The 144179-nt window shown below is 40.5% G+C and overlaps 4 protein-coding genes across 9 annotated transcripts; 3 read left to right on the top strand and 1 right to left on the bottom strand.

Annotated features, from left to right (window-relative positions):
- Window positions 1-42811: 42811 nt before the first annotated feature.
- LOC125308090 lies at window positions 42812-47981 on the bottom strand. The gene is made up of 7 exons (XM_048264342.1): window positions 47950-47981; window positions 44994-45094; window positions 44718-44777; window positions 44425-44627; window positions 43998-44160; window positions 43763-43882; window positions 42812-43167 (listed from the first exon to the last, which is right to left on the bottom strand). Exons 2-7 carry the CDS (start codon window positions 45013-45015, stop codon window positions 43100-43102), a joined length of 636 nt encoding a protein of 211 aa, XP_048120299.1. The 5' UTR covers window positions 45016-45094; window positions 47950-47981; the 3' UTR covers window positions 42812-43099.
- Window positions 45629-62760, top strand: wsb1 (WD repeat and SOCS box containing 1). Its single transcript, XM_048264341.1, has 9 exons — window positions 45629-46026; window positions 49575-49743; window positions 51577-51848; window positions 53674-53805; window positions 54628-54728; window positions 57442-57614; window positions 57749-57862; window positions 59385-59492; window positions 60645-62760. Exons 1-9 carry the CDS (start codon window positions 45987-45989, stop codon window positions 60805-60807), a joined length of 1272 nt encoding a protein of 423 aa, XP_048120298.1. The 5' UTR covers window positions 45629-45986; the 3' UTR covers window positions 60808-62760.
- Window positions 62761-69654: 6894 nt separating this feature from the next.
- On the top strand, window positions 69655-108706 carry LOC125308369 (kinase suppressor of Ras 1-like). Of its 5 annotated transcripts, XM_048264827.1 has the most exons (21): window positions 69655-70105; window positions 78900-79040; window positions 95318-95465; window positions 96027-96504; window positions 97881-98032; window positions 98331-98400; window positions 98663-98746; window positions 98829-98890; window positions 99688-99797; window positions 100272-100437; window positions 101014-101055; window positions 101467-101509; window positions 101655-101718; window positions 102899-103192; window positions 103434-103588; window positions 103804-103900; window positions 103993-104126; window positions 104247-104378; window positions 105478-105613; window positions 105940-106073; window positions 106869-108706. In XM_048264827.1, the coding sequence occupies exons 1-21, from the start codon at window positions 69908-69910 to the stop codon at window positions 106936-106938; spliced, it is 2910 nt and encodes a 969-aa protein (XP_048120784.1). In that variant the 5' UTR covers window positions 69655-69907; the 3' UTR covers window positions 106939-108706. The 5 variants fall into 5 exon arrangements, with proteins under 5 accessions (XP_048120784.1, XP_048120785.1, XP_048120787.1 ...); XM_048264828.1 differs by lacking the exon at window positions 101014-101055; XM_048264830.1 differs by lacking the exons at window positions 69655-70105; window positions 78900-79040 and adding an exon at window positions 80464-80728.
- A 5124-nt stretch (window positions 108707-113830) lies between these two features.
- On the top strand, window positions 113831-135126 carry LOC125308342 (galectin-9-like). Of its 2 annotated transcripts, XM_048264769.1 has the most exons (9): window positions 113831-113977; window positions 114101-114189; window positions 117848-118055; window positions 133491-133610; window positions 133796-133822; window positions 133914-133946; window positions 134047-134085; window positions 134843-134875; window positions 134992-135126. In XM_048264769.1, the coding sequence occupies exons 1-9, from the start codon at window positions 113942-113944 to the stop codon at window positions 135109-135111; spliced, it is 705 nt and encodes a 234-aa protein (XP_048120726.1). In that variant the 5' UTR covers window positions 113831-113941; the 3' UTR covers window positions 135112-135126. The 2 variants fall into 2 exon arrangements, with proteins under 2 accessions (XP_048120726.1, XP_048120727.1); XM_048264770.1 differs by lacking the exon at window positions 133914-133946.
- Window positions 135127-144179: the final 9053 nt, after the last annotated feature.

Raw genomic sequence — 144179 nt, 5'->3', positions numbered from 1 at the left:
TGATTGGATCATTCATCAGGTCAATGAACCAAAGCACGACGTCCAACAAACCAACGTCCAGATCAAAACAAATTACTGAACACAAAATCAAGCTTCGGTCATTACCATCTCAGTCCCCTGATCTAAACTCCATAGAAAAACAGTGGGGTGAGTCAAAGAGGAGAATGCACAAGTGTGGACCTAGGAATCTGGACAATCTGGGGAGATTAGGTAAAGACGAACGGCCTTAAATCCCTTGCTTTCTATTCTCCAACTTTATGGGGTATCATTGGAGAATATTACAAGCCGTTTTATTGGCAAAGGGAGGCTTAAGAAGGTATTACAAGCAGGGGTGCCAATAATTGTGAGCGACGTGATTTTGTTGAAAATATTTATTTATTTATGAGATTTTCCTTTTTCTCAGAATAAATTTGCTTCCCTTCAAGGTTGGATTTTTCCTATTTTTTTCATTGTGAGATTACAATAAATCACCAACAGATTATGTATGATACAGGTTTTTAGTCAATTTTAGCAGAGGTGCCAATAATTCTGGAGGGTACTGTACATACATAGATAGTTGACGATAACTGACAGTTGGAATGGCTCTAATATTTGCTAGCAGTTATGCTACCTATGCTAACATGCTAACTATTTTAACCATGTTACTTAGCTAACTTAGCTAATCATTTGTAGCAGTTTTGCTAAAAATGCTAACATGCTAACTATGTTAACCATGCTAACTATGCTAACCATGTGACTCAGCTAACTTAGCTAATAATTTTTAGCAGTTATGCTAAAAAGCTAATTATGGTAACTATGATAACAATGCTAATAATGTAAACTAGCTAACTAGCTAGTGAGGACTTTTATTTTGAAACAGTTGAATGCAGGGGATACAGTTGATGGGAGTCATAGTTGACTGACAGTTAGAACAGTTATAGTGTTAATTTTGTCACCTATTTTTAATTTAGTCTTAGTCTTGTGACGAAATGTCCTTTTTAGTCTTTGTCATATTTAGTTAAGTCTTTTATCATTTTTGTTAGTCAAGTTTTAGTCGACTAAAAGTCTCGTCATTCTAGTTTTAGTCAAAAGAACTAAAGGTATCTTAGTCTTAGTCAGTTTTAGTCAACACATTTTAGTCTTTTTTTATAACAAATTATTTCTGATTACCATTTGAGTCAAATAGTGTTTCACACATCTCAATTTTCCAACAATGTTGTGTGTCCACAGGGCTACTCGTCTGTTATAATTACTCATTCTGATTTTTTGTCAGTCAGTATGTTTACATGCACAGGTAAGTCGAGCTACAGTTATAGCTCGGCTGGGATTTGACCATAGACAGTAAAAGATTTGACTGGACCACTGTCATATTCATAGACCAGTGTTTCTCAAAGTGTGGTCCGGGGATCACTGGTGGTCTGCAAGCTATCCCAAATGGTCCGCGAGCTGACGTGGTAAAATATAATATAGATGAGTTGTTTGCAATATAACTTGTATGTAAATCCAAACAGTTCTGCAACACTGTCTATGTAAGATATGGCAATTTAAATCATACAGTATGAATCCTCTGACACAATAAGCAAAGTGCAAATACAATAAGCAAGGTGGTTCAGTGAGTAGGCCTATTGTGTAGACTAATTATAGGCTACTGTTGAAGTAGGTCTAATCTTTTTTTTTTTTTTTTTTTTTTTAGCTAGGGTTAGTTAAGTGGTCTTGAAAATGAAAAACACTGTCGTAGGCCAAACTATTAATGTTTGACTCCGCCTCGCTAGATGGCGATATGCGCCCAAACACAACACATTCCCCAAACAGACTCTCCATCTTAGCCATAGCTAACTTGCTAGCAAACTTTCCATATTAGCTTACAAACTTTGCATCATCAGTCTAACTAGATGAATAGTTGACATTACATGCTGAACATTTTCGTATGGACATTCTGGGGGATGTTAATTTGTATGAGAGAAGCTTCAACTTCTGGGTATGTAGCATTGTGGCATAAAGCTTAGGTAGTTAGCTTGCTAACTCTGGCAGAAATCTCCAGTGTTCTTGTTCCATGTAGTTTCGTGTTGCAGCCACAGGGTTGCAGCAGCAGCACGTAGACTAGCCTACAGGAAAGCTGTTGCGTATGAACTCATTCGGAATATTTTGAAAACATAACAGCTAGATATTCTGTCTTCTCATTTTGTAGACGAACATGAAGGGAGATTTCATCTTAGTTTTTATTTCATGCAAAACATTTTAGTCTCGTCTTTTTTCGTCAACAATAATGTATCTTAAGATAGTCTTAGTCAGTGTTTCAGGACATTACTGCCGTCTCGTCATCGTCTCGTCTTAGTCATGAAAAAAAAGGTCGTTGACGAACATATATCCTCTCGTCTCGTCTGACGAAATTAACACTAACAGTTTAACAGTTAAACAGTTAAAAAGTTGGATAGTTTAAAGGGACTTTTATTTTGAAACAGTTGTGGGCACAGGAAGCAGTTGAACAGGATCTGTAGTCTTAATACAGCCATATTGTATGCTTAAAGCCTGAGACAGTTGCTGCAGGTGGCCTGAACACCTGGCATAAGATTCTAATTGCTATTGTGATGTCATAATCCAATGTTAAGTCTATAGGGAAATTTTAGTAGTTTTTAATTAATAGTTTAAAAAGTATAAAAGTTCCAAAGTTGAAAATAACATAGCTGAAGTCACATAAGTAAGACCTACCCAATGCAGTTTGAATGAAGTTTCTAAGTTAAACGGTTGAAGCTGCATTAAACGCACAAAAAGTATTAGAAGAAGAACTAGAAAACGCAATTCCAGGGAATTACGAGTGCATGAAAATGAAGCTAGGACAGACATAGCATAGCTTAATAAAAAGTTGATAGTTTAGACGTAGACAGTTTAAAAGTTGAATGTAGATAGTTTAACAGTTGTTAATAGACAGATAGTTTAATAGACAGATAGTTTAATGAATGTTGAAAGTTTAAAAGTTATATGTACATAGTTTAAAGGTTGTTGACATACTGATAGTTTAATGCGTGTTGGTAGACAAATAGTTTAGAGGCTGTATATAGGTAGATAGTTGACGATAACTGACAGTTGGAATGGCTCTAATGTTTGCTAGCAGTTATACTAACAAAGCTAATTGTTTTGACCAAGTTACTTAGTTAACTTAGCTCATGTTTCTAGCAGTTTTGGAAAAAATGCTAACAATACTAACTATGCTAACCCATGTGACTTAGCTAATCATAGTTAGCATTTTAGCAGTTATGCTAAAATGCTAACTATGCTAACAATGTTAACATGCTAACTATGCTAACCACGTTACTTAGCTAACTTAGCTAATCATTTGTAGCAGTTTTACTAAAACATGCTAACAATGCTAACATGCTAACCATGTGACCCTAACTTAGCTAATCATTTTTTTGCAGTAATGCTAAAATGCTAACTATGCTAACAATGCTAATGATGCTAACTAGCTAGTGAGGACTTTTATTTTGAAACAGTTGAAGGCAGATGATACAGTTGATGGGAGTCATAGTTGACTGACAGTTACAACAGTTGAACAGTTGAGCAGTTAAAAAGTTGGATAGTTTAAAGGGACTTTTATTTTGAAACAGTTGTGGGCACAGGAAGCAGTTGAACAGGATCTGCAGTCTTAATACAGCCATATTGTATGCTTAAAGCCTGAGACAGTGGCTCCAGGTGGCCTGAAGGTTTAATATAGTTGGAATGACTGAACAGTTAAATAGGTGGATGGTTTAAAAGGTTAAATTATTTGCTAGGTAGATGATGTTTAATATAGTTGGAATGACTGAACTAGGTAGATGAGGTTTAATATAGTTGGAATGACTGAACAGTTAAATACGTGGATAGTTTAAAAGGTTAAATTATTTGCTAGGTAGATGAGGTTTAATATAGTTGAAATGACTGAATAGTTAAATACGTGGATAGTTTAAAAGGTTAAATAATTTGCAAGGTAGATAAGGTTTAATATAGTTGGAATGACTGAACAGTTAAATAGGTGGATAGTTTAAATGGTTAAATTATTTGCTAGGTAGATGAGGTTTAATATAGTTGGAATGACTGAACTAGGTAGATGAGGTTTAATATAGTTGGAATGACTGAACAGTTAAATAGGTGGATAGTTTAAATGGTTAAATTATTTGCTAGGTAGATGAGGTTTAATATAGGTGGATAGTTTAAAGGAGAATTCCGGTGTGATATTGACCTAAAGTGTGTTGAAACATGATACCGAGTGTGAACGTTATGTCTTATAGCCCATCTCGGCTTGTCCCCTGCACTCCAAAAATCTGGCTAGTTAGCCGATGCTACCAACAGCTTTTCAATGGTGGTGCTTGACATCGGGCTAGCCATGCAAATAAATCACTGTTTTACACCATTTACGAGGCTCAATGTATCTCCACACTTCATTGGTAGACTTCGAGGGCCCTGACATTTAAAGCGAGACATTGAGAACTTTGAAAAAGCACTGGTAGTTTACTTACAAGGCGATTTATACAGACAGTATCTTCACAAAGTTTAGCGTTTGCAGCCATCTTGAATTTAGTCACGATAAGTCGAGCGACAAGTAAGAATGAACAGGTATGATAAGGGATCAGATTCCAAAAATAATTCAGTGGAAATGCCTGGATTCCAGTTTCTTTCAGTAGCAGTCACTGGAATCCATGCAGTTCCACGGAATTATTTTTGGAATCTGATACAGGTTGCTAGGCTGTTGCTAGGATATTTGACATGGTTGCTATGTTGTTGCTAGGGTACATGAGGTGGTTGCTAGGCTGTTGCTAGGTTAGTTGTGGTGGTTGCTTTGCTGGTTGCTAGGTTAAACTCATTGGTTGCTATATTGGTTACTAGGTTGTAACTGTGAAAGTGGTTGCTAGGCTGTTGCCTGGGTATTTGACATGGTTGCTAGGCTGTTGCTAGGGTTCTTTAAGTGGTTGCTAGGCTGTTGGTAGGTTAGTTGTGGTGGTTGCTATGCTTGTTGCTAGGTTAAACTCATTGGTTGTTATATTGGTTGCTAGGTTGTAACTGTGGAAGTGGTTGCTAGGATATTTGACATGGTTGCTATGTTGTTGCTAGGGTACATGAGGTGGTTGCTAGGCTGTTGCTAGGGTAGTTGTGGTGGTTGCTATGCTGGTTGCTAGGTTAAACTCATTCGTTGCTATGTTGGTTGCTAGGCTGTTGCCTGGGTATTTTACATGGTTGCTAGGCTGTTGCTAGGGTTCTTTAAGTGGTTGCTAGGCTGTTGCTAGGTTAGTTGTGGTGGATGCTATGCTGGTTGCTAGGTTAAACTCATTGGTTGTTATATTGGTTGCTAGGTTGTAACTGTGGAAGTGGTTGCTAGGCTGTTGCCTGGGTATTTGACATTGTTGCTAGGCTGTTGCTAGGGTACATGAGGTGGTTGCTAGGCTGTTGCTAGGTTAGTTGTGGTGGTTGCTATGCTGGTTGCTAGGTTAGACTCATTGGTTGCTATGTTGGTTGCTAGGTTGTAACAGTGGAAGTGGTTGCTAGGCTGTTGCTAGGGTATTTGACATGGTTGCTAGGTTGTTGCTAGGGTAGTTATGGTGGTTGTTATGCTGTTGCTAGGGTACTTGTGGTGGTTGCCAAGCTGGTTTCTAGGTTAAGCTCATTGGTTGTTATGTTGGTTGCTAGGTTGTAAATGTGGAAGTGGTTGCTAGACTGTTGCTAGGGTATTTGACATGGTTGCTAGGCTGTTGCTAGGGGACATGAGGTGGTTGCTAGGCTGTTGCTAGGTTAGTTGTGGTGGTTGCTATGCTGGTTGCTAGGTAGATGAGGTTTAATAGTTGGAATGACTGAACAGTTAAATAGGTGGATAGTTTAAATGGTTAAATTATTTGAAAGGTAGATGAGGTTTAACATAGTTGTAATGACTGAACAGTTAAATAGGTGGATAGTTTAAATGGTTAAATTATTTGCTAGGTAGATGAGGTTTAATATAGTTGGAATGACTGAACTAGGTGGATGAGGTTTAATATAGTTGGAATGACTGAACAGTTAAATAGGTGGATAGTTTAAATGGTTAAATTATTTGAAAGGTAGATGAGGTTTAACATAGTTGTAATGACTGAACAGTTAAATAGGTGGATAGTTTAAATGGTTAAATTATTTGCTAGGTAGATGAGGTTTAATATAGTTGGAATGACTGAACTAGGTGGATGAGGTTTAATATAGTTGGAATGACTGAACAGTTAAATAGGTGGATAGTTTAAAAGGTTAAATTATTTGCGATGGTTAACTTATTTGCTTGGTAGATGAGGTTTAATATAGTTGGAATGACCGAACAGTTAAATAGGTGGATAGTTTAAAAGGATAAAATTATTTGCTAGGTAGATGAGGTTTAATATAGTTGGAATGACTGAACAGTTAAATAGGTGGATATTTTAAATGGTTAAATTATTTGCTAGGTAGATGAGGTTTAATATAGTTGGAATGACTGAACAGTTAATTAGGTGGATAGTTTAAAAGGTTAAATTATTTGCTTGGTAGATGAGGTTTATTATAGTTGGAATGACTGAACAGTTAAATAGGTGGATAGTTTAAATGGTTAAATTATTTAATAGGGAATTATTGTAGTGAGGACTTTTATTTTGAAACACTTTTGGACAGAGGAAACAGTTGAACAGCATGTGTAGTCTTAATAGAATGAGACTGTATGCTTAAAGCCTGAGAAACTGACAGTTGATGCAGGTGGCCTGGCCCAAAGCCATATAAAGGTAGAGTTGCGACAACTCCATTGACGCTAATGTTCCATTTACATGTTCCAAACAATGGCACCTAATGGAAGCCTCAAATAGTTCCCGGAAGTTAACAATTAATAATAGCAGCAGTGCAGTTACAGCAGTATAGACTGTTTGTAGCCAACATTTCAGACTCAGATTTACATTCCTTTGCCTCATCCGAATAATAATAATAATAACAGTAATAGTAGGATCAATAGCCTAATTATAATAATAAACGATTTATGTATCGACTATGACTTTTCTGCTGCTCAGTCTTTATCAGTTCCTCATCAAATAAATTAAAAGAGGCTAAAAGCCCAATAAATGTGCCACACGTAATAGCCGAATATAAGATAACCCTTGCCTATCCCATTTCAATTAGGCATCACTACACCACCACGAACAAGCTGTCATTAAGTTTTTGCGTTTAGTAGGCCTACAACTTTTATGACATGACATTTCTTGGGCATTTAGCTTCACCATCACGTCAAGTTGTAATGTATGCGCAATGCTCATCTAGGCTATGGATTTAAGTGGCTTAAAGGCAGCAAAAGTGGGATATAGTGCAACTGTTTCCCAAAACAATTCCTCCATAACTGTGTATTTAATCGTTTCATATGTGGATAACTTTCAGTGGACTAAACAAAAGGTAAAGATTGTGTTATCACAAGGCTAGCTGGTTCGTTATATGGCGAAGCATACAGCCAACTTTGTTTGCAGCAGTGAAGCTGAGTTTGTTGTTAACATTGTTGGTAACTGTCTGGGAATTTAACCCCAACATATAGATACAAGAACCACAACACGTAGTATGGCTTTGTCCACAAACTCTGGTACCAAGAGGAGAGCCTGCTAATGTAAGGAAGAATTCCTCACACCATCAGTCTCTGACTCTGCAGCCCAAAAGCTGTGTCTTTTATTGTACAGATGCACACAGATAATAGGAAGCAAGACATAGCGACTTCATTGTGACATAGTCTTATCTCACCCACACACACACAGACGGTGCAGTTCCTGTCTGTCTGGGTGCACACTTAACTTGTACTCTCTGTTCTTAGAACTCAGCACAACAACATTTAACTTGAACTCTCTGTTCTTAGAACTCAGCACAACATTTAACTTGAACTCTCTGTTCTTAGAACTCAGCACAACAATATTTCTGCTTACACAAATGGTTATACAATGATAATAATAATTTCCTCACAGTAACATAAACGTTTCTTCAGTTAGGAGCAGTAGCCTACTGTTTTTTTTATGTTGCATTAATTTTCATTGGCAAAAGCTAGCCTAATATGCATGAGAACCTATATAGATTTGAGGGAGCTGCAGCTGTTAGCATCAGCACGGTCATATTAACACAGCAGGCACTAGCCCAGTGAAGGATAGTGTAAACCCCATCCCCAGAAACCAGTTTCAAACCAAGCTTGCGCTGATACAGTATGATGCATGATCACTGATCAAATTGCTATTTTCTGACAGGATGAGCACAACCATGCAGGTTCTCTGAATCTCAAGCTCTTTAGCCTGGCCCTAGCATCTTAATGCTGTATTCACAGCACGGTCAGGGATGGGCACAAATACATCAAAATGTATTTCCAAATAAAATACCAAATACCCACCTTAAAAATGTATCAAAATAAGCTACAAAATACAGCAGCCAAAAAATGTATCAAAATAAAATACTGTATTTTTGTATTTTCAAAATACTACAAAATTTTGTCTATCCCTTTCCTTGTACACTACCTGGAAAAACATCTGAAAGCAAGAGACTCCTTCCATAATCAGTCAACAGATTAGATATGCTGACCCCTCATGTTAGACATCCCAATATAAACCTCTGCCAGGGTCGGTGCCAGAGAACAATGGGTGGGGGGGGGCACCTCACCTCACTTTTATTAGTTATTTTTCCAAAATTGCCATATAATAAAGAGCATCCTTCGAGCCTTTTGGATAACTGAAACAATATCATGGGGGAAATAGTGCAAGAACATAGCGGTCATAGCCTATAGTGTTTAATAGACTATAGCACACAGTGTTTAATATAATTTGCATAGGCTACAATACAAGTAATATAAATAGGCTATAACAGACTCACCACTAGCAGGCCTAGGCTACAGCTGAGTGCAAAATGTCATCACTGTCATTCCATTCATTTTTAAATGTTCTTATAGGATCCTGCTCAAAAGCAAATTGCACATAGGGCCTTCTGATAATATTGCAACATTGAACATAGGCTATGTGATCGCTCGAAATGTTCTTTAAAGTACAGAACTAATTCTAATACATTTATGAAGTGGCTAAGCAGAGGCACCAAATGTGATGGAAAGTTTAGAACAAAGAAAGGAAAATAGCAACTCAAGTGTTAATATAAACTTGTGAACTGAAGTCCTTGTGCTGTCCTTGTGTGAGCAAAGGAGTGTGTGTAACCTTAGCTAGTCGTGTCTCCTCAGTTGATGCCTTTAAGCACAACTAACTTCTCAAACAGTTTTGCATTCAGACAACGCCTATGGGGCCTGTTAATCATTCCAGCAAAGGAAAATAAACGCTCTACTGGAACAGAGGGGCTTGACCATGCAAGGGTGCCACAAACAGACAGAGACAGACATTTCGTGCTTTACAGTATAGATAGTTAGATAGATGTCATCACAGTGTTTCACAGAAAGTATTTTGAAAATACAAAAATACACAACACTGAAGTATTTTGATACAAAATACGAAGGCATTTTCATCATCTCAATAAAATACAAATTACAAAATAGTATTTTGTATTTGAAATACATATTTTAAATACATGTATTAGAAATACTGCCCATCCTTGCCCATGCCCAGCCATGGCCCAATCAGTGGAAACTGACATAAAGATTTGCTCTGCCCCAAGTGTGGCCCATACGCCGTAAAATGACTTATTGTTTTGTTATGCAAGGAAAACTCACCAAGACCAAGGAGACGGTTGTTGTGGACTTCCATAAACAAGCACTTATGTTATGTTATGTTATATTGTATTTATTTATTATTCACTATAGTACTTGATATTTTGTTCTCTTCATACTCCCATGTTGTGTGAATGACAAATAAAGCATCAATCTATCTGTCGGCCCAGGTGTGTTTATCAAAGTGTTGGCTGAGGTTTGCCTGGGTCCCCGGGCATGCACTGGCCCACACACTAACTGATCTGACTGAGTGTTGGCTGAATGTCAGCTGTGCTTGAACATTACTTGATAACAAAACACAAATCCAGAGCTACTACTTTAAAGCACAAGTCATCTTTATTAAAAATTCTAACAAACAACTTTGAAAATTCAAAAATTATAAAGCAAAGAAGGATTTTTACATGTACAATTTTATGTAAAACAATTTACATCTTTTATCTAAAACAAAACAAATAAAAATGTCTAAGATACATACATACATACATACATGTACAATGATTCAAAGACATAAATGATTCTACATAATAATAATAACAATAACAATATGCTTAATTATAGCACATTTCATTCACAGAATGCAGCTCAAAGTGGTTCACATTTGGAACATTTGTCATTGGTGACAGGGACAGTGGCTTGGTGTCACAGGACAGTAGCTAACTGTCTCAGGACAGTGTCTAGGTGTCACAGGACAGTCATCGGTGTCACGGGACAGTGTCTGGGTGTCACAGGACAGTCATAGATGTCACGGGACAGTGTCTAGGTGTCACAGGACAGTGTCTAGGTGTCACAGGACAGTCATAGGTGTCACGGGACAGTGTCTGGGTGTTACAGGACAGTCATAGGTGTCACGGGACAGTGTCTGGGTGTTACAGGACAGTCATGGGTGTCACGGGACAGTGTCTAACTGTCTCGGGACAGTGTCTGGGTGTTACAGGACAGTCATAGGTGTCACGGGACAGTATCTGGGTGTCACGGGACAGTGTCTGGGTGTTACAGGACAGTCATCGGTGTCACGGGACAGTATCTGGGTGTCACGGGACAGTGTCTGGGTGTTACAGGACAGTCATGGGTGTCACGGGACAGTGTCTAACTGTCTCGGGACAGTGTCTGGGTGTTACAGGACAGTGGCTAACTGTCACGGGACAGTGTCTGGGTGTCACAGCAAAGTCATAGGTGTCACGGGACAGTGTCTGGGTGTTACAGGACAGTCATGGGTGTCACAGGACAGTGTCTAGGTGTTACAGGACAGTGGCTAACTGTCCCGGGACAGTGTCTGGGTGTCACAGGACAGTCATCGGTGTCACGGGACAGTGTCTAGGTGTCACAGGACAGTCATCGGTGTCACGGGACAGTGTCTGGGTGTTACAGGACAGTGTCTGGGTGTCTCGGGACACTACTCAGGACAGTACTAACAGGACAGGACATTTTTTGCTGCTACTGCTGCTGGAGAAAGCGGAAAGTTAGACTAGCCAGCCAAGATGCAAAGATTGAAGAAATTAGTTCTTCTATCCACCAAATTCATTGGATATAGGAGGAACAGGATGAGATTCTGAGAATGCGGTGAGAGAAGGAAAGGTAACCTAACATGCCTTTTAGCCCAGTTGTTGTCTTGGCTGCAATATGCAAAATATAGCTGTAGTGAACCGGCACAAAAGTAGCCTCCCGTAATACTCCCATTTTATTCAAAGGTAGAACGCTACTGACAACTCCAGGCTTCCACGCATGCTTGTTTGTTTACACCGAATACAAGTGCAAAACGAAAGTAGGCCTAACGTTTGCCTACTGCCCCCATCAATGCAGATATTTCAAATAAAAACTAAAAGTATAAAACATATATCCTTGATTAGCCTATGTTGGGTTTTGTGGAAGAGAAAATGGATTGTTTTAGTAGTAGTATTAGGCAGTATGCTGTCAGATAGGTCACCATGGGCATATTTGGATTAGCTCATACCTGTCAACATTTAGCTTTCTAAAAACGGGAGATTTTTGTTTTCGAGGGTGGGGGGGGGGGGGTTGGGTCAGTGTTTGCATATTTAATACGTTTCATACACGTGTTTCAACACTGCATTTCGGTCGTTGCTTTTGCCTTATCATTACACCTTACGCATGCCAGTTATGTATCCACCAGCTGCCTGCCTGCAGCCTACTTCCAAAACTCCAAAGCTGCTTGCTGTCAGATTTGGTTCCGAGGGCACAACTTCAGTGTATCAACAACACTCAATAAAAGTTTATGTGATGTGTTAATCAATTAAATTCCCAACAATTTCACAACAGCTAGTTCTGGAGTAGGCCATTCAACTAGCCCGCTTGCTTACGGTGAGACTCAGGCTGCGCAGTCGGCACCCGCTTCCTTATTTGGGTTTTGGGTTGCCAGGTTTTAGCCTATGACAGAACGGTTGAAATTGAAACTAAGTGATCGTGTATGTGTAGGGTGTATTTCATACACAATCTGGCAACCTGTGAGATGTCAGACTAATAGAAAAAATGAATGGATCAATTATTTTAAAATGAAGTTTGATGGCCATGCAAATTACGTGAGTTTTCCGGGAGAAATAACAAAACGGGAGGGTGCCGGGAGATGACCTTGAAATACAGGAGAACCCGGGAAAAACGGGAGTGTTGACAGGTATAGATTAGCTATATACAAATAAATAAATTAGCCTACATTTGGCAGGATACTTAATAAACAGGCTAAATGCAAATATGGCAATGTATTATATTATTTTACATTAACAAAATGTAGGAAAATAGAACAGACTGAAAATAAAGTAGGCACCAATCTTTAAAATCCTGTTTCCTGTAGCCTAAATGTTATCAGTCATTCTTAATATTCGCAATTAGTGCACTGGCATGTTTAACTGTTAGCTGCAGTATAATGTTAGATTATATAAGTACAGAACTGACTGAGCGCCCAAATTTTTGTCTGTGCTCCTAAAATTTTTAACTTGGGCGCACAAGTGCTCCTGAATAAAAAAAAAAGTTAGTGTAGAGCCCTGGACATGGTGATTGCATAGCTTAGGCTAATAAAAGTAGTTACTACTTTTAAAAGTAGTTTAAAAGTAGACCGTTTAAAAGTTGAATGTAGATAATTTAAAAGTTGTTGATAGACAGCTGATTTAATAGATAGATAGTTTAATGATAGTTTAAGAGTAGACTGTTTAAAAGTTGAATGTAAATAGTTTAAAAGTTGTTGACAGACTGAAAGTTTAATGAATGTTGATATTCAAATAGTTTAATGGCTGTATAGGTAGATATTTGACGATAACTAAAAGTTGGAATGGCTCTAATGTTTGCTAGCAGTTATGCTAACAATTTTAACTATGGTAACAATGTTAACCATGCTACTTAGCTAACTTAGCTAATGTTTTCTAGCAGTTTTGCTAAAAATGCTAACTATGCTAGCAATGCTAACATGCTAACCATACTACTTAGCTAACTTAGCTACTATTTTCTAGCAGTTTTGCTAAAAATGCTAACTATGTTAGCAATGCTAACAAGCTAACCATGTTACTTAGCTAACGTTTTCTAGCAGTTTTGCTAAAAGGGTCAGTGACAGATAAGGGTTGGTAAGATGAGAAAATTAAAAATATGTTTAAACCTTTAAAACAAAACATGCCTGACGTTTGCTAAAGTGTATACTTTGTATTTCTGTTGTATTCATATTATTTAATATGACATGTATGCTATTTTTTTAACAAAAGATAGAACTAACAGCCTGTTAAATTGTCAAATGGTGTAACCACAAAAATGACAAATATCTAATATTTCACACCTCCTAGAGTTCATGCAATTGCTCTCATGAAATTACTAGTTTATTTTGTAATATCCTATGAGAATATGTTTTATTATATTTATTTCTAAATTTAAATTACATGGGTTTTTCATTGTACTGAGCAAGACCATATGCTGTAAACATCTTGTTTTCTGTCTATTCTTTGACCATTTGAGTAAAAATGGTTTAAACAACCATTATTACAGTAAAGTACAGTATTAAATCATTATCCATATTAATTTGTACATTATTAGTATTTAAGACAAAATACTGGTTACACCAATTGACATAAATCGGTTACACCAATTGACCATAAAACGTTTATAGCAATAGGACAAGAAATTGACACAGAAAATAGGCATCCAGGTAAACTGAATTGGATATTTTGATATGTATTCATGTCATTCATCATATTCCATATCAAATATCAAATCATTTCATAACATCAATGAAGAAACATGTGTTCTATTTGATTTCAATTCAGTTCTCATACAATTTCAGTCTATACCCGTTATTTTCAAAGAGAGTGAGATAAAGGGCAATATTTTCGCGATGCAAAACCTGGCGCAAAGAGTATTATTATTCTGACGCAAATTTTTTTCATATCTTACACTTCACTTTAATTAAATAATGCGCCCAGGGGTGTGGCAATTACCGACATAAGGTGTGGTCTGGCACATTATCTAAAAATCGCTATCTTATACCATCTAAAAAGCATTATGCCACTGACCAAGAAAAGCTTGGTCTATAGCGAAAGGTGCATATGAAACACAGCTGAAGACGCACTGTCACGAGATGTAAGCAGCAATTCCTCTGCAGAATAAATGTCCTTAGGTTATTGATTCATTCGAACATTATAGTGGGAAGTTTTGCTTTTTTCAGGCTATGTTTTTGCTGGTAACCCATTGTCAGTCAATATTGAAAGTAATTAACTGTGTATAACTGTTTTGTCATTGACTATGACACCACAGTGAAGTTAGTTTCACTTTACCTATACTCTACTCAGTTTTAGTAAAGAATGGCTTAGTGGAATACCTGTTCCATACGGTCTTGCATGCAAGCAGATTCCTTCAAATACACTGCTGACTATCAAAATACTGATGCGCTGTTTGAAGTTGCCCTGCTTGCTGTTAAACGGAATGACAGATGTCCTCCTCATTGGTTTAAAGGATGTTAAGCCCAAAACACACCCATGACTGATTAAGAAACATAAGAGCCACCTTTTTGCGCCAGGCACCTGACGTTTGATAACAAAACCACCCCAAATGTGGACTGGACAAACCCCTAAATGTATTTACGCTATTTGCTAGTGACCATGCATTTTATATTGCTAAATTAGGGCCCAAAGTGTGTGTGAGAGAGAATAAGAGTGAGTGAAAGAGTGGGTATGATAATTTAACAGCCAACCAACAGCAGGATCTGCGTTCACATGCACTCTGTGGCGAGACAAGTTTTTCTTGCTTGTAAGTGGCATCCATTGGGGGACAAGAGGTACATTTTATATATAATAAATGTATTTATATTATTTATTTATAATTTGAACATACTGTTTACATACATCATAATAAAATATAAAACAAATATTATGGAAGTTCAAATTTAAAATGAAAAGCTTTGACATTTCAAAAATCTTAAATTATAAAAATAATATAATTGGCACCTAAAATTACATACTCTTGGCCCTGAATCTGATCAAACTGGTCTCAAACAGTAAAGAGTCAAATGGTGTAACCGGTTACACCATTTGACATTTCTATTTAAAAGCAAAATTTGCAGGCATTATTATGGACAACTATGTACACACTTCACCTTTATGTGAATATGCAAACACAGTTTTTACATTAAATTGAATATTTTATGATTATTATGATTTATCAACATTTTTAAAAGGTCATACCATTTGACATGTAACCTAAGCTTGCCTGGCCATGGCCTAAAAACACTATTATGTTACTTGAAGAGAGTTGCTAACCTTGACTCATAGCAGTTGGGGTCTTGAAGGGTCCTTCTCTATGACATAATTTCCTGTCACATGATTCTCTGACATAATTCATACAAAATTACTCCTTAAATGGTGGTTACACCACTTGACATTTTAAGTGGTTGATGTGACAGACACGATTCCCCATATTAATTCAAACTTTCAGAACAATAGGGTTTCAATACTTGTATTAAATATAGAAAGGTTCTTGTGCAAGATCATGCCAGATTATTTTAGAAGGGATTTTGGAGAGAATTTCACATTTTTTTCAGCAAGTGTAATTATTTGGTTCATGTTTTTGTGGTTACTCTGTGTTGACAATTTTACCCAAATTCAGTTAATACTCTTTCAAAATTAAATAAATCCAAAACTTTAAGATTAGGGTTTGATGAAAATGATATTTGAAAATAATTTGTCAAATTACTTTTAAATTTTAACAATTTTAAATGTATGTAACCCATATGTACACAAAAAAATGAGCGTCACGTCATTGACCCAAAAATGTTAACTATGCTAGCAATGCTAACAAGCTAACCAATGCTACTTAGCTAACGTTTTCTAGTAGCTTTGTTAAACATGCTAAACATGCATGGTAACTATGCTAGCATAGTTACCATGCTAACTATGCTAACCATGCTACTTAGCTAACTTAGCTAATGTTTTCTAGCAGTTTTGCTAAAAATGTTAAAATGCTAACTATGCTAACGATGCTAACTAGCTGCAGTGGGTAAGAGTCATAGCGTTGACATAGTTGATGACAAGTTAAAAGTTGTTGATAGACAGCTAGTTTAATAGATAGATAGTTTAATGATAGTTTTTAAAAGTAGACTGTTTAAAAGTTGAATGTATATAGTTTAAAAGTTTAAAAGTTGAATGTAGATAGTTTAAAAGTTGTTGATAGACAGCTAGTTTTAGATAGATAGATAGATAGATAGATAGATAGATCCTTTATTGATCCCCATGGGGAAATTCAAGGGTCTCAGTAGCATACAGACATCACACACAACATGCACTTACAGCAGAAATGGTAAACATAAGTATAGGGTCATTCCACGTCAATTGAACCAGGGCCCACGCACTTAGGTCTCAAAAAATTCTGAAAACATTACCAGGTGTACCTATGTTACCCAGGAGACACACTGTAAAATTACTCTTATGTAAGATCAATACTTTCCAAGATACAGCCAGTTTTACAGGGGGAGGGGGGTGTCGATTTTGTTCAGCTTTTTTTTTTTCAAAGTTCACAAGCCCCACAGCGCAAGAACTAAACCATGTAGGAGGCTCATATTTTGCATTCTGGTACATAAATAGGAATAGTATGTAGCAAAATCGTCACGTTTGGTGTGGATAATACTGCATGGTCATAGCTGTCCCTCAAAGTTGATACAAATTTTATTGGAGTTTTTGGCTGGGCTCTGTTCAGGCTTTCAGAAGACATATTTGTACTCAACATAGACTCTTGATTTATTTTCCTTACTGAGATAAGTAGAAACATTCTCACAAAAAGCAATGAACAGAAAATAAATTCCTTCAGGGTCTGAACAGGAAACCTTACAAGTCTGAAAAATCATTTTGGTTCTCATTTTCAGAGCACCCAAACACCTTGTGGGAATATGCAAAGATTTTTTTAATATTTTTTTCTTTATTCTCCATGAGCCTTTCTTTTTAAAAACACCAATTTGACTTGTCTTATGCAAATCTTTCTTTTTCACTTTCCACCCTGAACATGGGCAAAATGCACCAGTGAGATCAATATGTTTTGTATAGAGCTACCACAGGTTACTCTATACAACCACAGGTGGCACTGTGGTAATTCTACACAAAACATATGGATGATTGCATTTTGCCCATGTTCAGGGTGAAAAATAAAAAAGAAAGATTTTCATAAGACAAGTCAAATTGGTGTTTTTAAAAAGAAGGGATCATGGAGAATAAAGAAAAACATATTAAAAAAATATTTGTATATTCCCACAAGGTGCTCACTTTAACTCTCGCTCTGCACCCCCGAAAGCACCACAGCTCCTCCGGGATGTTTACGTGAACCCTACCAGCATTCCGTCGTATTGCAAGGAGCTGATTCCTTGTGTACACAAGTTTGTTGCCACTGGAGCATTGTAATAGATCCATATCCATAGGATAGAATGAAAACACTCCTCAAAGTGCGTAATCCAAAAAAGTTGTGAAGTAAAGTAAAAAAAAGACGGTAAGAAAAACACAAAGACACGGAGCTACCTCGACAGGCTGCCTCTCTCATCGGCGCCGGAACCTCATACTAATAATATAATACATATATATAATACTAATAATATAAAACATAAAAATAATAGATAGATAGTTTAATGATAGTTTAAAAGTTGAATGTAAAAAGTTCAGTAGTTTAATGGGTTAAATTGTTTAACAGTGGATTATTGTAGTGAGGACTTTTATTTTGAAACAGTTTTGGGCAGAGGAAACAGTTGAATAGGATGTGTAGTCTTAATTGACCCAGATTGTATGCTTAACTAAGATGAATCATAAGACGATTCACCAATGGAACGAAATGGCACTAGTTCCGGACTCCTAAATAGGCGTGTCAAAACATTTTTTCTCTTAATAAGCAATAATAACGTATACTATTTTACAGTCATTGTTTGTGTGTGATGCCAATGAAACACTCTTTCGGACACGGAATGAATAATTTCATTTTGCCCCATTAACCGAGCTAGCTAGCTAGCTAGCTAACGTTAGCACAGTAAACTGAAAGTGAATGAGAATGTTCGCTAGCTAGCTAGCAGCTAAGAACTTTGGTTAAACTTATATATTGCTGCAAACAAACCTGAAGTAACATATGTTCAGCAACTTTGTGGTAGTCTACTAGTTCTAGCAAAAAATATGTTAGGTTAGTTTATCAACCATCTCTGAGTTTAGAGCCTCTGAGAACAGGTGGCTGTGCACCAGAGCTTTGAGGAGACAGTGACAGATCATGAACAAAGCTATTTTTGTCTTTATTTGTTTCGTTGGAAAATACAATTTCAATGTCGGAATGTTAGGGAGACGTGGCTTCTAGAAAATGGGTTCAAAACTTACATTGCTGAATGTAGGGCTAAGGGATTGGTCATATTCCGTGAAAATGTTCATTTCTCCCATAGGAATACATAGACACTGGACCTCCCGCTAGACTCCTAAATGGGCGTGACAGCTTCGAACCCCACGTCACAACGTGCCAGAATTTACCCTCTTATGAATCGTCTCGCTTTATCAACCGTCTCTGGCTTAAAGGATAGGATTCTAATTGCTTAATGGCCGTATTATCATGTCACAATCGGCAATGTTAAGTCTATGGGGATTTTTAAAAAGTTTTTCTTTAATAGTTTAATAAGTATAAAAGTTTCAAAGTTGAAAAGGCATAGCAACCTGGTCCGTTTGAAGACCTACATTACAACGTTTGAACGAAGTTTCTAAGTTAAACTGTTCAAGAGAAATTGCGTACGGAAAAAGTGGTAAGCGGAATAATAAGAAGTTGCCTAGGAAGAACAGTACAGTGCATTTTCATGCACTGTAACTAGAAAAGCATTTCCTGAAGGAAATACAGTGCATGAAAAATGCAAAAATATGAGGTAAAATATCATACAGAGTAAAAACAAACTATATTGGTTGCTAGGTAGATGAGGTTTAATATAGTTGGAATGACTGAATAGTTAAATAGGTGGATAGTTTAAATGGCTCTAATGTTTGCTAGCAGTTATGCTAACTATGTTAACAAAGATAATAATGTTAACCAAGTTACTTAGTTAATTTAGCTAATGTTTTCTAGCAGTTTTTTAAAAATGCTAATAATGTTAATGCTGTTAACTATGCTAACAATGCTAACTATGTGACTTAGTTCTTAGCTCTTAGCTAATAATTTATAGCAGTTGTGCTAAAATAATAAGAATGCTAACCATGAGACTTAGCTAACCTAGCTTATCATTTTTAGTAGTTATGCTAACTATGCTAACTAGCATGCTAATAATGTTAACTATGCTAACCATGTGTCTTAGCTAACCTAGCTAATCATTTTTAGTAGTTATGCTAACTAGCATGCTAACTATGCTAACCATGTGACTTAGCTAACCTAACTAATCATTTTTAGTAGTTATGCTAACTAGCATACTAACAATGCTAACATGTTAACTATGCTAACCATGTGACTTAGCTAACCTAGCTAATCATTTTTAACAGTTTTGCTAAAAATGCTAACAATGCTAGCAATGTTAACAAATGCTAACTAGCTACAGTGGGTAGGAGTCATAGTTGATGATAGACAGCTAGTTTAATAGATAGTTTAATAATAGTTTAAAAGTAGACTGTTTAAAAGTTGAATGTACATAGTTTAAAAGTTGAATGTAGATAGTTTAAAAGTTGTTGATAGACAGCTAGTTTAATAGATAGATAGATAGTTTAATGATAGTTTAAAAGTAGACCGTTTAAAAGTTGAATGTAAAAAGTTTAATGGGTTACATTGTTTAACAGTGGATTATTGTAGTGAGGACTTTTATTTTTAAACAGTTTACAAGGATACAAGGAAGTTTATTGTCACATGCATATAGTTACTGGAAGTAAGAAATGCAGTGAAATTATGTCTGGTGTCAGCCTATTTGTGTATTTATGGGGGGGGGGGGTAAAAAGTGCAGTAGAAGGGGTTTAGTAGATTAAGTGGCAAGGGGTGCATAAGAAAGGTGGGGGAGGATTGGGATTGGGCGGGGGGCACCAACAAGGAGCACCCAAGAGCAACAGGGGCAAGGAAAAACTCCCTTACCAAGGAAGAAACCTTGGGCAGATCCACGGCTCAAGGGGCTAACCCAACTGCCAGGGGTCTTGGTGTGTGTGTTGGGGGGATGACAAGGGAGATGGGATAGTGTGCTGTGTATGTGGGGAGAGGGCAGTGTGTTGGAGAAGCTTCCTCATGAGACAATGTGCTGTGTATTGGGGGCGGCAGTGTACTGCAAGTATGGTGAAGGGACTTACTATTGCAGAGTACTGTATGTATGATGTATGTGAGTGATGACAGTGAAGATGTGTGTGTGGGCGGAAGGGGAGTGGAGCAGTGACTGTGTGTGTGTAGTGTGTGTGTGGGTAGGTGGGGGCAGTGTGCAGCAAGTATGTAGAGGAGGCTTACTGTAGCAAGCAGTGTGCTGTATGTATGTGAGGTGATGACAGTGATGATGTAAGTGTGTGTGTTTTTTTGTGTGTGTGTGTTGGGGATGGGGGTGGGGCAGAAAGGCTAGGCAATCAAGGACATGGGTAGATGGAGGAGAAATCCAAAATAATAAATAAAAAGTTCTATGGAGATGTGCAAAAGTTGGAGAAAGTCAGATATGTGTGTGTGTGTGTGTGTTTTGACGTGTGATTAAATAAGAAAATAAATAAAAGGTCTGTAGCATAGGGAGAGGGATGTAAAAGTGCTAAAAGTCATGTAGGTGTGTGTGTGTGTGTGGGGGGGGGGGGTCATGAGTGCTGAGGAGTGAATGAGTGCAAAGTCAGTTTTGGGCAGAGGAAACAGTTGAATAGGGTGTGTAGTCTTAAAGGAACCGTATGTAGGATTTTGGCCAAAACTGGTACTACAATCACTTTCAAAATACTGTAGAGCGGTGTACACCGCAGATGTGGTAACTAGAGCAGAGCTGGCAACCCAGATGCCGAAACGCTACTGACTTTGTGATTACTAGATAGGTGGAGGGTGGCGGATCAGGCTAAAACACAAATATGTAAACATCAACATCAGTTGAGAGCTGCAACTTCACTTTTTGAAATGATGATATCCTGGCCGGACTACTGTTGTCAGTGATATAAGTATTTGAAATTAGCATGATTTCCTAATGTCTAGTGACAAATCAGGGCCATTTTATGATTAATTGAATTTCATTTCTTACATACGGTTCCTTTAATTGACCCAGATTGTATGCTTAAAGCCTGAGGCTGCAGGTGGCCTGAACCAGAGCCATATAAAGGTAGAGTTGCGACAATGGGTGTTCAAAATTCGTTAAGGTTGTGGTTCATGTAAACTTCAAATAGTTCCCGGAAGTGATTGACAATGGATTAGAATGCATTAAAGGAGAATTCCGGTGTGATATTGACCTAAAGTGTATTGAAACATGATACCAAGTGTGAACGTATGTCTCATAGCCCATCTCGGCTTGTCCCCTGCACTCCAAAATCTGGCGCTAGTTAGCTGATGCTACCAACAGCTTTTTCAATAGTGGTGCTTCGGCATCGGGCTAGCCATGCAAATAAATCACTGTTTTACACCCATTTATGAGGCTCAATGTATCTCCACACTTCATTGGTAGACTTCCGAGTGATCATTATGATCACTCGCATTACCATGGGGTTACTAAATAGGTAGGCCTAATGCTACGGTTAACTTAGAATGCCCACCATTACACTGGAGATGTTAAAAAACTTTAAAAAAAATTGTAAATATGCTTCGCCATATTTAACCAAACCACCTAGTTTTGTGATAACAAAATCTTACCTTTTATGTTTTAGTCCACTGAAAGTTATCCACATATCAAACGATTAAATCCACAGTTATGGAGGAATTGTTTTGGGGAAGCAGTTGCACTTTATCCCACTTTTGCTGCCCTTTTTAAAATTAAACCACTTAAATCCATAGCCTAGATGAGCATTGCGCATAACATTACAACTATGTTGACATGATGGTAAAGCTAAATGCCCAAGACACGTCAAGTCATAAAAGTTGTAGGCTACAAACGCAAAGACTTAATGACAGCTCGTTCGTGGTGTTGCCTAGTGCTGCATATCTTATATTAGGTTATTATGTGTGGCACATTTATTGGGCTTTAGCCTCTTTTAATTTATTTGATAAGGAACTGATAAAAACTGAGCAGCAGAAAAGCTGTCATAGTCGATACATAAATAGTTTATTATTATAATTAGGTTATTAATACTATTACTTTACTACTATTACTGTTGTTACTGTTATTATTATTATTATTATTATTATTATTCGGATGAGCCAATAATGTAAATCTGAGTCTGAAATGTTGGCTACAAACAGTCTGTAACTGCACTAGTGCTGCTATTATAAATTGTTAACTTTTGGGAACTATGAGGCTTCCATTAGCCGCCATTGTTGAAAAAAAATGGAACATTAGCGTCAGTGGAGTAGTCGCAACTCTACCTTTGCACCTACGTCATAATGTCATGTGACCGTTTGTTTACAACTAGAGTGGTAGGCAAGGCACGGTAGGCAAGCCTACAACAGTCGGGTTGCATAGGCTACACATAGTTACAAATAGCTTCAAAATTGTATTTCAAAATTTTAATATCAAATATTGACCGGGATGCCGACCACTTGTGTAGGCCCTAACAGTTGGTTTTACAATAAGAAGCAAAAAGGCAACGAATGACCATTTAGCCTACCTATCCTCGTGGTTGTGGAGGATGATCGTTAGCAGCTGTGAAGTCTTTTATTCTCAAGATGGCTAATGGTGTAGCCTACTGTCTACGAAGACGTAGGCTAAAATACAACTATCTACAGTCATCCAAAAATGAATTGCCAGAGATAGGCTATGAAGGGAAAAAGTGCGGCATTTTAAACATGGCAAGATTATTTTTACCGGAACAGTTTGTTCTAATTTGTCTCGTGAAATTCGTGCTTGTGGACAAAAGTGTGTCAAAATAAACTGATTTTTGAGCTGAACTTAACACAGCAACCTCAAACACCACTGTTGAACCTAGGCTACTGCTTCAGTCATTTAAGAAATAAGCAGTTTATGAATTATCTTTACCCGTTTAATCAAGTCCACATGACTAAAATAGCATATTTAAAGGCTGAGCTAGCATAACAGCCTAATATATAGCCGATGCTGCAATATACTAGTAAAAAAGTTTCATACAATTAATGAACTTTATCACTCACACCATTTTTACCCACTACCAACTTTATCACTCACATATGTAGGCTACCATTTTAACGTCTGCTGAGTCTACTGCCTACCAAAACCTGTCGCTGTTCAGTTCAAGTTAAATGATCAAATATTGTTTGATTTTGTGTCAACTTTCAGAGGGAAGACATGTTCCTCTCTGGCCAAATTTCACAGCTTCTAAGAAAGTCTATCGTCTTTGTGTAAACCGAGTTTTGAACAGAGAAAAAAAGTTAGGCTAGGCTACATGCAGGTTCTCCCATAACATTATCGATACAGATCAATGCACCAAATCAGGGCGATTTTAGCGAAATAACGTTCCTGTGACAGGGTATCAAATATTGAACAATGGGATAACGTTTCATCATCACCTTTATTGATGCCTGAAATGTTGACATTGCTGAAATACAGAGATGTAGCCTAATGAGAGGCAGCTGCAGACAACGATGTTCAAGGGGTTCAACGTGTCCCTTGCCTACCAGGTGGATGTAAACAAAGCTATAGAACCTAGAATACGTCACATGAAAAACGTTAATACAGAGAGGGTTAAAGCGGAGCGAGAGGCGCAAACGTTCGACAATTTCCGCGTTCGATTATTGCAAGGGGGAGGGGGAAAAATCCCCCTTTATGCAGACCAGAGTAAACCCTCGCTGCACTAATGTCAATGGAGACTTGTGGAATTTTACCAATAAATTGGTCATTATGTCTTTCTGGATTTGTTGAGGTTTTTTTGGAAAATTTTGTCATAATCTGTAAGTGTTTGGGATTATTTCAAGCCTAAAAGTGTAATTTTTTAGTGTTCGGATTTGTAATAAAATAACCTAATATCAGACCATGCTGCTGCCAGTTACTGTCCGGTTGTTAGCATGCTAGCTAGCCTCTTAGCTAAGGTAACATTTTAAATGGAGAAGTGTAATTTCTTTGAAATGACAACTAGCTGAATGACATTACTGACATTAGTTAAAGTGGATAGTTTATACTCAAGTGAATTTGCAACAGTATATCAAAGTCAAAGTCAAAGTCAGCTTTATTGTCAATTTCTTCACATGTTCCAGACATACAAAGAGATCGAAATTACGTTTCTCACTATCCCACGGTGAAGACAAGACATATTTTACCAATTTAGGTCCACAGACAAACATAACATTCAAGTAAACAAAAAAGTAAGTAAATAAGTAAATAAGAGGGCACATATAATAATGAATATAATATAATAATATAATAATGTACACACATATAATAATGAATAATGAATATGTATATTAAGTTTAAGCGAAGTCCTTCAACTAGTCACTTGTTAGCGCATAGCTGTACTATTGCCATAGCTACTCCCATCCACTTGTATAGCATTTTAAGCTAGCGTTAGCTAGCAAGCTAGCTCGGTTCGCATGACTAATTAAATTATTCATATCATGTCCTAAAGAATGATTCATTGGTATCATACACGGTTATATACAATAATACTGTGAACACAATTATGTTTATTTGTTCTTATTGCTTATTAAGAGAGAAAGTTTATTTAGTGACGTAGGGTGACACTCCCACTTATGCAGACCGGAACTGTCCCGTTTTGCTCCCATAGTAACGAATTACGTTGCTCTATCTTGCTAGTAATCAAGGATCTTTGGTTAATATGGTTCTGGCCTGAACACCTGCCATAGGATTCTAATTGCTTAATGGCCGTATTATGATGTCATAATCGGCAATGTTAAGTCTATGGGGATTTTTAAAAAGTTTTTCTTTCATAGTTTAAAAAGTATAAAAGTTTCAAAGTTGAAAAGACATAGCAACCTGCTCCGTTGAAGACCTATGTTACAAAGTTTGAACAAAGTTTCTAAGTTAAACTGTTCAAGAGAAATTGCGTATGGAAAAAGTGGTGAGCGGAATAATAATAATAAGAAAAAGTTGTTGTTGCCTAGGAAGAAGAAGGGGGGGGGTGATGAATTGGGGGGTGGGCAGTATTGGTGTGTGTGTGGGTGGAGGTAATGGGGTGTGTGGGAGAGGGGGGTGTATCTGTGTGTGTGTGGGAAGGGGGTATGTTATGTGTTTGGGTGGGGGTTATGATTGTTTTTGAGATTCTCCAGCATTTTGGTTAATTTATAATGTATGGGTTCACTCATTAACACAGTGTTTTGAAATCTACAGTATCTATCAGGAGACACAGAAGAAAAAGCAGAAAGAGACAAGGTGCCCAGCTGACAGGACTGGAGGAGAGGGGGATGGAAATGGTAAAAGCAGCGGTGGAAGTGAGACATCTAAGAGAGATGGAAGAGAAAGTGAGATACTGGGAGAAACTCTTGAGAGAGAAAATAATGGAGGAAGAGAGGCCAATAAGGGAGATGGAAGAAAAAGTGAAAGAGTGTGAGAAAATAATGAGAAAACATGTGAAGGAGGAAGAAAGATGCATACGAGACATGGAAGAAAAGTCGAGAGAGCAGGAGAGAATGTTGAGAGCAAAAGCAAAGGAGGCAGAAAGAGGGATGAGGGAGATGGCAGAGGAAGTGAAAAGAGGAAAGAGATGGAGGTGCAGAAAGAGGAGGAAGGGATGAAAACGCTGGAAGAGAGAGTGAAAGAGCAACAGAGCATGATGAGAGAAATGCAGAAATGCAGAAAACAGCAATGGAAGAAGAAATACAAATGAGAGAGATGGAAGAAAAAGAGAGAGGCTGAGAAAAAAGTGAAGGGGGAAGAACAACAGTGTAAAAAGTTTAACGTAAAATTTACAGCAACTTGCTGGCAGCAAATAACCAGCAAGTTGCTGTATTTCACTCTACAGTACACCTACTGTATATGAAATCACAGTACCTATGCCTGATACTGTAAATGCAAACTACAGTAGTACTACCAGTGCTGTAATGTATACAGTATTGAATTGTCTACCGTATTTTTAATCACAGTACTTATGGATCATACTGTAACTTAGTACAGTAGTAATACCAGTGCTGTAATATTATATACAGTAATTTTGGGAAATTCATATCCTGCTTTATCTACAGCCAGGATAAATTTGACTAGGCCTAGGTATGGTTTAGGCTACACAAACTTGCATAAATAACCATTGACAACTTGTTATCAGTTTGAAACGCAAGTACATTTATTCACTTTTTTCGTTTAGAAATTCTCGCGGTGCTGCATCCTAACGTTAGACCAACGGTTGCAGTCAGCCTGATCCACCACCAGTAGCAGAGTGAAGCAGCACCTAGCAGAAATAGAAGAAAAAAAGATAAACAGTGTTAGATAACAATTTTCAACTGAAACTGAAGGCTACTTACAAGTGAAACTTTAGAATAATCATTTATATATATACTGTATGTTTTTTTGAGTTTACTGTCAAAATGCCAGGCTGAAGATGGTGTTAGCATAACTCAGTTTCGCAAGGTATATTTAGCTGCTAACGTTGGGTGAGCTCATTGATGATGTTTGCTTGCAGCAACACATTTGGCAGCAACAGCCATTCGCGCTGTTCGTCCGAACAACGGTTAATGCTAGTCAGATGTGACTTAAAGTTAACTTATATCAATATTGCTAAAGTTAGCCTATTAAACTCACAAAACCGTACATGATTACGGTTAATGCTAGTCAGATGTGACTTAAAGTTAACTTATATCAATATTGCTAAAGTTAGCCTATTAAACTCACAAAACCGTACATGATTACGATGAGTTAACGTTACATAAGTGAGCTGGTAGCAGCTAAACCTCCACGTTAACGTTAACCAGCAGCACATCATCTTCAGCCTAACATTGTGACAGTAACATACTAGGCCTAGCACTACTAGCGAATGTTTTATATAAATTATATGAATATAATAAACTGTAACTTACTGAGAACTAAGGTAGGCCTAATATAAATGAGACTGCCAAAACGTTAACGTAACATAAAACATTAACTGTTAATGCCACCTTCACAGCAACAGCAACTATGATAGCTAGCCTAACGTTACTTAGTTGATCCAACAAGCATGGATGAGTTTGTAAGTTAGACAGTACAACGTACATAGACTGTACACATGCCCGAATTTAATGTAGTACAATTTCACAATGAAACATTAACGTTACATAAATAAATGCTTGCTTACCATTAAGGTGGAGCTGCTTAACTTGACAGAGTGCTGAACACCGTTGGTCTGACTGACTGAACTGTTGCTCAAAATGATCTCCGCCGACAGTTTAAACGTCGTCGCGCGCGGTACAAGTTTCAATCACCACGCCAAAATTTCCCAGTAAACCATAAATCCATGACTTTTCAATATCTTTTCAAAATGATGATTTGGATGGAAAAACAACATAATATCAATGTCACCTTGCTATCTGGGAGCTTAACTTTGTATTTATGTGCAAAAAGAAAACAGAAAACCCCAAATGATTTTCTGCCATTTTTTTTTTTTCAAAATTTTCAAAAAGCTGACAAGTGAGGGAGGAGTCAGATTTATTACTGTGTTATGATTCGCAGCAAATTTTTATTACTGTAGTTTGACCATTTTTGAACATAATTCATAGCGAAACTACAGCAACATACTGTATTCACAAATACAGTACACATTTTTCTCAAAAACAGCAGTGATGCTGTGAAAATCACAGAATCTTGTTACAGTGGAAGCAGATGTGAGAGAATGTTGAGAGAAAAACTGAAGGAGAAAGAAAGACAGACAAGGGAGATGGTAGATGGTAGAGAGAGCAGTAGAGAATTAATCTTGAGATCGAGAAAAAAGCAAAGGAGGAAGAAAGATGAATGAAGGAGATGGTAGAGAAAGCGAGAGAGCAAGAGGAAATGCACAGAGAAATGGAGAAGAAAGCAAAGGAGGAAGAAAAACAAATGAAGGAGATGAAGGTGAACAATGAGGAAAGGAAAAAGAAAAGATGAAGAGGAGGAATTGAAGAAAGTGAGCGAGAGAGACTAATTTAAAAAAGGGTCTGAAGACAGAGAGCAACACCAACACCGGCACGTACACAGACTTGGACGATTCTTGGATGGATGAGGGGGAGGAGAAGGAACACCTGAGCCAAGAAGAAATGGCAAAGCTTAAAGAGGAGATCTTATTGGACGTCCAAAGGATAGAAGCACTAACTGACAAGAGAAAGAGAGAGGAGGAAATGGCAAAGGTGAGAGAGGAGGAAAGAAAGAAGAGAGGTGGAACAAAAAGCAAGAGAGCGGGAAAAACTCAGAAATTTATATTTTTATTTTATTTGCTTTATTTGGGGTCCTACTGTTGAAAAATGACGGGGTGCAAATTTTCTGACCCCGTTTTGCCCCCCCTTTGGGGGGTGCTTTGTCACGTTGGCCAGGATACTGACCACACACTGACATCTACTAATAATGATCACATTTTCACAATCTTGGTGTGAATTTAGGGGTTATTGAGGATGCTGAGTCCATTTATGACAGTTTCATTGTGATCAGAAGTTGTTATGACTCCTTTTTTGCAGTAATAAATGCAAATCCAATGGGGCAAAGTCGCCAAACAGTAAGTGAGCTCATATTTTGGGAACACCTTGATGTATGTTAACGAAACTTGGTCACATGACAACTGACCCCCTCCCAAGGGTACACAACAAATTTGGTGTAATTCGGCCACTGGGGACGTTATAATTAGCGATCCTGCGTTTAGGGGTTACAGTATATCATGATGACGTAGGGTTAGCAAAAAAATCCAATGGCTAGTCATACTCTTCATACTCATATTGATGATCATTGCAAATTTTCCCCCACTCATTATAAACAATTGGCCATTTTGGATTTTCCTTAGGGAGAAAGTAAATCATCAGCAGTCACAACTTTATTTGGCCCCCTCATTGCTGTTTGCCAATTTTTGTCAAAGATAACTATTTCAACACAAGATATATGTGTTTTAATTCTGTCTAATGACACAAAGCTGAGAATCACATTGCTAACATACAGACAGAAGATACAAGAAGACAAAATTATTATTACTTGGACCAGTCTTTAAAGGACAAAACACGCAAGAAGAGAGCAGCAACATCAAGGGAGTTTGAAATTCATCTGGAGATGAAACTCACAATGTCTCTAAAGGAACTTTTGAAGAGGCAGATACACTTATTGCTCATCAAGCAATGGTGTGTTCAGCTGAGACTGGCTGGAGTGAAGTTAAAGTTTGGTCACCAGATACTGATGTCCTAATCCTTCTGCTTGATCTTGTTGCTGGTAAGCACCTTGGACCTCATACTCATCTCAAGTTTCTTACTGGTAAGGGCACACAATATAGAGAAATTGATGTGGTAGAAAGAGTGCAGATTATAGGACATCAAAAATGTCAAGGCCTTATCGGTCTCCACAATTTCTCTGGTGCTGACTGGGGTGGTACATTTGTGGGCGTCAGCAAAAAGACCTGGGTTGATGCCTACATAAAAACTTGATGATGATGATCCTGTCATCAGTTGCTTTAAGAAGCTTGGTGAAGGTCCATTGCCATCTAATCTCATCAATGGTGAACTTCCCCAACAAGTCAGAGGTCTAGAGCAGTTTGTCTGCAGTGTCTATAGGTCAACTGGTCACACAACTCTACCAAAACTGAGGTGGGAGCTATTTCGGACCAGGAACTTGGAGGGAGAAATGCTACCTCCGTCACGAGCTGCCTTGTTGCCTCATATCCTTCGTGCCAATTACATTGCCATGCGTGATAAATCCTACATTTCAAACTGTCCAGTTTTTCCTCAGATTGAAGATAATGGTTGGACTTTCCAAGAAGGAGTTTATGTTCCTGTGACATGTCTTACACTCCCTGCCCCTAGAGCTGTGATAGAGTTGACAAAATGTGTGTGCAAAACCCAGTGCAAAACACTCAGATGCACTTGTCACAGACATGGAATTCCCTGTACTCCTTTTTGCAAATGCTTTGCTGGTGACTGAAAATGCGACCAAGCATACTACAAATAAGGATGATGCTGATGAATGATCGATTTATGTAGAAGTGTACTTCTAAGGTGTTTTATTTCCTGTTCATGTTAATGCAACTTTACATTAATAATTAGTTAATTTATCAATTAGTTCATCAATTAGTTCAGTACTTAGTTAATGTACACTGCCATTGCAGTAGAGCTACAGTACATTTTGAATTAGTTTTATTTCAAAGATGTTAAATGATTGATTGCTTTATTAGCTATTGTAAAGGAAAATATCAGATTGTTCACCAGATTGTTAAAAAACACACAAAAAAAAAGACATAACAACTTCTGATCACAATGAAACTGTCATAAATGGACTCAGCATCCTCAATAACCCCTAAATTGACACCAAGATTGTGAAAATATGATCATTATTAGTAGATATATGTGTGCAGTCATTATCCTGACCAAGGTGAGAAAGCGCCCCCCAGAGGAGGGGCAAAACGGGGTCAGAAAATTTGCACCCCATCATTTTTCAACAGTAGGACCCCAAATAAAGCAGATAAAACAAAAAAAATCAATTTTAGCAAAAAAATCCTACGGGACCATTATTTCATGACAATTCATACCCCACTATTACTAGCCTGACGAGCCAGACCCACATTAAAATGTAGGGTCTGGGCACTCATCTTTCGCAGTGCTCAGTCCGAGGGGCGGGATAATCAGTTGTCTTTCAAATTCCCTCTGCACGCAATAGGACAGCGGCAGCGCTATGAGTCCCATGCGTTTCCCACCAGCGGAGCTACTTGACTAGTTCAAACGTTTGCCAACTTAATAAAAGCTTAACTCATGTCACACTGTTCGCCAGCAGCGACATCCATCTTATTTGTTTTCAAGTAGCAGGGAATTCAAGCCAAACCGTTGCAACTCTGCCATCAATCATTATGTTAAGCCCACCTAATGACTCTATACACGATTTCATTGGCCTGATTAAGTTTCGATTTCTGGAGCTCACAAGCCAACGGAGAGTTGCTAGACTAGCGCTAGGGGCGCGTCTAGATTTCTAGGCTAGGCCATTACTATTGAAATGTTAAAACCGAATTGTCCACTGAAATCAGAACATAAACAACCCCTGAATTCATAATGGTGGGTGGGTATAATGAGTACAAATTGTAACCCAAATTATTAATTGCACAAAAAGATTGTTTTTTTGTGTTAAAAAAATTTAGATTAGATTCCCGATGCAAACTTTGAAATGAACAAACTGAACAAAAATGTTGGTAGTGTTGCATATTGATATTAAAGTATTGAAGAATCAGATGAAAATACAGTTGCTTAATATATCCTTATAGCCTACACAATACAATAGCCTACACAATATTTTCCAGCATGTGAGGGCTGATCACCAGGGGGAGGCTGCAGACGATTGCCTTCAGTGCGAGAGCTGGCGTACTCACACATCTGCAGCCACTGAGACCAGACTACATTACAGGGCAGATGCAGACAGGGACTGGCCTGAGAACACGGCTGTTCGAAGTGTTGACCTTCAAAAGGTAATAATGCTTCCGCGTATGCCAGGTGTGAAGGCAGCAGTCTTCACCCGACGCATCTCGGCATACCACGAGACCTTCGCCACAGTTGGAGCCAAGAAGACCAACAAAAAGAAGACAATCTCTGTTGTCTGGCATGAGGGTGTTGCAGGGCGGAGCGCCAAAGAGGTCACCTCAGCTTACGCGGCAGCTCTTGAAAAGGAGCGGGACACAAAACATGTCATATACTGGGTGGACAATTGTAGCGCGCAAAACAAAAACTGGTTGTTGCTGACTTCACTGGTCACTTTAGTTAATTCAGATACTATTTCAGCCGAAGATGTGACACTGAAGTTCTTCGAGCCTGGGCACACATTTATGAGTGCAGACAGCTTCCATCATGGTGTGGAACAGGAGATGCGGCGCAGACCAGGAGGAGTGGTCTTTGATTTTGAAGATTTTTTGTCAGTGGTCGCTAATTCAAATTCTAGGAAAGTGGAGGTGGTAGAATTGAAAAATGAGATGATCAGGGCATGGATTGATGGCCATTCTGCAGCCAAGGTAAAAAAAATGCCCAGACTGGCTCAAATTAAAGTGGTTCAACTGCGTCGTGGGTCAATGTCCATGTTTGTCAAGAAATCCCATGGGGAGGAGGACTTCATTGAGCTGGACTTCCTCCAGAAGAAGTTTACTTCCTGTGTTCCAGCCACCTTGAGGCCGCAAGACTGGGGTGTAGAGGAGGCCAAGAAGATGGAGATCCTAAGGAATCTGGTTCCACTCATGCCACCTACCAGGAGATTATTCTGGAGCTCTTTGGCTGTCAGAGGCCTCAATGAGGATGAAGAGTAGTTGAGGGAAGAATTAAGTACCTGATATCTGGACTCTCTCTCTCCCTCTCTCGCTCTCTCTCATATTATCATATAATCAGTTAATTGATGATCTTGAGTCTTTCTATGGCACATGGGGGGGGTTGTATTTGTGCACTAGATGAAGAAGGGAAATTATTGTTCAAGTTCTGAACTTTTCAAAGGGTGATTGATAGTTAGGTTGGTCTGTCTGTCTGGTTGCTTGTTTGTTTTGTGTTTTGTTTTCACTTTTTGCATATTTTGTGGGGTTTTTTTGTTGTTGTTTTGTTTGGGTTACTGTTTTTTGTTTTGTTTGGGTTTCTCGGTTCTGGGTGGGGTAGGGGTGGAGGGAGGTTTTTATTATGGGTTGGTTTTAATGTTACCTAGTTTCCTTTTTGATTGTCAATAAAGGAACCTCTAAAGTCAAAGTCTCTCTCATATGGCTCTAAATACATTTTCCTTTCCATCCTAAATGTACTGTTACAGTGTTTCTTCATCGATTTGCACGTCATTAAACACAACCATATTCCTTAAGTTAAGATAAGTTTATGATAAGGATGAATGGCATATAAGAGAGGACATTTTACTGACAACCTTTCAAATGTTAAACATATACAGTAGGTGAAAGGTTACTTTAAAGTGTTATTTTATCTCAAATTAGTACAGCCATAAGTTTTTAAAACTATTTTAGCCTTAAAATTCAATTTTTTTTATATATATATATTTCTTTTATGTAGTATTAAGCCTAACTAGACAAAACTGACTAAATGTTATTTTAAGGCTATTATTGTTATCACAGGAAATGTTGATGTACAGTGATTCAAATCCAAATTGTCAATAGAATAGAAGTTAAGGTCTTTTGCCTTTGTATGATCCATTACTGTTTTGCAGGTAATACAAAGGCAGAGTACAGTAACTTCCGAAAAAGGGTCAAAGGTCAAGCTTAAACTTTAGATTTTTTGAGGGATAAATAACTTCCCTTTTATACAATAACATGCCAAATTTTCAATAATTTACCTACAACTGATTTGACAGGACAACAAAATAACTTTAAACTCATTTTTCTCAGTTCTACACTCTGGTGAGTTAAGGTCTTTTGCCTTTGTAGGGCAGTGCTGTCTAGCAATGTGGAATGTCCATCACTGCAAAAACTGCTCATTCAACACGGGTATAGATGCTCAAGATCTAGTTATGTCTTTAGGACACCCATCTGACTGCAGCACATTTAAGAAGTATGCAGGAAAGTTTGTAAGAAACCTTTGCATTGTTATTTGGTATTTGTTATGTGGTAGCAAATTATGTTAACTATCAAAGAAATACACCTAATGTAGGAAGGCACACAGATATTGCAACAGATAATGGTGTAAGCCTATCTGATTAAGACCTGAGTGGTTGAAACATACTTATTAAATTACACTGGGAGCAAAGAAGACTATCTTCACTTTTTTCCATTTGCAACTGTCAAAAAAATCCCATAAACACAGGAAGGCCTAGGGTAGCCTACATCAGATGGCCTAAAGATTAGGCTCTTCTGCATAGCATAAGTGATTTGCATGCAGTAATTTGAACACTGACCTTGATCTAGCCTACTTTGGCTATTTAAAGGTAATTTATTGGCAAAACACCACACAATATAAATAAGCTATAACAAACAATAAAGGACTTAATCACACACAAACTACTATTTTACTGACTACAAAAATAATAATTATGTAGGAAGTATAGAAGTTTCAAACCAAGAATTGACCAAAAGTGCACCAAATTCAACACAAATGACTCAATACACTTGGAGGAGGCCTGCGTCCTTTCTTTTCCAGAAATGTTAGGATTTGGATATCGTTTCAGTATCGAGTATCAAGATATTTATGGCAGGTATTGTATCGAAGTCATAATTTTGGTATCGTGACAACACTATGCCAGAGCCACTCTGTTTTCTAGATGTTGAAAAATAATAAGTAATGGTTACTTGAAAAAAGGGTGGAAACTCGTTGCCTTAAATAAGTTAAGTAAACAAAACTTTTCTCTTCCAAGTTATGTTTACTTGATGTCTACAAGTAATGCTTACTTAGAAGAAGTTATCCTTACTTAAGACTTTAAAGTTCTGGTTACTTACTTCCAACTAGTAAAGTTTACTTCATGCCCTCAAATAAAGCTTACTTGAAACAAAGTTGTATTTACTACTGTTATATGACTGTTATATGATATACTTTGCGTTGTAAAGGGTACTTTATGTTGGATAGTAAAGTTTACTTGCAGAATATACACAAATAGTTAGCACTATTATATTATATTAGAACTTTATTGTCATTTTGCACAGTACAAGTACAAAGACAACAAAAGAGTACAAGTACAAAGACAACAAAATGCAGTTTGCGTCTAACTAGAAGTGCAAAAAAAGCTGAAAAATGCAATGTGATATACAAAGACAGGTGGTGCATAGACAGGATAAGAAATATGCGGTGTAAACAGTAGTATACAGTTGGTTTACAGAAGGTGGTTTAGAGTAATATAAATTAGGTATAAATATGTGCAGTGTATTAGCAGAATAAATATGGATATTCGGTATGAACTATATAGACATATATGTACAGTATACAGCTATGTGCAGTGTGGTAACAGTACTGTAGTGCTGAAACAGTAACATTATAACAGTAGTAAGAATACGTGTACGTGCAGGATAAATAGTATGAAGAGCAGTAGAAAATGCCATGTATAAGTGTAATTACAGTATGTACATTTGTAAATATGCGTGATTTGAAAAATTTGATAATATTTCATTAAAATTCATTTTTTAATATGCAGTTCATTCTTCTACATCTAATCCATCTGCAAACAATGAGTATCGTTCTTCAACTGTGAAAATATTCTGTTTTGAACATGGCATTTGTCCACCGGTGCAACTGTCTGACGAGCCAGACCCACATTAAAATGTAGGGTCTGGACACTCACCGTTCAGAGTGCTCAGTCCGAGGGGCGGGATAATCAGTTGTCTTTCAAATTCCCTCTGCACGCAATAGGACAGCGGCATCGCTATGAGTCCCATGCGTTTCCCACCAGCGGAGCTAGTTGGCTAGTTCAAACGTTTGCCAACTTAATAAAAGTTTAACTCGTGTCACACTGTTCGCCAGCAGCAACATCCATCTTATTTGTTTTCAAGTAGCAGGGAATTCAAGCCAAACCATTGCAACTCTGCCATCAATCATTATGTTAAACCCACCTAACGACTCTATACACGATTTCAATGGCCTGATTAAGTTTCGATTTCAGGAGCTCACAAGCCAGCGGAGGGTTGCTAGACTAGCCCTGGCAGCAAATGTAATTCGCTGCCGCTAGGGGCGCGTCTAGATTTCTAGGCTAACTGTCCTCGGTAGTATTACTTAATTTAATGAAAAATGTATCTAAATACATTAAAATACTTAAATGCATGTCATACGAGTGTTTACTTAATGAATCTAGAGGTTATAAGTGTTAAGGTTCCTATGTAGAGTTATTATGACACATTTCATTTTGTCCGCAAAACTGGTGTCCTTCTGGAACAACGCCATTATGTGGATATAAAAGACATTAATGTGACCACCCCATTACTGAGAGGGGTCCTTCCAGAATTAGGAAGGACAGAAGACATCACTGGAGCAGATGGACTGCACACAAGGTCAATTCTGTCTCAAATATTTTCATATTACTATTTCCGTGCAGTGTTGGAACTGGTCGTCTTAAGGTAGTCCTTTGACGCAATTTAAGTATTGATCTGAATATTTTTATCAATTTACATTGATTGATCATTGAAAATAATGTAAACCTTAACACTGTTACTCAGGATGAAGAATGTCTCTCATATAGCTAGGCCGCAAACTAGCATTGATTTCGAAAATGTCCACTGGTGCAACACACTGTCCTATAGTACAACATGAAGTCAGTTTAATTTATTTATTTTTTTTACTCCTATCATAATGAACCTTACTATAGTGAAAGCAAACATGTAAACAAACATTTTTTGTATTGCAAGTTTCATTGAAAAATTAGTTAAAATATGCAAAAGAGATATAATCCGAGTCTAAAAAATGAATGCGTTAATGGACGGCCGCATTTGGATGGCCCGTCAACTAAAACCTTCCTTCCCTGTTTTGTTAAAGCTAGTTTGATTTCCATGTTGAAAGTGAGAGACTGAGATGACCACCAAGGAAAGGTCCAGGAAGTTTAGGGAGAGGCTGATAACATACTTGTCCCCTCTCAGTACGGCTTTAAAAAACAAAGCACTACCTGCATGACTACATCATGCATCATCAAATATCAGTCATGCCATAGACAACAACAAACAGGCTATTGGGATATTTCTGGATCTATCGAAAGTATTCAATACCATTGATTCCAATGGTTTACTTATCAAACTGCAGCATTGGGATCAGAGGGACAGCATGGAGATGGCTCAAAACTACCTTCAGAATAGAGAGCAGTTCGTACTTATAAATGACCATAAATCAGTTCAGAAAAATATTACTCTTGGTGTCCCCCAGGGATCCATACTCGGGCCTCTTATGTTCACCCTTTATATCATAAAGTGTTATTTGCAGATGATACCAACCTGATCCTGTCTCACAAAAATCTTCTTGTCTTGCAGGAAACTGCAAACAAGGGGTTGTTGAAAGTGGACACTTGGTTTAAGTGCAACACATTATCACTAAATATCAATAAAACAAACTATATTATATTTCGCTCCACAAAAAATACAAATAATGTCGAAAATACCTGTCTCTCTATTAATGGCCAAGCCACTCTTGAATTTCCCCTGGGGATCAATAAAGTATCTATCTATCTATCTATCTATTGAAAGAGTAAAATGGGTCCCAGCTATAAGCATTTCTTGCTTCTTAGGGATCGCCCCTTCATGCTGCTTTTTGGGCTCTTGTATTGTCTTGCACTTTAGCATGAATAAATAAATAAAAAGTGACACACACACACTCTGCCCCATACACATACATACTCTACCTGCTGTCTTTAACCCACCACCACACACACCTTACCTGTTTTAACTCCACTACCACTCACACACACACTCACACACACATAAACACCCACACTCTCCTCCCTCTTTCTAACACAAACACACATCCTCCATCACACACAGACACACTCTCCTCCCTCTTTAACACAAAGACTCACACACACTCTCCCTCACATACACACACATACACTATCGTCCCTCTCTTTAACACACTAACACCACTCACTCTACTACACACACACACTCCTCCCTCTCTTACACACACACACACACACTGCTCCCTCTCTTACACACACACACACACACTCTCCTCCCTCCCTTACACACACACTCTCCTCCCTCACACACAAACACACTATGCTGATGGGTTGTTCAATGAATTTGACCCAGTTATTTTATAGATGAATTCCAATCATGATTATGTGAAAGTATGGCTATCAGGAAAAAATATTTTACCTGTGTTGTACTAAACATTTGACTGAATTTAAAATAACAATGGACATACTAGTACTCTGTTGTCCAATGGTGCAACGGCATGTCCTGTGGTACAACAAATTGAATTGTGAGTGGAAAAAGTATTTTAATAAAGTAAAAAGTGTTGGATAGTATAATAATGCTATCATTACTATGCAGCTATAAGGATGAAATGAAGATTCCTTGGGTTTTATACTAAATATAATGAATGTAACCCAGACATTTGGGTGAAGTCTCTATGTGTACATCTTATAGTATATAAATAACATAATTCTGAATTTTTTGGGGGTATGTTTGATGTGGAAATATAGTTGGGGCAAACTAATATGCCTTGGGCTCATCTATCTTATCTACTGTATCCAACATTCTCTGAATTAAATAATGACATTTTTTATTTTGTTGTACCGGTGGACGCATTTTAGGACTACCACACCAAAAAGTGAATAATATGCAAAATATATGAATAATTAGAAATGGACACATTCAGTTTTGAATTATTCACATATAAGGGAATATAATTATATATCATTTGACATATATTTTTGAATTATAATTTTTTTCACTTTGAATTTGAGTTCACGTCAACCACCCCATACAACACTATGGGTGGGATAGGGTAGTGCAATTGTCCGCGGGGGGTGGGTGCCCCCCCGTCAAGGTTTCCATGGTCATATGTGGACACCTCAACAGGCACAGGCAAGGAGGCATCGGCCGGGGGCTTAGTTGGTTGGTTGTCACCGGGATGCAGAGCTAGAGTTCAGAAGGGTGACAGCCGCAGGGAAGAAGCTTCCTCTGAACCTGCTGGTTCGGGTGCAGAGAGACCTGTAACGCCTCCCAGAGGGGAGTGGGGTGAACAGTCTGTGGTTGAGGTGAGAACAGTCTTTGATGATGCTGCACGCCTTACGCAAGCATCACTTGCCCTGGATGGCCTTGATGGAGTGGAGTGAGGAACCGGGTGATGCGCTGTCCAGTTTTCACCACCCTCTGCAGTTTTTTCGGTCAGATTCTGGTGTAACCTCCATGTTTCAATCTGTAGTGTTTGAGCAACTGACCTCTGACTTCACATCCAAACAAGCACAACTTACATGTCCAGTTCATTGCTCTGCATTTTCAGTTTTCCAACTGCAAAAAGAAAAAGAGGGCAAAATTATTGTCAATATGCATCTATTGGCCATGTTTAACTAAAACAGCTGATTAAGTTTATCACATTAAATGTTCATTTAAATGATTTCTCCAGAGACCTAATTAATACTGTTAAGCTAAAAATATTATGATTTGGCAACTTAATTTTCTCTATTGCTTCAGACCTAGTACATTTATCACAATCATACGTTGGAATTATATGACGCCATTTTGCACCTCAATAACGGCACATTTGTTCAAATTCCACACACTGCAACCTAAGTCCTCTTGCTGAATCACAAAGAAAGATTTTAGATAAAAGACCATGGCTAATTTTCTCAGTCAGTAAGGTTATGAGTCCAATTATCCTAATTGTTTTATCAATACAGTAGGAATATCGACGTAAACCATACACAGTTTAATCTTTACACGTTTTGAATCAACTTAGCATGCTAGCAAGCGTTTCTCATGAGAAATGGCTAACGTTAGAACTAAACTTCATTAAGAGAGCTCATGAAGACAACTGCTATTAGGGGTTTGCACCAAAGTCACGTTCTGGCCGGTAACTATGGTAACCCAGCCGGTAACCCAGCAAGCGCGGCCATATTGGCGATACTCAGTGAATGAAGTACGATGGAGTATTATGCACCTTGGATATCTTACGTGATTGTAGCGTGTCTAAACAACAGAAAAGCTCATCAAAATGCGTCTAAGATGCAAAGGCATATAGGGCAGGACTTGGACCACAAGAAAAGGCGCAATATTTCGAGAAATTACGGATTATTGGCAGCGCAGATCCATATGAGTTGGGTGAGGGAGTATCGTAACACCCCCAATTATCACCACTTTTGTTCAGAAATTCTAAAACAACGATGTTTTTTAACACTTCAAAATAACATTTGCTAAATTAACCTGACATTTTTCAGTAGCCATAGGTGTGTAGATTTGAACAAAATCTGGTTTGTTTGTCAACGGAGCATTTACTGCCTGAAATATCCCATTTTGTTTACCACGCCGGAGTTATAGTGCTGGCCTGATGGGTTGCCTATTTACACCGTTTCAACGGCACATGAACGGTTAGACCGAGAATTCTCGTCGTGAAATTAAAATTCCACTGGAGCTCCAAGCGGTTGTGTACACGCAGCCTTACAACACTGTCTACAGCTCTTTGAGTCACGGTAAAATGTCATTTTTGGTACATAGCTAATTTAGATACACCTATGTTGTGCGTGGTTGCGTTTCTATAGGAGTCCGCTGTCTTGGTTTGTATAGAAATTGATATTAAGTGACACATACACGCAAGACGGTGGAAATACGGGACCGACGGTAATAGGGGGAGTTAGCAAGTTCAACCACAAGCGCCCCCCTTCCTCTGATAACTTCTGGCATTATTGTCCCTTCTCCCTGGTTTTTTAATAACGTTTGGAAGTCAATACCTACACCAGATGTTTTTCTCAGTCTGACCTATTGGTACAACCTAAAACACGGCAATAATTAACCATTTTCTTTGACGATGTTAGGGATTTACTTCAGTGCCTAATGCTTTCTAATGAGGCGAGTATCTCCAATATGGCGATGTCCAGATCTGATGACACGCCGTGCAAACCCCTAATTGGCAAATTTATACAGCCTAGTTCTAGACCCCAGGCGCCACCACTTCCTTATAACTTCGATAACTAAAAAATATCAAAGGGCTTGAATACCTAGAATATTTGTTTTCTGCTCTGCATGGTCTGAGGCAGCGTTAACTCGCATAGCTGCTATCAGTTAGCTGCAAACTGTTAGCAGCTAGCGCATATATCGGCCACTTAGCAAGTTGAACTTAACATTACCCCAGCTGTTAATGAAACCGAATGTACAGTTTTGCACAAATGCTGTTAGTTCAACCTATACTGTAAACATTTGACACATTAATTAATACATACTGTAAACTTACCGGACAGAGCAAGTCACTGGTGAAGCTGCGTTACACCAAAGATCCTTGCTCCGCTTTAACCCTCTCTGGTTACACTGCCATCCCAAAAGTCAGCCACACCATAACACTGCCGACCGTTGGCTGTGGAATCCAGAATGCTCCCTCTGCTGACTGTGCGCGTGTGCACTGCGTGAGTCCAGTTTACTCAGGTCTGAGTTGTGAAGCTTACTCGTGTATCTCAAGTTTTAGACCCCATTGATGCAAGTTCGGCACATTACTAATGTTACTGCAGTAAGATGTAGTGTTATTTTTTACAGTGTTATACCATCAACAAGTGATGCAAAAAATGTTTTTTACTTGTCGGTTGTTGCAGACGGTTGATGCAGTTCTGCATTAGGCTTATTTCCGCTATATACAGTAAGTTCATATACTGTAGGATATATTCTGAGTTGGTTATCTGTGAAACTTGTTATTGGGATGAAATGCATTACACACCACATGAGTGGCTCACTATGTTAGCAATATGGTTGTGTTTTGATTAGAATTGCCGAGTTTATTACATGTTAACTGTAATCATGTTCCCATTAAATACGTTGATAAACTATAAAATGGCTTCTTTAATGCTCAAATATGTATTTAGAGAACACTTTTATTTGGGTTTTAGTGATTACTTTTGAAATCAACCCAATTTAGGGGAAAATAAGCACAAACAAATCGCTATTTTATGTTAAAATGCTGATTATGCGGCTTAGAACTCAGAATGGAGCTCGGTAAACAAAATATTCAGAATCAGCACCCTCAAATTAGGTAAGAAAGGTGGTTTACCAACTTTTCCTCAAATTTGCCGTCAGAAGTCTTCTGTAAAGCTGCTCTCCCTCTACTACAGACTTTGAGATTTTTGACAGCCTCATCAGATTATCAGCTGTTTTGTTTTGGCCCCATGGTCAAGAGCACTTGATTTGTGACAGGGTTAATGGCCATACAAAGTTCATTGGGTGAAAAAAAAAAATAAAACACTTAGGGCCTATTAGAGTACCCCTATGTCTTTACACACACACACACACACACACACACACATGTTTGCATATTTTAACATGTTTCACACTTCTTGTCTGCATTTCGGTCGTTGCCAGTTATAGGCTATCCACCTGCTGCCTGCAGCCTTCCTCCAAATTCCGAGAACACAATTTGCTTATTGTGTGTCAACAACACTCAATAACAGTTATAATGTGATGTGTTAATCACAACATTTCTCAATTTGACAAACTAGGCTATATTCAACTAGCCCACTTGCTGGACTGGTCTACACAGGTCTGAGTGTTGCTTGCTACTTCGCTTTGTTATTATGGTGCTAGCATAGCAGTCAAATGTATATATTTTAATCAAATATGATGCATTTTTTTGTTGGATTGTTGGTCATCCATCAAGTATACCTGTATTTTCATGGATAGACATGTAGGCACATGGCATTCTAAGTCAACATTAAATTACGGTTTTACAGAAATTGTGATTTTTACTAAATTGTGCCCTCAATTTAGTAGGCATAAGTTGTGCAGACATTTTATTAAACTGTCAGTTTCTGGATGTGTTCTAAAGAATCTAGTAAAAATGCAGGTTACCTTTGATGTGTTATTGACCAAAAAAAACATTCCCAGATAGCAAGCAGAGGTTGGCCCAATGTTGGCTCAACTGTGTCAGAGACGTTGGCCTTACGTCACCTGCCAACAATGGGCCAACGTCACTTTGGCCGTCGGGGACACGTTGGCCCAACGGTATAGCAGCCGTTGGCATGACTTTGGGCCAACGTCATTTTTGACAGTCATTAACTCGGTGGGCTTATGACCAATTGCCAACGTTGGCTTATAACCAATTGCCAACTTTAGCCATGTTTTTTCCTTTTATAGTTATAAGCATGATATTTGAGCTTCTAGGATCTTACAGAAGTCCATTCATAGCTTAAATGTCATAAGCAATTAAAACAGACAGCAGTTATAACCTACAGGTAACAATATAATTTATTATAAACAATACAAACAAACAAACAAATAAATAAATAACTTAAAAGTCGTCATCATCCATGCTGCTGCTGCTGCTGCTGCTGTCGTCCCTGGACACTGTATCATCACCTGAAGTAAAGAAGATGTTCATTAGACCTACAGATCGGCAGACATTTGGCTGCAGGTAATGTTTGTTTATGCCTCCTAATAAAGTTAAAGGGAGTCAATTGGCCTAATTTTCAATTGTTGGATATGTTTGCAACACCATGTTGAGAACACATTTGTAAAGAATACTGAATGATAAGGCTGCCATGATGCAGAGCTAGGGAAGTTGAGGACAGAAAACAATCATATTTGATTAGAATTTCTGTGATAAAAAGTAAAAGCGCTGTAGTTTTAGCTCCTAATGCAGAGCTATAGACAGTCAGCATGTGCATACGTCCTGATCAGACCTGTATGATTCACTCATTTGGATAGCCTATTCAACTGAAAAATAATAATAACAATAGTCTATAGGCACAAACAAACAACTAAGTAATAATTGAATAATTGTTTTTTTTATAATGTATTATTGCAGTGTCAAATTGTTTAGTTTTTTATTCAAATAACCAGTGCAGGAGTAATGCATTATCACAAGTAATGTACTGCAACACCTGCATGTCAAGACTCATTGTGTCTTAATTTCTTAAAAGCTGAAGGATCATGAAGCTTTGGCTGTGCATACCTCCCTGCTGTCTCCCAGCTCTCCTCTTTCTCCCTCCACTCCTGTCACCACTGTACTTCAGCCAGTTTTTCATGACTGCCTCACAGTCACTGGCGGTTATTTTCTGAACAGCCGATGCACCTGAACAGGTAACAGGTTTTTTTAACTCTTGGCAATGCAGTACAGCAGTACAAAACTCATTAGATACACACTCACAAGATGCTTATGTCAGCATTAGAGTGATTTGGTTACACACCTCGTATCACAGCAGTAATCTTAAAGGCTGAAAAAGCCTTCTTTCTCCCCCCTCGCCCCAGCCAGTTGAATTGCTGTGCGAATTCGTCATCCAGGATGTGGCGCAGCATTCGCCTTACCACATCCCCGGGGTTGCAACCTCCCAGTGTTGCGAGGTATGCAGTCTACAGATGAGAACAGAATGGATACTAGTGTTTTAGAAAGATTAGATTAGATTAGATTAGATTAGATTAGATTCAACTTTATTGTCATTGTGCAGAGTACTAGTACAGAGACAACGAAATGCAGTAGACAACGAAATAACTTAATGTGATTTACAGAAAATTAACAGTGTTGGTCATTTGGTCTTTTGAATCAGGGCCCAGGGGGCTAATATTTTTGATTATAGTGAATAATTATTGATAATTATTAACAAATTGTGACCATACCAGGGCTTTCTTTTGTGGTTTGTCTAATAACTTCTCAACTCTTGTGAGGTCCTCATCACAGGTCATTGGGAATTTGTACTCTTCAGACAACTGGCTGGTGTTCTGGACCGGTTGTCTGCTAGTAAGAGCCTGCAAAAGCAGGGTGTTCTGTCGAACCTGCACCTTCAGCTCCTCCAGTGCCCGCAGTATGATGTGATCACGGCCTGTAGGACGGAAACAATTCACAAGTTATTGTCTTCATGCTTAGCATACAGATTCTTAGTATTCTTGCTGAAATCAAGATGTTTGTGTACCAGATTGCACAGGGGTAAGGGCCCTTGGTGGTGTAGCCGATGTTGATGGCTGGACAAGTACTGTGGATAAGAAGAGAAATACTTTATTGGACAGTGGACATACTTGGGTCATTGTCTTGCAGAGTGGTTCAATGGCAATAACATGTAATGTTCATACACACCGCCTGAATGGCGGTTTTGTTTCATCAGACCAAAGGACAGACTTCCATTGTTCACTCAGTAACACATCATAGTCAGATTTAGTTTTGTCTTAGTGAAATTGCAACTGTTTTGTACCTGTGTCTTCATTCTGAGGCATATGGCAGGGGAAAACAGGAGGTGGCAGGAGCTGGGGCTGTGATTGTGGACGGTTTTCTGCACGGTTTTTTGCAGAGGGCCTGCATTGGGACAAAAAAAAAAAAAACAACAAAAAAAAAAAAACATAAAAAGGCATAAACTACTGCAATGTTGGAGTTGTTGGAGAGGCTGTTTTCTAGCCTGATTATCTCTGTTATCTAGTGTGATATTAAAGAAAGAACGCTTTTGAACACCTCTTTTTGGACAGGTATGGAGACAATATTATTGGTTGAGCAGCTGACATTGGGTCAGTGTTGGCCCAACGTTGGAATTCCAACTCTTGACGCTGCCATTTGTGGGTGTAATTCCAACGTTGGGCCAACACTGACCCAACGTCAGCTGCCCAACCAATTGCAATTTGATATTATTGGTTGAGCAGCTGACATTGGTTCAATGTTGGCCCAACGTTAGAATTCCAACTCTTGACGCTGCCAACCATTACCAACGTTGGGCCAACCTCTGCTTGCTATCTGGGTTGTGACTGAATACCTCGTAGCTCACGTTTTAAGGGAGGTCCCTTTACATCTCCTAGGCAACCACGATGACGTAGGCATCTACCCATAAATACACGAGCTTTGGTAGTAGCCATTGCGTGTTTATGCTTTTGTGTGGACGGAAGAAGCGGGACTGAAGAATTTCTAGACCCCTTAAAGCCAGTGACTATCTTACGATTTCGACTTGTTTTAACTAACACTTGGTGTATTTTATTGAGTGGAGAATCGTATTATAATCAGTTGTAGTGAATTTAACACAGCCTTAAACGTTAGCAAACCCGCTGTGTGCACGTCCCTGCATTCCAGACCCTGCATATCGCATTTGGGTGGATTAACCTTAGCGAGTATTTGAATCGCTAGCTAAAGTGTTATTTTGTATTCGTAACGTTACCATTTGTACTGATAAGGCGTTCTTTTCAAGAAACGTGTTTCCATTTAGATGGCAAGCTTCCCAGATTTTGTAAACGAAAATGAAATAGGTAAGTTGATGCTCCAACGCTACCCTCTTGATGGTCTTCCGTGGACGTTAACGTGGCTGTAACTTGTCTAATCTTAGCTAGCAGCTAGCAAGCTAACGGGCTGACTTTACACCACAAAAATTGGTTAAACTAGCGAGCTAATGAAGTGATAACTTGCTTCATAGATAACAAAATAATAGACAAAAGAAGATAGTTTGCATTGTTATTAGTAATGAAAACAATGTCGCGTGGGTGTGGTGTTTGGATGTTAATTGTAAGATGGCCATTGATCTCTACAGTTATCAATAGCATAATTTTAACGCTAATATTGGTTCAGTCAGAGTTAACTTAGTTTTGCTACTGATGTGCAATGTATGCAGTGCAGTGAAACTGGCATACATTCTTCACATTTGCTTAGCTCACAAATCATATTCTGTATTGCGGGCATCATGGGGAGAACTTGTTAAAACGTGTTGTAACGCAGGCCAGTTATAGAATTCTCAGTTCTGCCAGTTTACCATCCCCCGACAGTCACGTACAAAACCCCAAGTATGTCAGTGTGACTCATTGCGTGCTGTTGGTTAAGAGATGTTCGTTGTAATAAATAATAATAATAATAATAATAATAATAATAATAATAATAATAAGTTTATTTTATATAGCGCCTCTCAAACCCAAGGTCGCTTTACATAGTAGGAAGGCAAGGAAGCACAATAACAAACAAACAAAACCATACAACATTGGTCATTGGTCTTTCGATTTACTTCATTCACTCTTAATATGCAAGTCAAACTTTTTGTTATAACTTTACCATAACATTTGCTATGATTTGGTGGTGTGTCCCTATGCTGCTAGCCTGGAAAAATCAAAACTCATTTACGAAGTGAATAAAGTCTGGTGACTGGATTGGGAAATGTTTCCAACACTTGCATCGCGACGGGCACGAACTTTGAACACATTGGACCAGCCTTACCAGTCACATCGATCAGAGATTCCTAACGTTACTTCCTACTTCGCCTAAACCCCTCTCTGCAAACTGCCACAGTGAAGTAAAGAATCTTGGGGTTTTCTTTGACTCTTCTTTAAATTTTAATAAGCAAGTCAGTGTTTCCCCTAGAAATTTGTCCAGCAGCGGTGCTATTACTTGGCAAATAAATAAAAAAAAATATATATATATTTATTTTTTTTTATATCATACCTTCGTGTTTCTTTTGTGGACATTTTCAGCTTTCTTTTACATTATTGGTTAAAAATGATAGAAGAAAAATGAAATGGCACAACCCAGAAAAAGATTATTTACAATTTATTTAAATTTGTCTTAATGGCAAAGGCCACACCCAATCTCTTGAGCACTTATTTTTTCTGGGCTTTTCAAAGAACATCTCTAAGGCTCTTTGGTAATTGAATTGAATTGTTGGGGGCCATTAATGCTGACACGCATGCACGTAGCCAGATGCTCTCCTTGTAGTCTATTTCTCAGTCCCAAAACAACAAACCCACATTATAAAAAGTAAATACTCACTTTTCTTCTACATCACTCCCACAGTTACCATACAACTCACTCACAATGCTTTCGAAAAGGACCTAGGCTACTTGATTGAAGTGCGACCGGTTGTCTCACCGTCAAGAGAACGCTGAAGTTATGAGAACACGTCTTTCTGATAAGAGAATGTAGGCTCCTATGTCTAATGCATAAGCGTGAAAAGGTCTGTTTGTGATGGCCTATTATAGCTAAGTGGACAGAATTTAGGCTATCGATATGCCAACATATGCTCATATTTCCTTTAACTATCAGAAAGTTTAAACAGGCCTAGACTGTGTTAGCCTAGCTTTCCCATGCAAACATTACATGTAGCCCCACGCTAACGTTACAAGTCTAGGCTACAATTAACGTTAAGACCATACACCTTGTAGCACATTGGTTTACTCTATTGCATTACTTACGTTTTAATAATTTGTCGTTGAATGTTGATGGAGGCTCATCTTTGGGAAATCAGCTCTCTGGATAAAATTGTCAACCGAGCAAGAGTTCTCAGAGTTGACGACACCGGACGAAATCCAATCAGCAGAAAGAACCGCATCACAACAGTAGGCTAAATCGCAACAAACTTTCCCCCATGTTAAATTCATTTCGGTAATCATGAATTGGTTTTTTTTTATTTGATGTAGGCTAGGAGAGGAGGATGCATGTTTCACATTAGTGTCAATGTGTCAAAGCAGGCTTTGGATCAGAGGAATTGCTCAAGCTTAACATATGGCATAGGCTACGTTTAATTCACGGCATACAAACAGCTTCGTGATGAAATATAACTAATATCATTTTTTATTGTCACCAGGCCTATAAGTAGGCTATTTATTGTGTAACCTACAAGTGAACGATGACACCATAGGCTACACTGTGGCAAGACCCCATCAGTCGGATAGCTAAACAATGTAACCGTGTTCAGAACGTAGGCTAGCCATATGGGCTGCAGACTTGTCTTTGGGCTTGTAATCACCTGACACATCATGCCGCATATATGTCCTGAATAATGAGAGGCTAAGTGCGGATTTAATGCACTTAACTTACTCAAAACTTTCAGAAAACAATTTCGAGATGACGTTGGCCGTTGTGCTTTTACAGTGTGTTAAGTGAATCTCGTGATATTATGTTGCAGCGGCGCTGAAAATCCAGCGGCGGCGCTGCGCCGCTGTTAAATACACTGTAGGGGAAACACTGCAAGTAAATAGTGTGGTCAAAGGCAGCTTTTTCCAGTTAAGAACCATTGCAAAACTGAAGCCCTTTTTGTCCTCCGATCTTGAAACTCTTATACATGCTTTCATAACATCTAGACTAGATTATTGTAATTCATTATATGCAGGCCTGACCCACTCCACTCTCAACAGACTTCAGCTAGTTCAAAATGCGTTAAGTTTTTGTCTTCAAAGCCCTCAGTGGTTTGGCACCTAGTTACATAGGTGACCTACTAATTCCTTACAGCACTCCAAGATCACTTAGGTCTTCATCTCAGAATCTTCTCTATATCCCCAAAACACTTTAAAACTAAGGGCTTATAGAGCCTTCTCTGTTGTTGCCCCCAACTCTGGAATAGTCTACCTGTACATATTAAGTCCTCCAACCATTGACTGCTTTAAGTCTAACTTAAAGACTTTCATTTTCTCCCAAGCTTTTAATCTACCTTAATACCCCCCCCACACACACACACACACACACTATTTATTCTTTATTTTATTTTTGACCAATTTGTTTAATATTTCAATTATGTATTTACTTTTCCCCCATGTTATGTTATTATTGTTGTTGTACCATTGTCATTGTTTTATGTTTGTTTGTTAGCACTTTGGTTCAACTCGATTGTTTTTAAATGTGCTATAGAAATAAAGTTGACTTGACTTGACTTAAAACAGTAAACAGCATTAACCGGGGGCAGGCTACAATGCTGCAGTAGTACAGTCTATATTGCTCTGGCTGAAAGAGTATTATGTAGTGCTGTATTTGTTCTTTTTTGTTCGTTTTTGAAGTGTGAACGGAGATGTTTACTTTTTATGTTTTGTCTCCCCATCCTCAGGAAAGGCTAAGTTTGTTGGGGAACTATTAGCTCCAGTTGCACCCTTTGACCAGAAGTCTGGACGGGAGACCTGGACTGTTGCTTTTGCACCTGATGGTTCCTACTTCGCTTGGTCTCAAGGACATCGCATTGTGAGGCTCCTACCCTGGTCAAAATGCTTAGCCGATCTGTAAGTATGCATGTGTTCGATCATAGTTGATGGATCATATCTTCATACCCTGTTTACACACAGAAGCAACAGCATAGCACCTAGGCCAATCAAGTCTATTCTCTTTATGGTGCGCCTTTTCTCCTGTTGTTGGCTGCCTGCCACAGGGTGTGTTTGTTTTGTATTCAGTGCAAAGGTAATGTGTAAACTACCCCCTCTGTTTCAGATACAGAAGTTTACAGTTTGTTTTGCTTCATCCCATGTTTTAATTGAAAGTCTCGGCCTGTCATATAAAAGTTTTATTCACTTGTTAAGTGTTGTTTAAAGTGTGTCCTGTCAGTACAAATTAGCAGCACGGGTAAACTACAACAAGGAGGAAACAAAATCAAGGTAGTCTTGCCGAACATGGTAAACCATATCAAGTTGCTAAATGACTGTCAGAAAGCTGCCATAACCATAAACACATTCATGCACACACCATGGATGTAGGGCACATGCCTCGTAAGAAATATATGGCAGATAAGAGGAAGTTGACCATAAAGCTTGTTAATGAGTAGCAGTGAAATGAATGTGATAAATTTCCAAAAGCATGGACCCCAGGGATTTCTAGATTGTGTGTATATATACAGTTTTTCTTCTGGGTTATAGCCCAGTTGATTGCATATCCAGAATGTTCTGGAAGTTCACAACTCCCCCCTTCACCCCCTGTGTTGTGGCTGCATAAAGAAACCTCTGTCTGCTGTCCAGCTTGCCAAAGACACATGGCATATTATCTACTGCTATCCTGCTACATTCACTCTCATCCCTGCACAGTAACTGCCTGTGAAGGCCTCTGACCACAGTTTTGAACTTGGGTCAAACAATACCTCCTTGTGAACAATTTAACACCCCTTAGTTGAAGCATTGGGTCCACCTCTTGAGTAGGATGATCCCTCACAGTAGAGCAGGGGTCTCCAACCTTTTTGGGAATGAGGGCTACCTAAAGGAACCTGAAATCATATGGAGGGCTACTCATTTGAAACAAACAGATGCTCACCCCTTTTTTGCGAGGGTAATCCTTCTAAATAATAGACCTATGTGATTTTTACATTTAAATGATCAATATTATGTAGGCCTATAAGCCTTTATATATTAAGCAACTGGATTTTCATCTGATTCTTCAATATCAATATGCAACACTACCAACATTTTTGTTCAGTTTGGTCATTTCAGAGTTTCCATGGGGAATCTAATCTTTTTTTTTTTTTTTTTTTAAACGGAAAAAGCAATCTTTTTGTGCAATTAATGATTTAGGTTACTATACCCACCATTGAGAATTCAGAGGCTGTTTAAGCTCTGATTTCAGTGGACAAGATTTCGGTTGTAACATTTCAATAACCATCACCACCCTAACTTATAAAGACGCCTTTTATAGTTATTTCACATCTAAAATCTCTCCATTATCTGACAAAAAAGGTTTTGTTTTTCGCAAGGTAATGCTCAGTCCTATTGCATGGCATGCATGACACAAGATTTTCACATGTATGGTCTACAATTAAATATCTATAAAGAATTTCACAATGGAGGATGTTTTAGAGTGATATCTGCAGGCGACTTGTTGGCTATTTCTAGAAAGTGCGCTGCGGGCACCTCATAGGCGTCCCATGGGTGCTGTGTTGACCCCTGTAGTAGAGGAAGCTGTTGGCACGAGCTAAACAAGAGATGTGCAATACATTGTTCAGAATGATTGATCGGTTTGAGTCTTTCATTTTCCCAGTCTCATGTAATGCATTTTATTGTGTAAAAGTGACGAGGCAATATCATCTGTGAAAATAGTGACCTTTTCTTTCTTACCCTACTTGCCCTCTCCTTTAGGTCTGTGAGGAAGGACGAGCGCTCAACTGGAGTGGGACGCCTATCGCGGCAGAACAGCATTGGCACTGTCACCCCGTTGTCCAGTGAACCGCGAGAGCACACCATTGACTGCGGTGATGTGGTGTGGGGGCTTGCGTTTGGCTCGTCCGTGCCTGAGAAGCAAAGCCGCTGTGTCAACATTGAGTGGCACCGCTTCAAGTTTGGTCAGGACCAGCTGCTCCTGGCCACTGGCCTCAACAATGGCCGCATTAAGATCTGGGATGTCTACACAGGTAAGGGAATCATTCTGCTTTGGCATTGGGCCATAATGTGAGTTACGCAGCTAAACGTTCATACCACGTACTTGATGTCATTCTGTAAATCATTCTGCTGGTTCCCCATAACAAACAGTGTTGGTGCATTCTAGAGCTATCAAAACCAAATTGATTCTTCACTCTTGTGTAAAGTCCGTTGACATGGCTCTGTTTGTTTGTAGAATGCCCTATTAAATGTGTGGTGCTAAGCCAGGAATACTTTGAACTACATCAATCCCATGTGTGCTGTGTGGATGAGATGTATGCCACATGGGTGGATGGGACATATGTGTTACATGTTATGTGTGGTGTTCTGCTATGGAACATGAATGGAAGATGTGTGGAAATGATTATCCCTATGAGACAATAAAGACTATCTATTTATACAAATCCACGCTAATGGTGCATAAAAATGTTAGACAGCATGTTTGTGCACCATATTCAGAGTTGACTGGTGAAATAAAGTCTTTATGATTCTAATGACTTTATTTATTAGTAAATGGTGTGTGTCTGTGTGTGTCAGGGGTTGGGTGAGTGTGAGAGGGTGTTGACCTCCTTTCTGCCTTTTTCCTGTTTTTCCTCTCTCTGCTGTCTTTTCTGAATGACTTTTGTCTGTCTCTCGCCTCTGTCTTGCTGTTTGCCCAACGGTTGTTGAATTGTAAAACCACGTTGCTGACGTCTAACCTTCACTGATTGTCCCTGAAACAAACAAACTGCACTAAAAGTGCAGAACAATACCCCCTGTCCCCTTTTAGGCAGTGATTTGCCTAGGCAGCATACTTCTCTCTGCGTTTCTCCTAACATAAGGGTTTCATAGGGGTTGTGTAATAAATTCCCTTCGTTGCAGTGAGAGAGGATTAGACAACCTGTGATTTTCTTATTTCTTGTTTTTGGAGTAGATACTTTCTCTGTTTTCCAGTGCAATCCAGTTCACATAGTGAGGGGTGTGTTTTGGCCTAGCAGAAGGTGGGTGGGTAGTTAAACAGGCGTCAGCAGCTCTGCTTGGCTATTAATTGCCAGCTGTGTCGACACGTGATTTGGAGGTTTGGCTGTTAAAGAGGGGCAGGTCTTGTCGCTGAGCTGCAATTGGCTGTCACAGATTTCTTGTGCAACAGGAATGATGATGTTTGGCACCCATGCCAGTGTCCCACGGATGGTTTGAAATTATGGTTAGTTCACTTTAGGTCATCAAATGTGTCAGAGTAGAGTGCAGTGACCGTGAAAATCCGATTTCATTCTTTTGAGAATTAACATAACTTAGGAATCATATTGGAAGTGCACCCAGTGCATCAACCAAACCCCATCTCTCTGAGGTAGACTTCATGTACTGTCCAAACAACAATGCTCCTGCCACCCATGCCAGACTAATCCATATCTTAGGTGGGGTATAAATGTTTTGACTGCGGTTAAGGATGGTATGTAATTGGATGGCAGCCGGATTTTATTAAACACTATTTAACAAATTTCCAGTAGCTTTAATTTGCTGTTCAGCCATTGTGGCGTCCCTGGAAATGTTCTGCATTTACTGTTAGCGGTCTCCTAGAATACTAATCCTATTATATGAAGTGATCCTATATGGTATTGTTGTTTTTTAACTTGTCATTGTGGGCATACATTTTCTTTGTCTTCCACCTTTTTTTTTTTTTTTTTTTTTTTTTTTTTTTTTTTTTTTTTTTTCTTTTCCTGTTGCTCCTCATAGTAGATGCTATTTGTTTTTTCTTACCAAAACATCAATCTTGTTTGGCTGTTTCTGAAGGTATGCCTTTCACATGGTGTCTAAATGGCTGTTTTGTTCTTTTGACAGGAAAGCTTTTGCTTAACCTGATGGACCACACAGACATTGTGCGAGACCTGACATTTGCCCCTGACGGTAGCCTCGTCCTGGTGTCAGCATCCCGAGATAAAACGCTACGCGTGTGGGACCTGAAAGATGATGGTGAGAAGCCTACAGTCGCAGTCACACAAATACACCAAAGCTACTGTTGTTCTTTAGGGTGCTAACAACACAACAATTGATGTAGAAAATGTCTTAAGTTATTCAGTAAATCTATGTTCATAATGTTGGGCTCATATGTACAAGGCAATGTTGGCTAGTTGGGCACTCGCTGGAATGTTCCTGAAGTCCCCCTGTGTTCCTCAAGTTCCCTCACACGGTCAGGCTCTACTGTCCTGCTGTTAGTGTAATGGGTTTGGAACTCTAAACTCAGTACTGGTCCACTTGGCCTCCAGCGTTTTAAGGAGACATTTTGTTTCTCAACATGTTTTTGAACCCAGTGTAACGTGTCCGGGTGAACAATCCAACTGTTATGTTAAGAGTGTAAACGCAGGCTTTAGCTCCCTTTATCTAAACCACGAGGCCCAAGCCGTCAGAGTAGGTGGAGCTCTGGCTTGTTGATCATGTGGCAGAGCTTGACTGCAGACTACCCTTTCAAGAAATCTTGAACAAGTTAACATTCTGTAAAAAACCCTTTGGTGTGGCATTTGTTTTCATAATTATTTTTGGTGACCTAGCAGTGGTCTTTCCCCCTTGTCTCACATCTACGCCTTACATCCAAGTGCTTTTTCGAATGTGTTTATACCTGCTTACAGCATTATGTTTGCTGGCCTTTACTGAGCAGGCATGAACAGGTCAAATGGATACAAATACTGTTGCTTCACCGTAGAGACTGACTGAGTGGAGTTGTTTTCTCCAGCCTCATTTGCCATGTGATTTCAAGGCTTTCTGGTCTGGTAATTTGTTTTGCTTGTTGTGTTTCAGGCAACATGGTGAAAGTCCTGCGGGGCCATCAGAATTGGGTTTATGACAGCGCCTTCTCTCCCGACTCCTCAGTGCTGTGCTCAGTGGGAGCGGGCAAAGCGGTACGTGCTTCCCTTCCTCCCTCGTCTTGTTTGTTGTTTATTCTTGCTCTGCTTCTGCTTGTGCCTGTGTGTGCGCACTGTCTTCCAGGTAACTCATAAATCAGAATCTTCGCTTGGTGGCGCTGAGTAATGGGTTTATTTTGAGATTGGAGATTATATCAATGGTCCCAAACCCGTCCTCGCGCTGTAGAGTTTCTGAGTTTCTGAGTTAGCTGGAGCTCTGCAAGTGATCTGCAGTGTGAGGCCAGAACTGTGTGTAAGCACTGCTCAGTGTCATACTTGATAACCTGTCAAGTCAGTAGGTGCAAATTGTTCTTCCTAAAAAAATAAAAAGTTGAGGATAACTGTGACGTAAGAAATGGTGAAAAAATGAAATGTGCATGTGTTTTGTACTGCACTGTATGGGTGTGATTGTTAGTTACAACCATGTCTTAACAATACTACATGGGGAAACTGCCTGGGAATTTAATCCCTACTGCTTTTGCATTTCTTGTTGTTTATTTTATTATTTTTTAAATATTGTAAATTGGCTATTGATATTTTGGTGCAAATGTGTGCCCATTGTAGCATTTTGTAGCAAATGGTATGAGGAAACACTCTCCCATCTATATCTGTATAGCAGAACAATCAGAAGCATTGGAGAAAGCTTTCTGAATTAAACTTAGTAGCATTAGTGTAGAGGCGTAATCCTCCTCTAGAAAAAAATGCTAATCCCACAGCTTTAGGTGCGTGTGGATGTGTGGGTGGGTGGGTGTGTGTGTGCATCCGTAAGTGTCTTGCTTTCCCTGTCCCAGGTGGTGGCAGAGCTCTGTGTGTGAGTAGTATTGGAGGGGAGCGCGCCGCTGCAGGCGGTTTAGCACGGTTGCCATGGAGGGCCACCTCCCCAGCCCCTGTCCACAGGATGCTCTAGTGCCCATTGCCTGCAGTCTCCCCCTCCTGTTGCCATGGTGAGGGGGGGCAGCCTTTGCTCCTGACGGCAAGGCTACCTGCATGTAGGTGCTGCACTGCATCTGTCTCCCCCAGCTTTCCTAGTGTCATACCTCATTTTGAAAACCTCAGAACAAGTAGTACACAAAACTCTCTTGGCAGTTGTCTTGTCTCCTCTCCTCTCCTCCCTATCCCCTCCTCTTCACCAAACCTCTCCCCAAATCTTCACCAAACTTCTCCCTCTGAGTACCTCTGTAGACACATCCGCAGTTCCCCCTCCACACATGCCTTACCTACATATTGTCAGTTCAGGCGGTAGTGTTTTTTAAATGACTGACCAACTTCTACATTTGGGTTAAAGCCCCATTAACTGTAACTGAAGCATGGAGGTCCTCCCTCACCCCCAACACACACACACACACACACACACACACACACACACACACACACACACTCTCTCACTCACATACACATTTGCTTGTGAGGGGTCAGTTCATTGTGGCCTTAATGAGAAATGAAAAGGCTCTTTGTTCCTTAGGCAGGCAGCTTGCTTTTCTGTAACGTCAGTCATTGTCAGCTATGAAGAAGAGGATTCTGGCATGTTCCTCTAAGAGGGCAGAAGGGTAGCGTTGCTAGCATTAGCCTTGCCCTCTGCTCCTCAGCTGCTTTTGCTCACAGGCTAAGGCTAACATTATTGCGTTGTAAAAGATGGAACCCTTTCTGTATAATTATACACAAAAAAGAAGTCAAAACCATCCTCTGTATTCCATGAGAAAATGACACCGTAACTGCAAGCTTTTGCCAGCATTGTCAGGTTCTAGAGTCCTTTCATTTCTCTTGCCTCTGTTTGAAAGAGGATAGAAACACTATTATGTAAAACCTTTTATTAGTCCTAGTTGTGACTAGTCGGAATGTCAAATAATGCTTGCTCAAGTGCAATGACTGCTGTAGTCATCATGTTACAAGAACTTGCTAAATGGTGAAACAGACCTAAATGGCATGTTATGCCTTTTTTTTCCCATAATGAGATTTTTAAAAAAGTGTCAAATATAATATATATAGGCCTATATGATCACATTGCGCTGGAGCAAAACAATGGAGCAGTTGGCTTTGTACATTTAGACTGCACTAGGTTTTGTTCCTGTGTTTGCTGTGTGTGTTTGCCAAAGGTGTGTGCCTTTTGGCCATCAAATGTTCTCTTCTCTTGCAGTATCTGTCTCTCCGTAGGCCTACGCTGCCGGCGCGGGCCTTTTGTAAACACAAGTGAACTAAAACTGAAAGGGGATGCCAGTGGAGTAACATTATGTTACCTTAAGTTACTACTTGTTTGTATATTCCTTTCAAACCTGTTGTAGTCTTTTTCTTTTTTTGTAAAAAAATTATATTGAATATTCATGTTAACTTAAATTTAACTTAACTTTTTGGAATGTTAAATTGTATTGCAAACCTTGTTGAATTGTAATGAAATGTAGTTTTAATGATCTATGTATGATGTAGTTGTAAGTTACTGAACCATGTTGTGAATGGGATAACAGTGAGAGGTGTAGCCATATACAGCTATAACATAGCCTTGCTGCTGGTGTGGCATGTACAGACTAATTTTTGTGTTGTATTTGTTTTGTTTTTACTAGTTTGTAAATACTAAACAGTTGACACTGAGCATACGTTGGGCACACCATTAAATTGTGTTTGTAAAATCAAAATCAAGAGTCCTTTTCTGTCTATGTTGTTGCTAAGTGGAAATGTTGAGCAGTGGCGCTATAACAGGCTTGTTTTGCTCTTGCAGGTGTTCCTGTGGAACATGGACAAGTACACACTAATCCGGAAGCTGGAGGGCCACCACAATGATGTGGTGTCATGTGAGTTCTCGCCGGACGGAGCCCTGTTGGCCACAGCCTCTTACGACACCCGCGTCATCCTGTGGGACCCTCACATGGGCACCGTGCTGTTGGAGCTGGGGTGAGTCTGCCTGAACTGACCACGTGGAACATGTGGAAAATGTTGATTTCAGGCGCACAGGACACACATTTCACATGCATGTGCTATCCTTCTCTACGGCACTCATCGTTACCCCACTGTGTCTCGACACGCAGGCACCTCTTCCCTCCCCCGTCGCCTATCTTTGCTGGGGGCGCGAATGATCGATGGGTGCGCTCGGTGGCCTTCTGTCACGATGGCCGTCACATCGCCACAATCACTGACGACAGGTGAGTCAAATCTAGGGCCCTATGATTTCCTCGATGCGGGAAACGCGGACGGAATATTCTGTTGACACATTAAATAAACGGGCCTTCTTTTACTTGCTTCTCTTTTATTTCAGTTTACTTTAAAGCAAAAAGCATATAAGAAGGTTTCTGCCTAAACCGTGGCCGAAAGACATTGTCAAATGCACTGTGTAGCCTAGTAATCATATCTCTAATATTCATGTGCGTTGAGTTTGTTGATTGGTGCGTGACAACAAAAATAAGCGATCTGACATTGCAGGAAGTCCCATTTCCAGACGTGAATGTCAGCAGCCTCAAGCAGACGCGCAGACCCATATGCTGGGTCTTGACCATTCAAAAAGTGCTGCAAGAGATTCTCACTGATCAGAGAGCGCAACTCCAAGTGCCTTACCATCATGTAGCCATACTTCAATGGAGATGTGTGCTAAAGATGGTAGGCTAAATGCTCTAGAAAGCAACATATTTTAAAATGAAACATGAATCTACAAAAAAAGTAGGCTACTTTTAAGTTGTGGAAAATTGACTAACAAAGTACCTTATTGGAATCTAAACTTGCAGCCTAGTTATGGCCATGTAGTTGAAGTTATTTCAAACGTTGGATTCATTGCCGTTTTGGTGAGGTAGTTGCAGAAATATCAATATCTGTGGTTTGGACTTATTGGCAAACTGTCCCTTCTCAACACATTGCTTGGAAATATGCTGACCACTTCCTTTTAAGTGGTCATGTGAACAATTGCAAAATTTGGATTCCTCTTTCAGCAAAAATAGGTCATTGTTAAAAAGAAAATCTCAACTCTGCCCCTGACCCAACCTTATACTCATTAGTTCAGCACCATGCTGATGGCTTATGGTCACTTGCCACTGAACTGCCCAACCTTAAATCACTTCAAGTCCAATAGAATAAGACCCTGGTCATGAGTTTATTCTTTTGTGACGTTGTTATTTATCGTGAGTAACCAGCTCATAGAGATCGGCCTGGCGAAGCCGTTCCTCTTGCAGGAAGAGTCTAGAAGGGAGAGGGCAGGAATCTCATGCTTCTCACATGACCGCCATTAATCACTAGTGAGCAACGCCTGCTCTCAGGGCTCTGGCTGTGTGATTGGAAAGGAATGGGGGAGGGGCCGCGCAGCACTGGCGGCCCCGGAGGCCTGAGGAGCAAGGCCGTTTTCACTCCACAAAATGGAGGACAGAAGGGGGGGCGGTGGGTGGAGAGGGGAATGGAAAAATAATCTGTTCTCTGCTCTGGGAACTGCTATCAAATCTGGAAAGAGGCCTCTATGAATTCGAAGATGATTCAAAGCACATTTGGATTCTCGATAAAAGGAGTTTTGATGAAAATTAGAGTAACGTATTGATATTTTGTGCAATGCATAGTTTTGTATGCATATTGAGTGGGGTGTTTCTATCAATGTCTGTGGGAGACGGGACTGAAAAATAGAATGGCTTTCCTTGGTTTTTCTAGTGGAGTACAACAACGTTTAAATGTATGTTTTATGCATTTCAGGCTGGTGCGTTTCTGGAACATTGAGGAGAAGTCCCCTCAGGCCATTGCACCTGTGGCCAATGGCCTCTGCTGTGCCTTCTCTACTGGAGGGAGTGTGTTAGCTGCGGGGTAAGTGGCTGATCACACACACACACACACACACAAGACTGTTTTCATACTTCTGCAGAGGATCAAGTGTCCACAGAAGGCTTTAGATACCCTTTCATCTGTGTAGCCCAGGACGGCACATTCTCTCAGCATTCATAGCAGCTAGAAATGATGCGGGTGATTTAGAACACAGATTTTCTCTCATTGACAGTAGGAGGATTGGGGGCTGGGGCTGATGTGGACTTAGGCTACCTACTAGAGATGCACCGATATGGAATTTTAGGGCCGATAACGATAACCGATATTTATTGGTTTGTTGTGGCCGATACCGATACGATAACCGATAATATTACTCTTAAAAAAATTTTGAAAAGTGATTTGGGGAAAGCATTTAATAAGCATAATTTTATTGCAGTAATTTTACCTACCACCAAATGATGGACAGAACTCATCATAGTCCTCAATAGTACAGCAGTCAACATAACAGTAGCCTAGCCCTACAGTATGTGTGGCTCCTTTAAGTGAACCTGACGTCAGTGAATTGCGAGTGAGTGGCTAGAGAGTATGAATCGTTTTCATTTAGGACTAAACACTCATAAATAGCTCTGCTGGGAATAAGCTACAGTATAGCGACCAAAACAGAGTTTGTGAGGGAAACTTGGGTTTAGTTTCAACTGCGGGTAGCTGAATAAAGCTGCAACTCCTCAGACTGTATCTTATGTCCGTCTACTCTGTTGCGCACAACCTGCTGCAGCAGAAATGAAAGGGATTAGCCCCGAAGGTTTTAATAACTTATTATGATGACCTGTCTGGAACTGAAGCAGGAATGGTTAGCATATTTCTAGGTAATAATACAAAACCCAAGCTAAAGTAATGCAAATATAATACTAAAACACAACTTAGAACTAGGCCTACTTATGTACTCGTCCCACTAACGAGTTTGTTTATTTGTTTCCCCGACCAGCGCGGTAAAGTGCAAACACATCAGCACAAGACTGCTCTAGGTAGGGCTGAGCTCCGCTCTGGTACGGTTAAATGGCGGATCATTCACGAGAGGATTTTGAGATGCACAGATTCCCAAATAAACGCATATCCACAGATTTTTTTCTCTCTTGATTCGTTACTTTGTCATTAATCCTGCCTATCTGGGTCTCTCCTCCTCTCTCTCCGTAGGTCTCGTGATGGCAGTGTGCACTTCTGGGCAAGCCCACGTTCTATCGCCAGTCTCCAGCACCTGTGCCGCATGGCTCTGCGCCGGGTCATGCCCACTCAACAAGTGCAAACGCTCCCCATCCCTGTGTGCATGCAGGACTACCTGGCGTACAAGACTATCTAGCTGAACCCTGTGCCAATCACTCACTGTACAACCAAGGACCTTTCCTTCTTTTGTAAAAAAAAAAAAACAAACAAACAACCAAAAACAGACATAGTTGTAGAGAAGAAGCAAAAATGCACACCTCATAATATTTGAAGAACAGACACACTATTGCTCTTTTATTGCATTGTTTTTGTATTTATTTATATTTTTTGTAAGTATTGCTTTCCAGTGTTTTTTCTTCTCATCAGCTTCCTTCCTTAATTGAATGTCAAATTCTATATAAATTTTTTCCTTTATCTGTTTTCCCTTTGGAAAGACAGCGTTTTGTGTTAGCTGCTCCTATGCAGTGGCAGTGGTGTTCTGTAAGGCCTTCTTCTGTAAGGTTCAGTGCGGTTTTCCTTCAGCACCACTATAACCTAATGCAACTGTCCAAACACGATGTCCTGTGTGATCTCGTAGAGAGTGACTGCTTGGACACAAGTGGTAGTAGACTTGTGAACGCTAAATACTTCATGACTTGAAAGCAGTGCTTCCTCTGCCTTTACTTTCTCAAAGGAAGGAGAACTGCACCTTACTGAAGACTGAGTGCACGAAAGTGAATGATCGGTGGATGGAGATGAGGGAGGTGTCAAGGAGCCAGTTGTTTTGGCTCACTTGACTGAAAGGCTATGAAGGGAATCAAGGATGTATCTTGGTATGTGAGGTGTGTGCGAGTGTGCTTGCATGGTGGGAGACCTTCTCCGGTAGTGGAATGCGGGCTGTGGTCAGGGAGAGGGCCTGTGCTGCCCAGTGTGCCTCCTGAGTTGCTCCCTGTTCTTTGCACTGCCCAGTCGTAGCGCTTGCGTAACGTCACACGCATGTGGGCATACAGAAACCGATAACACGTACAGACATACATATCGATGTATGTATATGTGTATGTCCTCTTTTAAGTGTTCTGAAGTAAGAACTCATGGGCCTGCTTGTTTTCTATTGCTAAATTGTATATTTTCATCTGTACAAAACAATGTTTCTTATCACCAATCAATCCGTTATTTTGTTGGAATAAATATTCTAATAAAGACCATGACCTGTAGATTAACATCTCTGTAATGTGAATATGTATGTATGTATGTATGAATGAATGCTTATGTGAAGATTGAGGCTTCATCTGTTGATGTAACATCTCTACAGTACATTCCCACTGAAATAACTCAAGCCGTTGTGCCAATTGATGCTACAGAAATGTTTTCTTTTTGGAAATGTTACTTTGTTGTTTTTGTGTCCACCTCCTACAAATCTTTGTCAGAGTTCTAGTAGGATGGTTCTGTTACCATGGAGATTGGTGTTGTATATCAGTTCTGTAATGCTTGGTGAAGCCTCAGAAGCCTTTGGGACATTGTTTTCTCTTAAGGAGATTGTGGTGACAAGCTAGTGGGAGAAATTGCTTGTAGACCTGATTAAACGTGAACGATAATGTGATTCTGAATTAAAAAAATCCCAGCGTACGATTTCAGGAGATTGTTTTTGTATATTGTGTATTTGTGTTGTGTTTGTTTGGCTCCTCTTTCTGTAGTCGTCTGTTTCTCTTCTCCCTAAGGATGGCAGTAACCATCATGGCAATAATGTTTGGTCTGTTTCTTTCCTTTGTTTGTTTGTTTGTTTGTTTGACCATCTGTGCTGATGCCCAAAGATCCTTAAGAGATATGTAACTTTGAAAGTGGCAGTCAGGGATGGTTGGAGGTCTGTATTTGAGTAAAACTTGAAAACTCGTCTTTATGTTTTCTTCTTTGCCTGTCTGAAATGCTTTTCTCTCAGTTGAAGCCAAACCATTAATCCGCAGCAGATATCCTAATTCTACTTCATCTCAACAAACTATTAAATACAGTATTCATGCAACACGCTTTGATGACAGTGGAAGAAATGAATGTATCTCCATTTACTTCAGTGTATTCAATTATATGTGGGTTTCAATAAAATCTCATTCCTCAACCTATGTATGCATGTATATGTATATTGTTACCCTCTGACGACACTTACAAACCTGCACACTGAGTATGATTATTCAGTGAAATTCGTACATTGGGATCAGTGATCTCTGCTGGGAGTAGTACCGTGTCTTGTGTAATTCCGCTGGATTTTCTTGTAAAAATTAATTTTTTTTGCATATTTTGCTAGTATAGAGTCTAAGGAACAAGATTTTTTTTGTCTTCAGATTTTCACACTTAGATGACATCATTTATATAATGCATAATTAAGACTGGGACTACTATCACTTGGGGGTCAAATGTGAGAAAACACTGGTAAAGAGGGTATTCTGCCTAATTTTTGGGTGCTGATTCTGAATATCATATTTACTTAGCTGATTTTTTAGTTTTAAACCTGCTAATTAGCATTTGCGGCCTAAAACTGGCCTCCATAGGCAACATAGAACGGGTGAATAGGGTAAAAAATTTAACTCCTTGATATTCTTATGAAACTTTACTAGTTGATTAGTTATGTAGAGACAATATTTTTTTGCATTACAAGTTTTCTGAAAATATATGTTTATGCATGTAATTTAACAATATCTCATTAATTATGCACTAATTTGCATACATTTCAATTACAGACATCTGAATATTGGAGAGTTAACATTGAATGTAGTCACGTTCAGGTTTGCCTTCAGAACTTTTTCTGGATTCAGAGCCTTAAAAGAATGGCTTGTTCAAGCACTAGTCCTAGGTTATGCCGATTTCAGTCGTCCCTTTATCTTACGGATGCATGCCATGCAGGATTGGGGGCAGTTCTGTCACAGGAGAAGGATGGGTTACAGCGACCAATAGCCTTTGCTAGCCTGGGCTTGCGGCCAAGTGAGAGGAACATGTCAAATTATAGTGCCATGAAACTCAAACTCCTTGCAGTCAAGTGGGCAATCAGAAAAAAATGTCAAGTATCTCCTGGGCAACACGTTCACCATGTACACTGACAACAGTCCCCTCCAATACCAGCAGTCAGCGAAACTGGGTGCTCTGGAACATTGCTGGGTTTCTCAGCTTGCCCTCTTTATTACAACATCAAATATTGTCCTGGGACAGCTACTTGCAATGCCGATACCCTTTCTAGGCTTCCCACAAGCCCCACTAACACTTTGCGATTTGTATCACACGGCCTGGACGTCCCTCTGCCGCTTGCCATAGCCAACATGCAAGCCTCGAGTGCACCTATCCAAGACTCTTGGATGACAGAATTGTGTATGGTGGACACCATCCCTGGTCGAACCAAAAGAGACCTGAAAGTCCTGCAAGGGACTGATCCCTGTATTTCCAGATACCTGTGGTTTTGGTGACAGGGACGACCACCTACCCGTTAAGACAAGTGGAGTGAACCAAGGGAACTCCGCAGTTGATAAAGCAGTGGTCCCAGATACAGGAAGTGGATGGGACCTTGTACCGAGTGATCCAGGCTCCTCCTTCCAGGGATCCAGTGCTGCAGCTTTTACTGCCAAAGGTGTTGCGAGTCGAAGTGCTCACTAGCCTACACAACAACCACGGCCATCTGGGGGTGGACAGGACCACAGATTTGATATGACAGAGGTGCTACTGGCCCCAGATGTGGCATGAGGTGCAAAAGTGGTGTTCTGAGTGTGAGCACTGTGCTTGCCAAAGCAAGACAACCCAAGCCAGAACCTTCTTGGGAAATATGTTAGCCACTAAGCCTTTGTAGATAATCTCCATTGACTTTACTCTCTTGGATTGGGCTAGCACAGGACAAGAGAATGTTCTGGTAGTCACAAACGTTTTCTCAAAGTTTACCCAGGCCTTTCCCACCCCAGATCAGAGAGCTTCCACCGTAGCTAAGATTCTAACTGAGAGATGGTTCTATGTGTATGGCGTGCCAAGGAGAATCCACTTTGATCAGGGGCGCAGCTTTGAGGGGGAGCTGTTGAAGCACCTGTGTGACACCTACATCATAACAAAGACTAGAACCACCACTTATCATCCAGAGGGGAATGGTCAATGTGAACGTTTCAACAGGACACTTCATGACTTGCTCAGGACCTTACCCCCTGAAAAGAAGCGTAAATGGCCCCAGTTGCTCCCTCAGTTCCTGTTCGCCTATAATACCACCGTGTACCAGTCCACACAGCACTCCCCATACGAGCTGATGTTCGGTCAGGCCTGATGAAGACCCTGGTGGGTCGAAACGTTGCGTTATGTTTTTAACTCAATAAATTTAGTTATTCTGGGAGATTGCAGTGTGCAGTCCTGATACTGTACCCATATTACTACCTGGCAGTCTTTTTCTAGTGGGCAGTGGTAGTGTAGTGGTTAAGGAGCTGGGCTAGCGTGCAGTAGCCTGAAAGTTGTTGGTTCAATTCCCGGCTTTCACTGTTATGCCCTTGAGCAAGGCACTTAACCCCAAGTTGCTCCGGGGACAATGTGATCCCTTGTAATATAGCTGACATACAGTATGTAAGTCACTTTGGTCAAGAAGTGTCTGCTAAATATAATGTACATGTAAACTCTTTTGCAAGAACCATTTTCACGGTCGCCACAAAATCCAGGATACATGGGTGTCTACTAAGTATGAATTTGTGGAGTGTCTTGATGGAATTGGCACACACTATAAGATAGGGCTGTATGGGGAAAAGGGCCCTCTTAAGACGTTCCACTCATAATACTGCCGGACAGAATTCAAACCCCTTTCACCTCCCACAGTCTGTTTCACATGAGTTCTCTGCCAGTGTAGCAGAAGTAAATATTCTCCCCGTCCCCTTCAGGCCTTGGCAGTAGATAGGTATGCTACCAGGATGGTGAACTTTAAAACCAGGTGTGTATGCAGAAAGGCGCACACGTAGCTTCCTCTCTGGGAGAACACAGCTGGTCATTTGATATTTTTGCCGCATGGGTGTTTGTGGTTGTTGTTGTTGGAAGAACATGGCTTTATTCTTAATTCTAAGACTTCATTGCTTCTCTCGCACGCCCGGCCTGTTGGCTGTGGATAACCCGTAGCTTTTAAAGAGAGCAAATGCACTTGTTTAGTGTCTGAGCAATGTTTTCCCTTGAGTTTTTTGTTTTTTGTATTAGTTCAGGCTGTAAGAGGGCCATCTGTGGTTTGTCTGTTTGTTTGTACCTTATATTCTTTTGTTTGTTAATTTTGCCTACTGTTACTCAACTACCCATGCCTATGACACCTAGTGGTGTACTGTGTTGCCTGTACTATTATAGATTATTTCCAAGACAAATTTCTCTTAAGGTAGACAATAGAATGACATGGCAGGTCAAGGAAAGCATCAAGAAAAGCAAAGATTAATAAATCGTTTTTGACATAGGCAACAAGGGTGGAGGTGTTTTTACACTTTTCAGACACTCAACGTTTGAAAACTATGGATATTGTTTTAGAACCAACAACCTTTCTACAAAGGCTCTCAAAAAATTAGAAGAAAATGTGAAAATCACTTTTCGGACTAGATATAATCGCTTATTTTAAAACATACAGAAAAAAACACTAAAGATGGATCGTGAAAATTTGAAGACAAAAAAAATCTTGTTCCTTAGACTCTATATCAGCAAAATATGCAAAAAAATCGAATTTTACATGAAAATCCAGCGGGACCTTATTTTCCAAACACAACGTATTGTACTAGAGTGTCTGTGAGGTCATTTCAGTTCTTGCAGCTGTAGCGCTGTTCCCTAGGGTACAAACAGTCAGCAACCTACCTGCATAACAGGCAGTGGTTTAGAGGAGGAAAGGGCTTTGAAAAAGAGATGTCATTGCTTTATGAGAGGATCAACTTGCATCTCTATTGTCTCATATCAAGCTGCATTAGGCTGACTTATGAGACTGAGCCTTAAGTGAATTTATCAGATTTCCATTAGCTATGAGTCTGTTCTCCATGTGGTGGAAATTTCCTTTCTTCCTTTGGCCTGCAGTCTTAACGTGCTGTTTTTAGTGGTGTAAATGTGGTAATTGATGGTTGCCTGGTTTATTACTGACTTGACAAGAAGTTAATGCCCTCAGGTTAAACATTAAGATCGTCTACAGTGGAGATAGCATGGAGAGGACAAGGTTTCAGCATGGGCAGTGGCCGTTGTTTTCTCATGGGCGGGTGACTGCACTATGGCCTCTGGATAACGTGTAGATGCCAGTGATTTTCCACTCTGCACACTTGTTTACAGTCAATCTACGTTACACCATATGTGTGAGTGTTGTGCGTATGTATGGATTTTTTCCGGGTTCTGGATGTCTGTCAAATTTGAACCTGGTATTATAGACAATCAAGGATCTAAAAAACTTAGAAGAGAACACCTTTGCCCTTAATTCGTCTGTAAAAATGTTAATTTGTCCATACATGGATCTCATTCATTCACAAGGGGTCCTTTAACAGCAATAGAAACACTTAAGTCTGTTATTCCCAGCTAGCATTGGGCGGGGTCAGTCATGAGTGCTCATGAGTGCATTAGCCTACTAAGGCTTACCAAACACACAGCTCAGGCCAAGCCATTGGTCTGAAGGTGAAACTTCAAAGATAGAGGAAAAGAGAAAAAATGGGTGAACCATTATAGAAATGGTTCTTTGGTTGACTTGTGACCTCTTCCTTTTTTGAATGGATTCTTACCACTGTGCTCTGCTGATGTTGGTTTCAGTGTCTGGATCAATATGATCTGTTCAGGTCACAGGTGGTGCGTTTATCTTACATCAATGTGGGCCAAAGACAGTCATTCCTGTCTCTCTTTAAGATGTATTCGCTCTGGAACCTATACAAATAAAACATATTACAACCCCATGTTGTTATCATCTGTGAGTATCAGCACTCCACAGCAGTGCGTGTTTGCCTTACCCATGTCTAAGTGATTCTAATACAATCAAGTGTCACTCATTATGTGCTGTTGTTCTCGTAGCTGTGTACAGGCAGCTCTGCAAGTAGTATTTACTTTTATTTACAAATAGGCCAAGATATTATTATACCATATCTCATGAAAGGGTTATCATTAGACTTCCTTTATTCTTTATCTTGCTTCTCTGCTTGCTTTTCTTCATGTTTTTCCTTGTCTACATTTACTCAAGATGTTGAGGAAAGATATTGCTGTTACATTCGGAAACATGTAATGTAATGTAATCCCCCCCCACCCCCTCTCTCTCTGTATTGTAAGTGTCACTCAGAATAGCAAAGGCTCCCAGTCTAAATGTGTATTAGAGCTCCCTCTGGTCTACAAACTGAATGAATTGATTTGTACTACAGTAATGTTAATGCCATTCTGTACTAATCAGAGCTAGCGTGTAGCACACATTCCTACTTTTCCTGCCATTGTCTCTTCTTCCTGTTACTCATGTTGCCTAACTCAGGGTTTGTGAGTCATTTCCTGGCCTTGACTTACCATCAGCTTGGTTGGTCTCTCAACCACAGAGACTCTATGCACAGAGCTAGATAACCCAAAACCAAGGCTGATATAAGAGAAAGGCCGTAAGTAACATTTCCCTTTAACATTCTGTGATCTTCATAACAACATGCATCGGCCTGTAAAAAATGTAGTTAGTTTGGGTTCCAAATCTGTGAATGTACTTTTGTACAGCAGGTGGCAGTATATTCTCATATATCAGTATAACATGACACACACTCATTACAATGTAATGAGCCAAAGGAACAGTACAAACACACACACACACACACACACACACACACTGAGCAGGAGAGCAAGTGAGAGGATATCTGAAATGTTTTGGTTTGTGCAAACTCATATGTCTGATCATGTCATGTTAATCTATAATTAGTTCAATTAGTTCATTAGTGTGTGTGTGTGTGTGTGTGTGTGTGTGTGTGTGTGTGTGTGTGTGTGTGTGTGTGTGTGTTAAAGTTTACCTGAATGCATCTTGCAACTCTTGCAGTGAGAGGTGTGAGAGAAAGTATCTAGCCAATGAAGGGTCACATCGTTCCCACGGGAAAGGGAATTCAACTAACCATGATGACACAGAGCCTACACCTCCATACTGCTGCTGTAGAGGGCTGACTCCCCTACGCCCACATAGCTGCCTTGGTTCCCACAAGAAATCTTACTGACTGGATTCAGGTGTACTGAGGAATGTTTACACTTAGGAGAAATGTCTGGGATAAGGAGGATCTGGAGATTTAAAAGAGCTAAGTGATTTAAATGTGTTGAGAGAGAGAGAGAGAAAGAGAGAGAGAGAATGGGCTTTTAAATGTGCATCTGTATAAAACTGCATAAAACTGCAACCATGACAGTGCTGGGCAGCCATTATAATTGATGTGCGAACTGTGATCACTGCACACTCCAATGAAACTAGTATTCCAAATGCCCAATATGGCACGGATGCTCATTGTTCACATTTCAACAGACTAAATAAGAGTCTGTGGAAAAATTCGTTGCTCCCCCCACGATCAAACAACAACAAGTACGAGAATCAGCAAGTCTGACACAAGTGTGGTTTCCCAGCTCTAATCTTTCTGAGTGGGCTGGCTCTCACAGTGATGACATCATGGGAACATTCAAAGTCAACTAAATCCAGGCACTGTGTGGGGTGGCTAGCTTCCAAATATAGGTGAGGACCCACATAAAAAACACAAAACTTACAGGGTATTTGCTAATACCAACACAATCGATGTATGATAGACACCTGCAAATATATTTTTAAGTTTTATAATCCTGAGTGGCTATTTTTATTCTCCACAGCATTTGGCTTGAAAAGTACACTTACAGTACCACAGGGTTGCTATAAAGCTAAATAAACGTGCATCATGAGTTAATGGCCAAAAGAGAACAGGATAGCGCACAAGGAAAGGAACAAAAAAACTTCATTTCCTATAATGCATAGCGTGAAGATGGTGCTTCCAACAGCTGACAAACAGTCAAGCCCCATGCAAACGCTTCTAAGGAAGGGAGGGGATCTTATGAAGCCCAGACTGTGACTACGCGACCTAGCTGTTGTCAACACATAGGCTATTGAAGGCTATAGTCTATAGCATGGTGACTCTGAGATCTCCATCAATACTTAGATACAAAACCCGCAGCCGTTATTTTTACAGCGTTTGGCTGATAAGTTAAACTTTGTGTACATCTTTAGAACTGCAGCATGTGTTTGCAATAGAGATCCTATCCAGCCTGTCTGCCTGCCTGCCACGCCGTGCCAGTGCCGAGGAATGGACAGCGTGCCTGGCACAGGTGAAAGTGATGGTCAGTCGGAGCGAGATAACGGCAGCAGTGCATCGATGGCCGCACTACAGCAGTGCAAACTCATCCAGAATATGATCGAAATCTCCATCTATAGTTTACAAGGACTCAGGACGAAATGCGCCGCGTCTAACGACCTCACACAACAAGAGATACGCACTTTAGAGGTAAGCGACCAACTTTCCACAGAAAACTACTTATAACGGATCATGCAACAGCCTAGTTGAGTTGAGTTGCGTGATGGCACAGGGCATGTATTCCATCGTCATCATTGTGCTTTTATCCAAATTGATGACTAGACAACAGTAATGGCTGTGAAACTGTCAAACGAACTTGACCTCCTTATTACGAGTTGCAATGGAGATGTGGAACGGTGAAGTCACTAAGCAAGCAACCTATCTATTGTTTTTGGACAGTCTTGAGAGGCGTCACGCAACATAGCCTCCTTTGGATAGGAATCGTCAAGACTTCCTGGTTCAGGCATCAGCATTAATGTAGGCTAAGTCACAACATGATAAAGAACAGTAGGCCTAGTGTAGTAATCTTGTTGTAGTATAAATCTTATAACAATTTTGCCTGACATGACATCAATCACTTCAGATGTTAAGAAGTGTGGCAACATTCAGATCACAGATCATTTTGAACGAATAGTAAGTAGCTTAGTATGTAGTAAAGTAGTTAAGACATGTGTTTTTGTAGCCTACTGACAAACATGTAAGGATATGCCTAACTGCATGTGGAATCATGAATCAATATAACAAAATTAAACAGGAACTCAGATGTCAAGGGCTATGTCTTTCTTAGGCCTAGTGGACAAATAAATTGAGAATGTAGCAGTGAAAATCCCAGAATTCTGCTGTCAGTTTTACATCAAACTAAAAATAGAACAGTCTTGCTTTACAAGATTTTTCAAGGTTGCAACTACTGGGGTGAATATAAACACTTGTGAATGTATATTTTTGGGTTAGTGTATTTATACTGAAGGGCCACACCTCTGACCAGCTCCTTTGGTATATCTTGTCTGAGATATCATTGGAGAGGACAGATTGCATACTTGAAATATGCTTCATGCTTCATGACCAGTTAGATGCTGACAGGAAACAGGAAGTTGAAGGGCGGTGCCTTTTCATGCAGAAAAAAAATCATTTTGTAGGGCACTAATGTATTTTCTTTCTTTGTCTTTTACGTGGATCACCACTATCAGAATCACAACTCTTTACAAGGTTCCACTGATGCTATCATAACAGTACTGTAATTAATATGCAGTGTTGCACATCTACCATAGGGCCTGGTTCCTACCAGTTGAGTTGCAGGGGGATTTTAGGCCTGTTATAAGCTCAAAGCTATAGCATCTTCTGCCCCTCCCACTTGCCCTAGCCTACCTCCTCCTACTAACACATTTTCATAACCGCCTGCTTAATAAGACAATGAAATGACACATCACTGCAAAGTGAAATTGGGGATCCGATGCAGGGGCATCTCAAGTTTAATATCTACCACTGAGTCTCTAAAAATCCTGGAATTAAACGTAGAAAAGATTCATCTGACCAAGCTGGTACTGAATATCACTAACTTGGTAAGAAAAATGCAAACACAAGCAATTAAAAGGAATTGTGCTAACTGATACACAACACGTCGGTTTGAGTCAAAATCATCAAACAAGCAAAAGAATTTAAGAGAAACCAAACTATCAGTCAAATGAATAAACATCTGTCTCACCACACAAAGCAGAGGCCAATTCTAACCAAAAACAGGTTTAGTGACCACAACCTTGCAGTGGGAACAGGTAGACATAAATCCCTGGTATTCAAAAGAGAGAACGACATGTGGCACTGGCAGACAGGGAAGGCTGAGACAGAGAAGCCCTTTCTTCTTCACAGAAAAAAGAAATAAGACAAACCTTTCCTGTCATTTTAAAACCATTTCTCCAATTTTAACCACCTTGACTAATAAGATAAACAACTATACCTTTAGGAGAGGGACATTCAGCTGCTTTCACGGCACTTATCTAAATGTGTCATAACACACAGATATACACTGACTGGCCACTTTATTAGGTACACGTTGCTAGTATTGGGTTGGACCTAGAGCCAGACTGATAAATTGATGTGCCGATATTGTGCGCCGATATTAGCTATTTGCCGATATATTGGTATCAACGTTTATGACGGCATTAATGCCAGCATTAAAGCTTGTGAATTCCTTGAAGTAGTTATTGTGGCGGTGGTGGTCATCAAAGAACAAAGACCTGAAACTACTCACAATAGTTATTTCATAATATATATCCCACCTTGATCAGAACTTTACAATATGCAAAATATTAGAGAAAATGTTAACATTGTTTTAATTAAAAATGACTGTCGGTCGGTTATCGTTTTTTGAAATCCTCAAATATCGAAATCGGTAGGCTATCGGTCCTTAATATACCATAGAGCTTTACCCTTTTCACGTCAGAACTCTGTTAATTCTTCGTGACATAGATTCAAAAAGGTGCTGCAAACATTCCTCAGAGATTTTGGTCCATATTGACATGATAGCATCGTGCAGTTGCTGCAGATTTGACAGCAACACATCATCTATGATACAAATCTCCCATTCCACCACATCCCAAAGGTGCTTTATTGGATTGAGATCTGGTGACTTGAGGCCATTTGAGTACAGTGAACTCTTTGTTATGTTCAAGAAACCAGTTTTGGATATTCAAGCTTTGTGAAATGTCACGTTATCCTGCTGGAATTATCCATTGAGAAGTCTCTATGCCTGATCCAGAGGTGTTTGGGCCAATCAAATTGTCTGGGTGGGCTTTATACAATGATGGACAGATGAGCAACGGTAATGTATTCATCCACGTCACCTTAGCATGCTTGAATTGAATTTGTTTACAATAAAAAGGCTGATTCTGCTATCGCGTTGGTTGTACAAGAATTAATTACACAATCCAAGGTCCATCCAATTGCGTGCAAAGGCATTTTTTTCCCCATATCGGTTGAAACACGCTCCATAACCAAGTCCCAATGGCATGTTACCAGACTCACATTCTGGCTATGCCAGGCTACTGGTCTCTGGTATCAACATGGCATGTTATTGCAGAGAACTGGCTTGGCATGGCAGAGAACTGATGCTCATTGGATATTCTTTTTCCTTTTTTGGACCGTACTCCGTAAACTCAACAACCACGCCACGTTCAAAGTCACTTAAATCACGTTTTTTCCACATTCTGATGCTTGGTTTCAACTTCAGCAGATCATCTTGACCATGACAACATGCTTTAATGCATTGAGTTGCTGCCATGCGATTGGCTGAATGAATGTCTGTGTTAATGAGCAGTGGACCATGTGTACCTAATGAACATAATAGAAGTAGCTTTTTTTGGTATTATCTATTTTTTATGTTCATTGTAGTCTACACGTTGACACTTGTTATACTTTGTATTCCTTATGATTGCTTTGGAAATACAAGTGTCCTATTTTTCATACGAAAGAATAAAGCATATTTAATTTAAGTGATTTGGGGGGGCTGCGATACAGATATTGAGAGAGGAGAGTATAAGACAGAGATGGGGAGAAAGACATGCAGACAGACGGACAGAAAGTGTTGAGAAAGAGAGATGCATGGAAAACACTCCTCAGTCTCAGTGAGCGCCTCTCCCAGGCCTCTGGTCAAGCGGAGAGCCATCACTCAACGCCAGACAAAAGACATGGGCAGAGTGGCGGCAGCCAGGCCCTCCTCCTTTTCCCCATGGTTCTGTTTCCCCTGCTATCGTCCTTCCCTCACAATGGAGGCGCAAGGCAGTTGGCCAGGCCTCAAATTCATTGGCGGCGGGGTAGGGTTACACTTGTGGCCCTCCAGAGCAGCAGCCCTAATGAGGCCTGTGTCTGCCACAGATATGGGACATGACATCAGTGATGCACAGGAGCTCTCTCTAATGATGACCCGCCGCTCTAAATATAGTCCAAATTAATTTGGTTAAGTGTCCACTACGTCAGCAGACCCAACATGGATGTAAGATGCCAGCAGAGGCTTACGATTGGAATTGAAATCAGACAGGAAGTAAAAATTGGAATATTACATCAACGTAACAGGTTATTTTTGGTCAGACAGTGTAACAACAGTTTCAGCAGTTGGTGTAAAGTGGATTTTCTGCTGTTTTAGAAATTTAGTGATGGATTTGGTTGTCTCTGCAATAAATGCAAAAAATGTATCCGTGAATCTAGCCTGGCTTGGTTTAGTTAAGGATTTACACAAACTCAAGCCATTACTTGTTTGACAAGGATGCTACACATGAATAAACATTAAACATGCACAATATTTTATTGCATCACTATCCCATCCTGTATTGCTACATCAACAGAAAGTATCTGTTCTATTTTTTGGCAATCTTCCAGTCTCAAAGAAAACTGGTTCCTTCAATAATAGTGTAAGAGAATATCCTGCAGAGTATTGAACACAGTCATGCCTCTTCTACAGTTGATCACTGAGGTGCCCTTTAGAAAGGGGCCAACAGTTTCACACATTCAACACCTCTTTATTTTCCACCTCTTATCCTCTTTCATTGACATATGTCTGGCAAAATATGTCCTTACAGTGGACAAAATATGGCATAATACAGTATATTTTTGTTTGTGTAGTCAAAACAAGATCAAGAGTACACAGTTTGTGAAAAACCCTTGTCAGAAAGGCAGTATGGATCCAAGGTGAAGGCGAGTTGTGTTGTTGGTAGTTTTGTGTGATAGCGAATGATGGGGGATGAATGGGAAATAAGTGAGGTAAATAAATGTAGTAATACGTTTTCACAATGTGGTTGTTTCACAGATGGGAATGTTTCGACACATTGCTTGTGAATGAAACGTCTTCACTCTTGCACTTATTAGCCATTGCAAAATACTGTGGAGCCATGAAGCAGCAGCCTATCAAAACCCAGTAGATGTCATCTGCTGTGCTGTGAATTTACTCAGTTAAACCGTAGTGTTTTTCAGTTTTCATCTTAATTTAACTTCTTTTTGCTATTTAAACAAGGTGTCATGGATAGAGGAAGAACGAGGGGAGGATTTTCCAACTGTGTGTAGACACTCCTCAGTCCTCTCTTGGCATCTTTACTTGCTAAAACTATGTTGTACAACAGTGAAGATGAGGTTGATGAATTTACAGTTTTGTGTGACAAATAACACGTACTGAAGAGAATGTCAGCTGCTGCCCTTTAGGCTAAAGTACAGTGGGACAGTGAAAAGCACTTCTCTGTCTTTGTGAAGGGGGCCTAAAGAGGGCATTGGCTTGAGAAATGACCGAGCTAAACAAAAAGAAATATCCGTAAGGTTGTTCTCTGAAGAGAGTATACCGCAGCTTTGTACACACACACACACACACACACACACACACACACACACACACACACACACACACACAGATCCCTTCTCTTTTGAGCCTTTGAGGCGATGCCAGTTGTAGTGCCCCTCTTTTTCTTTCCTTCCTCCTCCACGCTGTCACTGGCACTGAGAGCAAGGCAAGAAGTTCCCTTTTTGTCCGATTGCTTTTTAAATGAAGGGAAAAGACTGTTCCAGTAGAGCTGGAGTGAAGCCCCCTAACCCTCCCTCCCTGCCCTGCCATCCTGCTGCTGTGAGCGCACAGAGTGGTAACTGAGATGAGGAGCGATGCTCGAGCGCGATAAGGCACAGAATCCGTGAGAGTGCTCCAGACGAATGGAGCCAGGCCTCGTCTGGCGGCAAACCAACCCCTGCATGTTATTAAGTCTGTTTGACCACACGCACTTGCTGTTCATTAAGTCTCTCTAGGTGTGTGTGTGTGTGTGTGTGTGTTTTCAGGGTTTTCATGTTTGACCAGTTTTCAGTAGCCTGTCACTGTCCTATTTAGTCCCATTGGGGATATTATTTGCATGTACGTATAAGGATGTGGAAATGCATATGTTTTACACTCAGAGATGCATCTCTTAATCATGAGAATTATATTTCTTAATAATGACACAATGGTGGCGAAGAGGGACACACATGACTCAAAGTTCGAAACAACAGCTAAACACATAAAAGTAAAATAAAACTCTATCTAACCACTTGTTATTAATCTTATATTATGATTAAAAATATAGTTGGTATTGCTTTTAGTATACAGACTTACCTAGTGCTTTCTCGTAAGATTGCTTTGACTTGGTTTAATAAGAGTTTGATTTATTTTAAGATGTCTTATCAAGACAAATTTGCTAAACACACTGGCAGCCAAATTTGCTTGTTTTTTAGACAAATTTGGTTAATGCACATAGAAAGCGCTAGGTTTGTGTTGTCATACTAAAAACAATACCAACTGGATTTGTTTTTATTTGGATGTTTCCATGGAAAAGAGTAGAAGGAGTGGGCAGCTTTTACTGGAGGAAAATGTCCTTCTCTTCTTCCCATGGTAGGTGCCCCGTGGGAATCTGATATTGATCATTAGAGACACACCACCCAAACAGACGCTGTGCCAGACAGACACCCTGCCCAGTCCAGCGACTACAATGGGCTGGCATTTATTTGGCAGGGGATGAGATGATGTCAGTTTTCGGTCAGATGTCTGTCAGTGGACTGGATGAGGTGCAGCCACAGGGGATCATGTTTTTCCTAATGACGTCTCCTTCTTATAGAGGTGTTTACTGAGAGACTGTATTGAGCTCCGTTACTAATATCTTAGTGTAGAATTCTGATGTAGTGGAACAGAAAGCATCTCAGAAGGTCAAGTGGAAGTGTAGTGGGAGTCTTGTCGAAGTGAGTGGTCAGAACAGAAGATGGAGCCTCTCTGAACCCATCGTGTGTGTGTGTGTGTGTGTGCGCGCTCGTCTGGATGTGTGTGTGTGTCTGTATATGCGTGTGTGTGTGCACTCTGGGCCTCCCAGCAGTCCTTCCAATGTCACTCGGTCGTCATGACAGTGACACAGATGCCCCCATGAGAATGCTAGCGAAATTGCTATCATCAGAGCTATTTGCGGACGGGGCCACTGCACTGGAGGGATGAACACTCTGCATCTTTTTCTCTCCTTTCACCTCTTCTTCTCAATTATCTTCTTGCCAGAGACGTCCATTTTGGCAGTGCTTTGTCTTGCAGAGATGTGCATCTAGCCTATGTAGAGGTGTGGTGTAAGCACTCACACACCACTTGACAATTTGGCTCTCACACCCGTCTTGAGCCTCTTCAAGGTGTTGTAAGCCTTATGCAGTGAAACCCAGATGAAGGAAGGGGCCTGGGGCTTCATCACAGAAAAAAATCCTAACTGCTTGTCCTATCTTAACTTAAGCTTCAAAGATGGGAAGAATCCTATCTCCCTATTACAAAAGCAGTTCCTAAACTCATGGCTGTGTCTTCTCTTATCTCAGACCTCTTATCTTTTCTTAACTTAAGAAATCCTATAACTTTGAATTCGATTTTCTCGATTTTGATTTTTAACTGGTCTGAAATGTGCATGTGGACAGTTCTTTAGGTTTATAATGGCATAGTATTAGTATAGTTAGTGAATCACTCTTGCTCTATTGTGGTTAAGTTTTCTTGGTACTAATGTTTAGGGCTTATTTTGCCACTACATTGATTAATATTAATGTTTCCTTGGGCTTTCTATAAAGTGAGCAGGTTTCGTACTCTAGCGGGGTCCTTTGAAGAGTTAATACCTCCTCTATCAACATTTAAGTCTTAAGCTGGGTCTGTGTGGGGGACTGTTCTCTCATTCCTATCTTTAGCGTTTATCGCGGGGAGCTACTTTCTGTCTGTCTGTCTGTCTTTCTATCTCTATCTATCTCTCTCTCTCTCTCTCTCTGTGTGTAGTCTTCTCATCATAAGTAAAAAGGCCTTCTAGAAAGTCTAAGCTGGGTTTGTGTGGGGGACTTTTCTCTCATTCCTATCTTTAGCGTTTATCGCGGGGAGCTACTTTTCTGATGTGTGCTTATGTTTTCTGATGTGTGCTTATGTTTGATAGCGGTCTTGACACTAACAAGGTCCTGTCCTTTCTCTCTGGCTAGCAGACTCATACAGTCTCTAAATATGTCTAAACAGTGGTGTAGTCTACGTGATACACAGGACTATGCAATATACCCATTTAAAAAGCATCATCATCTCAGTATACCCACTTAAAATAGGCAAGGATACATATTAACTTTTGGGGTTGATCACAGTATACCCACTACAGCTAACTAGACTACACCACTGTGTCTAAATATGTAAGTCTATGCCTCTCTGTCTTTTGGCTTCACAATTATTGTAAGAATTTTAGGCCTTGAACGGGTCTTTTGAGAGGGCTTACTTATCGACCCCCTGTTCTCATACCTCAATGTATCACACTTTCTTTGTATGGCTGTGTAGCCCACGGCCCTTGACACACACACACACACACACACACCACAACCACAAAGGCTGTGCAAGTGCAGCCTGATGCTTCAGTGTCAGCCCACCTTTTCAACAGAAGCCTTGACATTCGGGGATTTCCTCAGTACACTAAGGCTCTTTGGCAAATTTGCATTCGGTGTGCACAAGCATGACATACCTCTGATTCAGTAATAGGGTCCAAAATGAAATGTACAAATATGCTCAATTTTTACCTGTATTAGTTTATTAGTCAATCAGTTGTATGGATCTTTTATCAGTTTCATATTTCAGTCAAGGAACTTTTTGTAATATCTATGTCTCCGTGATGCAGGGTTAGCATCTCTCCAGCTTGCTTTTCTTTGAGCACATTAGCAACTTCTACACAAATACCAGAAAACTTTAAGTAGCACAGGGGTGTATACACTGTATTTACATAAGGAATGTAAATAAGCTTATTCTCTTTTACTGACTTTTTGGGATATCTTAGCCCCCCCCCTTCCTTGATCCTAAAGGCATCATGTTTTTTTTTTTTTTCTTACTTCAAAAAGTAAAGCCTGTCATGTACTGCACCTGCTAGTGTGTTTGCTATTGCTTCTGCTCATGTTTGTGTGGTGCTGCCATCCGCAGGTGAAGCTGGTGAACTACATCAGCAGGCAGCTCCAATGCAAGCAGCGCGTTCCAGAGAGCGAGAGGAGCCCAGCGCTGGACAGCTACCCGCACCTGGGGGACTGGCTTCGCACCATCAACCTGAAACCAGAGATCATTGAGGTGCGGCATATTGTGTGTGTCTTTGTGCGCCATATTGTGTGTGTTGTGACAGTGAGTTGGAATATCTGTCTGTCTGTCTGTCTGTCTGTCTGTCTGTCTGTCTGTCTGTCTTTCTTTCTTTCTCTCTCTATCTATCTCTCTCTCTCTCTCTGTGTAGTCTTCTCATCGTAAGTAAAAAGGCCTTCTAGGGATGTCACGGCAGAGAGATACCCAAATGAAATATGATCTGTGAACAGCCATATGTTACCTTAACGCTTGGCAGCGCTCCCTGGGCTGATGGCTACCTTAGATCTGGGATCAGCTGGAAGAGCTTTAATTTACTTAAGTAATTGCTTGCAACTGGAAGACAGTGGCGTCTGCTTCAGGTCTCAGATGGAGATAACCCAGGAACCACAGCGTAAGGCAGAATTGTATTATGTTCCGTCACTGGTATAATTTATGCAGTAGATGTATTAAGGTGTTTAACCTGTCAGACATTACTAGAACAAGCATGTTTCAGTGTTGAGGTTTGAGTGAAAGTTACAAAATATTCTCTTGCAAATTAGTATCAAGACTCACTTCAGCATAGCAAATATTCTAATTTTCCTCCTGAGGGAAATTGTGAAGAAAGTATGTGAATTAAGAATGGTTTGGTCAATTACTCCTACAATTCCCACTTCTACTCCAAATGAAATAATTGTCCTGCTTGATGTTGACTTTGTGTTTGTGATGATCTCCATTGTTGTTCATGATGCTAAATGGCATGGAACTACCTTATGATCAATGCCTCTATATATATAAAAAAAATGTATCTGGTTTGCGTGTTCATGAATCTACCGTAGTGGTATATCGGCCACAGTGTCTGCAACTAGATACTTCTTAAAGGCCTTTCCCTGTAATTAACTTAATGACCAAAGATACTGTGTCCTCACATGTGGCCAGTGACTACCACTGCCATTGAAGTCATTCCTTGTGTTCCTGCATGTTGACAGTAACAACAGTAGACGTGAGAGAGAAACAAAGAGGGAGGGAGAGACGGAGCACAGAGCAAATGAGAGAAGGAGGTATGATGAGATAAACAGAGTGAGAGAGAGAGGAGGAGGAGTGAGAGTCAGACATGAATATGCCTTCGTGAGCCGCATAGTCAGATGCAGGTTAGTATATTGAGGTTCAGTGGGAGACTCTGCCTGAGTCACATTCCAGCCACACACCCGATACAGCACTCTAATCTAAGGGAATGTGCTGCGTCAGTCTCTCTGTTTCTGTCTCTTGCTCACACACACACACAAACAGACACACAAACACACACACACACACACACACACACACACTCACACACACTCACACACTCCTCCTCTCCCTCTATTTTTACATCACAGGGGGCGGGCTGTCGCCTCCCCCCGGCTGTCACGCAGTCTCCCCCTCTGACTGGGCAGAACAGGAGCAGAAGTTCCCCTGCTCCGCTGTTTAGTACTCGCCTGAGCCAATCTGATGCTCCGCAACGTCTCATGAAGGGGTTGAAAGAAAAGGAATAGGAAGAGAGAAACTGACAGAGACAGAGAGTGGGAGAGAGGGATAGAGAGAGAGAGAGAGAGAGAGACTGGAAAGAGAAGGGAGGCTCCCAGTCCACGCTGTTGACTTGGCTGTCTAGCACACACACATGGGTGTGTGTCTCTTTATGAGTGTTGTGTACATCGGACCCTCCTGAGGTATGTGTGTGTGTGTGTGTGTGTGTGTGTGTGTGCTCGTTGCTGTTTGTTCCTGTTGCTTGTGGAAATTGATGTGTGGTGTTTGTCCTGAACCTGGAGTCCCATGCATCCCATTCTAAAAATGGCAAAAACTTCAGTCCTTAAACACAGGAATTGTAAAATGTATCTGTAGTAGAAATAATAGTGATTGTCTCAAGAAAGTCATATGACTGTGTGAATGACTATTTTCAACTGTGGTTTGCCTAAACATTTGCCTCACCATCATCAAAGAAAGGATTTTCCTATATATACATATGTATAAACCATTTACATAAACAATGGTGCTTTTCTTAAGAGCTTTTAGCTAACAGAAGCTATTGATTTGCTGTGGTGCCTCTGCCTCTGTGACTCCCATGGCTGGAATGCACAGGGCTAGAGCCTGCAGGACATTTGGCACCAATAGCTGTCTGTTCTGGTTAGAGAAGATTTGCCACCAAATAATGAAGTTAGCTGCCTCCCTCATTACCAGGCAGCACAAACCAAACCTTCATCAGAAGATGTGAAATATGGCCACAAGCGTCACCCCCACTCCACCCCACACCACCTCACCTCTCCTCTCCTTTGTTACTGTTTATACATGATGTGGACAGGAATCTCCCTCTGGGCAGGCAAGATTGGGCTAGCCTATGACAGGGATTTGCATCATCGAATTTGCATCATTGCAGCCTTCCAACAGTCAAGTTCTTGGGTGTGCGTTTGTGTGTACCCACAGGTGTGAACATATTGAGGTGTTTTTGGTCACACATGATTTAGATCTGAAGATTATTTGTGTTACTCGTTTGGAAGAAGTGTAGGAAGCATATTGTGAATCATAAAATCTTGTCTAAATTAGGGCTTTGACTCCGAACTTCGTTATTCGAATATAATTCGATTATTTAAAAATATATTCTATATATATTATATATAGAATATATATTATTTATAAAGATATTCGAACGAATTTTAGGGATCTCTTAATATTCAAACCTGTAGCCTATGGAGATAATTTATATTAATGTATTTGGTTGTAAACGTTGTTTTCAATTCAGATTCCGAGGTTTTTTTCACGCCTGGTAAAGTAAAATCGTGAGCTCATTAGCAAGGCTATTATTGGTCATCTGGGCTCCTGTAGGTGACGTTAGCATCCTGGCTGGTTCGCGCTCGTAGTCTATTGACAGATACACTGCCCTCTGGTGGACAGAACATATAGAACTTAAGTTTGATACCAATATCGGTCTTACTGAAGACATTTAATGGTTAAAATATTATTAATACATATTCGAATATATTCGAATTTTAATATTAATAAACAAACGAACTTCGAATATGATTTTTGGGCAAAAGTCAAAGCCCTAGTCTAAATCTTCCATTGGGTTAGACATGTATTTGTACACATATATGTATCCGTAAGCTGGTGAGTGGAGCATAAAGGCTGTAGGTGGGGTCTACACATCGGTGGTGGTCAGTAAAGTTCCCCTTTCACTGTTGTTTTTGTTGTTGTATAACTTTTCTTGATCATCCTCATAACCAGTCATGTATTAAATAATCCATATTTGGCTTAGTGGTGCAGTTGTCCCCCTTTGAAACAGGCCTATGTAAGGAACTGTTGTCATGAAGTCACTTTACAAGGTGACTGAGCAAGTTGAATATTGGACGGTATTGACTAATCTAAATTCGGTGTGTGTTCCTTCATCCCCTCCCACCTGAACCTCCCAACGTCATTTAAAACCTTGGTTCTCCAAAGCAAGGAGTGAGACACTGCTCATATACTAAAAATGGGGAAAAGCTATATATATGGGGAAAGCTTTCCAGCGACTGCGTGTGTGTGTGGGGGGGGGGCATAACTCCACCCTCATCAAGAGCTATTGATGATCACCCATTGCTCATCATTATCCCAGTAAGCTTTCAGAATGAGCCAACAAATCAGACAGATTCAAATGACAGCTAATGTGTCAGCGGTGACAGGGTTTATGTAGGCAGACTGGTTTTCAGGCTTAAATAGAGACGTCTTTAACCAGACATGCAAGAGTGTGATAGCACTTGTATTGTACCTACACTGTAGTGCCACTCCTCCCAGGACCTGTAATTATGCACATCCCCATGGGAACTTTCCTAGAAACAGAATTCTGAGAACTAGGGTTTTCCCAGGTTGAGGAAGCACTGGTGGTAAAGTTGTGAAGTCATCTGAGAGCAGGAAAGAAGTGTTGCATGACCTGACTGGTACAAGACTTTACTGTATACTCCTATATACTATGTTTTTATAAGCTTTTTGAACTGGAAGATGAAGGCTCTTTTGTATGCCACAACAACCTACCCTTTTTTTGTAACACATGACCAGCTCGGCACAGCACATATGAAGGACATGGTTAATCTACCCAAAGTGGCCCTGGAAGTAACATAACAAGGGGCCTGATAAGTTTCATTTAATCAGGAGCTGCCATTGCTTTTTTTTTTTTAAATGTTGCCACTGTTTAGTACAGAGTTCAGTACAGAGTCTCAGTATCAGTGTGTTTTACAGCAGGGAACCAGTGTGGGTTTAATGTTGTTGGTATACACAGACATACACAGATTCCAGACATATCGCTAGTGACTGTTGACACTTTGATAGCAATTGTACTTTCCAAAATTTGTATTGTACATATTTACAGCCATTATGATTTTGAAATGTACCATATTGTATTGTATATCATATACTGTGATAATGATTGTATTTAATCGATTGTAATTGCTTTGTCAATATTTTTTCTCAGAATATTAAGATGAATTTTAGTCATATCACCCATCCTTACTTAGAAAACTATTTCACCAGAGAGGTGTTAACCTGACCATTTAGGATTAGTTTTGTACCATTAGTAGCCTGTAAAGGGTGGCAAGAAGCATCTTGTCAAAAACCAAGAGCTACCTGTTTCACAAGAGAGGTGAGATAGCCAAGAGGCATACAGTATGATGTCACTGAAACTTGGGAGGGAGACGTTTCCCAGATCTGTAAGTATTTATTTTGCATTGGGGAGGGGTGTATGTTTGTGAAACACTGGCCCAGTGGGGTCGGGGGCGGGAGTAGGGGCAATCACGGTTGTTTAGATACCGGTGGCATGTCCGCAAGAACACATTGGTTGCCTGGCAGAAGCCTGAAAAAAAGAAAAAGACTGTGCGAGAGACAGGAAGGGAGACCAAGGGAGGGTGTTGTGCTGAAGAAGGGGTGGAGAGAGGGAATGAGAGAGAGAGAGAGAGAGAAAGAAAGAGAGAGAGAAAGGGAAAAGGGCTGAGTTGCAGAGCTCGGCTAACATAGCGTGACCTGAAGTTGAGTGAGGTGGTGTAGTCGCTGGCTGCCGTTTCTGGATTATGAAAGACGGAGATACAACACTTCTGTTCTAAACCCTGTAATGGTATTGTGTGTTTTAAATAACTTTATTACTATAGAATAAACGTTGAAATACATCTGAACTAGTCCTGAAGCCTTTTTCTGTATCTAGCTATCACTTTTCTCATGTTTATGGCAAGTGAATTGTAATCTTGGGTCAGTAGACAAAATCCTCTTCATCTGTAAACATTGACTTGTTTATGAACAAGTTGTTGAAATGTCTTCTCATATATACTCTCAAAATGAGGCTTGGTGAGAAGACCTAGTGAGAAGAACTAGTGTGACACATGTCCTCCTTGGAGCTGCTGCTGCTGCGGTGGCTGTGTCTGTGTTCCTCTTGGGCTAAATGCACGTCCACACTTAGATAGATTTGATGTCTGTTAGTGTGCAGTATGTCCAAACTCTTAGTCTTCTGCTAGTCGTGTTAGCCTGTGTTCTTTCTCCATATGTGTCCCCGTGTCTCTTGCTGTCAGCGGAGTTTCACATGGACCTCTGTACCTAGCTGCATACAGGGAGGGTCCAGACACCTGGATTCTTGTTTGTTTAATGATTTGTGAAGGGTGCTGTCTTGGGCGTGTTGGTGTTGTTATGAGTGGTAGTGAGGATACAGTCTTGTTCCGTGTCTTGGGTGAGAATATGTGTTTGTGTGTGGAGAAGGGGTAGATACTTTGTTGTGTTTATTTGAGGGAGTATGTGTGGTTGGTGGATCCATGACATTGTTTATCTCCTTGTGAGCCACACTTCCCTCTCTTCTGTGAAACATCAGGCCTAAACACAGCTAGTGTGGACATGTCCAGACCCTACCCTGGTATGAGCATGCATCAACCTCTTTTAAGGCTTTGTGGCTTCGTGGCATAGCTTGGCTTCTGTGCAATATTATTTTGCAATGATACACATTCTACACGCAGAACTGCACACTCATTTTAACGCATAGTGTAATGATGGATTTGGATGGCATGCCTACATAAACAGATAAGTGCAGATATTGATACCAAGGAGCCATATTGTTTTCATCTGTGCTTTTAGGAGTTTGCTTTGACTAAATCTGTGATAATGTAGATCAGTAGATAATGCCTTGTGTAGAAATAGGTCAGGTTTGATGTCATCTATCAAACCAAAACAACTGTGCACGGCTGTTTAACAGATGATGTCACCAAGTGTATGAGCTGGCAACCACCTTAAGATCAAGTGCTCTTTACTCATCTCAGCAACCAGCAGCATCATAGTTTCTAAATGAGTCGTAGTGGAGGGACCCTATGGCTTGTGTGGGCAGTAGGGTAGGCTGGAGCTGTCTCCCTGGCCGGAATACATCTGATGCCCTCCAGCCATCTCTCCCGGACGGGCTCCATTAACTTTCAGAACTCACTGCTTGATGGATGGATGTGGTTATGGAACATGCTGTACTGATAAATATTGATTATCAGTTGACCCCAAAACGGCTGTTGGCTTCATTACAATGTGTCACCAATGTGTATATTGGAGAAGTTTATCTCATTTTGTATGCTCTCACAGGTCCCAGTGTTTGACCGGGGAACAGACAGAGGCTAGTAGCAGTTAGAACTGCTGACCAGTGCTTTGCTCGGACTGTAGCTGTGGCTCTTCAGTGTATATTCTATGCAGTGGGGTGTTCTGTTTCTCTGTGATCTCGGTGATGGTCTTTTTCCCTCCCATGCAGGCTTGAGTCAATAAGATAACGACTAGGCTACTACTACCTGTGCAGCGCTGCAAATGCACAAATACTGGCCAAACTGCTTTATTTCTGGCAAGCAAACAAAGGGGCCTGGAAATAGCCACGGCTAAAAATAGGAGCTGTTGTCACCAGCTGGTGCAGCTCTGAACCCCCACGTGAGCAAGACAAAAGGTGCCCAGCTGAAGAGGCAGGTTAATTGCTTTGTCAGACACACCCTCAGGCCAGAGTCTGAATGGCCAAGGGGCTGTGCACACGACGCCGGTTTTTGTGAAACCGGTGAGGTTTTGTTAACGGTTACGCCTTGCATGTACACGACGCCGGCAGTTTAGGAGACTGAAACCGATAGCTTTTGAAACTGGCTTCTCGGTGGGAACTTTTGAAACCGCCCGGCTAACTTTCGCCATGTAGACGCCTGTAGGTGCGAAGCCGGCAACTTTATGACGTCATAGCCCCACCTCTCAACTCAGCCACGGCACTCGACCTGACATGTTGCTTGTCAAAACAAACAAAACCATTTATTTATCATATTAAAATGTTTTTCTTACCCCTGTCATGATTTATGTGCACAATGTAGCCTATCAGCCTTTAGTGGCTAAGTTAGAAGCACACGTTAGCTTAACTTAACCGTATGTAAGAAATGTATTTCAATTAATCATAAAATGGCCCTGATATGTCACTAGACATTAAGAAATCATGTTCATTTAAAATACTTATATCACTGACAACAGTAGTCCGGCCAGGATATTGTCATTTAAAAAGTGAAGTTGCAGCCCTCAACTGATGTTGATGTTGTCATATTGTGTTTTGGCCTGATGCGCCACCCTCCACCTATCTACTAATCACAAAGTCAATAGTGTTTCGGCATCCGGGTTGCCAGCAGTCAGAGTGGAGGGGAAGGGGATACACCGCTCTACAGTAATTTGAAAGTGATTGCAGTACCAGTTTTGACCACAATCTTACATATGGTTCCTTTAAACATTAGCTTACTGCATGTTAGTGTTTTCTCCAGTGGTGCTCAGACCTAATGCAATGCGTAGGCTAAGCATTTGAAATTTCACATAGCAGTCACATACCTTGAAAATGAACTTTATTAGTTTAACAGTTGAATTGAAAACCGAATTGTCTGTAGTCTCCCTTATTTCATGCGACTGCTTAACCAGAGCACTTATTAGACATTCTCTGGCTTAACAAACTGTTTCAACAATGTTTTCTTCTACGCGATTCACGCGAAATTATCGTGAAGCTTTGCACAGCGGCGCCATCGACTGGTCTGGCATATGCACTACTCTGTGTGTACACGCGAGGTTTTTTCTTGCCGGAGTCGTTAAAGGTGTGAAAGCGGTAAGAGAAAATCCACCCGGCGGTGTCGTGTAAACGGCCTCTTAATGTGCTAGGTTTTCACGATGGTTCATACAGTGATTTTATTTCTTGTGATTTTTATTATCTGTGAGGTGCTTCAGACAAAAGTACAGGTAAAGCCAGGTCCCAATACCATGACCGTGGTGTTGTTGCCACCTTACTGACTGGTGTTACTGGTTAGGTGTAGTGGTATGCTATTGTCAGTGAACTTTTAAAAGCATGTTGCTATATGGGATGAAATGGTACGGTATCCATTCATCCATTTGAATGAATTCTAATCAAAATTGAACACCCTTGTTTACAAAGCCCAATAGCGCTAGCCTGTGAATGACGATTGGTATGGGGGTTACAAGATGAGACATATTACAAGTGTAGCACAGAGATCAGCCTACCGTTGCAGTTTTTCTTTGGCTAAACAGCTTAACTTTTTGAAAGAAGATTAGTCTTGGAGCGGGTTGTACACTTATTGATGATCTATCTGTTCTGGATATGAGTGCACGCTAAGCATGGCAGACAACAGATTGACAAATGTTGACTGTTTGTTCCCCTAAAACAAATAAGGCAACAAGACATGGAGTCAGGAAAAGTGTTAATGCTCACCCTGAACCACAAACCTATCGGATGATGGTTAGAAAAAACATAATGGGTACATACTTGTTGCTGTTGCTGATGCAGGCCTATAAATGAGCTCCATGGTGTGGTGGTGCCTGTTGGAGGTCTATAAATAGTTTGCTTTATCACCTTGGGATCTACTGTCTCCCTGTGTCTCCAGCTATATGGTTAGACAGGCAGCATGTTGATTATGCTATGTTGATATGCGCAGGTTACATGGATAAGCACAACACAAATGGGCATACAGTATGTGCATGTGTGTCTGTGTGTGTGGATGCATGTATGTCTACGGTAATTAATTTCATTGTAAATAAGACACATTCTCTGAGCTCATATTACATTTATAGGCCTGGGATGATGCATATCTGAATGATCTCATGATGAATCATAGTGATTTGCACAGTGATTTTGACAACTATGAAATCTAAGCCTTTTCTGAGTACCTCTGCAGCTTTTTAAGGACTTATTTATATGATGATGCATGCATGCGTGTGTAGTGGTATCTGAAAAGTGCTTGAAACTTGACCAAACTTGACATGAATTGAATTCTCCTGACGTAATGCATCCATGGAACACTAATGACTGGAGGGTGACCGTAATCCTCATCCTCAATGGTTACTGAATTGCCCTACTCTTGTTATGGCCAGCCCAGCCCAGCCCAGCCCGAAGATCTTACCTAGTGAAAATTAGAACCAGTTACTGGCTTTTCTCACTGAATGAAAAGATCATCTCAAGGGAGAGTCAGTTGCTAGGTAAAGAATATCTTAACGTAACGTAACGTAACGTAACGTAACAGTATTATAATGCACTCCCTCTTATGTAAGAATGTGAATGCATCACTGAAATATCACTGAAAGCTAATATTAAAATGGATCCAGAATAGCCCGTGCTTCCTTGAAATGCAGACCAAGTCAAGTGAGCTGTGCGCTTTTGGTGGTCATGCGTCACCTGTGGGTTGTGTCCCATATGGTTCCCTCAGGACATTTTGTGTTGTTGTTCACCTCTCATGTGGCCCTGCCTGTGCTGTTGTTCACCTCTCATGTGGCCCTGCCTGTGCTGTTGTTCACCTCTCATGTGGCCCTGCCTGTGTTGTTGTTCTTGATCATTGGTTCATTAGGAGCAGGTAGCCCATGTGAAGAAGCCTTGACATGCAGCTGCTCCTGCAGCAGAGGGAGAATGAGTCTGAATGGGGGCTCCCTGGCCTGTGGGATTCTCATTCTGTGACTTGGTGTGTTGGTGTGATAACTGCATGGTCTTGATTTAGTTGGAGACCGTTGTGGGCATTTGAGGAGAGAGATGGAGAGTGGGTTTGGGAAATGACCTCAAGCTGGACCCAAACCTCATAGGCACTAGACCCGTATGTGGTAGAGGGTGCCGACACCACTGCTGCGCTACAGCTTCCCCCAGTAAAACTGACCTCATATCTGCCTTTGCTGGTCAATTAAATCTAGGTATGACCATTTTTTTTAGATTATTAAGTTGGAATAAAAATAAGTATTATTAGGAATACCATTATGTTTTCATTTAGTTTCAGGGTGCCCAACAGAGCCCAGTATTGCAGAGCAAACACACAGGTAGTGTGCCAAAGAAGGAATGCCCACATTAGCATACAGACATTTGGATCCAAAAACACTGAGAAGTAGTTAAGATTCAGAAGACTCAGGTCACTAAGACCAACAACCAAAAATGACGGTGTTCATCATTTCCACATTACAATGTTTTAGGGTGGGAATGCAAATGCAGAATCACTTATATATATTGCAATTAAATATTGTGGGGCTTGTAAGGGATGCACTAATACCACCAGTCAATGACCCATTCATTGCCTAGTTCCTGTCTACACAAAGGTGTCATACAGATCCATAGATCTATTTTTAAAAATGGAAGGACGCTTGGTGAGTGGGTAGCATATTCCATTATTATTTGATTTGTGGCCTGTCATATGTATTATTTATTTATTTACCCTTTTTATTAGTTGGTGGAATGCTATCTTGTGCTTGTCTCCTCACCTGCACACACCTGTCACTCACAATAGAGTCTGCAGCTTAGCAGTTCTCACTTTTTTGTGAATAGGACTTAGGAAAAAGCTTCTAGTTATAAACTTTTAGTGTGACAGGAAAACTCTGTAAAGTGCCTCGTGCCTTCCCAAATTTGTGCGTTTGATCTTCTAATCGCCACATTTGCACACTAGTTGTGCCTCAGTGAGTATGACATAACACTGCTGATAGCATCTTGCGATGAGCAATTGCAGAAAAAGATCACAGATAACATTCACCAGAGTTAAATGACTGCACTATTGAGGTAAACATGTGCTTTGGAAGTTTTCATTATTCAGAAACGTTGAAACTTAAAGGGCAAAGAAATGACTAAAGAAAAGTGACATTTGACTGGCAGTGTTTCTGCCTGGTGACTAGGAGCATCATGTGTCCCTGCCACTGCTCATGCTGTCCCCCTCTATTAGCTCACCATGGAAACAAGGCTGGGAACAGACGGATGCTTTCCAGACAGTTAAGCCTCTGACGCCCGTCTCTCGGCCCTCGTGTCCTACTCTTTAGAGCGGCAGGATTGTGAGGGAATCCTGTCTGGTTCTCTGCAGGAATGCAGTAGGATGTGGGCTAGAACGGTCTTTACCTTCTGTGCCAAATGGCTCAAGAGTTGTGAAACTGAAAAGCAAGCGAGATTTTGACTGCGAGAGCGGATGTGTTGTATAGATGTGTTTCTCGTGCCCCGTCGTTGCTGCTGCCCCAGAGGGCTATGCGGCAGGTGAGAGACGCCAGGTGGACTATGTCACTCCAATTCTGTAGTCTAGAGCAGCGGTCCCCAACCACCGGGCCGCGGGACATTCCTAACCGGGCCGTAGCCTACGACATGAGTTTTAAAAAAATGCATGCAAACTAAACTCAATTTAATTCGCAATAATGTCACATTTTTACATGGCATAGGCCTATATGCAGTTGTTTTTGCATTTTGCAAGGTCTATTTTCTTACGTCTGTCTGTCCCGCCTTCAACACTTTACATATTGCCTTCAGCCCTGCGCAGCCTCAGGTCAGCTCACTTTACTTAATTAGTTCTTGGCGAACGGTAGTGTCACACGAAGTTAGCTAAACTGCTAGAATGAGCAACAAAAAACAAGCATCTTTAGCAGGTCACTGGCCAGAGTGTTCGAGAGCCGCTGCAGAGATTTCTTTTTGCACATTTTAGTGATGAGGACTGGGTGTCAAAACTCGCTTACCTGTGTGGCATATTCGGGTTGCTTAATGACCTCAACCTGTCACTCCAGGGGAGCAGACCCGGATCTAGGCTGCTCATATTAGGGGGGCAAATAGAAATTTGGGGTGGACACAATGAATAACCCCCCCCCCCTCAGTTTCTACCTACAAATGCCTTACTTTTCACCTTAAAACCTGTATCTAATAGCAAACATGACATATTACATAGAACTGTTAATCATAGACCTGATTTTAATATTTACAGATATCTAGGCTATATTTAACATTTATTTTCTATGTGGCCTGTTATGAAATCATGTATTGAACAATAAAAGCACAGTTCAGCTTTAAGAAACTCAAATAGTCTACATGCATGCTTAGCATTTTGTCATCTAATGATGACAAAACTCTTAGTCAGCTGATTTTAATATTTACAGATATCTTGGCGATATTTGTAACATTTATTTTGTATTTGGCCTGTTGTGAAGTCATGTATTGGACAATTTAAACACACTGAAACCTGAAGCCCAAAGTTGGAGACATGCATTAGACATTGCTGCAAATGTAAAACCGGATTACTCTGGAATGGCTAACTGTACAGGGGAATGCTTTACACCTTTTTATTCGGTAAGGTCTGCTGTTTCTTCTAATATATGGTTTGTCATGTGTTCGGGAAAAATTCGTGAAGTTTTCCACCGAGATGAATGGGTAGGGAGATGGGCGCAGAATGTAACATGATAAATTAAAGTTACTTTTCTCGCGAACCGTTTACCACAACTTGCGGCCAACATCTTTTAAAAGCTGAGAAAAAGCTTTCGTGTGATGTGATACATGTAATATCTTTGTGAAGAGTAGGCTATCGGAGTATAGGTTATTTCAGCAAAGAATGGGTGAATTTGGACGCACTTTCTTTATTGCCGTGCGCTGTCACATTCTCCACTGCGTAAAAGACATAGGCTAAATTAATTTGCGTTGTGAATGCTAAGCTTAAGCAGGCCATAGGCTAAATAAAAATCGCTAGTCGGATGCAAAGCAGAATATAGAAAGAAATGGGCACCAAGGCCACAGTGGCCTGTGAACCTCCGATTTTCAAAGGGACATCACGGCCAACGCAAGGGGCAACGACGTGGCCCCCGTAAAATTCCCACCCTGCTTATAACAGTTAAGGAATGACCAATGTTCACAAACTAACTGGCTAGATCACCTTAGAAAGCTAACATGCACATTAGCTAAAAACAAACCTTAATCAAACGAGAATAATACAAAAAAGGTCTTTATTTAAACCAGCAACAAGAATCTATATTACATCTAGTAGCCTATAACCTTTATAGAAATATGGCTAAGCCTGAGGCGATGGGTGGCACGCAGGTCCTCCCCTCTGTCAGCTCGTCGCAGTATAACTGCAGGGGCTGGGTGGAACTGTGGCCATTAATGGGTGCCCAGGTTGGCAATCAGTCAGGCAATCAACCAGGCAATCAGTTATTCCTATTATTATACTTATCATTAATAGAATAATTACAACTCCTCTCCTGAAACCCTCCCTCTCTATGTTCCAGCTTCTCTCCTCCTGGCCCAACAGCAAACCAGCCTTATACATATGCACACACACACACACACACACACACACATACATCCTCACATACTCACTACCCCTCACCCCCCCCCCCCCCCCCCCCATCCCAACACCACCTCATTCACACTCTTAGAGCTACCATCCGCACCCCCCCCCCCCATCCCCCCTTCTTTTCATTCCGGTCATCAATTTCATCCCTGATAATCATATCTGTAATCATCCTGGGACTTAAATCATCCTTAGCCTTTCTGTTATTAATGTTATGTTGTGTTATGTTTGTGGAAGCCAAGTCAATGTGATGTCTTGTTAAGTTACAGTATGTGTTTATGTAATGTACGTCTGTTTGTCGTATGTAGTATTCATGTGCATGTCGTAGTGTTGCATTTTCTGTAATGTCAATGATGTTTGCAAATAAAAAAAAAAAAAAAAAAAAAAAAGAAAGAAATATGGCTAAGCCCTCTCTACTGAAGTATGAAACAGCAAGTGATGCACTCAGTGTGGAATGGTAGGGGAACGTGTCGCTGCTGCTCCGGTAGCTTATTTATACTATCCAACCAGCAAATCAGCACCCTCGAAATTCAGACGGGACGAATTAGAAAAGTGTGATTGGCAAATTCAATAGCTGTCAATTAAAATTGACCAATTAGGTGGGGCAGAAGAAATATTTGGAGGGGCATTGCCCCTCCCAGCCCTATTCTAGATCCGGCCATGCAGGGGAGAATGACGACTGTCTTTAAACTGGCAGATAAAGTCGCTGCATTTAAAGCCAAGCTTGATTTGTGGGGATGAATGGGGACGGGGTGTATTTGATATATTCCAAACAGTAGTGGGGGTTTTGGGAGAGTGTGAGGCAGGGCCCTTTCTCTCGCAGCTGGTGCGCGATCACCTTGTTGCGCTTTCAAATGAGTTTGAGCATTAGGCTACTTCCCATCCTCCAAAAATCCACGGCAAACCAATGAGTGGGTCCGTAACCCATTTGTCAATATCCCGAATAGTCCTAACTTGTCAGCGCAGGAGGTTGATCAAAATTGCAAATGACGGTGGTCTTAAGAGTGTGTATGAGGAAAACTCTCTGGCGGGTTTTTGGATCAAAACCAAAGCAGAATATCCCGAGATAGCCGTAAAAGCGCTGAAAACGTTGCTACCATTTCCCACCACGTTTCTATGCGAGGCCGGGTTTTCTGCAATGACTGCAACTAAGACCAAATTGCGCAATCGACTGGACATGTCAAACACACTTAGGGTGTCACTGTCTTCCATCACCCCCAGATGGAACATTCTTGTTGCAGGGAAACAAGCACAGGGCTCCCACTGATTATATTCGTGATGCACGTTTAGTTCCCATGTTTGTTCCCATATTTTGTTAAGCATGTTCACACTTGATAGATAGATAGCTTCAAGTTCAATTTTCATAGTTCATATTGTTCAATTTTCACTTCTTCAAGTTCACGTTTTTCACATTTTTAAGAGTTCGTTACCTTCACTGTTCATACATAACTGGAGCTAGTTCTTTTCAAGTAGGCTAATGCATGCCCAACACATATGGAACATGGAACTCCCGAACCCCCCCGGTCCGTGAAAAAAAAAAAATGGGAATCAAACCGGTCCATGGTACATAAAAGGTTGGGGATCCCTGGTCTAGAGGCCATAAAAGTAGGGCTGGGACTGATTGCTTTTTCCACTGCTGTTTTCCCTGGATGTGTCCTATTTGTCCTGGTGTTCAGGTTTAGTGACATGGTGACGTGTAAAACACTAGTGTTGTTGTACAGTTCTTTTTTAGAAATGGATGCCTGGAAATGGATAACTGGTTTGAAATATTTTAAGTGGTGTGTTTTACATCATAAAATTAAGTCTCCAGTTCAGACTGACAAGGCCAAAATGTCACCAAGAGAAAGGAGTTCTCTTTCTCTCTGAAACTCTAACACATGTGCTGATGTGATGGGCCATTGAGTGATTCCATTCCAACGTCCACTTCTGATGTGCAAGCTTAATACCAGGACAGCCTGTAATGCTAGACTACTACTACAGAAATACAGGGAGGATTTCAGGACGATCTGTAAATAAGCACATTGTTCTTCATGGTTAGGGAATAGTCTCGGTCCCAGCTGGTACACTCCCAGAGCATTTGTGCTTGTGGTGATCTCATGTGGAAGGAGGGGATGCTGGGTAGTTAAGCACGCTCCCCTGAACCGCAGTCTTGTCCTTCTGGGAAGTGCACACTCATTCCTCGTGATCCTGCCGCTACCAGAGAATGTGAAGCTCCAGATTGTGGTTTGACTCACCCCATTCAGAGAGAGGGCAGGGATGGTTTAGACAAAAGAGTGCATTTGCTGAATTCCATTCACTCGTCCATGTTTCCTGCTGTTTCTGCAGTCCTTGTGTGTGTGTGTGTGTGTGTGTGTGTGTGTGTTTGTGTGTGTCTTTAGGTGGTAGTCTTCATTTATGCTCACATGACTGCATTTTTCATTTGTTTGTTTATTTGTTTGGATAGCATCAGTATGTCTCACTTCCTAGTCCTCTCTACACCTCCTCTTCTAAACTGCTTTCTCTCTACATCTTCACCACACTCCCTCTATTATTTTTCTTTTCACCCATTTCTTTCTTTCTTTCTTTCTTTTATTCTTTACTTCTTCTTTTGCTAGCTCCATGCTTGTTTCCATCACTCTCAAACGGGCCATTCTGTTTTTGTCTGTACCTCTCTTTCTTCTCATTCTCCTCTCTTCCCTGATACCCATTAACTCTCTTCTTTCCTCATGTCACCTACAGACAGTTCCTGTGACGCTGTCTCTGGATGCGCTGCTGCAGATGTCTACCTGCCAGGTGCACGACACCATGAAGAGGCTGGGCTCCAGCTCCGACGAGTGCTCCCACATCACTGCTGCCCTCTCCTGTCTGAAAAGCACTACTGAGCGAGGTCAGACAAACTGCCCAGCGCCACACGCCCTAGGGGCACCCTAGGGCTAGGGACTACACGCCTGTGTAAATTAAACCCTAGGGCTAAGGACTACACCCCTGTGTAAATTAAAGTTTAAAGCAAGTTTGCAGTCGTCTGAGAACGGAGGAAGAATTGATCTCTACTCCTCTCTCCTTTAAAATCCTATTCAAGTGTGGCACTTGCCTTGAGGGGGTTATTTTTACTTTCCAGGTGTTATTATACATTTCTACAAAAATATATGTATATTTATATGTAGATCTGTAACCCATTGAGCATTCTCAAACATGTCTCCAAACCCATTGTTTTTTGTTGCCTTTTAAAAGTACATGTGGGTAGACCTGGAATTGTATTGAAATACTCATGACTTAACGTTACCAACTAGGGTAACAGGCTCAATTCAGATTCATGAGGGCAATGGCCAGTTATGTTGATGATCTAAATGTTCTGGTTGGACTCAAGGATCATAGTGTCTGTTGTGGACCTGAGGTAATATAAAGTATAGTTTTTAAGTCGAAGCTGGTTTCCTTCCTTATCCGATAGGAGAAGAGTTGAGAGAGGACGGAATTCCGTGGATCTCAGAACCCGTGCGACAGGACAACGGCTCCCCGACTCCCACAGACCAAGTCCTGTGTCCCTCTGTGGGGCAGAATGTAGCCCTCACGCCTCACAGGTCTACGCCTGGCGCCATAAGCCCATGCACCCCCACCCTCACCATGACCCCCTGCCCCCCACCCCCCGGACACGGACGCTCCATTTCAGTGTCAGCCGTGCCCTTGTGTGACGGCCAGGACGCTCAGGGTGACTATTACCCCTTCTCGCGGATGGGCCGCATCCACAGCAGTGCTGCCACCCCGCCCATCACGCCCCCCTCCATGAGAAGATGCCAGCTGAGGACCCCGCGGACTCCCCCGCCCCCCTCCCGCAACCGGCTGGCCCAGCTCCTGCCCAACATCACCCTGACCCGCAGCAAGAGCCACGAGTCCCAGCTAGCAAACCGCATTGAGGAGCCCACCAGCAAGTAGGTGTTCAATGAGATGACTGTGTGTGTGTGTGTGTGTGTGTGTCGGTCTGTGTGTGCATGAGTGTGTGATTATGGTGGTGTTTTTCCCAGGAAGCCTTCCCACCTGCGCTGCCTTTGACTTCCTGTTACTGCTACAGGATGCCATGCTCAGTAATAGAAGATCACGGTGTGGAATGCTGCATGTCAGATATTCCGCTGGGCAATTGTAAGGGCACCCGAGCCTATTGTGCACTTGACAAAGGAAGCATCTTATTTTTGCACCTTGGTTTCTCTCAACTGCATTGAGCATGTGTGCTGATCCAAACGAGCCGTGTGTGACCTATGTAAAGGTTCAGCTCGGGTAACAGAATGAAGGGAATATTGTGCTGAGCGCAGTCTTCAGCTGGACTCCATGGCTGCATTCCTTGGAGGTGCTCCATGTCAAATGGAGCAGGCGTTAACCTCTTTCCTCTCTCCACTGACTTTCCTTATCTCTCTTCCCCTTTCCTCTGTGTTCCTTTCTCTTCCCTCTCCCGCGCTATCTTCTTTTTCTTCTCACTATCTGTCTTCCTCTCGACTTATGCCCCCCCCCCCCTTTCTATTTCTCGAACATAGTCATGGTGCGGTCAGGCGTGACCTCAGACTAGCTGGCGTCCAGACCTCGGGATGTTCCAGAATCTTTGTGTAGCCAAGCCAAATAACATAAGCAGGAATCTTGTGGGCCTCTACAGGCTCCATACCCCCTCTATTAACTGGCCGTATTTCCCCTCACTGACCCCTTCTGATTTGTGGCTGTCTGTGGCAATAGATGTGGATTTCCACTGTTATGTCCAGCTTTTCTGTATAATGTGTTTCCTGTGCTTCCCAGCGGCTGGGTGCGTGGTAGACCCAAAGTTCTGTAGAATATCAAAGTTAAGGACAAGTCTGTGTGACCCCTTATGATGGTTGCCCGTAGCATTTCAGCTCTGAGATTTAGGAAATGCTCTTTGTTCCCATTCTCTCCACTGACTTAATGTTTCTGCTCAAATCAAGCATCTAACAAATATGTGTGAACATTTGGACTGCCAAAGAACACTAACACTGGGTAAAGTTTAGACTGTCTTTGTTGAGTGTCTAGCACCCCATAAAAGAGTCCTTTTGTATCTTAGCAACCAATACGACCAATAAGATCACTGCTAATATTAGCAGGCCTTTGACATAGTATGTCAGGAGGGTGTGTTTGTGTGTGTGTGTGTCTTTTTTTAAATGCTGTGTGAGGGTGATCTATGAGGTTTTGAACATTGTGTGATGTTTGTGTGAGTGAGCAGTGTGTGCATGTGGTTTGTGTTTGCTGGGGGCCTCTCGAAAGGGCTGACCCCAGCTGAACTGACGTTGTCCTCATCTTCCCCTTTGAGGAGCGGGAAGAAGAGCAAGCTACCCCTGAACATGCAGATCAATGGCGGCGGCGGGCTGGAGGACTCCCCGTCTCGCTCCCCACTGCTCCCAGTTCACAGTCCCTACATCCTGCCAGGTACCCCAGGGCTCCTAGAGGATGCGGTCCTCAAAAGTGAGTTAAAAACACACACACACACACACACACACAGACACACACAGAGGCTTTTAAAGAGCTCAACATAGACATCCAGTTTCCCGTGCATAGATGGAGCCTATTCCTTATTCCTGGACTAAAAGCTTTTATCAATGGAAATGTTTTCTTTTAGTCCAGGACTAGGCTTATTCCATGTACGGGAAGCTGACCCAGAGTGCCTTAACCTCTCCATTCCTGTTTCAACTGGCAGATATCTGCTGACTCAGTACCGCTGTTTCTCTCCATCAGTTCTCTCTGTTCATGTCTTTTTCCACAGATAATTTGCTAATACACCGGAGCTCCCCACAGACTGTTAGGAGGGATTTTGGCCTTCCAGTCACACACAGGTTGGGAACTAGCATGGAAGCACTTGACCTGACACTAACACACCAGACCTATACTGAACCACATGACCTAACACTAGCACACCAGACCTATACTGAACCACATGATCTGACACTAGCACACCAGACCTATACTGAACCACATGATCTGACACTAGCACACCAGACCTATACTCAATCACTTGACAGGATCAAGAACAAAAACATGCATGCAAAAATACTAAGTTAGGTATTACCATTTAGTCTTTTGTGTTCTTTTCACAAGGTTCTCAACCAAGTCCTGGCTGTCACAGGTGTGTCAGGTGTGTCAGAAGAACATGATGTTTGGCGTGAAATGTAAACACTGCAAGTGAGTAGCAAACACCACCCCGTCAATCTCATCATTTTGGTTTGTATTTACTGTATTTAACAGTGACCTTTCCTGTGCTTAGGTTAAAATGTCACAACAAATGCACAAAGGAGGCCCCACCATGTCACCTACCTTTCCTTCCATGTAAGTTTGCCCCATTAAATATGAAACAGTGTGAATGGGCAGATGTAACTGCCTTCTTTGGAAATCACTTTCCCATTCCTTTTTATGGATACATACGTCAACTCAGTCATTGCTCTGATCACAGATTCTAAAGGAGCTGTTGTAGCTCAAGCACTGAAGTTGCAATGTCCACTAATAGCATTCTGCTGCCTTCTCTTATTCCATCTACACACCAGAGCAGGAATCATTAGCCTGGTCCACAAACGTTGCTGTTTTGGAGACGTTTGTGATTAGGCAGAAGGTTCTAGTTTTAAACCAAAGCAAAGTAGTGCAAAGGCTTGGAATAACCCAGAATTTTTTTAGCCATCAAAAACCAGCCTTTTACACCGTTACTCCATTTAAATTAGTGAATAGTCCTTTACAATGTTCACAATGTCTACACCATATGTCTGCTCTAGCTTATTTGAATAGAAAAAGAGTGATTTCTCGGTGATTCCAAATTGAAAACGTAGTGTGTATATGTACATTACTCACTACGTATATTTCCATTGCCTGGGTTACATATTAAAGTTCTGTTGTTTGTTTTGCAGAAGAGCTTTTCATCTGCTGTGTTAATTGATGATCAGTACCTTATATTATGGAGATGATCTATAAAGGAAATCAAGTTTGCTGTGTTAATTGATGATCAGTACCATGTATTATGGAGATGATCTATAAAGAATATCAAGTTTGAAACCAACTTCATCAAAGTCCATTACTCTTCCATTAGACAAAATCTCTTCTTTCTCTTGTGTCCATTTCTGTCTCCTGTTCTGCAGTTTCAAAGATCAGAAGAACGGAGTCGGTTCCATCGGACATCAATAATCAAATTGATAGGACAGTTGAGATCCCCCTATTTGGCACTTTACCAAAGGCAATAACAAAAAAGGTAGCACAGACATTTGATCAAACTCATGTGTAATTTAGCAGTTTAGCACGGCATTCCTTGCAAAGGACTGTTCAATCTCCACAGTCAGAATTTTTAGTATGTATTTTTAGTATTGACAGCATCTATCATACACTTCTTTACAAGATTATTGTGCCATGTAGTAGCATATGATGATGAATTTCTTCAAAAGGGAACTAAAGAGTTTTTACATTTGTCAACATTGTGCCCCTCCCAAAAAAGTGCTAGCCACATATGTCTTTATGTCATGGGGGTCTAGCCACATTTTTGCTTATCACTACCAATAACAAATGTTTTTGTCATTTCATAAATTCTTCTGCAAGATGTTTGTCAGCTTTGACAATAATGACACGGTGCAAAGCTAGACCTTGAATTGAGGGTTGGGGTTAGTGGTGACAGTTGAAGGGATTTGGTGTGTTTAGCTACAGATGCTCCTCCCTGTGTCCACTCCCGCAGGACCACCCTCCTGTGCTGAACCAACAGCTGGACTCCAGCAGCAACCCCTCCTCCACCACCTCCTCCACCCCTTCCTCTCCGGCAAACTTCCCGAACGCCCACAACGCTACGCCACCCCCCAACCCTTCACCCAAAGGCCCCCGTGATGGAAGGTTCCACTTCCCAGGTAAGATGAATTGCTATGGAAATATGTGTATCTTTGCCGGAGAGCTTTCGGGTGCTCATGGCATCGCTGGTGCACTAGTGTGCTGCTGCAGTGTGCAGACTTTTTGCCCCTTACATAGAAAAGATGAAATCCTTTATCATTCATTGTTTTTAAGTCTCCTGTATTTGCCTCTCATCTTTACCATGTGTGCAACCCAAATCCACCTCCCACACGTGCTATTTTACTTCCACTTCAGCTTGAGAGGAGTGAATGTGGAGAATGGGAGAGCATTGTTTGTGTTTGGTATTCTTTATAAGCACAAGGCTTGTTCTGTTAGTATATTTCAGTACTAAATCCTATGGAATCTCCTTCCTTTTCTCAGTTTTAGCTGCCTTTTTCCATTCCTTGACTGACACAAAATGGATAAATGGGTTTCTTCGTTCATTATGTGGAATCAAATTAAACCTGAAGGGTGTAATGAGTGGGACTGACATTAATAAGCATCTTTAACACCTCTTTTTAACATTGCTCTGTCTCTCCCTCTCTCTTCATCTCTCTGGTTGATTTTTTTCCCCTCCTACCCATTTGCACTGCTAGCTGCCTGCTACTTTCAGCATAGACAACAGTTTATCTTCCCTGGTGAGTTAACACTGCTCGCTGTGTGAGACTCTGTTCAAACATGCTCATGTTACTTCAGCTGCTGTCCTGTCCTGTCCTGTTCGAGAGGCCCCATGCTGTGGACTGGCTTGCGCTTTTCTTTGTGAATTAAACAAGTCTGAATGTGTTACTGTCCCCTCTGAGAAAGAATGTGATTTTGGAGTGTGTGCTGAAATGTTAAATGGTGTGGCTGCTCCATCTAGTGGTTTAAAAAGGAACTAATCCTTTTTTGCTGTGCCTTTTGTGTGCTGTGCAAGTTCTTGTGCTCCCTGCTAGTCCTAAAGTAGTTGAGTGGTAAATACATTATCACAGTTAAATAAACATGGTCATGTTATGGAAGGCTCTTATGTCAATATTTTGTGTGGACTAACACTCGAGTGTGTCTCTCCACAGATGTGTCCAATGCATCCTGCCCGGAGAGCTACCACAACACTGGGTAAGAGACCACAGCTGTGTGCTCTACTGTTTGCGCTCTTTGTTCACATCTGTCCCCCAAATCACGCAGTGGGTCAGGATTGAGATGCTGACAGGGGGCCAATGAGTTACAGTTGTGCAGTGGAATGTGTTGTTGCTTTCCACAGTGAGTCGGAGCAGAGTGAAGTGGATCACGACCCGCAGCAGCAGCAGAGGCCACCACAGGGAGAGGTAAGGAGCCCAGTATCAGAACCTCTCAGCTTTCAACCCAAGAATATTCAAGTTGCAAATGCAGGGTGGCAAAACTATAGTGCATACTGTACATGCCAATGTATTCAGCCGTAATCCAGATTCATATGCAAAGAAAATTTGCAGAGTTTTATCGGACCTTTACATTACTGGAATGTAACCCCTTGACCCTTTGGCAAGGTTCCATCCTCAATGGCCAGAATGGTTAGCCTATGTAGAAAATGTAGGGTCTGGGCACTCACCGTTCGCAGTGCTCAGTCCGAGGGGCGGGATAATCAGTTGTCTTTCAAATTCCCTCTGCACGCAATAGGACAGCGGCAGCGCTATGAGTCCCATGCGTTTCCCACCAGCGGAGCTAGTTGGCTAGTTCAAACGTTTGCCTACTTAATAAAAGCTTAACTCGTCACACTGTTCGCCAGCAGCAACATTTATCTTATTTGTTTTCAAGTAGCAGGGAATTCAAGCCAAACCGTTGCAACTCTGCCATCAATCATTATGTTAAGCCCACCTAATGACTCTATACACGATTTCATTGGCCTGATTAAGTTTCGATTTCTGGAGCTCACAAGCCAACGGAGAGTTGCTACACTAGCCCTGGCAGCAAATGTAATTTGCGGCCGCTAGGGGCGCGTCTAGATTTCTAGGCTACAGAATGGTCTGACTCATTAGTGAAATAGCAGCTCTGCCTTAGAGGTGGTATATGTATATGGAGGAAGTGAAAGAACTGAAAGAGGATGTGTGTGTGTGTGGGGGGAGGCTATGGAAATATAACTGGCCCACTCACCTCAAACACATCTGTCATGTGCACATTACACTCCTGATGAGGGTGTTTGTGGATTTCTACATTTACAGAAGTGAGACTAAGGCAAGCATCACATTACTGCACAGCAACTCTACTCCTTAGGGTTCATATTCTGGCTTTATATTCAGTTATACACTCTGCATAATGCACTGTTTGTGATTTGATCCAGTATCTTAGCAGTCTATCCAAACACCTTTAATTGGACTATTTATAAAGCTACAATTCTTTTGAATTGTAGCTCTAATGACTTTTAATTGGACAGTGAAGAAATCACTCATTTCCTCATAGTGCATGGTATTCATTGCTCATGCAGTAATATTATTCAATAGCTGGAGCGTGCTCTGTTTGTACACATGACAGCATGACAAGGCAGGTGATTATGAGGAGCAAGAGGAGGAGGAGGAGCACGGGAACCCCGAGGGGAAGACGGAGAAGTGCGGCAGCGGCTCAGACGGCGAGCCCGACGGGGACGAGCTGGACGACCTGCCCAGCTCTCGCGGAGGGAGCAACTGGCGAGGGCCGATCTCCCGCAAGGCCAGCCAGACGAGCGTGTACCTGCAGGAGTGGGACATCCCCTTCGAGCAGCTGGAGCTCGGCGAGCTGATCGGGAAGGGCCGCTGGGGGAAGGTGCACCGCGGGCGCTGGCATGGAGAGGTGACCTGGACGTTGAGAATCACTGTGTCTCTATGACTACAGTAGTAGTAGTGATGGCTGTTAGATGCTGATCGATGCTGATAGAGGCAGTCATAATGTGTGTATTATTTCTCTAGCAGCAGGTGTTGATACATATAAGATACATTAAATTCAATGAATGGCAAATAAAGTGAACAGTAGATATGAATATGGCTAAAAATTAAAGGATTAAAAACAGAAAACCTTCTGTGTCACATGAAAGGTGGCAGTCCGCCTGCTGGAGATTGATGGCAATAACCAGGATCACTTGAAGTTGTTCAAGAAGGAGGTGATGAACTACCGGCAGACGCGGCACGAGAACGTAGTTCTGTTCATGGGAGCCTGTATGAACCCACCGCAGCTTGCCATCATCACCAGGTCAGGAGCGAGGGGTCAGGGAACATCTGCTTTGTGTTGGGTGTGCTAGCATGGCATTATAAGGACTCCAGTATCCAGAGTCCAGATATCAGATGTGAATGTGATGTGATGTAACTCTGTCTAATGTGTTTTCTTCTATTTTAATCTAACTTTCCGTATTTTATTCATGTTGTGTACTGTATGTGTGATGTCACACTTTTTCCTTTTTTTTTCAGTTTTTGTAAGGGGCGGACACTCTACTCAGTTGTCAGAGAGTCCAAAAGTATGCTTGACATTAACAAGACCAGGCAAATAGCACAAGAGATTGTAAAGGTACTATTCAATTTCATCTTAATTCATCAGATTATTGTAGTGTTTTTTCATTGCTGCTTATGGAGGACTAATACTGGTTGTGACTCTTTCAGGGAATGGGCTATCTTCATGCAAAAGGAATCGTACACAAAGATCTGAAATCCAAGAACGTTTTTTATGACACAAACAAGGTGGTCATCACAGATTTTGGCTTGTTTGGGATGTCTGGAGTTGTGCAGGAAGGACGGTAAGAATAAAATGAAGAAGAAAGAAGAAAAAGCCATTAGAGGAATATGGTGGTTAGATGTCTTTAAAGATGAACTCTCTCTCTCTCTCTCTGTGTGTGTGTGTCCGGGGGGTTCACCAGGCGTGAGGATCAGCTGAAGCTGCCACATGGCTGGATCTGTTACCTGGCTCCAGAGATTGTGCGCAGGATGGGCCCAGGGGTCAATGAAGACTGCCTTCCTTTCTCCAGAGCTGCTGATGTTTACGCTTTTGGGTAGGACATCCTCCTCCTCAACCAATCTGAGGGGTATTTCACAAAACCTAGATAAGGGATTAAGCTGGGATTTTTAGGTTATCCTGGATAAATTTAGCCTTGACTTGGTTTCACAAAAGAGATGGCACATAAGTTACCATGGGGATTTATTCTCTGCACCTAGCCTGGTCCCGACCAGGCTAACAGCCAAGCTAAGTTAATTCTAATGGTAATTATGTCGTCTTATTGGTTCAGCTAGCTGTCATTCACATCAGACCTCCCTGCTAATTTTTAAGGAGCTTTATTCCATTTATAAACTATTTGCTAAATGTATTTGCTCGCAAAACAAAACAGATTGTCTGCCTACTACCATATGGTTATTACTTTACTTGATAGCCTTATAATTATTAACATAGGCCTAGGTACTCAATTGTTTGCTTATTTTATTGATAGACGTTTGATGAATAGCCTACTGTAGTTGATTGGAAGTGGAGGGGCAAGTTCTCGAAGGTATTTTCAACTATAATATTAAGGTATATCATACTATGTGCATCTTTGCGAGCTCCAAGCGCTTTCTTAATGACGTTGCGTGCCGAGACAAGGAAGCCCTCACACGTGGGTGCATACGTAAATTTGCATTCAGTTGGTCTACCACGCCTACTCCTGCTGTTTTACAGAAATAGCCATGATTCCCCATTCCAAAAAGGACAACTTTACTTCATTGTTAGTCTATATCAAAAGCGGTGGTTCACTTTGTGTGAATGATGCTATTTTTCACGTCTTTTTTATTCCAACCGTGGGAACGCGCACACATCCTGAATTATTTACACCTGGCTTGACATAGTCGCTCCTACTCATCCTGGATTGGCATTAGTGAAACTAGTTGAGCTAGGATGACCAGACAACGCTATGTCAAACCTCGCTTTATCACTTATCTTGGATGTCTTAATTCTGCCTTTGTGAAATACCCCTCTGGTTGAACTGTTGAAATACTGCTTTTGTAAAATACATCTTATTGATTAGACAATTGACTAGAAGATTAGTCTTTTAAATGCAATAAGAATGTTTGGTATTTTGGTACCACAGACAATGAAAGAAACTCTGTTTGTGTTGTGTTCAGCACCATCTGGTACGAGCTGCAGGCCCGAGACTGGCCCATCACACGGCAGCCCGCCGAGGCCACCATCTGGCAGGTGGGCAGTGGAGAAGGCATCAAGAAGGTGCTGGCAGAAGTCAGTCTGGGCAAGGAGGTCAACGTGAGTAACATCCTATGTGTTGCATCTTACACATATTTTGATACGTTTTCTGGTGTTCCAGTGAAAGCTTCTACATTTTCATGGAAAATGGCTCTGCATGTGATGTGTGGAGTATAGTTTCACACTGACTAGACACACTGACGATGGCTTAGGCCGAAACACGTCTGTGGACATGGCGTTAATAAATAAGTAAAGAGAGTATACTTGAGAGTGCAGTTTTTCTATTCTAAGTTGTCACTTTTTAACTCGCACCCGAAATTGTTGTGAAATTTGAAGTTGAGCGCGCCTATTCTCACTACTAGTTGGTCCCCTCTATTTCTACACAGGACATCCTCTCGGCCTGTTGGTCATACTGTTTGGAAATGAGGCCAACGTTCTCCCAGATCACAGACATGCTTGAGAAACTTCCTAAACTCAACCGCAGGCTTTCCCACCCTGGACACTTCTGGAAGTCTGCTGAGTATGTATCCTAACGACAGCATGGATGCAAGCCTTCCTCTGCCCTTCCAGCAGGGACGCAAAGATCTATGGATCATGTAGTCTGCAGAGTGCTGAATATATTATTCCAACAGAGAATAGCTCCCCTGAAAAGACTGTTAAGACATGTAATTCAGGGTTAGTGCCAGGCTTATGTGGTGTGATGCTTGGCATCAGGGCACTTGAAAAGGGATACCTGTGCTTAATTTCACAGAGATGAAATGATTAAGACCCTCCCAGTGAGGTAGAGGATGTAATATACAGAATTTACTTATCCTATTAAGTTCAATTCAAGAGGGTGTTCTTCATTTACTGTACTGTTTTGTTCTGGTGTTTTTTGTATATGTTGTGCTGTGAAACATGTTGTTTTTAAAAGGAAGTTGAAAGTTGTCACCTACTGTATGTGTCTTGTTCTGTGGTCGGGTTGGATTTTTAAAAGTGTTTTTTTTTTTATGTGTGTCCTCTCTCTCCTCTCGGGGTACTGATTTGTTCCTGGATCTGGATCTGGGCCCTGCTCCGGTTCCGGTTCCGGTTCCGGTGTTGTTCTGCTCCCTTCTCCTCTCACCCGGTCCCATTTGGGCTCTGCCTCTGCTCAACGCCTGTCTCTCTGCCCTGGCAACACTACATCCTTTCCAACTGCAACCTCTTCCTTCTCTGTGTTCCTCCTCTCCTTGGATTATCAACTTTGATCTGCGCTTGATCTTTGACCTATTTGTTCCTGTCTGCCCACCTGTCTGTTTTCCGCTTCACTCCTCCAAACTGATCACTCTGGCACCAGGTCATGGCATCACCATTGTCTGCGTGAGCACTGTAGTGAAGGTCTCCGCTCTCGATGCCCTTACAATTGACACCCTTCTAGTGCACACAGTGGGTTTTGTCAGAGGTAAACTAGTTTCAGCACCTGATGTACTTGGTACTTGTGATGTTTACAAAATCAAGAACTTGACCTGAAATTTGCGCTCTGATTTTTGGATCTCTTGGGAAAAAAGTGTGAAAGATTTTCTTTATGTGACTGAGACATGGTAATCTAGCATATATTTCTATATTGTGTGCCTTTGTGATGGACAAGTGATGGTGTGACCCTGATTATCACCGCTTTGCCTTTGCGTCTAGCCATTCACTGCTTAAACTCCATCCTCTGTTCCCTGTCTTCTTTCTCTTATGCTATAAAAATGCAAAAAAGGTAGAAGCTGAGCAAACCAAAACCTGCAATTCTCGACCTGCATTGCATGCCTCTTAAATGCTTGAATTCTCTTAGTAAAACCAACTTACTTTTGGGAGAATATTCCCATGATCCACGGTGTGTTGTTTCACTCTAATAATAACTGAGAGACATGCAAATGAGTGATTGAAATGCATTTGATGTAGCAATGTTGAAGTGAGAAGAGAAATAAAATAAGGGACTGATTGACACTGTCTATAGGCCTCCATCTCTATCACTTCTCAGCTTACCTTGACCTGGTTTAGGAGTCTGCGGCCCACTTGATTATCTGCTGTTGCGTGTCAGGACTTATGGTTTCCTGTTTGCCATTAGGGGGGTTTCTGTTTCTGATGCTTGTGTGGCTCCTCTCATTCTGCCCTGTACAATTCAAAACCACAATTGACTCTTGTTTTCACTCTTTTGCTCCCATCCATGCATATTTGATGTACGTTGTCTATTCTGCCTTATCCTGACCAGAACAACATTCATCTGTTCATGTGCCTAGCTCTCCACACACGCAAAATAACTTGATCTCAGCAGAGTTGTGAAGTACCTGTACACTATAAAATGTGAATACTATAATGGTGAGGAAAAAAGGTTAATGAAAGTTCTGCTGCACAAACTATACAGTATGTTGCAAATTTAATAAGTGGTTTCCCCACCCTGAATGCTATGCACAAATCTATATGCAAATCTGACCAATACATATCTCTCTAGGAGGTTCAGTAACATTTAATATATACCCTATAGTTTGGTTCAGTAACATTTAATATATACCCTATAGTTTGATTGTCATTTAATGGAAATTGTAGAACCAAACCACATTTCACTATCAATAAATTTGGTTTTAGTTATTCTGTTGTAGGCTACACCAGGAAACCTTCTTGGATTTGGGCATATTCCAAAATTAGACCTCTCCTGTGCAATCTTAAGTGTATCTGTGCACGTGTTTGTATGATTTGGTATACAAAACAATGTGAGTGTATGTGTGCATGTTTGTTTTTCACTGAATGTATTGCACTGGGCTACGAGTGTGCATCACTAGAGAAACCTAGTGGAAGATTGCTCTGATTGAGTATTCACATAACTATAGAGAACTTTTAAGAAATTTAGAAATAGATGGAACATTTTTTTTATTCAATGTCTGGCTTACAAACTGCTCTCAGTATTTGTACAAATGTTTTTTTTTTTTATCAGCTTTTGACAGAAATTAGTAGGTACTAAGTTTATGGTAATGTACAGGTCTTTAAACAGATGGTTTTTATGTACAAAATGTTGTTAAACAGGAATTGTACATTTTTTAAGGGTAGAAATATTTTATATGTCCTGTAAGAATTCATATTTTTGTACAGTCTTTTATCTGCCCTCTGTGAACAAATGTTCTCATCAAAAGACAATAAATCTCGCTCAAGTCACCTGGTGCATATTGAGGCATATTCATTCCACACCCATCTTTCAAGCGTGAAGGAGAGGAAGGCACATCCTGTCCTCCTGCACTTTTGTGCTGATGACATGCTGGAGGACAGTAGGGATAGAAATTCAACTCATCCAGCTCTGACATTTCAGTTATTTCATTGGCTCCTATGATCACTTTAGCAATGATGACATAGAAATGAAGTCTGAGAACTGAGTCTATGGTCTAATCAGAACAGTATGTGTAGGCATGTGTAAGTCTAATCCACCAGTTGCAACATTTTGGGAAATGCTATAAAAGGCCAGGGACTCGGGGGCGGAGTGAGGGAGGTCATATGAATGAAACTCGTGAGCAAGGGCTGGGGAAGTGGGCCATCCATTTGCTGACATGGAGAAGTCACTCAGTGACAGTTTATATATATATTGTTGCTGTTGTAAATGTATAAATATGAATTATGAACAGACCATACAAGATCATACAGTTTGTGTGAAGGGTAGACTGAGTGCAGATAGGGCTATAAAAGAAACAGAGGGCCCAGATATGCACACCTCTCTCTACACATGTAGGCCTACCAGTGGCGGAACAAGTCAGAGCCGGGCCGGGGGCGGGGCACATGACCGGGCCCTTTATTAAACTCATCATAACATAATTTTACAACATAGGCTACACATGCCCGCCACAGCGGGTTTTACAAGCGTCAGCGCCACTGAGAGCAACTATGTAGTTTTGAAGTCCATCGAACGTACATGAAGTGTAACCAAGAGAACAACAAAAACATTAGGCTACATGACCCCTAATAATAAAACAATAATAATACGCAGCACTATTTGAAGGGAATACGAATAGCCTTGCGCTCCGCGAACTCGTCCACGATGCTCTGTGTAGGCCTATGTCCATTTTCTTTGCTCTCTCATTCTCTATGGACAACATGGCAAGTCCACAAGTACTCAGGTTTTTAATGGTCTTTAACTTGGAGAATGAGCGCTTAGAGGTTGCAACGTTGACGGGAAGAGTCAAAAATAAAATTAGGGCGGTGCAAATCTCACTGAATGCAGAAGTTACTGCTGGGTGGTTGCATTGGCGGAGGGAGGGGGTGGCTTCAGGGGGTCAAGCCCCGAATCTTTTTAAAAGCCCCGAATCTTTTTTTTTGTAGGTATGTGTTTTCAATTTCCAACGATTTCTAATTTCACTTCCCCTCGGTTTCTCTATAAATGTTACAAAATGTAGCCTAGGCCTACTATTACTGAGCATATATCCCTTTCAAAACCCAATATTGACAGATAATCTGATTTCCCACACGATGAGTTTAGGCAATGCTAGAGCCGAGATGTAGCGGTTTACGTCATAAACCTGGCAGGAAAGTTCAGAGCGGCGCAGTCAGTTTAAACAGCAAGCCGGTAAGAAAAACTATTGTCAAGACATTAGGCAATTAGGCTACTGTACCCCGGAATACAAAAATAAACTTAAGAAAGACAGAAAGTTTGATGTACTGTATTCTGTAGTCTGTATTCTGTAGTCTCAATGACCGAATCAGTAGATATACCTGTTGTCAGTTGAGTTCGTTCAATTCATTTATTGTAGGCTAGTAGCCTAGGCAAATATAAAACAGAGATGTAACGTACCGGCGGGATTTTGAACTTGCATGTTTCATGCATTTTAGGGCAAAAATACCATGGGATTGATGTGTTCTCCATTTGAGGAACGTAATCAATTGCGGACGTGCACAGCAGCGAGCTGTACTTGGACACAGAGCGCATAGGCCTAGGTTAGGCTACTTTCACTTTCTAGAGCGCATTCATTAGGCTACGTAAAATATGCTTCATATGAATACCAAAACAACGATCAAACATTATCAAATGTAGCATGACGTGTTGTCACAAAGACTTACTCCAATTAGAAAATCGAAACCAAAAGCATGTACGTGTAAATGTTCTCTCATTGACGCCTGTAGGAGACAATGTCGTTGATCCAATTTTGTAAATTTGCACGTCTTAAAGTTCAATATGAGAGTTAAAATAAAGCCAGTCATACAGCAGAACATTTTATTCAATATTTTACACCTACTAAATCATCAAAGTAAATTTCAAAACTTTTCAGCAACCGTGAGTCATAACTCGTCCTGACTGGGGCAACCTATAAGCCTAATACGTCCCACTCTGATGAAAATGATTGAAAAGAAACCGTTAGCATGATCTTAGAGGCCGGATTTTCTCTTACCGCTTTCACACCTTTTACGACTCTGGCAAGAAACCGGCTAAATAACCGGCTAAATGTGCTGTAGTGCATATGCCAGACCAGTCGATGGCGCCGCTGTGCAGAAGCTTCACGATAATTTCGCGTGAATCGCGTAGAAGAAAACATTGTTGGAACAGTTTGTTAAGCCAGAGAATGTCTAATAAGTGCTCTGGCTAAGCAGTCGCATGAAATAAGGAGACTACAGAAAATTCGGTTTTCAATTCAACTGTTAAACTAATAAAGTTCATTTTCAAGGTATGTGACTGCTATGTGAAATTTCAAATGCTTTGCCTACGCATTGCATTAGGTCTGAGCACCACTGGAGAAAACACTAACATGCAGTAAGCTAATGTTTAACTAAGTTAAGCTCACGTGTGCTTCTAACTTAGCCACTAAAAGCTGATATGCTACATTGTGCACATAAATCATGACAGGGGAAAGAAACATTTTTTAATATGATAAATAAATGGTTTGGTTTGGTTTGACAAGCAACATGTCAGGTCGAGTGCCTTGGCTGAGTTGAGAGGTGGGGCTATGTCGTCATAAAGTTGCCGGCTTCGCACCTACAGGCCTCTCTACATGGCGAAAGTTAGCCGGCGGTTTCAAAAGTTCCCACTTCGGAAGCCGGTTTCAAAAGCTATCGGTTTCAGTCTCCTAAACTGCCGGCGTCGTGTACATGCAAGGCGTAACCGTTAACAAAACCTCACCGGTTTCACAAAAACCGGCGTCGTGTGCACGGCCCCTTAGCTCCTCCGGCTTTGTGCCGTGGGAGAGGCCCGTCCCACCTTACCCGGAGGTGGGGGAGGGGCGCCCTCGCACCGGGCCCCTGCCGCACCTCCCGCACCCCCTCAAGCTCCGCCCCTGAGGCCTACATCAGACTCTGTGTTACAGATCATTATTTAAGTGCTTTCACATGTCAATTACCATGTGTCATTTGGAACAGTAAGAAAGATGGCTCCAGGATGTAGGCCTGGAGGAAGAGAAAGGGTAAATCACCTCACTTGTGAAGCTAAGACGTGTTTTAGAAAACAATGCTGTCATTGCACATTGAGTCTGTCTGTCTATAATTGGTGGATGCACAAATTTAAAGTTCAAAATGGGATCCAGTATAGGAGAGTTGTGAGATGTAGAGTAAATAGGAAGATGTTGCAGACTGCTTGATGATTCATGTCAAGCATGAATGACAGAGGACAAATGAATATTAGGAGCTCTTTGGTAAACTAATGGGATAACTTGTATGAGTGGCCTATAGCAGGCTCGGACTGGTAATCTGTACAACCGGGCAAATGCCCGGTGGGCCGGTCCACAATGGAAGAGCTTCCATTTACTGCACCATGTAGGCTACTGTAGTACGGTTTGTCTGTCAACATAAAAAAAACTCCGGGTACCTACAATTTTCGCACAACTTGGTGGAAAAGTGTAGCACAGGTTAAAGAAAACCTATTCATGTTTGGACTCAAAAGGAACTTCAAAGTATAAAGTATAACTTAGGTTAATACTGTATTTCACCAGTTAGGGCACAAAAATGGCCAGTAGCTGCACTGTGTAGCCTATCTTGACATGTCTTTAAGTTTTGGGTTACAATATACAGGTAGTGGGCTCTCTGTTGATTTTAATGAGTAGGCCTAAGCCTAAAGTTACAGCATTTCTATCACAATTGACCAGACTTTGACCTTTTGTCTTCTTTAAACAAAATTCTGGCTATGATTGTTCCTTGTATTGCATCATGAGCCATCACTGCACCTATTGCATTCTACTGTTATTAGCCTTAAGCCTAGCTCAGTCATTATGTTGTACCACATCACCCTCCATTAGAAGTGCAATGAGCTGCATTGAGCATAATAAACTGCATTTAGAATTCCAAATCCATATTTCCAGATATTTTGGTAAAAGTAACTTAAAAGTAATACAATAGTAATGTAATGCCTTACAATTCAGAGACAGTAATATTATAATGTAATGAATTACTTTGAAATGACAGTAATAAGTAATACATAATATATTACGATTTTGAAGTAACTTGCCCAACACTGATTAAACCACATGTCACTGCTTGACTAAATAAAAAATATAGGCTACTGAACGTGCATGGACATCGTCATAGTTGACAGAAATTACGATACTGATTATATAATAACCTATAGGTCCAAATCTAAATGTTTGGTTTCAGTTTATGAAGTGTTGCTACAGCATGATACTGTGTGTTTGTTATTTATGGGGGGGGGAATCAGGGGGGGATTTTGGTATCGGTGGGCTTGTGTGGGTGTTGGGGGTCGGTCCAGTAGTGGGCCGGTCCAGGAGAAAATTGCCAGGGCCGAATTTTGTTCCCAGTCCGACCCTGGGCTATAGGATTAAATGCAGGACATAATGAACCAGATAACCAATCTGTGATACAGCTTCTTCTCATTCTTCCATTTGCATATTTCCATCTTCTTTCATCTTATGACCAGTGTTACTCCAGATTGGTGTAAATTCCTCCATGTATGTCATACATGGAGGAATTTATGACATACATGCTAAATGCAGACGTTGTGTCTCTGTAGAGCAAGTTGCAATAACACGCATTGACGCACGTTGGATAGGATACTAAAAACGTAATGCCAGTAATGTCTGTACCGTTACTTTTGCCACTTAAGAAAATGGGATGCTAAATGAGTAAATAAAGGGAGCTGTGAGGTGAGATGATCTCAGCTCAGCGAAGAAACTCGATTACAGAGAATCGCTGACAAAACATTGGCACAGCAATCCTCTCTTGAACCATGCCTTATTGGAAGTGAAAGTCGCAGATAGGGCTATCTGTATCAATAAATACAACAGGGAACGAAAGCAAAACGCGGACACAGATTGGTATGATTTCCGCGAAGTTACACACTGCTTTTTCTCTCTCCGCCCCTCTTCTCCTGTAGCATTTAATCAGTGATCTGTTTCACTTTGTAGCGCCTAGTTAGTGCCTTACAACTAGACACGTTTACCCTTTAGAAGGAAAAGTTATTTTTTAAGAATGGCCTTTTATCCACAGGAGCCGTTTTACAACCCGGTGAGTCGGCTAAATGCTTATCTCATATTGTTGATCTGTCCATTAAGTAGACGTTTCTCCAAACTAGGCTAATATCAGTCTGTTCCTTACTGTAGTTTACTTGTACTTTCTTTTCTCCTCCAGGTGATCCCCTTTAATGGGTCAATTCATGGACGTCTACAGGAAGGCAAAAGTATCATTATATCTGGCCGAGTCTTTCCAGGAGCAAACAGGTTTGTTGTTTTCTAACCTGAGCCAGACACGCACACACAGAGCAAATGAAAATAGTGCTTCGTAGACTGTTTCGTGTAGGCCTACAGTTAGCACCACACGCATAAACAAAAATAGCCTTTATTTTAAATAATATATTTTCACAATATATTTTGAAATATATGTAAATATCCGAAATTGGCCCAAGAGTAGGCCTATATATTTTTAAAAACATATTTCAATACGGTGGGGAAAATAAGTATTGAACACGTCAACATTTTTTTCAGTAAGTATACTTCCAGTGAGGCTATTTGCATGACATTTCCACCAGACATTAGTATTAACTTAGGTAATCCACACATATAAAAAAATTCAAACATTAATGTTCATGAGTAGAGTTATGAGTAAAAAAGTGGAATGGCACAGGGAAAAAGGAACGAGCTGGAATCTATACATAGTTAGAGAGTAATTATCCCTCCTATCTGAGCAAATTAATGTAAGCTGGGTTAGTACATATTGATGAGCTATAGAAAGGTTTTTCGTTACCAAGTTGTCACACAAGAAACATGTAATGATGGGTAAAAGCAAATAGCTCTTCCAAGACCTTTGCAACATAATTGTTGCAAAACATATCAGTGGAACTGGTTACAGATGCATTTCAAAACTTCAGAATCATCCAGTAAGCAGTATTGGAGCCCTTATCTGCAAGTGGAAGGAATATCACTGCATCATCAATCGGCCATGCACAGGATCTCCTCACAAGATTTCTGACCAGGAAGTAGAAGAAGGATAGTCAGAAGTGTAGCCTATAAGAGCCAAGGACCACTCCAGAAAGACTTGGAGGCAGCAGGTTCAATTGTTACTCCACCGCCATGGCCTCTATGCACGCTCACCCCACATGACTCTATTACTGAAGAAAAACATGTCGAAGCTCATTGAAAGTTTGCTACACAACATTTGGACAAGCCTATGAAATACTGAGAGAATGTATTCTGGTCAGGTGAGAGCAAAATGTAACTCTTTGGATGTCATACTACACACCATATTTGGAGGAGAAATGCATCACCCTAAAAATACCATACCAACAGTGAAGTTTGGAGGTGGAGGCATCACAGTGTGGGGCTGTTTTTCATCTCATGGTACTGGCAGACTTCATACAGTTGAAGAAATGATGAATGGAGCCATTTTTCTGGGAGAATCTTGCCATCCACCAGGACAATGAGGATGAGACATGGCTAGACCTTCCAGCAAGACACTCTTGAATTTCCCCTGGGGATCAATAAAGTATCTATCTATCTATCTATCTATCTATCTAGCAGGACAATGATCCAAAGCATTCAGCAAAGGAAACTCTCAATTGGTTTTTAGAGAAAGGAAATCAAGGCCCTGACTTAAATCCAATTGAACAGTTTTGGAAGTTACCTGATCAGGATTTAAGAGGGACCCCTGGAATCTTCAATATTAAAAGACTATCTGTTTAAAAGAATGGGCCAAAATCACATCTGAATACTGCGACTGATTAGTTTCGTCATAGAGGAAATGCCTTGAAGCTCTCATTACAAATAAAGGGTTTTCCACAAAGCTTTTTTTCCTGTGGCATTCCACTTTTTTACTCATAACTCTACTTAGGGACATTAATGTTTGGAAAAATGTTGACGTGTTTAATACTTATTTTCCCCGCTGTATATTTTTTCTGTATACATGGATTTCTATGCAACGTCACGAAAACATGTGTGTGCAACTAAGAGGCAGAAAGCACCATAAACAGCATAGAGTAGGGCTCTCCATTAAAAGAATAAAATGAGTTTTTGTGCTGAAAACTGCACCAATTCGAAATCACGATGGTTAGAGAATGTTCAATATGTTCAATATCCCTAACGGAATGCAGAGGCGATTCTAGAGTCTGTGGGGGCCCTAAGCAAAACTTCCTAGGGGGCCCTACCACTGATCTATAAAGAACTATCTTTATAGATCAGTGTTCATCACCATTATGTTAGGCTATAAATAATCTGACAGCAACGAAAATTTTATGAAATAAAAAACTTTTTTTATTTCAAATTTTCCAAACATTATTACAATATAAATGTAAAGAATAAAAATATACAAATAAATAAATAAAATAGAATGAAATAGAATACATTACTTTAAACCCAATATAAATTTTGTACAAAATAGAAAGTATAGAAGTGAAATAGCTTTATTGGGGTCCTATACCCAAAATTAGTAATTAATTTATCTTGATGAACTCTGTTTTATCTCCCCTTTCAATATTGTGAAAAGTAAATGTGGGTACTCCAACACTAGGCTCTAGGCTACAATAATTTTGGAATTGATGGACAGTTTAACATGGAGCCTGACGCTGTCGCTGTTTGATTTATATTGATAGAATATTATACCATACGAAACACAGTGGCGCCTTCAATGTGGCCTATCTGCTCCAAACAGAAGCACAAAAGTGCAATATTGAAGCACTGGCTTCAATATGCACAGCTAGGATCCAGTGCATTCTGGTGTGCTTTATTTGTTTAAGCACCCACTTGCAGTCTTATTGGTGAATAGGCTATTTGTAAATCGATATTGTAAAATAAAATATTTTAAAAAATTGGACAGGCAGAATAATTATAGATTAAACTTGAGGTGTTTGTGATATTTTAATTCCATGTCGCCTGAGCCGACAGGGTTTTTTTTTTTTTTTTTTAACAATAACCGGGAGTTTAGAACTGTGTTAGTGTTTATTATCTTCATGACTATAGGAGGAAGGCAGACAGAGCCTAGGCTATTTGGAAGTGTCTGTGTTAGTTTGAGGACAAGAAACGGTGCATCAAAGTGTACAAAAATGAATGCGTTATGCTTGGTGCTTAGCCTAATCGCATTGCAATTAACGCGTTATTGCTGACAGCCCTAATACAAACATAACGTTAACCATCTCCTTGCTTAACTAGTTGTAACTGTTGCTAGATAGCTCAAGTTTATTGTCATTTAGATGTAGCAAATCATGTTCAATCTTTCTGCCATTAGCCTACAGTAGGCTACTATAACTTCATTGAGTCAATGCCAAACTTCGATGTTGATCCGTCATCACTTTGCACCCTCTGCACCCTTGATTGACATTTACCACAGCCTAAATATGTGCGGATTCTTTGAACTCTTTTGAACACAGATTCGCTGTTTATAAGGCCATAGCATACATGTACAGATGTACTGTTCGTACAACAGGACAGGAGCAGGCAAAATACACCATTCAATGTCTATAGACGAAATTCTCGCTTGTCCCACCGTCAAACGTGGTGAGACCAGGTCTCGGGGGCCCCCTAGCGGCTCGGGGCTCCAAGCAGTTGCCTGCCTTGCCTGTTGACAAGGTGCGCCTCTGACGGAATGCATGTCTTCGCCAAAAATGACAAAATACAATGTTATATTAATAATGCAAATGAATGGCAAACTCTGAAATATAGCCCGAAATGAGATGTTATTATCATTGAGACAACAGTGGTATACAAAAAAAATCCGATTGTAGCTTACAGCAGCCGTCTATTTAGGTTAAGTTTATTATTGTGGACGGCCACCAAGCGTCTTCTGCCCCACGGCCGCGCGCGCATCTAGTTTTGTTAGTAAACGGAAAACCCGTGTATGGGACAAGCTGATGACCACTGAATTTCTCTCTCTCTCCATTTACACATACAGATTCCACGTGAATCTACAGTGCGGTTCGGCAGCAGGGGCAGATGTCGCCCTTCACTTCAACCCGAGATATGATGCCAGCCCTGGTTATGTGGTGACCAATACCTTCCAGAACTCCAGATGGGGCCAAGAGGAGCGAAAGCATCCAACTCCCTTTCCGCAGGGATCATGCTTCAACCTAATGATCCAAGTTGGTCGGGACTCATTCAAGGTGGGTGCGACTAATGGGAGTGTGATGATCTAGATCAGTAGTTCTCAAACTGTGGTAGGGCCTACGGGTAGAGATACTCTAGTGGTACTCCAGGAGTCTCCAATATTATTTTTTTTTATAAAGATGACGATCAACTTCAAATTATATAAAAAATATATAGGCCTACCATTCAAAATCCTTAACCACGCGATCACTGAAGTTAAATTTAAACTATTTTTTTGTCTTTCACGAAAAAAAGTATATATATACTGTAGTGTAACGATGCATTGGACTATGTAAGTTCCAAATATGAATGTAATTCTGCGGCATAAAGCAGATGTATTTGTTTATTGTACAGAAAAATAAAAATGACATGTCAAGCAGTCAATTGACTACATTGCAGTCAAGAAGTAGGGCAAATTAATTTACGAAACCAAAACGTGGGTCATAGTTGTCTAAGCCTCTATAGAGTAGCCTGTTAAAAACGTCTCAGAAGCCTACCCAAGGCTACAGATTAATTCTGAACAGTTATTTCTCACTGGCTCAATTATCACATCACTGTTTTGATTTGCGTAGTTGCGTTAACCCAACACTGACAATAATGTAGACAGCAAATTTCAATTTCCGTTACCACCGTGTAGTCAAGCCTTAAGCCATACCCAAGTAGCCTAAATCGAGGTAAATCGAGCTTTTTCAGAAGGGGCGGCAGGCAGAGCGATGTACAGTGGCAGAGCGACGCACAGTGGCTGAGAGTGGTACTAAAGCTTCACGCAGCTTCACGCCACGTAATGCGCGACTGAAGTGGCCATTTGAAAGTGATGCCCATATATATACATGTAGTCTGACCAGAATTCTAGGAATAATACCACAGAAGTAGGTAACGGTTGAGAATATAAAAATATAATTATTTTACATGTATTTCATGGAGAACAGTTTGAGAGCACATGCAACACTTAGTAAGCCTTCCCCCACAGTTAGCTAGATCAACCACAGCTTCTAACCATCCACCTTCTGAGACAGAGCAGGGGGGTTACAACCAAAAAAGGATTCAACGACCAAACAAAAGATCAAATACACTCAGGGCCTCAACAGGTGCCAAATAAAAGATTCAAACTCAAGCAAACGTGCCACAAACATAAGCCCCGCTCCACCTCCCAACAATCGTATACATGCACTAGACGCTGGGTTAGACAAAGACACTTATAGGGAATGGTTTGACAAAACAAACAAACAAACAAACAAACAAACAAGGGTCATTCTATAATGCAGGGTAGGCCTACATTTCAAGTATAGAAAGAAACCAAAAAAATACAATGAGTTTTTATCATTAAACTTTTTTTTATAGTCATAGAACACACTTCCAAGTTAACATGACAAGTATTTGCTGAGCTTAAACCTGTAAGACTTCAACTATTTATTTGAAAAAATTATGAAATAACAGAAAAAATGGTCAACTCTGTTAGAGACAAACTCAGTAAATTATGCATATTTAGCAAATGTGATACATTTTTAAATTATGCCTTCCCGAAGAGAATGTTTGTCTCTACAGTCACTGTAGCAATTTTGAATTTGATAAGATTGCTACTTTTTGTCCTGAAAAAAAAAAAAACACATTCCACTGGCAAGTTTCTAAGAGGTGCATATTTTCTTAAAAAAAGGTACCTTCTACATAATAAAAAAAAACCTTGTGGTAAAAATATTAGTTGTAACACATATTCTAATATACATTTGAAACAAAAAAAAACATATTTAGTCATCATTTTGAGAGCAAAATCTTAAATTAACAGAGTTGACAGCACATCATTGCCAACTCTGTTATTATTAATCTATGCACAATTACCACAGAATTAACAGAGTTGACGATCACGGAGTTGACATTTCCCATCATTTTGTGGCTTAGCTCCACATCCTAACCTCAAACTGCATGATATGTATAAAACCAGAATTGAATGGCTTTTAATCATATTTTTTTTCAAAATTGACATCTCTCTGTGTAGGCATCATGCTTCATATTCAAAGTCTGTGTAGATTTTAAGCAGTTTTATAACAGAGTTAACAGAGTTGACAAGAACTTTGAGACGGACCAAAATTAGATATTTTTTTAAATCTTGCATAATACAGCAAATGGACATTGTATATAACTGATGTTATAACAGTTAGTAAATTAATCTCCAAAAAATAGATTGTTAGACTTGATAACATCATGTTTAGTCAAGTTGAATGCATGGCTCTGAGACAGTCAATAATATGGGGTGTAGAAGTAATTAAGTTAATATTTTGTGGATAAATTGGGTCTAAAATAATAAAGCATTGTTATTGGTGAAAGGGTGTCTTATTAGCATAATTGTTCAAAATAGATTCCATAAAGATTTATTTTTTTTTGATAATAACTAAATCTTTATCATGGAGACGGGAAATGTACCCTGAATTATAGAATGACCCATAAACCTGCTAATCAGCGCAGTAGTAGTTCACTCAGTTAACTCACACAAGCTGATCTATCTATCAGCAATTACCACCGCTGCTGGCTAGCAGAAAAGAAAACACAAGCATATGCATACACAATCACATATAACCAAAAGAAAAGACAAAAGAACACAAGAGGAACAGCGAAGCAACAAAGCCTCTACGCTGCCATCCTCTCAGAATCCCCCATAGTCTCTACAACAGACAAAAGTAACATCAGCAGCGTATCCTCTAAAAGGTTAACATGCAGAAACTAAACAGATAAAATTCCCATTACCTGCAGAAGCTGAAATTACTCACATACATACCACCGGACAAAGTACATCTGCTTACATCTGTTACAAAATAAAACAACTTTTATAAAAACAGTTCACAACCTCTCCACAAACAGAGAATAAAAGAGGCCTAGTAACATACCTCAAGGCAAGGAGAAAACCAGCAACCTCCTTCGGCTGGTTGCACACTTGGTCTGAGGAGCAGCAGCACACAGGTGCTGACAATCAGTGGCACTCATCATCATTCCCTCCCATCCCTCCTGAAGTTGAAGTCCTGAAGCACCTAACCCCTCACTGCTCCCCAAGTGCCGCAGTAGCAGGCAGCTCACTGCGTCAGGATTAGTGTGTGCTTCACCTTAGAGGTCTGCACTCCCGCGGTAGACCTGCGGGTCCCGACGCAAAAGAGTGCGGTGCGGGATAACTTTTGAAAGCTCTTTACTTCACCTCACTGTGTGTTCACTGTGTGCTGAGTGTGTTTCACTAATTCACAGATTGGGATAAATGCAGAGACCAAATTTCCCTCAAAAGAGTATATATTTATACTTATACTAGGAAACCTAAATGGATTTGAATGTTGACCCGCCGTGACCGCCAGACTGTCGCAATGGGGGTCTTTCCTCTGATTGCGGTTCAGCTTCCAGACAGACTCATATGGGTGCTCAAGTAATGCCACAGTTGGCCCACCTTCATCATTTTCCTCTGGTTCCCAGGTAGATGGCTCACTGTTTGGCCAGGGGTTCTGTGGCAGCGGCAGCAGTGCCGCTCTCATCTCGGTCCTGTGTACTCGCTTCACGGGACCCTTCTGGGACACTGGCGCAACAGAATACACCACTCCTCGATCTCCAGGAGCACACATCACTTTATACAGACAGGGATTCCAAACATCTTGTATTTTATTCCTGGTCTTTCAAGTAAACCAGATCACCTTCCTTAAATCCTTTGTCATTCACCCTGGAATACTTCTGATCCCGTTGCAACACCTTTTGTTGCAGCCTCTCTCGAACTTGGGCATATGCCTACTGCAGACGCTCTTGGTGCTCATGCACCCAGAAATCAGGAGCTTCTAGTCCAGGGTCTCTGACACTTTCCCTTTCCCTTTCCCTGAGGATGATAGACAGTGGTGCGGCTCGACAGGGTGCCCCATACACACTAAACCAATGACGCACAAGAACATCCGCAACAGTGCAGGCCTTTTGGTCTCGAGTGGGAATTGCCTGTGTAAACTTGGAGAAGACATCAGTGAGCACCAGTATGTTTACCATCACTTGCTGATTTCATGGGGTCTCATAGCTTGTAGTGTCCCAAGGTAGGTCCTTATTTTAAGCTGGACAGCCTTGGCCAGGATACACCGTCTGCACTCCTTGCACCACCTTTCCACATCCTTCCACATACCTGGCCAATAACAGCGACTCTTCACCAGCTCCGCAGTTCTATCAACCCCCTGATGGCCATGTGCATCATGCAGGCTGGATATCACCACCTTCTGGAGACACTGAGGTAACAACTGAGCCACCTCCCGATGACCATCTTGAGTGTAGATTAGCCGATACAGGCCAGGCAAGCTCTCTCACCGCTCGACCCGCTCCATCCAAATCTCTAGGGCTTGGTGGATGGCCCTCCTTCCACACGGTACAGATGGGGCCAATGATGGGGTCCAGGGCCTGCAACAAAGCTAAATCTGTCTGTGAACACTCTGGAAAAGCCGATATTTCTGCCCCCATCACCCCAACCTGTTCATGTGGGGGCCGCATCCATCCTTCCCTTAGGCACGGTGGAACCTCAATCCCGGGAAAAGTCTTTGCAATGACTTGCCGTGACAGACCATCAGCGTTTCCATTGATACGTCCAGGACGATATTTTATGGTATTGATATTTTAGGTTGAAAGAGGGCAGTTGTGACAACCATCTCTGCTTCAGTGCGGCAACTTTAGAAGTTTGCAAGTGACACAAGGGGTTATTATCTGTGTACACAGTGAAGGAATTGCCCAGCAAATATTCCCTGAACTTCTCACAGACGGCCCATTTCAAGGCAAGACATTCTAACTTCATTGAGGCCATCCTTAAAAATATTTTTGTTTGCAGTAACAGCCAAAAAAAATTAAAAATGGGTCGGTAGGTAGGTCAATATTTGTTTTTTCAAGATTCAAAGTAAAAAAAAAAAAGTACAATTTTGGTCATGGTGATTACTTAGGAATGAATTTACACAAATGTGCATATCATTGACGTAACTGACTGGGTCTTCAACCCGCGTGCCTTCAGGCGCACCATTGCAAACCTCATTCTGATGCAGGTTATATAGACCAGCCTTTCTCAAACTTCTTTGACCTGAGGTCCGGTCATGGCAGACTTTGGGTCATAGGGCTCATCTACATGTACCCAGAAAGAAGGCTACAATAGCTCTTGGCCACGTTATATTGAAATTTGACTATACAATACTCAATGCTATACAGTGTATTATACAGTCTCTGCTCTGTTTCTAAGGAAGTTCCAAAAAACAACGTCGTTCTATTAAGTTTCGATAAAATAAATAAATAGCCTTCCAACAGGTTGAAGCGAGCTTTGATACCAACGTTATCGATTAGTTTCAGTTTCTCTCGCGCAGACGCCAAGACTGAATGAATGCTCATACCACCACTTAATTGTAGGGCTCCATGTTTAATGACATCGATAGCAGAAACGCTTTTGTTTTTTTTTTTCGTCGATCCGCGGTTTCTTGATCAACTGCGCAGCAAATTATCAGATGAAGCACCGGGCCTAATTTCACTCCCGACTCCCGCGGACCAGCAGTCTCCATGTTGCGGACCCATATTTTGAGAAATGCTGAATAGACCACAACCAATTTCAATACTCCGACACGGTCACCGTTAGACTAGGGGAGGAGGGATGAAAAAGATCTGGCCACAGTTCTTCCAGAACTTCGTGCCAAGTAAAAGCGTTATCAGTTTGTGTGAATGAAACGGAAGCGTAGGCCATAGTGTGACATGCGTAAAAAACCAATGGTGTAGAGATGACGCCACAGGTTTTTTTTTTTTAAGTGAGCCACGTTTGCATGTAGGCAATTTATATTCACAATACTTGGGCCTACTAAAAGAAATATTATTTTATTGCATTTGTATTGGTTGTTTAGAGTAAAAAAAACAATCGGTCGGTATTACGCGAAGTTTACAACCGGCAAGTCGGTCGGACTAAAAGGGGAAAAAAATAAATATTTGGGTCGGTTCTAAATTGACAGGGTCGGTCGGGTTACGGCAAACGAAAATATTTTTAAGGATGGCCTGAACTGTAATTGTCCATATTTCTTTCCCCTTTCCTCAAACAACGACTTGCAAAAGCAATTGGGCGCAACTTACCCTCCTGCTCTTGAGAGAGGACCACTCCGAGCCCATCAAAGCTGGTATCTATTTCCAGCACAAATGGCTTCTGAAAGTTTGTATAGGCTAAAACAGGTGCAGTTACAAGTCTCTCTTTCAGGGCTTGGAAATCCCATCCCACAAGCCATCCAGAGAAAGATGAGGTGTCTTACCCCTTCGACGGGTGCTGCACAGTCTGGCCACTAGGGCATGGAGAGGTGCCGCTAATTTTGCCGCTCTGAACTTTCCTGCCAGGTTTATGACGTAAACCGCTACATCTCAGCTCTGGCATTGCCTAAACTCATCGTGTGGGAAATCAGATTATCTGTCAATATTGGGCTTTGAAAGTAAGGGATATTTGCTCAGTAATAGTAGGCCTATAGAGGATAATAGAGTTAACCATATGAATTAAAGTTATTTTATGTAAGAAAGAGCATCGGCTATATGACAGCAGTAGGCTACATGATCAACGTATATGCCTTGTTTGCTCAGAAGTGAGTGTAGTAAAGAAGCAAATCACCAAACAACAACATGATAGCTGACCCATGCAGAAAAAAACATGTAAACAATACAGTAGTTCAATATGCCTCTTAGTGGAATTGTGGGATACATTTCAAATGCTTTATTTCTTCCTTCCTGTTTTTGTTAACTTATCAACCTATCCTTGTGGAATAGTGGAATATTGGTAGCCAATAATAAAAACTACAGGATAAGAGCTGAAATGTTGCCATATTTATCCAATTTTCTACCACGACTAAAAAAGTGGGCTTGGCCCTGAAACTCCCGGGCTGAAAAGTGGCCCCACTCCGGCCCTGATTAGGGGTCATGTAGCCTAATGTTTTTGTTGTTCTCTTGGTTACACTTCATGTACGTTCGATGGACTTCAAAATTACATAGTTGCTCTCCGTGGCGCTGACGCTTGTAAGACCCGCTGTTGCGGGCATGTGTAGCCTATGTTGTAAAATTATGTTATGATGAGTTTAATAAAGGGCCCGGTCATGTGCCCCGCCCCCGGCTCTGACTTGTTCCGCCACTGACAGGAACCATAGTGAGTGTGCCAGCTGTAATCTTAACGCTTACCCTGCACCCTCACCTTATGTGCTTTTAGGGACTGCAAGATGGCTTCTGTTTTTTGGCAACAGCGGAGGGCTTTTTTCCAGGCCGGGGTCGCCGATAACACCTGAGGGGCCTGAAATTCCCAAACAAGGCAGAATAACAATGTTTAATTACATTCATGCCTAGAACACCTGGCACTTTTACCTTCTGCTCTTGTAATGCAGAGAATCTTTGACAACCAGTTCCCCACAGTTAGGAAGACACACATCAAATACAGTAACATTAATGTCTACATATCCCACATAAGGAATATCCAACCCATTTGCAGCCTTGAGACCTAACCACCCGCAAGATTGAACCCCGCCACTGCAAAGACCCAAAGGGTGTTGTTTAAAAAAACTCTCAGCCAGGGGCGCAGAAGATATTTTGAAAGTGAGGGGGACCAAATTGTGAACACAAACCCATAGTGAGATCAGATTTCCAGATATCGGATTGCCACCTCTGGCCCACTTTCGACCATCATATTTTAAACTTGCCAGAATATCAAGATAATACCATTGATTGTTTTCAAACAATTGTTTTCACTACTTGGGCCAATGGTAGAATACTGGTCACTACTTGGGCTAATGGTAGAAAAAAGCAACATGGGATGTTGATATTTTATGAGGCCATGAATGAATCATCATGCCTATGATCCAAACATAGACTACATGATCAAATAGCCTAGTTAGGCCTACTTAAATTGTCTGGTATAAACCAAATCAACTCTCCACTGTGTGTTTGCAGTTAATATTTATGCAACGTTAGAACTTAACAAGTGTTGGCTTAACAAGTTACCAGTCCAGAACACTCAGAAAATTGCAACAGAAAGTGGGTTTTTTGAGTTAATAAACTCCATACTCCAACTCCTGCCCCCTGTTGTTTCCTATGGAGTTGTCCGAGCTAATTTCCGAGTCCCGTTGAGGCTGGACTGTCATTGGCTCATCAGCGTTCTAAGGGTGGCGCTTAGCGACAGGTCAATTGTTCCGACTCAAGGCATTCCAGCCTACGAATAAAAAAATAAATAAAAAAATACTAAATCATGCATAATTAAACAATAACTCAATTTAGGCTACTTGGCTACGCAAAAAGGTTTCCATTACAGCACAACCCCTATTCAATGAAGGGCTGCCTTGTCTCGCAATAAACAGCAGTGGAAATCCCGACACTTTTTCAACTGCATGAAACTTAACAGTGAACCATCAAATATCTTCCAGATTTCAGTGCCCATCAGTCCCAACATTTAGCAATATAATCAAACAGTCCAAAAGTACATTAAATCCCAAACCAAACCGAAAATGCTTTTGATAGTTTACGGGTATGCATGCCGCTCCAAACGAAATGCATGTCTAAAGCCTGCCTCGAATACCAGCCTGCCTCAAATAAAGATGATGATAAATGATTTATGCCGCTAGCGAAGCGGTCATATAGGGATTGTCAAAGTTTTTTTTTTTTTTTTTTTTTTTTTTCCGTCATCTACTTCCTGAATTTTTGGTCAACGATACCCGGGACACCGAACCACCGGGGCACATGAAATTTGGTGGGTATGTAGCCCCACTAGACTTTTATGGAAAAATTCTGTTTCATCCCCGAGCGCTCATTTTTTTGTGTACATATGGGTTACATACATTTAAAATTGTTATAATGTGAAAATAATTTGACAAATTATTTTCAAATATCATTTTCATCAAACCCTAATCTTAAAGTTTTGGATTTATTATGACCGCCGCGCAGGTCATATAGGTTTAGTCAGATTTTTTTTTTTTCTTTTTCGCATGTCCAAATTTCCGTCAAGGATTCCCAGGACACTGAAAGACCGGGGTAGACGAAACTTGGTGGGAATGTAACCCCATATGGATAGCATGGAACCATTTTTCGTTTTGATCTGTAGCCCCCCCGCTGGACTGCACCCCCCGAAAGGAGGGTAGGGCAGACACAGTGTTCTGTGAATATCTCAAGAACCGTAAAGTTTAGGAGGATCATTTTTTTTTTGTATTTTGATCTCAAGGGGCCATGTCAACCCATTCCATAACCACTTATTTCATGTATAGCGCCACCTAGTTAAACACAAAAAAAGTAAAAATGAGGTGTTGTAATCGCAGGTATCTGTGACCTAACATAGTCAAAACAAAAATATCTTGAGAACCTTAGGGCCTAGGATGACCAATTTTTTTCGTATGTTTGCCTCCAGGGGTCATGTTAACCCATTCCATGTGCACACATGTGCATAAACAGATACACACGCACACACATACATTCACAGTAATCATACGTATGACACATACTCACACAGTAGACATATGTACGCATGCATTCATGCACATGCACAAACACACATACGCAGGCAAACACACAAGCAAGCACGCACACACACACACACACACACCCACACACATAAACATAAATGTGTACACGCACACATGCACACAATTCAAGAATTTCTCAGAATTGAACTAATCATGTTTTGGTACTTGTTGTCTAGCAGATACCAGTGATAATTGAGTGTGAAAATGCTATTTAGTGAGACAGTTAGAATCATATAGGTCTTTCAGCGTGATTTATTTTTGTGGAAAAAATGTGCTGGACTGGGCGGCGGTCATATTTTGTACCGCTCTGCGGTACATCTAGTTTAATTTTGAAAGAGTATTAACTGAATTTGGGTAAAATTGTCAACACAGTGTAACCACAAAAACATGAACCAAATAATTACACTTGCTGAAAAAAATGTGAAATTCTCTCCAAAATCCCTTCTAAAATAATCTGCCATGATCTTGCACAAGAACTTTTATATATTTAATACAAGTAATGAAACCCCATTGTTCTGAATGTTTGAATTAATATGGGGAATCGTGTCTGTCACATCAACCACTTAAAATGTCAAGTGGTGTAACCACCATTTAAGGAGCAATTTTGTATGAATTGTGTCAGAGAATCATGTGACAGGAAATAATGTCATAGAGAAGGACCCTTCAAGACCCCAACTGCTATGAGTCAAGGTTAGCAACTCTCTTCAAGTAACATAATAGTGTTTTTAGGCCATGGCCAGGCAAGCTTAGGTTACATGTCAAATGGTATGACCTTTTAAAAATGTTGATAAATCATAATAATCATAAAATATTCAATTTAATGTAAAAACTGTGTTTGCATATTCACATAAAGGTGAAGTGTGTACATAGTTGTCCATAATAATGCCTGCAAATTTTGCTTTTAAATAGAAATGTCAAATGTTGTAACCGGTTACACCATTTGACTCTTTTCTGTTTGAGACCAGTTTGATCAGATTCAGCGCCAAGAGTATGTCATTTTAGGTGCCAATTATATTATTTTTATAATTTAAGATTTTTGAAATGTCAAAGCTTTTCATTTTAAATTTGAACTTCCATAATATTTGTTTTATATTTTATTATGATGTATGTAAACAGTATGTTCAAATTATAAATAAATAATATAAATACATTTATTATATATAAAATGTACCTCTTGTCCCCCAATGGATGCCACTTACAAGCAAGAAAAACTTGTCTCGCCACAGAGTGCATGTGAACGCAGATCCTGCTGTTAGTTGGTTGTTAAATTATCATACCCACTCTTTCACTCACTCTTATTCTCTCTCACACACACTTTGGGCCCTAATTTAGCAATATAAAATGCATGGTCACTAGCAAATAGCGTAAATACATTTAGGGGTTTGTCCAGTCCACATTTGGGGTGGTTTTGTTATCAAACGTCAGGTGCCTGGCGCAAAAAGGTGGCTCTTATGTTTCTTAATCAGTCATGGGTGTGTTTTGGGCTTAACATCCTTTAAACCAATGAGGAGGACATCTGTCATTCCCTTTAACAGCAAGCAGGGCAACTTCAAACAGCGCATCAGTATTTTGATAGTCAGCAGTGTATTTGAAGGAATCTGCTTGCATGCAAGACCGTATGGAACAGGTATTCCACTAAGCCATTCTTTACTAAAACTGAGTAGAGTATAGGCTACACACATCTGCACTTGTCTATTAATTAAACATATAGACAAAGTGAAACTAACTTCACTGTGGTGTCATAGTCAACGACAAATCAGTTATACACAGTTAATTACTTTCAATATTGACTAACAATGGGTTACCATTGCAAAAACATAGCCTGAAAAAAGCTAAACTTCCCACTATAATGTTCGAATGAATCAATAACCTAAGGACATTTATTCTGCAGAGGAATTGCTGCTTACATCTCGTGACAGTGCGTCTTCAGCTGTGTTTCATATGCACCTTTCGCTATAGACCAGCAGGCTTTTCTTGGTCAGTGGCATAATGCTTTTTAGATGGTATAAGATAGCGATTTTTAGATTATGTGCCAGACCACACCTTATGTCGGTAATTGCCACACCCCTGGGCGCATTATTTAATTAAAGTGAAATGTAAGATATGAAAAAACTTTGCGTCAGAATAATAATAGGCCTACTCTTTGCGCCAGGTTTTGCATTGCGAAAATAGGGCCCTTTATCTCACTCTCTTTGAAAATAATGGGTATAGACTGAAATTGTATGAGAACTGAATTGAAATCAAATAGAACACAAGTTTCTTCATTGATGTTATGAAATGATATTTGATATGGAATATGATGAATGACATGAATACATATCAAAATATCCAATTCAGTTTACCTTGATGCCTATTTTCTGTGTCAATTTCTTGTCCTATTGCTATAAACGTTTTATGGTCAATTGGTGTAACCGATTTATGTCAATTGGTGTAACCAGTATTTTGTCTTAAATACTAATAATGTACAGAAAAAAAATCATATGGATAATGATTTAATACTCTACTTTACTGTAATAATGGTTGTTTAAACCATTTTTACTCAAATGGTCAAAGAATAGAAAGAAAACAAGATGTTTACAGCATATGGTCTTGCTCAGTACAATGAAAAACCCATATAATTTAAATTTAGAAATAAATATAATAAAACATATTCTCATAGGATATTACAAAATAAACTAATAATTTCATTAGAGCAATTGCATGAACTCTAGGAGGTGTGAAATATTAGATATTTGTCATTTTTGTGGTTACACCATTTGACAATTTAACAGGCTGTTAGTTCTATCTTTTGTTAAAAAATAGCATATACGTCATATCAAATAATATGAATACAACAGAAATACAAAGTATACACTTTAGCAAACGTCAGGCATGTTTTGTTTTAAAGGTTTAAACATATTTTTAATTTTCTCATCTTACCAACCCTTATCTGTCACTGACCCCCAAACAATGACACCTTCATTTCATTATGGCTGCTTTAGCAACACACCTTAAGCTACTGTGTAGTGGGTCCCATTTAGAAGTGGCTACTTCATTTGCGCTTTCCTTGACTCATGGAGCTGCGTGAATTTTATTACAACTTTTCGCCCACGATATGGCAGTTTAAGTCCGCTTTTGATACTGTAAGGCGAAGCCATTGGTTTCCAAAGGAGATTTTATTTGTGTCGCCAGCATAGCCTATTGACAATTTATGTTGTAAATAGGCCTACCTTATAAGCCTACCTGTAGCTTAGGGAAGCTAACAGGATCTATTAGGATCTAGTTTGTTAGTTACAGTTTTGTCATAACTCCCTGTTGCATTTTTGCATTTAGACTAGCCAGAGCGTGGATATCTCAATCGGAAAATTAAACAATATCGGGTGCCTATGGACTAGGCTGGGTGAACCCAGCCTGATCTGCCCGCTATTTATTTTTTGATTTCTTAAAAGATTGAGCTTGGTCTGATGAAAGCCAGACTAGCCATGGACCTCAGTTACACAATGCAAGGGAACATGAATCAGCCTATATTTGCACGAACAATAACGGACAACAGCTCTTCAACTTTGGCCCGTTAAAATGTGTATGAACAGTCTAGCGACGCATTTCATCAAGGCCCATTTGGACATGTCAGTTATTTGCACCACTGGTTAGATGTAAAACAGCATTTCGTTTCAGACTACTGTTACTTAATTTGTGCATTAACAATAACGTTTCAGACTACTGTTACTTAATTTGTGCATTGACAATAAAGTATTACATGAACTAAAGATGACTAAAATCTTATGTAGAAGAAGAAACATTCACAACAAATCCATCCATCCAAAAATGACCTTTGTTTTTGATAGCTGTTGAAAACGGAATGGAACTGACAGAGATGTTTTTGTTTATAAATACATAAAAAAATAAATAAAAATATAACATTATGCTGATACCTTTTGCTTTTCCCAAATACAATGTAGCCTACAGGTGTAAGTGACCTTTCATCAATCCAGTTGCAATGGATGAACTGTGATGAACTGCCCTACTTGTGATTGTTTAGAGATTTTAAAGGTTTTATAACAATGCTACATCTTCTTTGGCTATTCTACAATCTATTCACCTTTTCAGCACCAGTAGGCTACTTTCTGTGCAGCCGCACACACACACTCAGGCATGCCAAACAAGCATACACAAAAGTTTCAAGAGTGGGGGATGGAGTAAAATATGGAGACAAATTGAAGTGTGATTTATTTTCGCGGAACGGATGTACAGGACTGAGCGGTGGTCATATTTTGTACCGCTATGCTATAAAACAGGACAGGACCCTTTCAAATTATCAATTGGTTTTGCAACCCGTGTTGACTTATTATCAGTCTCCTGTGGCATTGGAGACCTGAGGCTAGGTGGGCGGGTGTTTGATGTACAATAGCGTGCTATGTGACCACTCTTATTACGCTTAAAGCGATGGTTTGGAGTAATTTCACCCTAGGGTCCTTTGCACCATGACCCCGAGCCAAACACCCTCCCAGAACCCGTTTTCCCTTGGTCGAACCCCTGAGTCGAAAGTAGCTGTCAGAAACTTAATGACTTTCTGCAGGCTTATGGAACCTATAGAGTATCTCGTAAATTACCCCACTAATAATGCCCTGAATGGTACGAAACTTCTACAGTAGTACACCTATGTTCTGTACTCATAAAACGAGGCATTGAAAAGTACACCAGGAGTTTATTTAAATAACATTTGCCTGATGGATTCTACTCTCTGCTGCTATCTACCACTGCATCGACGTTACTTCCGTGATTTGGGAAAAGCCCATAAAAGTCCTGTCAGGAAGCATGCATAAGGATGTAGATCCATGAATGCACTAATATTTTGTTCGTAGTACTAGTTTGCAACAATTATTAGTTAACGCTAAGTTGTAAACACTTCGGGAAAAAATATTAAAAACTGGATATACCAAAAAACTTTGATGAAATCGCTTCCTGCCAGGACTTTTACAAGCAATAGCAAATGGTTGACAAGCTAAGCTGTGATGGCAAGCAACGGAAAACATTCATGCAATCATGGCTCCAAACTGGATGTATTAGAAAGAGAAGTGCGGTGAATATGTCGAGCAGAAACTGAAATTGGTGACAATGAGCCCAACACAAGTGACTGAAGCTTCCGTGGCACTTTCCAGCAACAAACAACACAAAACTGTATGTACAATACTGTATACAATATGTGAAATTGGCCTACACCATTGTATTTTAATGCCAGTAATAATGGTGGTAACTTGTACAGACAATTATTTTCTGAGGTGGTAGCCTATTCATCGTGAAAAGTTTGAGAACCACTGATCTATACATCTAGACTAGGAGAGTGGATTGCATACAATTTAGTGAGTGTCCTAGATTCTTGGTGGTTTTGGTTTTTGTTACAATTATAATGTTGCTTAGCCTGACGAGCCAGACCCACATTAAAATGTAGGGACTGGACACTCACCGTTCGCAGTCCTCAGTCCGAGAGGCGGGATAATCAGTTGTCTTTCAAATTCCCTCTGCACGCAATAGGACAGCGGCAGCGCTATGAGTCCCATGCGTTTCCCACCAGCGGAGCTAGTTGGCTAGTTCAAACGTTTGCCAACTTAATAAAAGCTTAACTCGTGTCACACTGTTCGCCAGCAGCAACATCCATCTTATTTGTTTTCAAGTAGCAGGGAATTCAAGCCAAACCGTTGCAACTCTGCCATCAATCATTATGTTAAGCCCACCTAACGACTATACACGATTTCATTGGCCTGATTAAGTTTCGATTTCTGGAGCTCACAAGCCAACGGAGAGTTGCTAGACTAGCCCTGGCAGCAAATGTAATTCGCTGCCGCTAGGGGCGCGTCAAGATTTCTAGGCTAAATGTTCCTCCCATTCTATGGACGGCTATTCAGATTTAATAGATGATATTTGATGGATGTTTTTTTTATTTATTTTGTACACAGACATTCACAGCTTCTTTTGTTCTGATGTCAGATTGCCACTAATGGTAGCCACTTCATGGAGTTCAGACATCGCATCCATTTTGCTGCTGTGGATACGATCCGTGTGGATGGAATGGTGGAGATCAGTTCCATAGCTTTCCAGAGCCCTCAGGTGAGCAAACCTGTCTGAATTTAAAAATGTTCCAAGTTACAGTAGCATGTTACAGTATCAACATTACAGTTATTATGCAGGTTTTTGTCATCAGGCTAGAAGGGTTAGTGTTGGTGCTGAATGATATGAATTATGACTTCCAAATCCAAAACCAAAAATACATATTTCACATTTGTCCTTTTCAGCCCTGCACCCCCCAGCCTGCATACCCTGTAAGTAATCTGTTCTGTTATGAAACCAACAAAAAGCTTGTGGAGCTTCTCTTTAGTTTGGTCAGCTTGTAATAACATCATGTCATTGCAGCCACAGTGTGCTTTCCCGCCGCATAGATATCCTGTAAGTGTGTGTGTGTGTGTGTGTGTGTGTGTGTACTTTTGCATTGATTACACTGATACTTTTTGTAAGCATGTAACTTTAAAAGTGACTGTTGTTGCAGCCACAGTATGCTGTTCCTGGCGTCCCAGCTGGATATCCGGTAATTGTTGTGTGTTGTTAAACCAATCACAAGTTATTCAATTCAATTTGTATGAGTAGCATACAAAGTGATATTCTGTAGGAGCGCTCTAATCATAACAATATTAAAATGATGATGACACAAGATATTCTTACAATTTTTTTTAATACAGATACACATACAGAAGACAACAAACAAAATACAACCAAAGACATAAAAATGAGTAATAATGGATAAAAAGGAACATCAAAACAGACATTAACTAACAGACATTGACATTAATAAAAAATAAAGACAAGACAAACATCATCATCATCAACATCAAGCATTTTTTATTCAGGGAGAAATTGACTGAGCATCAAGCTCTTTTACAGCAATGTCCTGAGTTACAAAACATACAACAACAATAATCAAAATAACAAAACAAGAACAATACAAATATACAAAAGGCAAATTAAAACAAGAATAAAAATAGTGAGAAAAGAAGAGGGGAAATATGTATATATGTATAAATAAAATAATAAAAACATGTGATGTTTATGTGCATCACCTGTTGTTGGCCTGTTACTTCTATAGGTTTATGACTTCTTACAGTATTTTTCAGTTGCTGCGTGGGTGTGTTGTGGCAAGGGGTCAGGGTTAGAATATGCACTGTAGTAATGAGACATGACAGATGTTTATCACCCGTTTTGGTCCGTAGGGTCTGACTCTGTCTCTATTTTCATTTGTCTCCATTCGTCTTATGTTGCCGTTCATGTTGTGCTTTTCTTATCCTCAGGTTCCTTCTCCATATCCGCCACCAGTAGTCTATGTAAGAATATTTATATCTCACATGACCTATATTTCTAAATTCCATTTGGTGATGACTTTAATGTGCAAACCTGTTACTTTATGGCTGAATAGTCTTGTGATATCTCCTTATAAAAGACAGTGCCATACAAAAGCGTCATAAATGGTGGATTCTACCCTGGAAGGACTATAACAATCCAAGGTGTGATCAACGGCGCTGCCAAAAGGTTAGACACTAACAAATCCGGAATAGTGTAGACATGGCCAGAATAGAATAGGCCTATAGAATAGGCCACAACGTAGGCTACATTAACATACAGTTTGTCTGTGTCGGGCTTCTGAGACTTCTGTTGAGTAGGCCTACCAGGTTTGATTCATGAATGCGTCACTCAGAAAAGAAACGTTGTTGTTTGTGTGCGCTTCTCATACATCTGATTTGACACTAAGATCCCCAAAAAATATTGCCGACCCACCATACTGGCTAATCTACGGAGCCCCTAAGGGGACATGAGCAAAACAAATCTAAAGTTTAGTTTCATGTGCACACGCAAAACTTTCATGTGCTCACACGAAACTTTCATGTGCTCACTCAAAACTTTCATGTGCTCACGTGAAACCTTCATGTGATCACTCAAAACTTTCATGTGCTCACACGAAACCTTCATGTGCACGTGAAACCTTCATGTGATCACTCAAAACTTTCATGTGCTCACGTGAAACCTTCATGTGATCACTCAAAACTTTCATGTGCTCACGTGAAACCTTCATGTGATCACTCAAAACTTTCATGTGCTCACGTGAAACCTTCATGTGATCACTCAAAACTTTCATGTGCTCACGTGAAACCTTCATGTGATCACTCAAAACTTTCATGTGCTCACGTGAAACCTTCATGTGATCACTCAAAACTTTCATGTGCTCACGTGAAACCTTCATGTGATCACTCAAAACTTTCATGTGCTCACGTGAAACCTTCATGTGATCACTCAAAACTTTCATGTGCTCACGTGAAACCTTCATGTGATCACTCAAAACTTTCATGTGCTCACGTGAAACCTTCATGTGATCACTCAAAACTTTCATGTGCTCACGTGAAACCTTCATGTGATCACTCAAAACTTTCATGTGCTCACGTGAAACCTTCATGTGATCACTCAAAACTTTCATGTACAATACAATAATCAAATGACTAACTAACCTAATGTATCCTCTTTTGCTTTCCTGGAAAAAAGTAAATCTCAAAATGTTTTTGACAATAGCCTAGTTTACATTTAAGCTAGTATAATAATACCAAAATGTACATTGCGTAAGAGCCAAAAATAAAGAATAATAATAAAAACAATATATGAGTCTATTTCTGTTCACACAACCTGATACAAATCTGGTGACAATTTTAGGGCAACTGTGGCTGTAGGTTTAAGCTTGCTGTCTCTGATACTCCTAATGTAGCTAATAATACATACTATAATACATTTCTATAGACTCTGTGCATACAAAATTGCGCTATATAAATAAAAGTGACTTGACTTGACTTGGCTAATGGACTAGTCATACCTTAGAGTACTGTGAGCAGATCTCAATATCTGTGTCTAGATGCCATGTACAGTAGGTAGCCCTACCTGAGGATGAAAGAAAGACATTTGAATGTCATTGGACCAGAATGAAGTGTTTCTGTAAATGTCTCAGGATTTTGAAGTGTCAATATGGCCAGACTAAGACATAACCTCATGTCCATAGACCTTGCTACACTCCATTATAGCATGTTTTTAACATGAATTTATTGAAATATTAACATGAAATATTTTAAAGAGGTTGTGTTTTCATTAGACCTGTTGCACTTTAAGAGAATGTTTATGAACTGACAATGACACTACTAATACTACTAACAATTATCAAATGGGGATGTTTTACTAAAAAAGGAGAGAAGAGATCCGAGGCACTCTGATATATTAATAAAAGTCCTTTATTTTACTTTGGACCTGCCGACGCGTTTCGGTCGCTTCCGACCTTCTTCAGGGCTTAATTACAATTAATAACACAGGTGCACTTAAAAAGGTAGAGCTCAGTCATGTGATATGATCACATGACTATCAACATATAACAGGTACATACAATAACATACATTAGCAGCATGTAGGATTTAGGTACAGGCAATAACCACTCACATTTACTCCTAAGAGGTCAACCATGTATATATACAAACACACCAGTAAAGTTCAGTTAGACACTATGCATCATAAAATATAGTAGACCTATGACAACAAGACAATCACAAAAAAACACAGAAAAATCAAGATCATCATTAAGTCCAGGATATTTCAAAGCTTGTAGTGTATCAATCCAGTATGGATTGGATGGGGATTTTTTACTGTTGCTGAAGTTTTGTTTTTCAGTGCCTTCTGCTTGTACATGTAATCTAACTTTTGGGGCATCTAGTCAACCAAGGCTTGGCCAGAGGTGGACGAAGTACACAATTCCTTTTCTCTGGAAGTATATACACCTTGTCAAATATTACTCCAATACAAGTGAAAGTTGCTAAGCTGAAGTACAGAAGTACTTGCTTTTGAAAATACTTAAGAATCCAGAAGTACAAGTATTTGTTCTTTTTAATGTATTTCTCCTTTTTAATGTCATGACCTTTAGTTCCTTACATCCAACAAAAAAAACATTTGACCTATTTTCATAACTTTGCAACATTTCAAATTGATGCAATAATTACAATGCATGAAAATGCACTGTACTGTTCTTCCTAGGCTTCTTATTACACTGCATGGAAATGCACTGTACTGTTCTTCCTAGGCTTCTTATTACACTGCATGGAAATGCACTGTACTGTTCTTCCTAGGCTTCTTATTACACTGCATGGAAATGCACTGTACTGTTCTTCCTAGGCTTCTTATTACACTGCATGGAAATGCACTGTACTGTTCTTCCTAGGCTTCTTCTTCTTCTTCCGCTTACCACTTTTTCCGTACGCTATTTCACTTGAACCGTTTAACTTAGAAACTTTGTTCAAACTTTGTAACGTAGGTCTTCTAATGGACCAGGTTGCTATGACTTTTCATATTTGTAAACTTTATACTTTTTGAGATATTAACAAGAAACAAGCTTATTTTTCCCCATAAACTTAACATTGGCCATTATGACATCACAATAGAGCCATTAAACCATTAGAATCCTGTGTTCAGGCCACCTGCAGCAACAGTCACTGTCTCAGCCCACAACTGTTTCAAAATGAAAGTCCTCACTACAATAATTCACTATTAAATAATTTAACCATTTAAACTACTTAACTATTTAACTATTTAACTGTTCAGTCATTCCAACTGTCAGTTATCATCAACTATGCCTCCAGCCAACTATGCCTCCAGCCAACTATCACCACCTACCTAACAACCAACATAGCAACCATTGAATTAAAGTATCTATGTCAGTTCCCATAGTAACCAACATGATTATACTAGCACCATAGTAGCCACCATGGATACCCTAGCAACAACCTAGCAATGACCTCAAGTACCATAGCAACCGCCTAGTAACCACTTTCACAGTTAAGACCTAGCAACCAACATAGCAACCAACATGATTACCCTAGCAAACAGCATAGCAACTACCATAACTACCCTGGTAACAGCCTAGCAACCTTGTCAAATACCCTAGCAACAGCCTAGCAACCACTTCCACAGTTACAACCTACCAACCAATATAGCAACCAATGAGATAAACCTAGCAACCAGCATAGCAACCACCACAACTAATCTAGCAACAGCCTAGCAACCACCACAACTAACCTAGCAACAGCCTATCAACCACTTCCATGATGACAACCTAGCAACCAACATAGCAATCAACATGATTACCCTAGCAACCAGATTGGCAACCACTTGAGTTACTATAGCAACCACAACAACTACCCTAGCAGCCCCCTAGCAACCATCTTAATTACCCTAGCAACAACCTAGCAACCACCACTATAATGTCAACATAACAACCACCATAGCAACCAGCATGATTACCCTAGCAACCAGCATAGCAACCACTTTGTTTTGCATAGCAACCACCATATGTACCCTAGCAACACCCTAGCAACCATCTTAATAACCCTAGCAACAACCTAGCAACCACTACTATATTGTCAACCTAGCAACCACTACTATAATTCACTGAATTTCCATGACCTACTGTATTGTAGCGTGCCAGCATAGGCACAGTCATGGAGTTGTGAACTCCCATAATGCTGTGTAACGCGTGCATAAATGTTAGTGTTAAAATCATGCAAAGTTGGCACCGTTCCTACTTCATGCCAGTTGTGTCCGGGTTCACGGTTATTTGAGTGCAAAGAACCAGGTTCAACTAGTGTGTGTTGTCAGCACAGCCTGAAGCTGATGTTCAGTACTGGGGCACAAGGGCCTGGGACAGCCCGGCATTGATGTCTTCATTTTTGTATCAATAAAACTCTGTTGCGAAAGCATTTCCACAAATCTCTGATTTGTTACAGTATAATAAATGCCTACATTGAAATGAATTCACTGTCCAAAGCTTTCAGAGCAGCCAAATAGCATTCTAGAATTGTTGACTTTTTTTAGAATTGGAAATTAATAATAAATGGGCATTAATAAATAAGGTAGCTAACCACAACCACTCAAGCAGCCAGTAACGAGTAAAAGCTAATGATTATCCTTATAAACACCAATGCTGCCTGGAAATATATTTGTATTATTGCTTGAGTGGTTGTGGTTAGCCCTACCTTGTTTTTTCAATGGCCATTTATTAATTTCCAACTGTCCATCTACATCTCCTCCTTCTAGTTCAAGCTTCTACATTGATGTTATTTTTTGCATCACCGGCCTCTACCCGCCGCAATTTCAATGTTTAGCCTAGGCTACTTCGAGGAACAATTTTGATGCGCTCACAGAATCTTGGCTCTGAGCCAAAATGGGAGGAGTGGGGCCTGACAAGAGCTGTTATTGGATCAATCCAGTGTCAGTATGAAAATGAACCAATGGGCCACTGACTGTCCTTGCTTTGGGCCGATCGTTGGCCAATCTAATTCAATTGTATATTCTATCGGGCCAAAGGTGCGTCAGCCCACCGGGAAAGCAGATGGCCAGTCCGCCCCTGATATAGGGTAAAGAGCCAACTATGTGGTGAATGTCAGGTGATTGTTTAATTTCATTCAAATTTCCACTTCTCAAATCTCAATTGCTAACTAGTTTGTTGGGGTTCTCTCAGGCTACATGGAGGATGTTCTGATGAAGAATCTGTTGTCACTATTCAGCCAAATTGGACTATTGAAAAAAATAGCTATAATATGGTCTATTGCATTCAAAGAATCAAATGTGGTTAAATGTAGTGGAGTCAAAAGTACAGTATTTTCCTTTCAAATGTAGTGGAGTAAAAGTCACGTTTCCAAAAATATTAATACTCATGTAAAGTACAGATACTCAAAAATCATACTTAAGTACAGTAATCAAGTAAATGTATGTAGTTACTGTCCACTCCTGAGCTCAGCTATCATTACATTTTGAATGTCTCTAGTAAAAAACTCTCAGACTTGCTACTGACTTAAACAAAGTCTCAATCCTTATTCTTCTAGATTTGAGTGCAGCATTCAACATCATTGATCATAACATTTTAATTCACCGCCTTGCAAAGTGGGTTGGTCTCTCTGATAACTGGTTTCAAACCTGCATTACTAGCAGAGATTTTTATGTTAGACTAGTAAAACTTTATGTTTTACTGTCTGTAAAACATGATTTGCCCTTCGGTGTGGCCCAAGCTGTCTAAACTTCATAAGTCAGCATAATGTAAACTTCCACAGCTATGCAGTTGATACCCAATTACAGTGCCTATAAAAAGTATTCACCCCATTGGATATTTCCCCTTTTATTGCTTTAATAAATGGACTCTTGGTCAATTTAATTTGGCCTTTTTTACAATCATTTACAAAAATCTCCTCTTTAATGTCAAAGTGAAAGCAAATTTACAAAATAATCTTAATTAATTAAAAATATATAATGCAAATGAGCGATTGCCCCCCCCCCCCCCCCCCCCTCCTTAAAGTAACTGACCTAAATCAACAGCGGTCCAGCCAATTGGTGCTAATAGTCTCACAAATAGTGAAATGGAGATCGCCTGAGTACAGTGAATGCGTATAGTATAGTAATATAAAGACACCTGTGTCTGGAAGGTCCAGTCACTGGTCAATTAGTATTCCTGGCTATGAAGGAAAAAAAAGAACACTCCTAATAACTCAAAGAAAAGGTTATTGACAAGCATAGGTGAGGGGATGGATATAAAAAATGTCACTGAATATCCCCTGGAGTTCAGTGAAATCCATCATTAAGGAATGTAAGGAATATGGCAAATGTGCAAATCTGCCTAGAGCAGGCCGTCACCACAAACTGAGTGACCGTTTAATAAGAATAATGGTGGGGGAGGCCACCAAGGCACCAATGACAACTTAAAAGTGTCAGCAGCTGAGATTGGAAGGTAAAAGTAAAATGAATTCAGCAAAATATATGGAAATCCTGAAGGACAATCTGATTCTGCCAGAGAACTACTGTATGACTTGGGAGAAGATTCTCCAGGCAGCAAGACAATGAGCCGAAGCCTACAGCGAAAAATACACAGAAATGGTTTAAAGACAACAAGGTGAATGTTTTGGAGTGGCCGAAAGCCCAGACCTCAATCCTATAGAAAATCTGTGGCTGAACTTAAAAAGGGCTGTTCACACCCGACCCCTTTCCAACCTGGTAGAGCTTGAGCAGTTTTGCAAAAAAACAAATTCAGATGTGCAAGCCTAATTGAGACCTGTACACACAGACTCCATGCTTTAATTGTGGCCAAATCTATTCTATGCTGACTTGAAGGGGGTGAATATTTATGCAATCACTTATTTTGCATTATATATTTTAATTATTTTGTTAACATTACTTTGTAGAAATCTGCTTTCAATTTGACATTAAAGAGGAGATTTTTGTAAATTATTGTTAAAAAGGCCAAATTAAATTGATCAAGATTCCATTTATAAAAGCAGTAAAAGTGGAAATATCCAAGGTGGGTGAATACTTTTTACAGGCACTGTATTTACAGGGTCTTCCTATTTTCACGCCATTAGTTGTATTGCATGTGTTGTTGTATCTATCTCCTTACCATCTTGTGAATTTTCATTTTTTACATACTTTTAAATATCTGATGTTTTAATTATTGTTTTGTTTGTTTGTATATTATTATTTTTTCTCTATTATTGTGTTAAATGCTCTAAATGAAAATACGCTCAAAGGTTTGTCTGGGTTCACCAAGGCTACATATGTGGGGTAAGTTGAGCCACAGTATGAACAGCCTTTTGAAATATAATCATAATTAAAATAGTTAATAATGAAATCCTCCATGACATCAGGTTGTCACATTTCCCTTTTGTTTTTCTTTTATGTGGCATGACTGCGGTAAAGCTGTAAGATCTAAAGTTTTAAAATATGAAATTTGTATGGCAGACATATACCTCACGGAGAGACCCAGTTTGTCAGGCTGAGGGACTGCTCCTCTCTCAGTATTTGTGGGGTGTTAAGGGTGGAGCAGGTGCGTGGTGAAGGACTTGATGAAATGCTGTTAAACCAGTGATTTTAACTTACCTGTAGCTCCCTGTTTCTAAGTAGCTCTCCAAAAGGTATATAGTAAGTATATATACTTTTTTGATCCCGTGAGGGAAATTTGGTCTCTGCATTTAACCCAATCGGTGAATTAGTGAAACACAAACAGCACACAGTGAGGTGAAGCACACACTAATCCCAGCGCAGTGAGCTGCCTGCTTCAACGGAAGCGCTCGGGGAGCAGTGAGGGGTTAGGTGCCTTGCTCAAGGGCACTTCAGCCGCGGCCCACTGGTCGGGGCTCGAACCGGCAACCCTCCGGTTACAAGTCCAGAGTGCTAACCAGTGGGCCACGGCTGCCATCAAAAATGATCTTGTTATAAATCTGATAATTCAGTCTCTTGGTAAACTTCTCCAATTTACAGTCTGCAGAGGAGGTGGAGTGGTTGAAAGGAGCCCTAAAACACATAATAAGTTTATTCAGCTGTTTTGGGTGGAGATCAGTTATGTGAATAATACATGATGCTACTATAAAACACTGGTAGATCTCAGCCATGATCATTTTGTCAAAGTAGCTCTTGAAAGAAAAAAAGGTTGAAGACCCTTGTGTTAAACCATTTGCACCTTAACCAAGGGCGTAGATTTGGTCTGAGCTTTGGTGGGGACACTACCCATTAACCCCAAAAAAAAAAAAAAACACTCAACTTTTTCACCAGCCACTATAGATATATAAAATGATTAAAATGTGATACTGTCCAACTACTATCCATGATTAAAATGTGCTACTGTCCAACTTGATCTAACTACACTGTGTAGCCTACATAATCTGATTTTAATATGTAGGCTACAGATATGTAGGCTATATTTGGGGGCCAAGCAGCGAAGCTGCGAGGACCTCATTGTGTTTCTACGTTTTCATATTATTATTATTATATGCAATGGGAGTCTATGGCAGCCCATAGAACCGTATGGTAAAAAGTTGGGAAATTTGGCACACTGATTGGGGACGGTCCCATGATTCATGTCACCAAGTTTCATGTCGGCAACTCGAACCCTCTAGCGCCACCAACAGGCCAAAGTTGGACGTGCGTTCATGCACGTAACTTTTGACCTGTTGGTCCGATTTTCAAAAGTCAGTTATTGTTGGAATCCTTGGACCAAGCCGAGTTCAACCCTACCCTATGACGTCATTTTCCGCCATGATGGATTTTCCGCCATTTTGGATTTCATCAAAAACACTTAAAATGTATCAGGGGTCACATACTTTCTCTGATTCCCACCGAGTTTGACACAGATCATCTTCAGACCAAGCCTCACAAAAGTTATCACTTTTTGTCTTCAGAAGTATTACCGTTCGCCTGTAAAAGCCAATCAAATTTTCGGCTTAAGTCGCCAAACAGGAAGTGAGCTCATATCTCAGCAACCCTTGCATGTATCAAAACCAATCTTGGTACATTGACTCATGACCCCATCAGGAGGACCCTCAAGAAATTTGGTGACCTTTGACCTCTAGGGGGCGCTGTAATTCACAAACATGCCTTTTGGCCTGTAGTTGCTGCTGTGCTTAGAATTAAATTATACTAGTGGTGTCTGGTAATACTGTGAAAGGTCCTTAGGTCAACTGAGGGCAACTTGTCACATCAATATAATTTATTCGGCCGCCATATTTGATTTGATCAAAAACACCAACAATTTCGCACAGGTCACACATGTCATCTGATCTTCACCAAAATTGG

Source organism: Alosa alosa, chromosome 15 (genome assembly GCF_017589495.1).
Source record: "Alosa alosa isolate M-15738 ecotype Scorff River chromosome 15, AALO_Geno_1.1, whole genome shotgun sequence".
Lineage (NCBI taxonomy): Eukaryota > Metazoa > Chordata > Actinopteri > Clupeiformes > Clupeidae > Alosa > Alosa alosa.
The sequence above is the reverse complement of the archived record's forward strand: the minus strand, read 5'-3'. Positions and strand labels throughout refer to the sequence as shown.

What these genes read in the sequence shown, in the direction of transcription:
- LOC125308090 (XM_048264342.1), bottom strand. Translation starts at nt 45,015, where the DNA reads ATGCCTCAGAATGAAGACACAG. An exon ending in CCTTACCCCTGTGCAATCTG is followed by an intron (nt 44,628 to 44,717) that starts GTACACAAACAT and finishes TCCGTCCTACAG; the next exon opens with GCCGTGATCACATCATACTG. An exon ending in AACCACAAAAGAAAGCCCTG is followed by an intron (nt 44,161 to 44,424) that starts GTATGGTCACAA and finishes TCTCATCTGTAG; the next exon opens with ACTGCATACCTCGCAACACT.
- wsb1 (XM_048264341.1), top strand. Translation starts at nt 45,987, where the DNA reads ATGGCAAGCTTCCCAGATTTTGTAAACGAAAATGAAATAG. An exon ending in TCAAAATGCTTAGCCGATCT is followed by an intron (nt 49,744 to 51,576) that starts GTAAGTATGCAT and finishes CCTCTCCTTTAG; the next exon opens with GTCTGTGAGGAAGGACGAGC. An exon ending in GTGGGACCTGAAAGATGATG is followed by an intron (nt 53,806 to 54,627) that starts GTGAGAAGCCTA and finishes GTTGTGTTTCAG; the next exon opens with GCAACATGGTGAAAGTCCTG.
- LOC125308369 (XM_048264827.1), top strand. Translation starts at nt 69,908, where the DNA reads ATGGACAGCGTGCCTGGCACAGGTGAAAGTGATGGTCAGTCGGAGCGA. An exon ending in TAGCACAAGAGATTGTAAAG is followed by an intron (nt 103,901 to 103,992) that starts GTACTATTCAAT and finishes TGACTCTTTCAG; the next exon opens with GGAATGGGCTATCTTCATGC. An exon ending in CACTTCTGGAAGTCTGCTGA is followed by an intron (nt 106,074 to 106,868) that starts GTATGTATCCTA and finishes CTCTGGCACCAG; the next exon opens with GTCATGGCATCACCATTGTC.
- LOC125308342 (XM_048264769.1), top strand. Translation starts at nt 113,942, where the DNA reads ATGGCCTTTTATCCACAGGAGCCGTTTTACAACCCG. An exon ending in GTCTTTCCAGGAGCAAACAG is followed by an intron (nt 114,190 to 117,847) that starts GTTTGTTGTTTT and finishes TTACACATACAG; the next exon opens with ATTCCACGTGAATCTACAGT. An exon ending in TAGCTTTCCAGAGCCCTCAG is followed by an intron (nt 133,611 to 133,795) that starts GTGAGCAAACCT and finishes TGTCCTTTTCAG; the next exon opens with CCCTGCACCCCCCAGCCTGC.